Source organism: Cheilinus undulatus, linkage group 7 (genome assembly GCF_018320785.1).
Source record: "Cheilinus undulatus linkage group 7, ASM1832078v1, whole genome shotgun sequence".
NCBI lineage: Eukaryota > Metazoa > Chordata > Actinopteri > Labriformes > Labridae > Cheilinus > Cheilinus undulatus.
In genome coordinates this window covers 51,920,831-52,065,009 of record NC_054871.1, presented here as the reverse complement: position 1 = coordinate 52,065,009, position 144,179 = coordinate 51,920,831, and the positions used below count along the sequence as shown (strand labels likewise).

The window sequence follows — 144,179 nt, the reverse complement described above, 5'->3', positions numbered from 1 at the left end:
AGACAGAAATTCAATAATGGGAAACATGCAGCCACGCACGGCTCACATACTCGCACAGAAGTTATCTGTGTGCTCTGGAGAATAGATATGTTTTCAGTTTAGTTTTAAATAAAGACCCAGTAGAGCTGGACCTCAGGTCTGCAGGGAGGCTGTTCCAGAGAAAAGGCCCCCTCAGCAGCCTTCGTTCTGATTCAAGGTATGGCTGAAAGACCTTCACCTGAAGACCTGAGGGGTCGGGTGGGTGATAGACTGTGAGCAGGTCACAAATGTCTTCAGGGGCTGAACCATGGAGAGCTTTATGGACGAGTTGGAGGATTTGAAAGGTGATTCTGTGATCCTGAGGACCGGAGGGAAATTATCACCATCATCATGATTTCCTAGTGCAGGGGTCATCAGTACATTTGTCCAGAGCCAGCGTATGCCTACGCAGACACTGTGAGGGCTGGTGCATTAAATCTCAACCTTTTAAGCCTCGACCCCCAAAATAAAGGTGCCAGAGACCGGGGACCCCAGCTGTACCTGAAGGTGGATGAACACAGCCATGAACATTGAAGACTAGTCATGTGTGCTCTCCCATTTTTCCCCATTAGGGGGGAAAAATGGGAGAGCTTTCTGGGGCCTAGCCAAACTTTGAGCATAGTAGGACCACAGAGCCAACAATAGACGGGAGTGTCAAGATTTTGTTTAGAAGTATTAAAAACAGTTGGAAAAAGTGGTGGAAAAGCTTTAAAAATTGAGGAAAAAATGGGTTTTAAATGACAAAAATGTGCTGAAATCCGGCAAAACTGGTGTAAAGTAGTGTCATTTAAAAAATATTCTTAGTTTTTTAAGACATCTGTAGACCCCATCTTAGTTTCTTCTGACCCCCAATGGGGTCCCGACCCCAAGGTTGAGAACCTCTGCATTAAATGAACTAAATAAAAGAAACATTTTTGTCTAAATAATTGTATTTTCTTTTAGATGTACCTTATCTTTAGCCTGTAGCAGTGAACTTAGTGCCTAGTTAAATCCCTATACTGCGGCCAGCCACAAGGGGGCGATTGAGATATTTAACCCCCCCCAACTGTTAGATTGACACAGAAATCTGCTGTTTTAATCAAGAATGGACTTGTAAGTAAGTTTGCCATGCATCTTGTTTGCTAATAACAGTTGGATTTTTGTAAAACTGATCAAACATTAAAACAATCTTTAAAAAATAAATGCTTCAATCTGACTCATTTTTTGAGTTACTTAAATTTATCATAAAAGGAAAGAAAAGATACCCAAAATACAGCAATATTATTTTTCCTCAGCACTTTTTCTGAATAAGCTTCTGGGGGCCGGATGGGAAGTTGTGGGGGGCCTGATCTGGCCCCCGGGCCTCCAGTTGATGATCAGTGTTCTCCAGTATCAAAAGCAGCAGATCAAGTGGGACAAGGACTGAAGAGTTCTGAGTGTCACTGCTGATCCTGAGGTCACTGATGACTTTTACCAGAGCTGACTCTGTTCTATGGTTGGTTCTAAAGCCAGACTGGGATTGGTCATGTATATTGCTGGTAAAGAGATAATGGTTGAAAACAACTTTTCCCAGAATTTTGCTGATGAAGGGAGGGTAGAGATTGGTCCATAGTTTCTGATAATGGATCAAAGTTGCTTCTTCTGTTCTAGAGCAGCAGGATGAATGCCAGTCTGCACAGAGGTGTCAATAATGTCAACCATACCATTTACAATGGAGAACGCTTTTAACTATTTAGTGGGGAAGAGATCAAGAGAGCAGGTGCTGGACTTAAGACTCTGAATAACCTTCTAGATTTTGTGAATTTACCAGAGAGAAAGTGTGCACTGAGCTAATGGGAGTAAAATAACACAGAGGTGAGACATGATCAGGTGAGTTCCAGTGAGAATTTAAGACATCACCTCTATGACGGGAAACTTTCTCCTGAAAGAAGATGGCAAAAGTGTCTGTTAAAAAAGTTTAAAAGCTGTCTTTTAGCTGTCTTATTTTATAACAAGACATTGCTTTGACTGGTGAAACATCTGATGGCCTGAAGCCTTCTTTTAGGTCAGATTTGCCCCTCAACAATTGTGGGTCCTGATTAGTGGCTTTCACAGATGACTTTAGTGTGTGGTGTCAATACGATTATTTTAATGCTGCCTATTGTGTCAGAGCCTCCCTGACCTTCCATCCATCTTCTTCCACTTATCCAAGGTCGGGTCGTGGGGGCAGCAGCCTAAGCAGGGAAGCCCAGACTTCCCTCTCCCTGGCCACTTTGTCCAGCTCTTCCCAGGGGATCCCAAGGCGTTCCCAGGCCAGAGAAATTCTGTCCATGAAAGTTACGAACAGAGCTGCTGATAAAGGAAAGCCCTGGCCTGCACATGATTCCTCATGGGAGACGGTCAAATGCCTTCTCCAGGTCCACAAAACACATCCCTCCCTGACCTTGAATCATAAATATCTGTGGAATCTCCACTGTGAATATTTTACTCCAGGGCCATTTCTAGCTTTGTCAGGGCCCCACATAAGATGCTGTTTGGGGGCCCCTAGTTTGCTAAACTACGATGGAGAGATTCCTGCCACAATCTACATCACTTCATGAGCAAAACAGGCTACAGTCATGATAACCTCTTACATCAAATTATTTACGCTCTTAACCTACGTTTTTTACTGTGGGCAGAGCTAACAGTCGTATACAGCATAGTTTACATTACACTTACATACGTTTGTGATATTATTGTTCTTTTGGATAAAACAACATAAAAATCTTAACTCAGCTGGAGGAATGGAGGCAGGATTATTCAAACTAGCAAGCTGTATTGTCACAATAAATACTCTAATGAATGTGGCAAAGATGGAGATGGCAACTAACTCAGCTGCACTAGCGATAATCCACTGCCACAGTATTCGTTATTAGTCACTTAATAAATCCCCAGTGTTATTCATTTCAGGCCTATAAAATACACACTAAACTTAATAAAGGAACTCACTGAGTGCCAGCCCTTTTATGAAATGGAAAGTGGCTTGTGCCAGCGTTTTTGGCCATTTTGAGTCATCTTTCAAGACCTACAGAATATTTTGTACTATGACTCTGAAAACATCAAATAGCTCAAATGAAAGAAGGAACTCTCTATTTCATCATGGGAAAATTTTTTTTTGCAGCTTGTTCTATTCTTTATGTATCTGCTGTTAAATAAAGGCTAGTTTCACCAAAAAGACCACTTTTTCTCTAGAAAGCTGAGAAAAAGGCACTTTTGTGAAAGAGAGTGTCAAGCAAAACAGTGATGTGAATGTTATAATTTTGCCTTCAATGACATAACAGACATCTGAAAATTGTTTTACAAATGTTATTTTATTGTAAAATAATAAAAATAAACACAAAATACAGCACAATACAACCCGACGGCTACCACGGGACCACTTATACGCCCACGTCCTCTCCTGCTTGCGTGTCCCCCTGGCACTGCCTGTAAATTACAGAAGTAATATAATGTAAAATATGTTTTATATATATATATATATATATATATATATATATATATATATATATATATATAATCTATAATATAGAATTTTTTTGTTCTTACCTCTTTTTCTGCCAACAGACGGTGTTGTAGAACTGCATGGGGCTTGCTCTTGTCTCAAGTCTGCTTCTGAAATCACAGGAGCATGAGTGATGGTTTCATTCGATAAATTTGGCTGAATAATCAGTGGGTTCCTAACGTTAACTTACCTCCATCGCTCTGGGACAGAGAACAAGATCTGCTCCGCTCACTCTGTAGCCATTCCTCAGAGTCTGGGTCAGAAAATCCGTCTCTGAAGTGTCGTCGCTGCATTCATCCAGCTGGCGAGAGGCTGCCTTATTTCTGTGATGTATGGGGGAGACCTCGCGGCATTCTTTAGCCCGTTGGCCGGCCAAGGCAGATGAATGGCCGCGTTGATCTCTGGATTCGCTGTCATTAAGCACTCATAAAACACTTTGACGTATATATACGTCTATGGCACTCAGTGGGTTAATCTTAAGTGTCTTAAAGTAATGTTAAGTGGCAAATATTAGAGAAATAACTCCAAATGGACAATGGCATAGCAGACATCTGCACAACAACACCTTCAGTTTATCATTGCAGCATATTTTATAATGAAATTTATTTTTAAGCATATAAGGGATAAAAACACGTCATTTTAATTCTCTTTGGAAGAGAATGCACATTCAGCTTTGGCGTCCCCTAGTGGCTTGTGGGGCCCTATGCATTAGCGTAGTCTGCATATAGCAAGAAACGGCCCTGTTTTACTCTAAACAGTGGGTGTGTGTCTGGCCAAGTCATCAAGTGTTGATGTAGTGTAAATTCAGTTGAATCTGTCCGTATGTCTGTGATTTTAAAAAAATAGTTGGTTGAATAGAAGCAAATCATGACTGATGTAAAAAATGTCAGACTCTAGACTCAGGGACACTTTCAACTGAGTTTTTAAGCTTCAAATGCTCTCTAGAACAGTTTTCCCAAAAGTGTGGCCTAAAATTCATATGGTATAAAACAAACAACAACAAAAAAAAACAACAACAAACACTTAAAGGTACTGCAGGAGAGACCATTAACATAAAAAAACATTTCAAGAATTGCAATCACATTTTAAACCATCTTAAAATACACAATTTCAAGTTTGTATTTTAAAAGTCTTAGAATCAATGACCCATGGCTGGATGATTTCACTTACATGTTTCCTAAAACCACAAAAAATACACAGAAAATAAAAACAATCCAATGATATTTATTCACAATAGAACAGGAACAATATAAAAAACACATTAGCTCATTTAGAATTTGATAGCTGCAATACATTTCAAAAAAGTATGGACAGGGTAACAAAAGGCTGGAAAAGTAAGAGGTGAAAAACAATTGGAGGAGAATTTGAAACTTCAACAGGTCAGTAAAACGACCTGGTATAAAAGAAGCATTTAGAGAGGCAGAGTCTCTCAGGAGTAAAGATGGGCAGAGGTTCATCAATCTATGAAAATTATGGAACAATCACAGAAAAATGTTCCTCAGTGTAAAATTGAGAAGATTTATCGTATTGAATCATGAATAGAGTTTATCATCTTTATCGTATGGTAGCATAAATATCGTTTCGTGGGTGTGATGCCCCAGAGCATGGCTGCTGTGGAACTATGACATCATTAATTTTACATAACTGAAGCTCCCACATCCTGGTGTGAACCCGCGTGTTTTAGTGTTTTAGGTGAAGCGACCCTTTAAACTCCAGTGTCACCCCAAACCCCCTCAGTGGGATTTTAAACCCTCTGTCACCCCATAAACCCTGGTTTCATATCCTCAGAGTTGATCCCCTCAGAGGCTCTAAAGGTCAAGTGAGGTTGGGAGACAGAAGTGACCTCAGAGAGGTAGAAGATCTGAACAGGACCAAAGAGGTGAGCTTCAATTTACAGAAAGGAGAAATCAAACAGAAGAAGAAGCAGCTGAGATGTGACGGACAGGGCAGAGGGAGTGAGAGAGTGACCCATCTGAGGATGGGCTCTGCTGTTGGGACAGATGGTGTGAGGTGGAGGTCTGTGGGCTCCCTCGGACTAGTCTTATCCCACAGATACATGTCCTAATCCAGATAACTCTGCAAGCAACAAGCTTACACAGCGCACCTCCACAGCAAAGTCCTCGCCCCCCCCGACCCACGCCTCCTTCACTCTCTTTACACTCACAGTAAACACACTCGAACACCGGGGTCTGAGGAGAGGAAGACGAACTCACCTCATCGTCAGATAGACGCACAGATGCTTCTGAATGATCTGATCTGTTTAATTCCTGATCACAAACACAAATGAATGAACGATACAGAGCTATGGATGATTTAAAACATGCAACAGATCACAAACGTCAGTGTAGAAATTCAACACGTTTTTCCCTCTACCTTTTCAGTTTTGGTGTTGGTTCATTTCTGTCAAGTATGCAAGAGTTCTGCTGTCACTGCAAGCCAATACAATTCTGCACAATTCAATAGAAGGAAAAAAACATGGAAAAGAACTAAACCATATATATATATATATATATATATATATATATATATAAATTGTAAATAGAGCAGCATTTATGAGCATTTCTTATCATTAAATGTTAGCCTCTGCTGCCCGTAGAAGTGTCAGGGCCGGCGTCCATAGCCAGCTTTTTCTGTATATTGTCTTCTGTGTGATATTTCCTGGAAATATGGAACTACAAAGCACATAAAGATATTTTAAAACAATGTTCTACAGAGAAAAGCAAGATTAATTGTCTTCTCTGGGCTGGGAACAAAGGCTCGGCAACATGGCCTAAAACCGTCTAAGGCCCTGTTTTCATGGGACTAGTGTTACCTTGGGACTTCTGGTCGTTTGTAATAATCTCACAGAATGTTTGTGTTTTAATCCTACGTGAATCAGCCATGTCTGTAATTTAGGGTGTGAAAATTCCAGGGAAAATAACTGACCATATTTCAGCACATACAGAGGTCCACGGGTTATTCTAATCCTGTATGAATGTGCATCTCTGTAATTTAGAGTGGTAATTATGTTCTTTTACAGCCTGTGTGGATTTTTCTGCTCCTTTTACTGACCCAAAAAATAACAGAGGCTTAGCAGGGCATTGTTTGACACATCTAGGTTAAAAATGCTGCTTCACTTGTAGTTTATTTCAGCATATTATGTGCAAAAATGTTATTTTACTGATTGATTTGAACTCTAGTTTTTAAATTTCCATGTACACACCACTTCTCTCTACATGTGCTCAGCTCTTCCTGATCTTAGATCTGGATCATTTAGCCCTACAATTTTGTGCACAGCACAGTTTACAACTTGAAGTGTGTCTAAACATTTGGTGGTTAGGCTGCAACTGGCAAAAGATCTGAGTTAAAGGAAATGGTCTGTGTTTACATCGGGACACTAACACCTAGTCCTACTATAAGTGCTTCCTGTGTGTGGAAATGTGCAAAATCGAAAAAGCACAATGAAAAACTGATAATGGGAACACCTGAATTAAAAAAAAAAAAAACCTAAAATATCGCCAAAAAGTTTTTACGCTTTCATGAGGAGGTTTTTCAGGCATTTCGATATAGAAATATATCACAAAAGTAAAATGGAAACACTTTTTCTGCATTACAAGTCATGGGACATGACGTACGGTGTCACATGACCAGTCACTCTGAGACAACATGGCGTGGTACGTGTAGACAGAAGAAGAGACGAGACTTTTCTTAACATCATACTTACATCCTTCTACGTGCCAAAACACATGCTAAAGTGCCCTCGAGAGCCAAAACACGTGCTTAAGTGCCCTCGAGAGCCAAAACACATGCTAAAGTGCCCTCTTTGGAGCCAAAACACATGCTAAAGTACCCTCGAGAGCCAAAACACGTGCTAAAGTGCCCTCTTTGGAGCCAAAACACGTGCTAAAGTGCCCTCTTTGGATACAAAATGCATGCTAAAGTGCCCTCTTTGGTGCCAAAACGCATGCTAAAGTGCCCTCTTTGGAGCCAAAACACATGCTAAAGTACCCTCGAGAGCCAAAACACGTGCTAAAGTGCCCTCTTTGGAGCCAAAACACGTGCTAAAGTGCCCTGGAGCCAAACACGTGCTAAAGTGCCCTCGAGAGCCAAAACGTATGCTAAAGTGCCCTTTTTGGAGCTAAAACACGTGCTTAAGTGCCCTTGAGATCCAAAACGAATGCTAAAGTGCCCTCTTTGGAGCCAAAACACGTGCTAAAGTGCCCTCGAGAGCCGAAACATGTGTTAAAGTGCCCTCTTTGGAGCCAAAACACGTGCTAAAGTGCCCTCAAGAGCCAAAACATGTGTTAAAGTGCTCTCTTTGGAGCCAAAACGCATGCTAAAGTGCCCTCTTTGGAGCCAGAACACGTGCTTAAGTGCCCTCGAGAGCCGAAACACATGCTAAAGTGCCCTCTTTGGAGCCAAAACACGTGCTAAAGTGCCCTCGAGAGCCAAAACACATGCTAAAGTGCCCCCTTTGGAGCCAAAACACGTGCTAAAGTGCCCTCGAGAGCCAAAACACGTGCTAAAGTGCCCTCGAGAGCCGAAACACGTGCTAAAGTGCCCTCAAGAGCCAAAACATGTGTTAAAGTGCTCTCTTTGGAGCCAAAACGCATGCTAAAGTGCCCTCTTTGGAGCCAGAACACGCGCTTAAGTGCCCTCCTGGTTGGCAAAACACACTAAACTGCCCTCTTGGGTGAAGAAAACACACTAAACTCCAGAAGACCATTAGGACAAAGAAATACTATGAAACATGACTGTTGCAATGACTTTTATGTTGGGCCCTTTTTTGATCTATATTGAGCCAGAACTATATCTCACTGAACCAGTTTGGATTATCTGGTGCTAATATGGTGTTAAAATGCACTAGAATACAGGAAATGGCATCTACTTCATTGGAAATGTTCTGGGGGAAGACCCCCAGACCCCCTAGGGATTTATTTTTTTGTGTGTTCTTCACAGTCCAACGTTGAATCTACACAGTTCTTGTGGATGCTGATCCTAACTACAAACTAAGTTGAGTAGTCTGTCTAGTTAATTCTGTTTTAAGGCTATATTATGTGCCATTTGTATAACATATAAACATTTCTAAAGTGCCCTCAAAAACACGCCAAACTTAGTGCCCTCTTCAGTGGCGAGAACATGCTGTATGTGCCCTTTTTTTTCTTTTCGCCCCGAGGGTTAGGCTCTTGCTTGGATGGGTCAGATGCAGCTTGGCCATGACACTGCTGGATTTTCAGCAGATTGTTGGTGCTAATAACGAGTCGGAGCTTTCAGGCTGCCTGCATGTGTTCCAGGTCTCAGGTATGGAGAAAATAGAGAATTAAATGGAGAGGCATATTTACCTCGGTACAGTGTCACAGCAAAGATAAACACAGTATGAGTGCACTTCTGGTTTCTTTTTTCAAAGTAAAAGCCTGGTTCAGCGTTTTGGAGGAACTCCCTTTGTTTGCACAGAATGCTTTTATTTTGAATATTACCCAACAAACTTCCACTATACATTAAATAAAGTCACTGTATGTTTTTTTTAATAGATACAACGTAGAAAAATGGCGGGGCTTTGACAGCATGTGTCTAACATGCAGCAAACTCTACCTAGGAGTGGACACGCATGGCACACGCGTGCAGCAAAACACACAGCCGGCCTGAAACGGGCTGTCACATTAGGCCCAGTTGTTTCGAACCGCGTCGCAGCGTGATTCCTCCCCCTCCACCTTCCTCCCGCTAGCTTGCTCCCACACTAGCAACATCGATCCATGTCTGGGCCCACTTGCGTATTTTCTTAGTCTGAAACAGCAGGTGGCGGTATGCATGTAGCTGGTTCACAAACCTGCCAAGGAGGAGAGAGAAGAAGAAGCTAACATGGCAACCACTCAGGTCGTGACCTGAGCAAAATTCATTTTTGTTTTGTCCATCCTGCAGCCAAGGATGATTCCAAATCACTTTTTAAGATGCCAGCAACTTCACTCTTTGTATCTGCACATCTACTACGGCTCAGAGGATTAAATGGGCTCACGCTGCGTGAATATAGCGGTTTTTGAGGTGACAGCAGACTTTTATTACCTTTGAAACTAGTGTTCATCTGTAAGGTGAGTCATAACAGACTGTTTATTGACTAGATTCTGATGATTTCCGCCTTTTATTGAGGAAAAATGTGAACGAACTTTAGTTTTTATGACACTCTGTCCTGTATCTGTGTGCGGTTGCATTCACATCTCATCATTGTCCACTTGAATCGTGCCTGAGACCACCTCCCTGGTGCTGGCACAGTTCGTTTGCAGTCACACTAACCAGAACAAAATGGACTTCGGGCTTAAGGGCACTCGGATCCGGGACTGGGCCCCTAGTGTGAAAGCACCCTGAGTTGTGGATAATTCCTGCCTGCGGAGGATACATACATTACAGCATCCTTGTAAATTCTCTGTTTGAAGGACTCAGTCCTTGGGACAGTTTTGAGGATCCTGGACATTGAAGCAGTCCTAACGGCAGTCAGTGACGTAGAATCCTTTAAAAGCGTCTGTTTGAGGATCATTCCTCTGCTTTGAGAAACAGCAATACATTTCTTTTTTCTTTAGGACGGATGCTCTGACTGCTTGTGTCTCCTCTCTTGTCTGTTTATGTGAGTGTTTGTGTGCCACACCCCCCCCACCAATCAGCAGCCAAGCACCTGGCTGGATCACCTGGTCACACCAGCATCACATCATCTCACCTGCCCCAGTAGAGGAAGCCTGGTTTCAGCTCCACTCGTACCCAGATCGTCACATCCACTCTTTGGTATTGTTTGTCGACTGCTCTGTGCAATTTTAGTTCAGAGTTTTCAGCAATGGCACATCCCAATGCATCCCAATGCTTTTTTCTCTGCTTCATGTAACAGCTCATAGAAACATCTCTGTCTAGAATTCACCAATCTCCTCAGCTCTCCTTATACCAAGCATCCAGCCCTCAAGTCTGCAGTAACCCACCTGAAAACAGTTTAACCCTGTCTGCCTCTGGGTCCTACAAGAAAAACATTAAAATCTGCTTATCTGAAAGACTGGTACAGTTCTTTTAAGAGTCTTTTTGACATGTTTACTTTAGTTGAACCTTCGAACAGTCTTGTTTATCGCTGAACTTCTCGTCTGCTTTTAATCTGTGTGTTTTTGTAACAAGAATCTAATCCATCACTTCAACTGTTAATCTTTCAATTGGCCGTTTAAATCTGACTCTGTAGCCAAAAGATTTCATAGCTTTAATGCTATTTACCGTCTTTTATTGATTTTTATTCCAGACCATCTTACTGCTGTTGTTTGTGTTGGAGCATGCTGTCCACACGTGGGGTCTCATTGTGAGTGGGTTTAACAGGCTAGTCATGGGATTAGCGCTGATTCTCCCCCTGAAACTAGTGTCAGATTAACAGATAGCCGTGCCTTCATAAACCATCTGTAATGTAGACATAAGCTGTCAGCCTCCTCGCTCTTACCTCACCCTTTAACAATCTGATCAATAATCAGGATCCATCAGTTCCATCTTAAGCTCTGTTGTTGCTGACATTCAGGATGAAAATGATTCAAATCATTACCAGGAGTGGCTGTGTGTCAATTATTAGTGATAAAATGTCTATTTCAGCATGTTGGAGGAGTCAATTCAACAAAATAGTTTCTCCTCTGTCTTCATAACGCTCAAAATTACAATCACCTCTTTATAAAATGCAGCAATACTGTGAGGGTTTTATCCTCTGTGTATGCTCCAATGCCATCTCATGTGTTTGAGTTAAACAAACAGGAGGAGGAGGAGGAGGAGGAGGAGAGGAGGGATGAAGGGATTAACGCGGTCAATACTTTGGTTCCTCTCCAGACTAAGAGATGACACTAAATCTGTTAATTCACTCCCTCCTTCATCTTCCTCAGCTCCGGCTCATCACCTCTGCCATCCTCATGCAGGATCATCAAACTTCATCACAACTTTGAGAGGAAATCTTAGAAAAAACATCCGTTTAATTAATAAGCTACAAGGATATACATTATAAAGCACAGGTGTCAAACTCACGGCCCAGGGGCCAAATCCGGCCCGTGGAACAGTTAAATCTGGCCCGCAGGATGATCTCATATCTCTGCTCTAACTGGTCCATCAGTCTGAGGTCTGCAGATTTCCTCTAGTATAAAAATGTGAACTTATCCTGATGATTTAAGATTTCCTTGTTAAGTCATGAAATCTGAAAAAATAAGGAGTAAAAATATTTAGATAAGAAGTCAGGAATGTGGGAAAAGAAATTAATTTGTGTTTTAATTTCACATTTTCAATTTAGCATCTCACAATCAGGACTCAAACTTAGGATTTTGACTTTTAATTTCACACTTTGAGAATTTCAACTCATAATTTTGACTTCTCATATAATATTTTGAGCTTTAAGATTCATAATTCTAATTTTTAAGTGATATCTAGACCTTATTAACCAGTTATTTTGTATTTTCTCTCATATTTTCAACTCCAAACTTTGTCTTCATAATCCCATAGTTTGAGCTTTTAGTCTCACTATTTGAAATTTTGAATCATATTTTGACTTTTAAATTCATGATGACAAATTTTATTTAATATTTTGACCTTTTAAGCTTATGATTTTGACTTTATATCTGATATATTTGCCTTTAAAAAAGAAAACATTATTTTTCAATTTCATGTTTTGACCTTTTTGAACTAATAAATGTACTTTTCTCAGATTTTGAGCCTTTAAGCTTATCTGTTTAACTTTTTAAATGTCAAAATTATTCATCATTATTGCTAGTTTTTTCATATTTTATCATGTATATATATCATGTATTTTCATGTATACTGTTGAAACGAGGTTTGCAGTTTATGGTTAAAAAGGTGACCCTGTTAGGCCCTCAGGTTAGACCTGAATCCAGTGAGTTTGACACCCCTGTTCTAAATGCCAACCAGTAAATCCTCAAATAAAGAGCGAGGCCTTTATCTACAACATTGCAGAAGGTACCGGGGGTCTCAGTTTAAATGTCTATGCATGGAGCAAGACCTGAAGTTGGCATTTGCCACTTCCAGCAGTGGACTAAAATGAGATCTACATGAAACAGACCTGCAAGCAAACTGAACCTTGTGCAGGCAGAAGGAAACTGGCGACAAACTCGATAGGGAGAGGATTTGAAGCCAGTTATTTCACAATCAGCATAAGTAGTTTCATTTTTTCACGTCTACTGAGCCAAGTTTTACTTTCTATAATGACAGTGTGCTCAAATTTAATTTTAAATCTCACCTTCTTACCTCAAATTTCCACATACAAACTGCTGCTCCATGTTCTGCCCGTGACTCGTACTGCGAAGCACATCGCTCCCTCTCTAGTCAGTTGGAGCAGTTCCTTCCCTCCGGAGCGACACGAGCATGTCCCTGCAGTGCCGCTCGGCTCTGCTTCGCCGCTGCTCTATTTTCTGACTAATCCAGATAGCCGGAATCACGTGCCAAGTATTCAAACTACAACACAATTCACGGACTCCCAACCATTAACCATCACTGCATCAACATAACATCTCATCCTGCAGCGAGAGCAAAGGTCACTAAGAAGATCAGTGGGTCACAGAGCTACAACAGTGCCACTGAAGAAGGAAAAGGGAATTTTGAGGTAAAAGGTCACAGAACTTTACACCACACGTCCTTTAAGCACACCTTAACTCTTTAACTTTAACTTTTAATCTACTCACCCACAGTGGCAGTGATAAAATCATAGAATCATGCTGGAATGAATGGCAAATCAACCCCAAGAAGACTAAATAATCCACTGTCGATGTTGAGGTTGACTCAAATTGAACCCCAAAGCAGAGGTGGAGGCAGGCAGATATCTTGAAAAAAAGTTTACTGTTAAAACAAAAGCAAAACCAGCTGTGGAGGCAAAAATCTTCAAAGTTGAAGCAGCAGCTTTCCGCACTGGAGACCTGATCACAGGAGATTAGACACAGGTAAGTAAAACTCTGAAAAGGTAAAAAAAATGATCAAAAACACTCATTTGTAGTAAATGAGTTTCATATCATACTTACCTTTTTCTACACTTACCTTTATAGAAGTGTTTACATTTTAAATAACATTGCATTATATCCTAGTTTGAGTAAATGTGTTCACTACGGTGGTTATTAGTGTTTCCTAAAACTAACCAAAGAAAAAACTAAAGTATAAAAATTATTTTGGATAACTGAAGCTAAATAAAAACAAAGCTTTAAAAAAATGGCAGAAACTAACTAAACCTTATTAGTTGTATGTTTACGTAACTAAAATTAAATCAAATTGGAGACAGAATTTCCGTAGTTTCAGTCTTTGACAGCAGCAGACTGACCCACAACGCCCACGCATGGAGAGAGATTTTTTTAAAGAAGACTTCATCAGTGGTCATTTTAGGTGTCGGGTTTCATCTTTATTCCTAGCCCCATGATACTTCGTGGGCCCAACTTCCGGTCCTTTCTAAGTGAGACTTAGAAACAAGGTGGTAGATGTGATTTTTAAAGCAATTTTGAGATTAAAATATGTGAACTTCATCTGTTACACCTCAAACAGGATAATGTTATTATTCTTCTGCTCTCTACTAGAGAGGACAAAGTGAAGGAATGACCTCAGATAACCTGGACAAGCATATTTAGCTAACTTTATTAGCTTCGTATCAGTATGGTGATAGAAAAACTTGTTTCTCTATTTAGTTTGTGGGGTCGCTGAAATTCTTTTTCACTAACTTATTCCTCTTAAAATATGGGAATTATATTGATATAACTATCTATGACTCAACTCTTCAGTTAGGTAGATTTGAAATTTAGTTTTAAGAATCAAAAATAATTAAATATTGAAAGAATCGCATCTCCAGTGCATTTAGACAGTGAACGTCATGTTAAACACAGTTATTGAAGACATGTTCAACCCTCAGGCCCTCCTTTAAAAAAATCACACTCTCTCTCTTAAAGCCCTTTTAGGACATTGGATATATTTTAAACTATTAAAAATGAAAGAAAAAACTTTACAATGTTTGGTCCTCAACTCCAGTCCTCATCATGTTAAACAGATGTGAATTATTTTTCATAATTTTAACCCTATAAATGCCTGTTTATTTACATAATGCCACATTTTCTGACACACACAAAAAAAGAATTATTTTCTATTTGAAAAATGCAAAGATTTTTTGTTTGCAGGTATTATCAGTCTTGGATATGCCAATGACTAGCAGCATCACTGATTTTGACCTTCTACTAAGTTTTGTGTAGTAAAGAATAGAGGTGTCCCGATCCCGAGCAAAAAAACGACTATCGGATTATATCGGATTACATCTAAAATCTCCGATTTAAGCCGCCCATTCCAGACTCCTCTCCAGCACTTCTATCCAGCAGCGCCGCAGGATCCAGCATGCAGAGCCCATGTGATCACAACAACAGCGTGCTTGAGTGCTAACCAGTGCTAACCGCTTATACAGTATCAAGGAGTAGGAGTGATGTTGGCCGTGTCGCAGTATTTTTTGTTGAAGTCAGATAAAGACGTTGCAGATGAGCGCAAAACTTGTCATGTTCAAGTTCCCCGTGGTGGCAAAGAACCGGGAAGTTTAATACGACCAACCTCATCGGGCATTTGAAGAGGCATCATAAAAAACAGCATGAGGATTTTCACAAGGCCACGAAGAAACAACAAGGCTCTGGCTCCTTCAAATAACCGACGCTGTCCGAAACATTTGGAAAACGTGATAAACTCCCACGGGACGGCAAAAAAGGCATCAGCTATAACAGAAAAGATCGATGACGAGCCCCCGTCAGTGGTGAGTAATGTCGGGTTTAAACGCTTGATTGAACCTCGAGCCGATTTTTAACCAATGGGTTACATAAATTTTGACCTTAGACATAAGCATATTCTACAATTGAATAGAATACATCAAAAATAAATTAGACTTACGTTTAAGGTCAAAATTTATGTAACCCATTGGTTAATAATAAATGGGTCAGTTTTTCTCGTACCTACTGTTGCTGACTTGTTCTCTGAGTAATATCACTTGATCAAGCCTTTTCTAACATTCCATACTACAAAATAAGTAATAAAAGTATGTATGATTCTTGCTGATATCGTATGGGCCGATACTCAAGGCTGAAATATCGGTATAGTATCGGAAGTGAAAAAATCAGATCGGGACATCCCTAGTAAAAAATATTTTAAAAATCACACTCTCCCTCTTAAAGCCCTTTTAGGATATTGGATATATTTAGAAATATTAAACATGAAAGAATTTTTTTTTTTCTTTTTAATTTTGGTCCTTTACTCCATCATCTGTATCATGTACAGCACATGTGAATTCATTTTCATAATTTTAAATTTTCCCCAGACTCTGACATCCATAGAAAACACCCAAAATAGTTTTAGTTGAAATATTAATTCCACTGGCCTACAGTCACTGATATATCCTATCAGTTCAAACAAGGTCATTATCTCCCACAATGCCTCTCTGCAAACACTGAAAAATGGCAAAAGTTGGTGGCTTTTTATCGGTGTGCAAATATTTTTACCTCTGAATTACTGAATTACAGAAGAATTAACAGGATTTCTTATTTCTTTATTGCAGTGGCAGTAAAATAAAATAAGTGGTTTTAATGGTAGTCAATGAGGCCTAAAAGGGCTTTAGGGGGGAGAGTGGGAGTTTCTTGTCTACACAGTGGGAAATTCTGAAATTTCAAAAATTCATTAAAAAATGAACATCTTTGTCAAATATCATCGCCGTAGCATGAAAACTGCCAAAGTAAGAGCAAAAAGCCCTAAAAGAGCTGTAGGAGGGCCTGAGGGTTAACTTTATCATGTTATTAGTACCACGAATGGAGCATTACAGAAAATATAATTTATAACTTTAGGCTTAAAATTAATGTAGCTAAATGTTTGATTTAACAAAAATGAAGCAGCATTTACAGCAGCGAATATTTCTTCCTTTCAGAACAACTGCTGTTGGAGCTAAACCCCTTTAGAATCACATCTTTGCTGTTTTTGTTACTGTACCTGAAGTCCCCCCACATTCGTAGCTACAGTAGACCCCCCAGGAATAAGGTGGACGCAAACATCAAAATCCCCCCCGCTCCATTATCCCACAAATGTGAAAGAGCCAGGTGACGAGGCTGAGTCTAACCTAGTAACAGTAACCAAGGAGGATGGGACCTCTCGGCGTTGATTATACCTCCCTGTCTCACGCCTGTGTGATGTCTCCGTCTCTACCAGACTCTGAGACCAGGAGGGGACTCCAGAGACCGCCCTCGCCGCCACACGTCAGTGAAATGGTTCCCATGACATCCTGTGTGAACAGCTCACTCCTGACCTGTGGTAGACATGGTTGTTATTACATTAAATTGCACTGCATCTCGTCATCATGTGCTTTCATCATGACTCATTTCCAGAGAAGCTGCTGGGGCTCTAGTATGATCCAGACTCACAGGCCTGGCATAAACACACTCTCACTGCCTGATCCAACACAAAAGAGGACGTTAAACCACCAATCTGAGGTGAAAACCCTGAGCAGGCAGTTATTTTCTGTATGAAGAAGTTTGATTGTACACGCCCGGCCGTGAGGAGTCATTCTGATCTTTCAGACGCTTGTAGATCGTCCTTTAACCCGGAAGACAGAGGAGCCGCTGCTATTGTGCTGGATGAGCACGTTTCTTTGGACCGGCTGCCTGCATGGCTTCATTTTCACGCGTCTTTCTCCTTCTTCCCACACATGTTCTCTCCGTGGCTCCTCTCTTCCCTCGGCCTTCTTTATGCGATCATGTTGCTTGGTAACTGCAGAAGAATGATGAGGAGTGTAGGACGTGTTCGGGTGCCTCCTGTGTGATGGGATGTGCCTTCACATCAGCTATAAGGAGGACGCTGCGGTCTGGTCACCATGCAACAAACTGAATAAAAATCACAGTCAATTCAGACAAGAATTAGGTGTCAGGGAGCAGAACAGATTCTATTTTAGATCTCCCTGCTCCTGTACAGCTCATCACTGTCTGTTTCCATAGGAAAATCTGGGTTAAAGTTAAAAAAGACGTGAAAATGTTAAAGCAATCTCTCCTCCTTTAGTTCATCTGTGAGCAAACACACATCCTGTTAATGTTTTTAGACAGGTAGAGATGTTAATCCTTCTGTTTCTAGTATTGATTTTAGAACATATACCTAAACTTTTTAGCTCCTTATGAAAAATATTTGTAGTTTTCAGTTAGAATATTCATGTGTTTTTGTTTTTTCTTCTGTTTTTATGTAGAAACTGCTCTCAACTTCTGCCTGTGTGGTATAAATCAGATCACTGGTTTGATTGCCCATACTGTATTTCTTACACTCGGAGATCTCTGTGCAGCTGTATTGACAATTAATTTTAATTCAATTCTAAAATTCAATTCTAAAATAGCTGGGACATCATGTAAAATATTAACAAACAGAATAAAGTGATTTGAAAATCCTTTTCAACCTAAATTCAGCTGAAAACATCACAAAGTCAAGATATTCAGTGTTCAAACTGAAACAATGGAGTGATAAACACATCACTTCTTTTTTTAACCAATAAAGTTGGGACAAGAGCAAGAAAATACATTGAAAGTTGTGCAATACTAATAAAGCACCTGGAACATTCTACAGGTAAGTAGGTCAGCTGGTAACAGGTGATAGTAGCAAGATGTCCTGAACCATTCACCCATACAATAATGCTTTCATTTCAGTCTTTCCTTTTAGCATTTAAAAGATTTCAATTATTCGCCTTGGTGTAAATAAAAATTTTAATAATCCTTTATGATAAAAATAAAGATTTTAATCATTCTTTTTGGTGTAAATAAAGATTACATCATTCTGTATGATGTATATAAAGATTTTAATCATTCTTGTTGATGTAAATAGAGATTTTAATCATTCCTTTATGTGTAAATAAAGATTTTAATTAATCTTTTTGGTGAAAATAAAGATTTAATCATTCTTTGTGATGCAAATAAAGATTTAAATAATTCTTTTTGGTGTAAAATAAAGATTGTTATCATTTTTTTTTATGTAAATACAGATTTTATTCTTCCTTGTTTATGATGTAGATAAAGATTTTCATAATTCTTTTTTATGTAAATAAAGATTTTAATAATTGTTTTTGATGTAAATAAAGATTTTAATCATTCTTTTTGGTGTAAATAAAGATTTTAATTTTTCAATGTAAATTTTAATTTTTTCAATGTAAATACAGATTTTATTCTTCCTTGTTTGTGATGTAAATAAAGATTTTCATCATCGTTTTTGATGTAAATACAGATTTTATTCATCCTTGTTGAGGTAAATAAAGAATTTATTCATTCTTTTTGTATAGATAAAGATTTTCATCGTTCTATTTGATGTAAATAAAGGTTATAATCATCCTTGTTGATGTAAATAAAGGTTAGAATCATCCTTGTTGATGTAAATAAAGGTTAGAATCATCCTTGTTGATGTAAATAAAGGTTAGAATCATCCTTGTTGATGTAAATAAAGGTTAGAATCATCCTTGTTGATGTAAATAAAGGTTATAATCATCCTTGTTGATGTAAATAAAGGTTATAATCATCCTTGTTGATGTAAATAAAAGTTAGAATCATCCTTGTTGATGTAAATAAAAGTTATAATCATCCTTGTTGATGTAAATAAAGGTTAGAATCATCCTTGTTGATGTAAATAAAGGTTAGAATCATCCTTGTTGATGTAAATAAAGGTTAGAATCATCCTTGTTGATGTAAATAAAGGTTAGAATCATCCTTGTTGATGTAAATAAAAGTTATAATCATCCTTGTTGATGTAAATAAAGGTTAGAATCATCCTTGTTGATGTAAATAAAGGTTTTAATCATCCTTTTTGATGTAAATAAAGGTTATAATCATCCTTGTTGATGTAAATAAAGATTTTAATCATCCTTGTTGATGTAAATAAAGGTTTTAATCATTGTTTTTGATGTAAATGAACATTTTAATCATTCTTTTTGATGTAAATAAAAATGTTAATAATTGTTTTTGATGTAAATAAAGATTTTCATCATCCTTGTTGATGTAAATAAAGATTTTAATCATTGTTTTTGATGTAAATACAGATTTTTTTTATCATTGTTGATCTAAATAAAAATTTACATCATCCTTGTTGATGTAAATGAAGGTTTAATCATTCTATCTGATGTAAAAAAAAAGGTTTAAATTATTCGGTTTGATGTAAATAAAGATTTTAGTCATCCTTGTTGATGTAAATAAAGACTTTTAGAATTCTTTTTGAAGTAAATAAAGATTTGAATCATTCTTTGTGATGTAAATAAAGATTTTAATTGTTCAATTTGATGTAAAGAAAGATTTTGACATTCTTTTTTATACAAAAAAGATTTTTTATTATTCTTTTTGATGTTAGATAAAGATTTTAATCATTCTTTTTGAATTAAATAAAGATTTAATCATTCTTAATAATGTAAATCAAGATACTAATCATTCTTTTTGATGTAAATAAAGATTTTAATTACTATTTTGATGTAAATAAAGATTTTAATAATTGTTTTTGACGTAAATAAAGATAATCACCATTCTTGTTCATGTGAATAAAGATTTTTATCATCCTTGTTGATGTAAATAAAGATTTTAATCATTCTTTTTGAATTAAATAAAGATTTAATCATTGTTTTTGATATGATTAAAAATTTTAGTCATCCTTTTTGATGTAAATAAAGATTTTAATCATCCTTGTTGATATAAAGCAAGATTTTAATCATTGTTTGTGGTGTAAAGAACGATTTAAGTCATTCGTGGTGATGTAAATTAAAATTTTAACAACTCTTTTTGATGTAAATAAAGATTTGAATCATTTTTCTGATGAAAATAAAGATTTTAACCACTCTTTTTTGATATAAATAACGATTTTAATAATTTTTTATGATGTAAACAAAGGTTATAACCCTTCTTGTTGATGTAAATAAAGATTTTCATCATCCTTGTTGATGTAAATAAAGGTCTAAATCTTTTTTTTAATGTAAATAAAGATTTAAATAATTGTTTTTGATGTAATTAAAGATTTTAATCGTTCTATTTGATGTAAATAAAGGTTTAAATCATTCTTGTTGATATAAAAGATTTTAATCATCCTTGTTGATGTAAATAAAGATTTTAGTCATTTTTTTATGTAAATAAAGATTTTAATCATCCTCTTTGATGTAAATTAAGATTTTAATAATTCTTTTTGATATAATTAAAAATTTTAGTCATCCTTTTTGATGTAAATAAAGATTTAAATAATTGTTTTTGATGTAATTAAAGATTTTAATCATCCTTGTTGATGTAATTAAAGATTTTAATCATTCTTTTTGATGTAATTAAAGATTTTAATCATCCTTGTTGATGTAAGTAAAGATTTTAATCATTCTTTTTGATGTAATTAAAGATTTTAATCATCCTTTTTGATGTAAATAAAGATTTTAATAATCCTTTTTGATATAAATAAAGATTTTAATCATCCTTTTTGATGTAAATAAAGATTTTAATCATTGTTTTTGATATAAATAAAGATTTTAATCATCCTTTTTGATGTTAATAAAGATTTTAATCATTGTTTTTGATATAAATAAAGATTTTAATCATCCTTTTTGATGTTAATAAAGATTTTAATCATCCTTGTTGATGTAAATAAAGATTTAAGTCATTTTTTTAATGTGATTTAAAATTTTAGTCATCCTCTTTTTTGATGTAATTAAAGATTTGAATCGTTCTATTTAATATAACTAAAGATTTTAATCATTCTTTCTGATGTAAATAAAGATTTTAATCGTTCTATTTAATACAACTAAAGATTTTAATCATCTTTCTGATGTAAAGATTTGAATCATTTTATCATCATAGTTTTAAATCCTCTTTACAGTAATAATTAAAACCATAAATAAGTCATCTGCATTTATTTTGGCAAAATCTGAAGATTATACTTTTTCTTGTTGGACTGTCTGTCAGGTTATCTTTAGATTGTCTTTTTTTTAGGAGTATTGATAAAATATGGACATTAAATGCCAAAAATCATCACGTTTTGGCATTAATGTCCATAAAAGTCTTTTAGTGTATTCTGTTTGACAGTTCATAAATAACACATCAAACCAGAAAATTCCACCCTGGTCTCACATCCTTTCTGTTGTTGTTTTATGCGTAGGAAGTGGTTTTAGTTTTTCCTTCCTCAGTCTTAAAAAGTCTTTATTTGTTATTTAAAAGTGTGTAGGAACCTGTACAGAGTATGCTGCAGCATCTACAAATGTAACTCTAGACTCTCCCGTGTAAAGAAGAAAAGGTGAAGGAACGCTCATATCCCATTTTTTTAAACATACTGAAGGCATCAAATGCAGAAAGTGTGTAAACTCACAAAGACATGCTCCTGTCCCAGCTTTTTTAACAATGCTGGAGGCATCACATTCAGAACGTGTCTATATTTAAAAAATCAGTCGAAGGTTGAATGTCTTGTCTTTGTGCTGTATTCAGTTGAATTTGGGTTGAAAAGGGTTTGTTCTGTTTGTATTCAAATTTACACGTCTCAGCCTTTTTGGAACTGGTTTATAATCAGGATGTTACTGTCATCACTCTACCTCTTCTGACTCGTGTTCCTTCTGTGTGTGCACACAGCCCTGCAGTCTCATGCCCTTATATGGACATAAAGGTTCATGTTTTCCTGTTAATTAGAAATAACATGCACAAACTTCCAGCTTACAAGGACAGCTCAGCAGTTTAAGGATACATCATGACTCTGATATCGGTTTTAGAAAGTCACATAAAAACATTAAAGAATAAAAATTCAGAGGACATTGGTGAGAGGTCCTGATGCTTTTAAGATAATGTTAAACTTTACAACTTAAAATGGCCGTCATTATAGTAAGAAAACAAAAAACAGCACAAAATGTTTCCAAAATCCTACAAAACCACGTTTTCCACAGATCTACATATTTTTAAATGTTAACCCTTTAAGGCCAACTGTGTCACAACTGACACATGATTTTGAGAGGCCTCTATCTAATCAACATGATCAATAATTTCCTTTAAAACCCTTTTGAATCAAATCTGATGAATGATAAAAATGCCTTCCAGCAGGGGCGTAGCTCAGGATTTAGGGCCCCTAAAAGAACATTACACAGGGCCCCCCTGAACCGGCTAGCCAAGCAACAAATGTTGCCTCATTTTTACAGATATCACTGCATTTTAATGTATTTTTTAACCATAATTTCACCATTTATGAGCATTATTTTGATTAAATTTACTATTTTATTTTGCAGTGCTGGACTACACCATCTGGACATGTTTAAGGAAGGAGCAGGGCCCCCAGTATTGTATTTGACTCTGTTTCAGTGATGCTCAGCGTGTGGCTCTTTTGTGATGATTTGTGGCTCTTTAATGTCTTCATCTGAAATATTATCCCCCAGAAAACCTTAAAAAAGGGAAACTTTGACCTCAGAAATGATCCATTGGCAGTCACATTAATCAGTTTGTTTCCCACACTTATACAGGTGGCTTTATCATCAACTTTTAAGTTTTTTCTGTATATTTTCGTTGCTTTTATTTGCTTTTTTTGCCACTTTTAATCATTTTTTACTGCTTTAAGCCCACTTTTGTCTCTCTTTTATCCTGCTTTTTACACTTTGCAATTTTTCCCCGTTTTTTGCCACTTTTCACCCATTTAAGCTGCCTTTTGCCATTAAATGCCTCTTTTTTCCCAAATTTTTGCCACTCTTTGCTGTTTTTTGCCCGTTCTCCCACCTTTGGCTGTCTTTTGCCCATTTCAGTCACTTTCCACTCATTTTTTGTCATGTTTTTTCCACTTTTTGACCATTTTTGCCACCTGTAACACATTTTTTGTCACTTCTCACCCACATTTTGCCACTTTCTGTTTATTTTTGCCACTTTTTCTCCCTATTTTTGTCACTTTTCACCCAGTATTTGGCTTTTCAATGCCGATTTTGCCCTTTTTCACCCTTTTTTGCTACTTTTTGACCATTTTGCCCCCTGTAAGTGATTTTTATTGCCACTTTAACCCATTTTTGCTACTTTTCACCACTTAGATTGTGGATCTTGCAAAGGTATTTTTCAACAGTTTGGATCTTTAGATTACTGTAACTCTCTCTTCTCTGGTATCAGTCGGTCCTCCATTTCACATCTTCAGTCAGTACAGAACGCAGCAGCTAGGTTATTAACACACACTAGTCGTCATGCCCATATCACTCCAGTTCTTGCATCTCTTCATTGGCTTCCAGTTACATTTAGGATCAGTTTCAAAATTTTATTAATCACATACAAGGCCCTGCATGGACTAGCTCCATCTCCATCTCCATCTTCTTCCGCTTATCCGAGATCGGGTCGCGGGGGCAGCAGCCTAAGCAGGGAGACCCAGACTTCCCTCTCCCCAGCCACTTCGTCCAGCTCTTCCTGGGGGATCCCAAGGCGTTTCCAGGCCAGCCGAGCGACATAGTCTCTCCAGCGTGTCCTAGGTCTTCCCTGGGGTCTCCTCCCAGTGGGACTTGCTCGGAACACCTCACCCGGGAGGCGTCCAGGAGGCATCCGGACCAGATGCCCGAGCCACCTCATCTGGCTCTTCTCAACGCGGAGGAGCAGTGGCTCTACTCCGAGTCTCTCCCGAATGGCCGAGCTTCTCACCCTGTCTCTAAGGGAGAGCCCAGACACCCTGCGAAGGAAACTCATTTCAGCTGCCTGTATCCATGATCTCGTTCTTTCAGTCTCTACCCACAGCTCATGACCATAGGTGAGGGTGGGAACGTAGATCGACCGGTAAATCGAGAGCTTCGCCTTTCAACTCAGCTCTTTCTTCACCATGACGGACCGGTGCAGAGACCGCATCACTGCAGACGCCGCGCCGATCTCCCGCTCCATTCTTCCCTCACTCGTGAACAAGACCCCGAGATACTTGAACTCCTCCACTTGGGGCAGGGTCTCATTCCCAACCTGGAGATGGCATTCCACCCTTTTCCGACTGAGGACCATGACCTCAGATTTGGAGGTGCTGTTTCTCATCCCAGCCGCTTCACACTCGGTTGCGAACCGATCGAGTGACAGCTGGAGGTCACGGCCTGATGAAGCCAACAGAACCACATCATCCGCAAAAAGCAGAGACCCAATCCTGAGGCCACCAAACCGGACGCCCTCAATGGCCTGGCTGCGCCTAGAAATTCTGTCCATGAAAGTTACGAACAGAATCAGTGATAAAGGGCAGCGCTGGTGGAGTCCAACACACACCGGAAACGAGTCCGACTTACTTCCGGCAATGTGGACCAAGCTCTGACACCGGTTGTACAGGGACCGAACCGCCCTTATCAGGGGGTCCGGTACCCCATATTCCCGGAGCACCCCCCACAGGATTCCCGGAGGGACACGGTCGAATGCCTTCTCCAGGTCCACAAAACACATGTAGACTGGTTGGGCAAACTCCCATGCACCCTCTAGGACCCTGCCGAGAGTGTAGAGCTGGTCCACTGTTCCACGACCAGGACGAAAACCACATTGCTCCTCCTGGATCTGAGGATCGACTATCCGACGGACCCTCCTCTCCAGGACCCCTGAATAGACCTTACCGGGGAGGCTGAGAAGTGTGATCCCCCTATAATTGGAACACACCCTCCGGTCCCCCTTCTTAAAGAGGGGGACCACCACCCCAGTCTGCCAGTCCAGGGGCACTGTCCCTGATGTCCACGCGATGTTGCAAAGGCGTGTCAACCAAGACAGCCCTACAACATCCAGAGCCTTGAGGAACTCAGGGCGGATCTCATCCACCCCCGGGGCCCTGCCACCGAGGAGCTTTTTGACCACCTCGGCGACCTCAGTCCCAGAGATAGAAGAGCCCACACCCGAGTCCCCAGGCTCTGCTTCCCCATCGGAAGGCGTGTCGATGGGATTGAGGAGGTCTTTGAAGTATTCCTTCCACCGACCCACCACGTCCCGAGTTGAGGTCAATAGCGCGCCATCTCCACCGTACAAGGTGTTGACAGCGTACTGCTTCCTCCTCCTGAGACGCCGGATGATGGTCCAGAATCTTCTTGAAGCCGTACGGAAGTCGTTCTCCATGGCCTCCCCGAACTCCTCCCACGTCTGGGACAAGCTCCTGCATATATAAATGATCTAGTGAGTCCCTACTCCAACAGTCGCCACCTTTGATCATCTGATCAGGATCTTCTAACAGTCCCCCGTTCAAAATTTAAAACTAGAGGTGATCGTGCATTTGCTGTGGCAGCTCCTAAACTCTGGAACAGCCTTCCTGGAAACATTAAGTCTGCTGAATCTGTAGCCTCTTTTAAAAAGCTGCTAAAAACTCATTTTTATAGATTAGCTTTTTTTATAATCTTTACCCCACTCTGTTTTGCTTTTGTGTGTATGTGCATGTGTTGCAATTGTGTCGTTTTTGTTACTTATTGGGGGTATGTTTGTTATGTTGTTTGCTTATCTGTTTGCCCCTTTTGGGTTTTGTGAAGCACTTTGTAACTGTGTGTTTTAAAAAGTGCTATATAAATAAAGTTATTATATTATTATCTTTGGTTGAGCAGGGTTGAGTAACGCTGCTCTATTTGATACAAATTTCAGTGTGTTGACTGATTCATTTACTTTTACTTTTGATTCAATAATGACACTAAATGCTAAGAAAAGCAAATAAAATCAAACTTTTCATTGCGGGCTTCTCAAGGGCCCCTTCCTACTGTGGGCCCGGGTAATAAGGACCCTTTCCCCCCGTCCTAAACCCCTGCCTTCCAGTGTATTACCGACATGGGCGTAGCACAGGGGGAAAAGGGCACTGATAACCTGGGCCCTCAGTAGGTAGGGGCCCTTGGGAAGCCTGCAATGAAAAGAGTACTTTGATATATTTTTTCTTAGTAATTAGTGACATTATTAACTCATTGAGTGCCAGCCCTTTTATAAAATGGAAGGGGCTTGTGCCAGCATTTTTGGCCATTTTGAGTCATCTTTCAAGACCCACAGAATATTTTGTACTATGACTCTGAAAACACCAAATAGCTCAAATGAAAGAAGAATCTCTCTATTTAATCATGGAAAAAACTGTTTGTTTGTAGTTTGTTCTGTTGTTGATTTATCTGAAGTTGAATAGAGGCTAGTTTCACCAAAAAGAACACTTTTTTTCTAGAAAGCTGAGAAAAATGCATTTTTGTGAAAGAGAGTCTGCCAAGCAGAACAGTGATTTGAATGTTATAATTTTGCCTTCAATGACATAAAAGACATCTGAAAATTCTATTACAAATGTTATTTATTGTAAAAAAATTAACAACACTTCCAGTCACTGTCATGCCATTCACACTCTGGAACTGGACGGCCTCCACGGGACCCCCCGATACCCCCACGTCCTCTCCTGCTTGTTGCTGTATGCATCCAGCTGGCGAGAGGCTGCCTTATTTCTCCCACACACGGGGGGGAACCTCGCAGCATTCTTCAGCCAGATCAGTTAAAGCGCTGATCCCTGGATTCGCTGTTGTTAAGTTCAGTGTTGGTTTCAGTGAGTGAGCGATTTCTCAGGCAAAAGTTTCAAGTTTCTTCCAGCGTCTAAGTTAGAACTTTTAGATTAGATTACCTCCGTAACAATCACTGTGCTCTTTGACCCCAGGGTCTCCACCTCCGATGTTTGATCTACCGTAACTTCCGACTGTAGTGTTCGACTACATATCCCAGAAGCCCCAAAATTACTCACAGTGAGCGTGAGAGCGCCCCCTTGTGCCAGCTGCCGTAAAAACACTTTGGCGTAATCACTATGGCACTCAATGAGTTAAATAAAAGTGACTACAGCAGTGATCCTCAGTGCCTATTTAAGCTGCCTTGTGCAGTGAAGTTTTGTCACTCTTTGATACTTTTTGCCCATTTAAGTCACTTTTCACTCATTTTTTGCCACGTTTTTGCATCTTTGGATCCATTTTTACCACCGTTAACTCATTTTTTGGTCACTTCCCACCCATTTTTGCCACTTTCTGCCCTTTTATGCCCTTTTCTTCCCATTTTTGCCAGTTTTTTCTAAATGTTTGCCATTATTTGACCATTTTTTGCCACCTTTAACTTATTTTTATTGCCACTTTTCACCACTTAGACTGTGGCTCTTGCAAATGTATTTTTCAACAGTTTGGCTCTTTGGTTAGGCAGGGTAGAGTAACACTGGACTAAATGAATCAGCCACCAGACTGAAATCTGCATAAAATAAAATAAAATAAAATAAAATAAAATAAAATAAAATAAAATAAAATAAAATGAAATAAAATAAAATACTGCTCCTCCCTTAAAAATGTCCAAATTGTTTAGAGCAACGCTGCGAAATACTGCAAGTCAATTTAATTTAACTGAAGCAAAAATGTTGCTCACAAATGGGGAAATTATGTTTCAAAAATGCGTTAAAATACAGAGATATTTGTAAAAAAACACTCAACATTTGTTGCTTGTCTCACCGGTTAAGGGGACCCTGTGTAAATTCTTTCTAGGGGCCCAAAATCCCTCGCTACGCCCCTGATTATTGATCACCAGTAAAGCTTACTGCATCAAAATATGATGCAAAAAAGTGTATTCAAATTTTATGGCAATTTTTTATTTTTTTTTTTGTAGAGGGTTAAATAACAGCTCAGTTCTTTCTGAGGTCTTTAAAGGGTTAAAGCCTGGTGTTTTTCTACTGAAAAGGGGGAAACATTGCAGACGCTCCTCATTTGCACATAGAGGATGGAGGAGAGTGGCTGTAAAGGTCCAAACCAGCGCTGTAGACATAAATCTCTGTACTGTTATGAAGTCATTGTTGCCTGTAAACCTTCCAGTTATCTAAATGAAAGTCGTTAAAACAGCTGCAGGAGGCAGCGGCTCATTGCTTTCACAGAGGGCAGGAAAATAAATCAAAAAGTGCAGAGGTTATTTATGATAGAGAGCATGAATGATGATGAAAGCGCAGGAATGACAGCTGGAGAGGAAAACAGAGATGTTTTAGGGGCTGATGTGTAACATCTGCATAGAAATCCCTCTCAGTGGTGTGGAAAACCTCCTCAGTGTTTCCCCAGAGGATGTTTGTGTGTAAAAATGGAATAAAAAAGCCTCTTTGTCACCTTTACTGCAGACGCTTCCTCTCTGGATGACAGTTTTCTAACTCATTACAACATCCTCTGAAAAAGGTCACGGCACGGTTGCTAATGACAACCTGCCAGACTGCTGCCTCTGAGCGTGTGCAGCTCATTTATGAGGATTAGTCGCCCCCTGCTGTTTCCTCATATTCTTTGACCGGGATGAAATATGTGAGGGAGGTTACCATGGCGACCAGAGGGAGCATTACTGCAGGCAGGAAGTAAAATTAGCCTCCGGCTGTGATCACGGAGAGCACACCTGACAGCTGGAGGCTTGTTTGTGCAAAATGACAAGTTCTCTGTTTTCATTTTTATTTTAGGCTGAAGAAGTTTGACGGTCTTGATTATCATTGTAGACACTTTTTAGTGGCTCGTTTTTAACCACTGGGGGGCAGCGTTAAATAGATGCAAACGTCAGAAATGTCACAGTCTTTCATGAGGCAGTCTTTCTGTAGTTTTTTTGTCCTTAAGAACCAAAAGACTGTCAGTCCATCACAGCTCAGCCACAGTGTCATCCTGCTTGTTTCCATAAATCATGTTTTTGACTGTGATTTTCTCTTAAATTCTACATATTCAAACTAATGATGGTTTTGGACAATATTGTTAAACACGACTGCACGGCAGAGAAGAGGTTAGCGCTGTTACCTCACAGAAGAACAGTGGCGGTCTTCCCCCAGAACATTTTCAATGAAGTAGATGCCATTTCTTGTGTTCTAGTGCATTTTAACACCATATTAGCACCAGATAATCCAAACCGGTTCTGTGAGATGTAGTTCTGGTTCAGTATAGATCAAAAAAGGGCCAACAGAAAACAGTCATGTTTCATAGTATTTCTTGGTCCTGATGGTCTTCTGGAGTTTAGTGTGTTTTGCCAATGAGGAGGGTACTTAAACACGCCTTTTTGCCACCCAAGTGGACAGTTTATCATTTTTTAACCACCCAAGAGGACGGGCGGGGACTGTTCACCCCCCCCATGCAAACCACTGCAGAAGAATGTTCCTGGCCTACATCCCAGCTGTTCAGGGCCAAGCTCTCCCCGTGCATGTGTAGTTTCTCTTCAGGTGCTCAGGCCTCCTCCCACAGACATGCTGGTTAGTTTGATTGTTGGCTCTAAGTTGCCCGTGAGTGTGAGCGTGCCTGGATGTTTGTCTCTGTATGTCAGCCCTGTGATTCACTGGTGAACAGTCCACAGTGCACCCTGCCTCTAACCCTCTGACAGCTGGGATAGGCTCTGAATGGATGGCTGGATGGTTACACACACGTTATTTTCCTTTTGGCCACTAGGGGCCAGCATAACTAAAGCTCAAACACTGTCAAAGATGCACAGGCTTTAATGAAGCAGGGACTGATTTTTAAAAATGAAACAACTAAAGTGAGTGGGTTGATTGGCCTAAAACAAATGAGGTGCTGCTGATTTTGTTGTGAAGTATTTCAATAGATTAGGGCTCTGTGGCCATGCCCACCATTTTCGTACAGTAGTGCTCACTTTCAGGTTAAAAACCAGTACCAGCCCTCCCAGCAGGGGCGGAGTCAGAGGTTTTAGATGTCAGGGGCGTGGCCCAAACTTCAGAGGGGCTGAGGACGTTCTCCACAGAGAAGCTTTGCCTACCAGGCAGTTCTAGCACCATTAACAAGCCATTCAATATCATAATTCAGATTTAAATGCATCAGAACTCACTCATTGTTATAATAAATAAAAACAATAAAGTTTAGCTTAAAACTAATAGTCGAGAGTAATTATTTTTCATATGCATTAGTTCTTAGAATGTCATTATTTTGAAACAATAAAAACTTGAATAATTTTGACTTCTGCATGAAAACAAAGGGAAAATGATGGGCCTGATTTTCAGATATATAATTGTGGATGAATATATTCATTATAACGACATTTAAACATTTATAATCTAAAAACATATAAAATGTTACTTGAAACATTCTGGTATAAATATTCATGATACTTGAACTGATTTTCGGACAGCAGCAGGCCTGTGTGTTACTGACAGCTGCTGCACCGAGCTAAAAGGTTTGTTTAATCTACATATCCCTGAGTCTGTTGGGTTTTTTGGTCACTTTCATTTAGAGGAGCTCTAAACTGTTAACTCTTGTTATACTGACTGAATCCTACCTGTCCTCTCTCATGGCTGTGCCTGTCAGTGACGAAGGCTCTGCCTTACCTTAGAGTAGATATTCCTGGGTTAAACATTTTAGAGGTGATTTTAACTCAGAATTATAATTTTAACTACATTCTGAGTGAAATGCTCTTCAGTGCTGGAGTTATTTAACAGTGTTGATCCACCCGTATTAGTTCAAGAGTTCCCATCATGCCCTTGGGCAGAGTGTTTATTGCTGTTTCATATGTATTTAGTTTTGCTTGGATGTTGTCTGGTTTCGAGTGATACACTATATTGCCAAAAGTATTGACTCACCCATCCAAATAATGTAAATCAGGTGTTCCAATCACTTCCATGGCCACAGGTGTATAAAATCAAGCACCTAGGTGTGCAGACTGTTTCTACAAACATTTGTGAAAGAATGGCTCGCTCTCACACAAGCACAGTGGTAGAGAGCTTCATGGAATGGGTTTCCATGGCCGAGCAGCTGCATCCAAGCCATACATCACCAAGTGCATTGCAAAGCGTGGGATGCAGTGGTGTAAAGCATGCCGCCACTGGACTCTAGAGCAGTGGAGACGCGCTCTCTGGAGTGACCAATCACGCTTCTCTATCTGGCAATCTGATGGACGAGTCTGTGTTTGGCGGTTGCTAGGAGAACGGTACTTGTCTGACTGCATTGTGCCAAGTGTAAAGTTTGGTGGAGGGGGGTTATGGTGTGGGCTTGTTTTTCAGGACCTGGGCTTGGCCCCTTAGTTCCAGTGAAAGGAACTCTGAATGCTTCAGGATACCAAGAGATTTTGGACAATTCCATGCTCCCAAATTTGTGGGAACAGTTTGGGGATGGCCCCTTCCTGTTCCAACATGACTGTGCACCAGTGCACAAAGCAAGGTCCATAAAGACATGGAGGAGAGAGTTTGGTGTGGATGAACTTGACTGGCCTGCACAGAGTCCTGACCTCAACCCCATAGAACACCTTTGGGATGAATTAGAGCGGAGACTGAGAGCCAGGCCTTCTGGTCCAACATCAGTGTGTGACCTCACAAATGTGCTTGTGGAGGAATGGTGAAAAATTCCCATAAACACACTCCTAAACCTTGTAGAAAGCCTTCCCAGAAGAGTTGAAGCTGTTATAGCTGCAAAGGGTGGACCGACGTCATATTAAACCCTGTGGATTAAGAATGGGATGTCACTTAAGTTCAAATGCTGTCAAGGCAGGTGAGCGAATACTTTTGGCAATATAGTGTATTTCCTGGGATTCTTTGTTCATGTTTTCATTGAATCGTTGATGTTTTTGTTGTTAGATATGTGTGCATCATGGGTGAAGTTATCTACTGAGTTAGACTTTCCACCTGTGACTTTAAGTGTTCTCTATGAAAGCAAAGCCACTTTATTGGTCTTAAATCTTTGGTCATGCTATATTGACAAAACAAAGAGTGATGGCTTGCTGTATTTGGTGACTCAAAATGTCAAGAAATTGTTAGACAGTGAAAAAGATGGTAATAAGTACTTAGAATTTAATAAAATGAACAATTATATAAAGCTTTTAGCCACAATCATCACACTGACATTTCTGTTTTTAAACTCAAACATTTAATGAGCTACAAAATGATTCAAAACACCTCTTCAATGCAGTAAACAGAAAATGTGCACATTTTTGGAGTATATTTTACTTAAATTTCTACTTTTTCCTAGTGCATTTAGACATGTTTAATAAGACTTTTGCAAAAACATTTTAGCATTAATTTCTTGCAGTGATATAAACAAAATATAAATGATTTCTTTTATAATAGTTCTGGTTTTCATGGCATTTTTTCAGTTTTCCTCATGTTTACTGAAAAATAAAGGCAGCTTTGAGTGCTGCTCTAAAACATTTAGTCCTCTGGCTATTTAAGTGTTGCTTGTTGTTAAAAATATCATGCAGTGACTGCAGAAAATAAAAATATGAAGGTTAAGGTCTCGTGTCATGGTTTTGGTGGGCCACAGGTGACTTCCAGGTTTCACTGTGAGACATGGCTACTAGTTAGGAAAGGCTAGATGAGAAATGAAGCATTTATAGGCTGAGAAGGCTGAGAATAATAATCCACCAGCATTTGTAGTTGTTTTTCAGAAGTGTTTTATTCATACAGTGAGGGTGCTCATACATAATATTTATCTTATTTTTATAAAATATATCACCCTTCAGATCCTGAAAGCAAAACTAGATATAAATCATCATCTGATAAGAAGCAACTCATTTTCAAGTGTCAGCCGAGGCGATCAGCTGAGTCAGCAGTTTCAAATGCAAAGTTAAGAAATCACATTCTAATAATCATAATAAAGACGATTATTCTGGGTCTAAAAGCCACAACGCTCCGACGGTCGGCCAACCGCCCAACAGCACAAAGACGAAGGATCGGTCGGCTTTTCTAAAGAAGCAAATACTGATCAAATACTGAAGCCACACACAGTTTTCATGTGAGAAAAGCAAAGAGAGGGAGAGAGAGAGAGAGAGAGAGAGAGAGAGAGAGCGTCTGTGAGGAGCGGCGAGGTGGCGGTAAGAAAGAGTGTTTGAACAGAAGTCAGTGACGGATGCTCCATGATGTTCCTCCTCCTCCTCCTCGGACATCACAATAACTCGCTCTGACCGGAGGACGAGTTCAGGCTGTCTGCAGAGTCAAACAGAAATATGATTATTGATCAGAAGAGACTGCTATTCATCTGTTGTCAGTGCTGCCAAGCAACCAGGAGAAAGCACAATAAACCTTCCTCTGAAACATCCAGCACATTCATTTCAATGGGGAGAGAACTGAAGAGACCTCCCAGGGCTCACGCCGCGACAAAATACCTCCTAAATATTTAACACCTCAAAGTTAAAGAGCTGAATCTGATGGGGCTAAAATTTAAAATCTGAAAAATGTGTAAAAAAAAAAATACACCCCTTCAGTGAAATGTGCAGAAACAAAAAATGTTTGTGTCAAAGAGCCGATTTAGAATGGTAGATAATAATATAACTGTCTTATTGATTAATAATTCATTCACTGACAATGAAAATGTCTTCACACAAAAGGCTGCTTTTCCCTTTAGGGTCACTCTTGGACAGAAACAACACGCCTGATTCTATAAAGTCTAGAAGCTTTTTTGTTTCAGAATTAAGATCAATTAGTGTGATAATGTGTTTATTAATCTTAGAGAGGCTGACTGGCTGTTTAGTTCATCTTTAGAGTTTAGGTTGTTTAGCTGTCAGCAGTGTGAAACTAAGCTAAGTTTTAATAGCAGTTCTCCATACAGAAATCACTCCCTGCCCCCCGTCTGCAGTTTTTCATTCTGATTGCTATAAAAACATGCTAATAAACAGATACTTCTAAGCTACGAAGCTTTATTTCTATAAAAAAGACGTTTGGAAAAGATCTTTTTAAACATTCAAACTTTGAATTTAGCCAGCAGCCTGGAAACATGCCACCCGACCAAGGTTATAATAGTTAACTAAAACTAACTAAATAACTAAAACTAAAACTCAAAAACCATTTTAGTTAACTAAAACTAACTAAATAACTAAAACTGAAATTCAAAAATTATTTAAGTTAACTACAAATAACTAAATAACTAAAACTACAACTCAAAAACCATTTTAGTTAACTAAAACTAACTAAATAATTAAAACTAAAATTCAAAAATCAATTTTGGTTTACTAAAACTAACTAAATAACTAAAACTGAAATTAAAAAATTATTTAAGTTAACTACAAATAACTAAATAACTAAAACTAAAACTCAAAAACCATTTTAGTTAACTAAAACTAACTAAATAATTAAAACTAAAATTCAAAAATCAATTTTGGTTTACTAAAACTAACTAAATAACTAAAACTAAAACTCAAAAACCATTTTAGTTAACTAAAACTAATCAAATAACTAAAACTAATGAAAAATCATTTTAGTTAACTAAAACTAACTAAATAACAATAAAACTAAAATTCAACAATCATTTTAGTTAACTAAAACTAACTAAATAACTAAAACTAAAATTCAAAAATCATTCTAGTTAACCGAAACTAACTAAATAACTGAAACTAAAATTCAAAAATCATTTTAGTTAACTAAAACTAACTAAATAACTAAAAGTAAAATTCAAAAATAATTTTAGTTAACTAAAATAACTAAATAACTAAAAGTAAAATTCAAAAAGCACCTTAGTTAACTGAAATAACTAAATAACTGAAATTAAAATTCAAAAATCATTTTACTTAATCAAAACTCACCAAATAACTAAAACTAAAATTCAAAAATCATTTTAGTTAACTAAAACTAACCAAATAACTAAAACTAAAATTCAAAAATCATTTTAGTTAACTAAAACTAACCAAATAACTAAAACTAAAATTCAAAAACCATTTAAGTTAACTAAAACTGACTAAATAACTAAAACTAAAACTCAAAAACCATTTTAGTTAACTAAAACTAACTAAATAACTAAAACTAAAATTCAAAAATCATTTTAGTTAACTAAAACTAACTAAATAACAATAAAACTAAAATTCAAAAATCATTCTAGTTTACCAAAACTAACCAAATAACTGAAACTAAAATTCAAAAATCATTTTAGTTAACTAAAACTAACTAAATAACTAAAAGTAAAACTCAAAAACCATTTATTTGACTGAAACTAACTTAATAACTGAAACTAAAATTCAAAAATCATTTTAGTTTACTAAAACATACTAAATGACTAAAACTAAAATTCAAATATCATTTTAGTTAGCTGAAACTAAATCAAAACTAAGCTGTACCAAAAACACGAAAACTATCTAAAACGGTAAAGTGTGCTTACAAAACGAACAAAAATAATATAAAAACAGAGACAAAATATCCTTAGTTTTAGTCTTTGACACAACCAGACTGACTGGCACCTACACCAGAGTCTGGGAGGGTAAAATTGCCTGATCTGATTGGTTAAGGCTTCACGTAGTGGTAGTTTTATGTTTGGGGCTTTATTCAAACATCATCTTTAAACAAATAAAATGAAGAGTGAAGAGTAGCCTGTTTGAATATGTTTTTAAAAATGTATGGCGTTCCCTCAGCCCCGACATCTATCTGAAAAAACTAAAACTAATAAAAACTAAACAAAACGAAGCATTTTTGCTAAATAAAAACTAAACTAAACTAACAAACCAGCAGTCAAAACCAATACAAATTAAACTGAAATTGAACACAGAAAGTAAAAAAAGTAAAAACTAATGAAAAATCCAAAGCTATTATAACCTTGATGGGACATCATTTTATTGGGTGTCATTGCTTCAAAGGAAGAGGAAGTCTATTGGAACAGTTCATAAACTTTTGGTACCATGAAGCCCTTAAAAATGCTGCTAACAGGTTGAATGAATAGAGTAGAATTCTCCTCATTCTCTTACACTGGCAGACAAACAAACACATAAACATGTATATGAACGTAGAGACATGTACCAGACAGCTCCAGAGATTTATTTCTGTTTTGGGGTAGTCGGGGTTTTTTCACTGGGGGTTTTCGATTTGGGGGCTTCTCAACGTTATTTGGACTTTCTCTGTCAGTGCCTGAGTTCAGCGAGGACAGAAAACAACAAGAAACAGTTAAAAATGACGCCTTACACACAGATATACACAAACAGGAATTCACTGTATTAGCACATAAATATAAGGGTTAACAAAAGGGCGATGAGATGAGTTCATACCTGCATCACAGGACATGGCCTTCCTGTTCCTCTGGGGTTTGACTGGAGCCTGAGGTCTGAGCCCTTCATCGCCTGAGCAACACAAACACAGACACAACAAGGTTTAAATGAACAAAGACATTAGTACATTTGTTGAAGTTTAAAGATGAAGACATGAATTTCCAGAAGATATTTCTGATGTCTGACATGTAGAGTCCCACCAATCAAAGCCACGCCCCCTAAAGACCAAAGAACTAAAGAATTAAAAAGTGATCAGTTGTTTTTAAAACTCAGCAGTTTCATGGACAAAACCCTTAAGAACACAGGTCTACAAATGTTTATCAGACCAACAGATGTTTGTAACTCAAGTAAAGTTTTAACCTATGCAGATGTAATCTTGGAAACCTCAGAGTAGACGAGGCCTGGAGCAGGCTGAAGTAAGGCGAAGATGTGGCGGGTAAGCAGCCTGAGGGAACCATTGAGACGAAGGATTGACACAACCCCAGTCGTGTTCTGGATGTCTTCGCATTTTACCAGGAGCATGAGAATGTTACAATCTCATTTAGCAGACACTTTTGTCGAAAGGGACAAAAATAATCAAATTGAAAAGTGAATTCCATGGATGTGGCAAGTAAGAATGGCCCAGAGGTTCTCAACCTTTTCATCCTGCAACCTCCAAAATAAAGGTGCCAGAGACCGGGGACCCCCACTGTACCTGGAGGTGGATGAACCCATAAGGGGGGGATAAAGGGGGGATTTTTTGGGACCAAGCCAAACTGGGGGCCAGCAAAATGCCACAATGTCATTTAGCAGATGCTTTAATCCAAAAGCATCATACATTTGAGAGCAAGAACAGAAAAATCGTGGTTCATTGTGAAGTTAAGCTGTGGTATATATATTTTATATTTAACCTGAATAATAACCAGTCTTATCAGAAGAAAGAAAGAAAAAAAAAATCTTTTTTTAATCGTTTGTGTGGTAAAAAAAAAAAAAAACCCTTAAAAAATGTAATTCCCATTGTCAAAAAAAATTAAAACAGGTTAAAATAGCTAAAATGTATTAATAATGGCAAAAACTAGATAAAAATGGCAAAAATGGGCAAAAAAATGCCCAACTAGTGGTAAAAGGGAGTTAAAAAGTGGATGAAATGGCTTGAAATTGGCAAATATTGGTGGAAATATGTTGAAATGAGATGAAATTATAAACTGGATATACAGATATAAACGGGCAAAAAAAGGTTAGCTGAGAAAGAGAAACTGGCTGATAGTTGCAGAAATTGGTTAAACTAGCAAAGATGGGCATATCAGACAGGTAAATGTGGTTAAAATGAGAAAACTGGGTGTTTAAAGTGGTAAAAAGGGGTTAATAGTGGCAATAATGGGTCAACAGAGAAAACATTAGGCTTAAGTGTCAAGAATTGGTTTAGAAGGGCAAAAACAGGCAGATAAAAAGTGTTGAAAGGGTTTAAAATGGACAAAAATAGGTGTTAAATAGCATAAACTGGTTAAAATTGGTGGGAAAAAATGATGGAAAGGGATTACAATTTGGCAGAATTGGTGCAAAGTGGCAACAGTGTAATTCAAATATTCTCTTAGTTTTTTTAGGGCATTTGGAGAGCCCCTCTTAGTGTCTCACGACCCCAAAGGGGGGTCCTGACCCCAAGGTTGAGAACCACTGGCCTAGGGTACTGTCCAGGTTGGTCATAGGATTGCCAAAAGCCCCTGATCATGCTGTGAGCGTGCCAAGGGCCCGAAAACCGCTGGTGGTCTCCGGACATATTTCCAGGGTGAATAGGCCTGGACAAAAGAGATGCTGTCGACATGTGTTGATGTGCTGAGGTGACTGCCTGCTCTCCACCCCCCTCTTCAGCCCCGGGTTATGGATCCTTAGCGCCCTACAGGCACATGACTGCATTACACTGGGTAACCTACAGCTCCCTATTGGTTCCAGGTCAGTTAAACCTTACCTGACATGAACTGTTGATTAGCAAAAGCAAACTAAAGCAGGAGAAATCAAACAGTGAGAACACTGGGGCAATATGACTCTAAAAACATAGTCACAATGACTTTTAGGCATAAAACCAACAAATAAATGATATTATGACGCTGTAATGATATTTCTGTATCATGTTATGACAATCACACTTCTAATAGTAAATTTGTATTCAGCCATAATACTGTGATGATGTCTTTGTATGCTGTAAAATTGTTGATTGTTGTCAGAGAAATTATAATCAGGGGACAGGAAGTGGCAGTGGGGCCAAGGTTCAAGCATACAGGTGCTTTAATGTTCATACTGACTAACAGTCATGTGATGTGTGTGTGTGTGTGTGTGTGTGTGTGTGTGTGTGTGTGTGTGTGTGTGAGTTCAGTCTGGTATAAATAAATTCACCATCCTTAAAAACTCTTCTGGTAAGTATAAAAATGCCTTTTTAGAACAGTTAAAGCTGACAAATTGAGAACGTACAGAACTAAAGCAAAATCAAATGGTAATTAGAGAAAGACTGGGGTACCTTTTTTATGGAAATCCACTACTTTTGAGCTCATGCTTAAATTTAAATATATTTATCAAAACTTAACTAAGCATATGCTTATTATACAATTATTTGAAGTGCATTTTTTAAAAGTATTTCAGGTAGAAAATATTTTTGATTAAATATACTTCAGGTTAGTAAATCTGAAAATACAAATGCCTGATTAGTGCACTCAGTTGTTTATTTTGGAGTGTACTGAAATAAAATGGCTTAAAATGGCACTCTAAATAAGAGTGCATTAAATATACTTTTCATAAATAAATTGGCATTAAGCTTATAATATGATGACATATTGAACATATCAATTAACAGTATAATTGACATGTATGTAAACATATTCACTGTATACTTAAAAATACTATGTTGGAGTACAGGCTAGGGCTGAATGGCGGCGCAGGGGTTAGCGCTGTTGCCTCACAGCAAGAAGGTTCCTGGTTTGCTTCCTGGTCAGGGCCTGTCTGTGCAGAGTCTGCATGTTCTCTCCGTGCATGCATGGGTTCCCTCTCCACCAAAAACAGGCTCATTAGGTTAACTGGCGGCAGGTGTGAGTGTGAGCATGCCTGGTTGTCTGTCTCTATGTGTCAGCCCTGTGATTGACTGGCGACCAGTCCAGGGTGTACCCCTCCTCTTGCCCAGTGCCAGCTGGGATAGGCTCCAGCCCCCGCGACCCCTGACGGAATAAGCAGTGTAGAAAATGGATGGCTGGAAGTACGGAATAATGTATTTTTAATGGACTTCAGGTTAGAAGATCTGAAATACAAATGCCTTTTTGGTATAATTTTAGTTGATTATATAAGACTATACTGAAAAAAATACAATGAAATGGTATTTTATATTGGTGTAAATAAAATATAGTTTAAGTACATACACTAATATCTGGGTTATAATAAACTTAGAATATTTAACATATCTTCTAAAAGTATAAAATACTTACATTTTTAATGTGGTTATTTGAAGCAGTGATACTCAGTGCGTGGGTCTTTTGTGATGATTTGTGGCTCTTCTGTCTTCATTTTTGCCTGAAAAACCTTTAAAAAAAGGTCAACTTTGACCTCAGAAATTATCCATTGCAAGCTACAGTGCTTAGCAAATTTATCAGACCACCCTCACCCTAACCAAAGTAAGGTTTACGCCACAGCTGCCCTAAATTAACAGCATTGGTAATTACCAAAATCATTTTTTATATTTCTGCAATGGTTAATACACCAATATGTAGAAGCTCTTTAACCCAAATGATATTTTTAATGCCAAAACAGAATTATTATTGTTATCCATGAATTTTCAAAAGCACTGATTTACAAAAAAAAAAAATGAAAAAATAGTAAAGCACATTAATATTTCTTGATTAATATGTCAAATAATATTTACTGTAATGTCTGAGTAGAAAAATGAGTTTTAGTGGTTGAATGTTATGCTTGATTGATTTCTGACTTCTCAGAGAAGCCCAGTGAGCCGGCTCAAATTTGGGTGAATTCAGTTTGAAATTCCTCATTCCTGTTCAAAATGGTAAAACGTAGAGAGCTGACTGAAAATGAAAGAGTCCGCATTAAAGCACTTCATGATGCTGGATGGTCTCTGTGACAAATATGACAGGTGGTCTAATGAATTTGTTAAGCACTGAACATTAATCAGTTTGTTTCCCATCGTGTGCAGGTTAACTGTTACCGCTTAACTGACAACCTTTATTTTTTGTTTATATTTCCATTGCCCTTATTTGCAAGTTACCCCCCCCCCCCCCTTTTTTTTTTTCCTTTTTTGGACACTTTTAATCCTTTTTTTTTTTCTTTTTTTTAGGCTATTTTTGCCACTTCTTTTTGCCACATTTGGACCTTTTTGTCACTTTTATCCACTTTTTGGCCCTTTTTTTAAAATAATTTTTCGCCTCTTTTAACTTGCTTTTTGCTGTTTGCAATTATTTCCCCTTTTTTGCCAATTTTTGCCACATCTCCCCCATTTCAGCTGCCTTTTGCCATTGAATGCCACTTTTTAAATTTTTTTTTTTTTTACCATTTTTGCCACTCTTGCTGCTTTTTGCCCATTGAAGTCACTTTTCACTCATTTTACCATGTTTTTACTGCTTTTTGACCATTTTTGCCACCTGTAACTCTTCTTTTTTCTATCCATTTTTGCCACTATGTCTTCCCATTTTTGCCATTTTTAATGCAGTTTTTCTGCGACTGACTGGCAACCAGTCCAGCATGTACCCCACCTCTTGCCCAGTGACAGCTGGGATAGGCTCCAGTCCTCCAGCCGGACAAGTGGTTTCGAAAATGGATGGATGGAGTTTTTGCAATTTTATGCCAATTTTGCCCCTTTTTACCCGATTTTTGTCAGTTTGCCACTTTTTGACCATTTTTGCCTCTTTAACTTATTTTTATTGCCACCTTAACCCATTTTCACCACTTTTCCCACTTGATTGAGGCTCTTGCAAAGGTTTTTTAAACTTTTTGCCTCTTTTTGAGCGGGGTTGAGTAACACTGATTTAAAGTATACTTTTTAAAAGAATGTTCAAGTACAGATTATTGTGTTTTTAATGTGCTCGTAAGTGTATCTGAAATACAAATGTACTAGAAACATACTTTGAGAATTTAAGCACATCTGTTACACAAGTACACTTATTTTGACCTGGGAATAGACTGCATGGAATTGATTTCATTTGATAGGGACAATGGAGTTTAACATAGTTTTATTACAGAGCATGAAGCTGATGTACTGCACAGAGTTTATAGTGGTTGCAAATTTCCAACTCTTGCCCCTGACTGTAGGGCTAAAGTTGGTACTGTAGCAGCTGTAAACAGGGTAGTCCAAAGAGAAGGCCAAGATAACGGTAACAGTGCATTTGGAATTTGCATTTTCTCTTCAAATGACTCTGATTGGTCCAGTAATTCTCTGACTGGGACTATTGTTGTTTGTGTTTACAGTGTTTACCTTGACTTGCAGCTCGGTCTGGTAGTCCGTGCACAGGTTTGCCACCAGGAGGTGGCACAGGTGGAGGAGGGAGGCTCCTCTCATTGGCTGCTTCTTTTGAGAAAGTCACATATGAGGACGTCTTTGGCTGGTTGTCAAAACAGAACAGAAAAAAGGAAACGATCAGATAAAGAAGATTATTGGGATTTACTGTTCACACTGATGCATCTGATTGGTTTTCTGTGCTTCATCTGAGGCCTAACCAGGTCATGCAGGGATGTAAATGTCTCACCTTGTCTGGAATCGGAGGAGGCTGACCCTCCGAGTCTCTCCTTTTATCTTTTTTTTCCGTCTTTACTGGATCCTTCTCGAGTTCTCCCTCCTCCTCCATACCTTTAAATTTTAAACATTTTTTAACAAACTGCAGATGTAAACTCTTTAATCTTTGTCTCTACCTTCAGCAGAAACATGGTGGTGAGACGTGCAGTACCTGGAAGAGGCTCGGTGCTCTCCATTCGATGTCTCTGTCTCATTTTGGGGAGGTTTGGTTTGCTGCTCTGTGGCGGGGGCTCGGGTTTGGATGTGGCTCGACCTCCTCCCCCCCTCCACCCTTCCGTGAAGCCTCCACCAGCGTCAGGACTCGTCACTTTATCTTCCTGCTGCTGCCACTCAACAGCGACGACCTCCGTGCCTTTGAGAGGATCCGCTTCCTGCTTTGGCGAGGGAGTGCGATCTGACGGGTATGGCGGCAGTGGCCTCTGAGCAAGGTGAAGCGTCTGTCTGTCTGACTTCCTGCTGGTCTGCCTCGTCTCCATCCACTGATTGTCCACCTGAACGTCCGCCTGCCTGCTCTCTGACCACGACCTGTCTATCTGTCGGCCGCCCACCCACTGTCTCTCGATCTTCCTGTCGATCTGTCTCTGCGTGTGTCTGTCCACCGTCCACTGTCTGTCCGTCGGCCTGCTCTCTGTCCAGTATCTGTCCGTCTGTCTGTCTGCCGTTCTGGTGTCAAAGCGCTGTCCGTCTGCGAGCTGCTTCTCCTCCATCCACTCCTTGTCTTCCTGCAGAACCTCCGTCGTTCGCTGCCTGTCATCCACCCAGTATTTGTCGGTCTCCGTCGACTGCTCAAACACTGCGTCCACGTCAGAAATCTGTCAAAACACAACAAGACGAGGCAAAATAAAGCTTTTATCTGAGGCAAACATCCCAGCTGCTAAAAGACTGTTCTCAAAACAAAGAAGACAACAATAAAATGTGGAAAATGATGCCTTAAAGACAAAACTCTCCAACAACAAGAGCAAAACTAGAACTGTGGCTTTGCATCTCAGTGAGATAAACGACGGTGAAAAAGTTGCTGTTATTGATTGTTCTTAATTGCAATACTTTGTTTGAATGGTCATTTTTTCTCATGTTTCTTTAAATTGATATTGTGTAAGCTTTAGTCAACTGTTGTTGCTTTAAATGTGAAAGATGAATAACCTTTAATAGTCCTGAATTCTGATCAAATTGATCAGTACCGATACACCGCATTCCAAATTATTATGCAAAATGGGTTTTAGAGTCATAAACATTCACTTTTTAGTTTTCCAGTTAAACTCATGGATGGTACTGTGTCTCAGAGATCTTTGGTTCACTTGAATCAATCTCAGACACCTGTGATCATTAGTTTGCCAGGTGAGCCCAATTAAAGGAAAACTAAGTAAGAAGGATGTTTCACATTATTAAGCAGGCCACAGGTTTCAGCAATATGGGAAAGAAAAAGGATCTCTGCTGCTAAAAAGCTTCAAATAGTGCAAGGCCTTGGACAAGGAATGAAAACATTAGATATTTCAGGAAAACTTAAGCGTGATCATTGTACTGTGAAGACATTTGTGGCTGATTCAGAGCACAGACGGGTTCTACAGATAAAGGCATAATGAGGAAGGTTTCTGCCAGACAAATTCATGGGATTAAGAGAGCAGCTGCTAAAATGCCATTACAAAGCAGCAAACAGGTATTTGAAGCTGCTGGTGCCTCTGGAGTCCCACCAACCTCAAGGTGTAGGATCCTCCAGAGGCTTGCAGTCGTGTATAAACCTACTATTCAGCCCCCCCTAACCAATGCTCACAAGCAGAAATGGTTGCAGTGGGTCCAGAAATACATGAAGACTCATTTTCAAACAGTCTTGTTGACTGATGAGTGCCGTGCAACCCTGGATGGTCCAGATGGAGGAGTAGTGGATGGTTGGTGGATGGCCACCATGTCCCAACAAGGCTGTGACATCAGCAAGGAGGGGGCGGAGTCATGTTTTGGGCCAGAACCATGAAGAGAGAGCTGGTGAGCCTCTTAGGGTCCCTGAAGATGTGAAAATGACCTCAGCAAAGTATATAGAGTTTCTGACTGACCACTTTCCTCCATGGTAAAAGAGAAGAACTGTGCCTTCCATAGCAAAATTATCTTCATGCATGACAATGCCTGTTAACCCTTTGGGCACCACAGTTTTTTTCAAGAAAATATGCAATTGTGATATCAAGATTTCAAAAGGCTGTAGCTTGAGAGTGGTTAGAGATAAAGGCATACTGTAAATGAGAAAAATCTTCAGTTTGACCCAAAGTTTGTGGTGGGAGTAAATTCACTCATCTAATTTGCATATTTTGAAGTCACCAGGCGGCCTCCACCGCCACTGCTTCTACCACGTCTGCCTCTACTGCCGCAGTATTTTTTTTATTCCCGCTACCTCCATCAATATTCATATTTCGACCACCCCTGCAACCCTCACCATGACCCCACCCTGGCCACCACGAGGAAACGCATCAGCTTCGGTATGTGCTGCTTTGTGGACTCTCATGGCGCACAGACTCGTGGTGGCTGCTCACAGTAGCACAGCAGTTTTGATCTAACCGGACAACTGAACGTCGTGTATTGACCACCCCTGAAACCCCCACCACGTCCCCTCATTGGCATTTGCCGATTACTCCTATCCCGGCCCCGGTGAGGAAAAGCATCGGCTTCAGTATGTGCTGCTTGTGGACTCTCATGGCGCACGGAGTCGCTTGGCTCCGATGCACCGGTAGTCTCTGTCTCACCGGACGACTGAACATCATCGCCACAGGGGTGAATTTTCCTCTATTTCTCCCAGCACTGTGAGTATTCTCGCTACAATTCACTCTCTTTCTCTCTTTTATGCTCCGACCAAAACCACTTCTACCACTTCCTCGTCTCCTCGACCGGCGGTGCGTCTTCAAACTCTCTCTCTCCAAAACTTTGAATAGAAACACACCCACAAATGCTGCTGGGGTTGAAGTTACTCATGTCCGCCATCTCCTGGTGTAAAGTAGTAAGAACATTAGGCACCATACTTGCAGCTAGAGCTTGTTTGATTCAGCAATGTTGCTTGTCGCAATTTTGTGACTTTGGTGCTTAAAGGGTTAAGATCAGGGCTTAATTTGGGCCGGATCCCACCAGAACAAGATTCGGCACCTCTCAGATCATCACCAGCACTTATTTGATTGGATCCAGCACCTCCAGGGTTATACATTTCTGCTGTGAGTGTGTAAACATAACATTGCCTGTTAGTTGTCTAGTGTGTAGAGGAGTACCGACTGACTTTGTGACTGTATGTTGCAGCCTATGGGTAGGCAGGCTAAACAAAAAAAGTGTCATATCCATGAAGCCTATCACATCCTGACTTGTGCAAAAGCATCATATCGGTAAACAGCCAACCAATTACAGACAATCAGCGTTATTTTCGAAGTTAACATTTGATTTGATTTGATTTGATAATACTTTATTGTCAGAAGCAAGATCTGAAATTTGTTTTGCATTAAAACAGAAGCTCCGTCATACAGACATCAGCAGCGAGAGTTAATTTCAGCTAACAAAATGGACAAACGGACATTTTTTAAGGTAAAAGACAAAAACAGCTGTGACCAGAAGTCATCAGCAGCAGTCGATGGAACAACAGCTGATGCACCTACAGACACTGAGTTACCGTCACCTGTACAGGCAGCTGAGAGCTGAGATGAAGAGTTAGCAACACCCACTACCAGGCTGCTATCGCTGGGTACCTGAATCACAGCAGGACAACGGGACAGCCCATAGAGAAAAAGGCAGCTGTTCATCCATGTCACAGTGTCACATATTGCTATATCAAGGTAAGACCAAGTTATAATTATAAATTTGGCCGCCGTGCCTTAACATAAGCTCTTTATTTTCGCTGACTATCATTATTTTTGGATGCATTTATAGCGTTATTATGAGATAAAACAAGCTGTCAGCAGATTATTCAGTGACGCCTGAAGTGTGTGAATTGTAGGGCTAAAGTTGGTACTGTAGCAGTGCATGGCTGTAGTTTCAGCCTTTCTACTGTCTGTTTTGGCATAGATATACCGTGGGCATGTGTGCTGTGAACTGTGGAAGCAATCCACAGATCTTTGAATGAAAAGGCACAAAGATGAGAGACAGAGGGTCATCCATAATCAGCTGATAGAAAAGTTTAGTTTTAGCAGACAAGCTCTGATTGGATAACAGAGTAATATCTACTAAATACTAAATGAAGTGACAGGTACAATTTTATAAATAATTATTTCAACAGAATAAGCTGTTTGTTGTGAAAGTTTAGTAATGTTTATGCTGAGAGAGGCATCTGTCCTTGGTGCTGAAACACGGCAGATTTGACTGACAGCTGCCGCTCAGAGAGAGTGAGGGAGAGACTCTGTCCGTCGATGGGAGATTGTACGTGCTTTTCTGCAGCTGATTTTTTTTTAATCATTTAGGTTAATAGGTTGTTTGCAGTCACATGATCTTCTTGGCCCGTTTTTACACATGGCACTGATTTTTTCGTTTTTTGATGTATTCCATGACTTTTTTGTTTCCTCCTTACCGCCGGAACAACACCCCGTCTGCGTTCCAGGTCCTGAACATTTACAAATTAAGCTCTGGTTAAGATGTTTTGATTGAAATAGCTTTGATTTCAGTAAATATGACCTCCTAATGCTGCAAATTCAACAAATGACCATTTTTAGTTCTTTACAACCTATAAAATGTTCTGAAACTCTGTTGTGCATAACAATTTGGAACAGTGTATTTTGAGTTTATTTTAAAAAAAAGTTATTTAGAGGTTTGTTCAACAAAATTTGAATTATGTACTTGTACTGATTGTCAATTGCATCAAATATTTAGGAAAATCCGAGAAAAATATCATTTGCATAACAATGGAAGGCGGTGTAGTTGAGATCAGCTTGCATCAACAGAGAAGAATCTCTCACATATCTCTCGGCCTTTTGACAGATTCAACAGTATGTTGTAGATTTAAATTAAGAGTAAAGCTTAGCTTAGACTTTTTTCCCAGCTATATTTCTTGTCTGTTTATGAATCTGTCTCTGTGCTGCAGGTATGGGGAGGGGTCTCAGGAGGTAGCACATGATGTAAAAAGCACAGAAGTGGCAGATGAAATACCAAAGTCTGAAGTTGTGACAGTGGTTTGTGCCTTAATATCAGTGCTTTGTTTGGTTTGGACCAGACAAACAGCAGAGAGGGGCGTACAGGCAAACAGCAGACAGACTGAAGGAGCTTCATTATTGCAATGAGGGTGCAGCGGTTGTGCAGATCATGAACATCATCTCCCCCTCCAACCTGCTCCGGTGAGTTTCCCTGAATATAAGTCCTGCTGCGCTCTGACATCGGCTCACCCCTGCTTCCATCTGAGGATTTACAGAGGAGCTGACATGAAAACGTCTGGGGAAATATGAAGTGAAAGATGTGGCCATTGGTGTTCACACGTGCAGATTTCACATCTTCTCTTTTGTTTCACTGGTTAGCTTCCTGATCTCTGAGAGTTTGACACTCCTGCAGGAGTTTGACATGCTCTTAAATCTTTTTCTTTACAAACTTATGAAAGTGAGTATGCAGAAACAGTAAGAGAGGCTTGTATTGGAAATACTTCTCCTGATTTCTGTTCAACTAAGAACCAAGAGTAGTTTTTTTATAGTTATTGTTGGCTTTTGTTCCTCAGTTAGACCTTGGAGAACTCACTGCCTTTTATTTCATGCTCTGCCTTTTTAGCTGATTTACTTCAGTAAGACAGATATAAAAATAGATTTTTGTCACATCTGAAGTGTGTCTGCAACATTCTCGTGTTCCTCATAGTGAAATTTTAGATCAAAATACTTTTAAGGCATCATCTCCCATTATGGTTGTCCCTGCTCTCCTGAGGTCATAAAACAAGTTTAATGCTAGCATAAAAAACATTTTGGAGGGCAAAAAGAAGACAGGAACTAAAACATTGTCCTTGATTTTTAGCAGTTTATCCAGTGTGCAGAAGTGCCGGCTGTACTGATAAATAAAGACCCAGTACTGGGGGCCCCAGACTGTCAGTTTCATTGCCATCCAGGAAGTGGTAGTTTATTCCAAACTGGACCACATGAGATGTTATTACACATCTTCCGATTGGCCTTGACATAAATTTATCAACCCAAGAGCTTCACTATTCACAACTACGGCACCGGTAGCCTGTCTTTGTGTGGCTGCTCTGATTGGCCAGCACGAATGTGACAGATGGAATTTTCCTCCAATCACCTTCCAAGAAAATGTCAACGACTTTTTTAAAAAGTTTTGCCCTTCCCAAACACTTTCTATGGGAGATTTTCCAGATGAATGTGAAATATATCCATCCAGTAGATGTATGGAATAGTCTATCTAGCATATAAGGTTAGGAAGTTTGGTGGAGGAGGGATAATGGTATAGGGCTGTTTTTAGGCCCCTTATCTCGAGTGAAGGCCAATCTTAATGCTTCAGCAAACATTCTGGACAATGCTACTCTTCCAACTGTGCGGCAATATTTTGGTGAAGGCCCTTTTCTATTCCAACATGACTGTGCCCCAGTACACAAAGCAAGGACTGTAAAGACAGGGTTTGATGAGTTCAGGGAGGAAGAACTTGACTGGCCCACACAGAGCCCTGATCTCAACCTCATCCAGCACCATTGGGATGAACAGGAACAGAGATTGTAAGCCAGACCTTCCGGTCCAACATCAGTGCCTGACCTCAGAAATGCTCTACAGAATGAATGGGCACACATTCCTACAGAAATACTCTAAAATCTAGTGGAAAGCCTTCCATGAAGAGTGGAGTCTGTTAGAGCTGCAAAAGGGGGGGGGGCTTTCAAGTGCATGCATTTGAATACAATATCATTACAGTCGCTGTTGGTTTAACGGTTGGTCGTCCAAATCCTTTTGTCCACATAGTGTACCTCCAATAGCCAGTGAGAAGGCTCAGGAAGTATTGCCAGCTGAATGCTGTGTTCTTACAGCTCACAAACATGGTGTTAAATCATTAACAAAACTGCACCATGAGGCAAGAGGAAACTTGGAAAGAAGACCAGAAACAACCCCAGCTGCGGTAGCCAACAGAGTGGTCTAGGATTCACTGCTATACAGACGACACACAGATGTACCTGCCCCTGAGACCTGAGGACCCGAGAAGCCTAGCTGCTGCTACATATAAACTGTTGGATGGCACAGAACTTCCTGCAACTTCACAACTCAAAATCAGAAATTATATTGTTTAATCCCCACTTCTCCCCCTCCATCAACAGACACCTCAGTCCTCTAGCAGCAACAAACTTCAAACCCACTGGCAGAAACTGAGGTGTGATATTTGACAATACTCTCTCATTTGATCATCACATAAAATCAGTCATTAAATCTTGCATCTACCAACTACGTACCATCTCCAAAATAAAAACAATACTGACTCAACAGGACCTGGAAAAACTCATTCATACTTTCATCTTTTCCTGATTAGATTATTGCAGTTCACTTCACTTCTCACTAGTTTTAACAGATGACATCACATCATCTAACCTGACACGCTAGATGGAAAGCTTAATAGGAAACATTTGAGAAAAGGCAGAGGCTTTGAAAAAACTCAGTGTGATTGGGTGAACGTTCTGTCTGTCACATCTCTATGGGCTAATCAGAGCAACAAAACGTGACGTAGCCGCTATCGAGTTGTGCGTGCGCAGCTACTGAGGAATAACACGAAACATGGTGACTATAGACATGTAAGTACTCGACTTTTGTTGTTTCTGAAAAGAAAACAACTCACTGCTGTTCTTTGTTCTTTTAACAAAGAAAAGTTGTCAAGTTCTGATAAAACTGGCGCTTTAGCAGCATCCACGCTAATCTCTTCCTCCATAACTGCACCAGCTCTTGCTGCTGCTTGTTTACGTCATGACTCTGCTGCACCTGAAAGGACCGCCCCTCGTCGCTGATTGGTCCTGTCACTTCTAACAGGGCCCAAACAGTTCAGATGGGAGCTTTGCAAGATGGATTTTCCAGTGAGAAACAAGGAAACAGGCGTATCCATCTGTTTTGCAAGGTTACACATCACCCCCCTTTCAGCATCTTTACACTGGCTTCCTGTTAGTTTTTGAATTGATTTTGTGATGTTATTAGTTACTTTTAAAGCACTGAAGAGTCTGGCTCCAATCTATATATGAGACCTTTTAACCCCCTGTGAGCCAACCCGCAGCCTTAGATCCTCGGGGGTGGGCTTGGTCATTCCAAAGTCGAGACTCAAATCTAAAGGTGACAGTGCCTTTTCCATCAGAGCCCCTCAACTTTGGAATGACCTGCCCGAGGAGATAAGGCAAGCAGAGTCATTGACATCTTTTAAATCATTTCTTAAAAGTCACTTTTATAGACTTGCTTTTATGTGATGTCTTCGTCTTCTTATTTGGTTTTTACCTTCTCACAGATTTTTACCTATTTTAGTTTCTCATCTTATTTCTTTTCCTCTTAATCTCACCTTTACTCCCTGTCAACCCCATTTTATTTCCTTGCCCCTTGGCTGTTTATAATCGTTACTGTCTTCTTCTCTTTATTGCTTTTATGTCTCTATTGCTTCCCTTTGTTTACCTTTGCTATAATATTGATCAGTTTTACTGCTTTTACAATTTTAAAGCTTGTTTTATCCTGCTTCACTATCTGTTTTTGCCCCCTTTATTTACATTTCACTGCCTTTTCTCGTTCATCTCCTGTTTTGTTTTCACTCCTCTTGTTTCCCTTATAATTTCTCACGTCTTTAATTTTGGCCCCCTCAGTCTCAGCCCGTGTAGCTGGGTTCCTGCATTGCCTGGGTTCCTGTTGTTCTTATGGTACTTGATGTCCGTGTCTTGCCTGCATCCTGTTGATGTTCACGATGTCTTAGTGTAGTATGTTTCATGTCTGCACTCTGATTGATGTCTGTGATGCCTTAGTTTGCATGGCATCACATGTTGTCTAGGTTTTGATGTATTTTGATGTTGTCATCCATATTTTTGGTTTGATTCTTTATGTGTTTGGATTCTGCTGATGTTGATGCCTGTCACGTTCTGTTTTGTTGTTTTTGATTTGGGTTTGTTGCTTTGTTCTTCTGCTTGCTTCTGCACATGTCAAAGCACTTTGTAAACCCATGTTTTTAAAAGTGCTATACAAATAAAGTTATTATTGTTATAATTCCTTCATCCAGACTGGAGTAGTTAAATTGATTCAACATGTATTTAAAGACAACCCAATCAACTTATATGATCTGCCAGTAAACAAAAGCATGGCTCTTTATATGTCCATCCAGCTTTGTTTAAAATGACTGGAACTGTGGTTGTTTTTAAAGACCGGGTCTTTTCACTCCCTAACCATTAAGCATTTTTTTATATTTTTGAACAAGCTGGCAACAAAAGCGGTGAAGGGAGCAAAAACCTGTTCAACATTCACCGATCCCAAAGCTGAAAAAGTTGAAAAGACTAGCTTGCTAATATAACCACATGAAAATATAGACGGTCCTCCATGTTTGTTTCTCCTCTTAAGTCATGTTTGATCCTGAGAGTTTGTGTGAAATCTCGTGTCTGTGGAATCTCCACTGTGAAATCTTTTCTACAGACAGCAGGTGTGTGGTGTCAGGGTCTGGCTGAATCATCAATCATGTTGTGTTTGGAGGATTATAATGTTGAAAAACAAGTTTATGTCTGTGGTCTCCCCTGTTTCTAAAACCTGTAAAGACTGGAAACCGTCTTCTACACTACCAGCCTCAGATTTCACTTCTTAAACTGTTGCCTGTGTTGTGATTTCTGACCATACCTCTCTGGGGGAGTAAAAAGGGTGTTTGCTTCCCCCCACATTCGGATGAGGGATGCCCGGCACAGCTGGAGGACTCAGCAGCAGAGTATTTTTCCCATCAGCCCCCTCACCGGGGGATCCAGCCCTGGTGGCGGACCTGGGAGGCTGGAGGAGCGTGTACACGTTCTCTGTGGCTGTCCTGAAAATGAAAAACATTGATGACAGAGTCCGCTACACGGCATGAGCACAGAAATGTAGCAAACTTTTCCTGCAGAAATCTGCCGTCGTTCTTTTCTAATCTGTATTTAACATGCAGCGTGGTCGTTTCTAATCGCTCGGCTGACAATGGGAGCCACCGGCTGTCTCCTGCATCTGTGCACACACGCTGCTGCACGCTGGCAGCTATCAGCCATTTCTCCTATCAACAAAGAAATGAGGAGATTTACGGCGATGTTTGTCGGAGCTTTTATGGAGTTTGGTTCTGCTGATTGTCCTCTCCAGAGCTGAGGAGGAATTATCAGCAGAAAATGTGAAGTTTTACAGAAGAATATGAAAGGGAAAAATGTACGGACTGATCTGTGAAGTTGTTGGATTATCGAGAGCATCGGCAGCTTTCTGTTATCTTTTCAAGGCTGTATCTTTGTGAACTCAGAGTGTTTGTGCATACACCAACCCTGTGGGCGCTGTGGCAACAGTATGACACCCATCACCGTATGCCTCGGCCTCAGGCTCCGCCCCTTGATTGGAGGTCTTGTTCTTGCGGAAACCGAAGATGGCGAGCATGTTTCTCCTCTTCTTCCTCCGCAGAGAGTGAGCTTTGTGCAGGGACGAGAGCTGACTGAGAGGGAGAGGAGAGGAACATGTCACACATTCAGTCCGGTTCAATCATCTCTGTCAGGATGGTGATGAATTCATCACCGCCGTCTGTTTGTTCGCTCTGCCTCACCAGTATCATCCGTCTGACTGTTGCTAGGCTACGCCACAATGATTTACCTAAAGTGCACTCTTTCATATCAGAGGTGTAATCAGAATAAAAGCACTGACTTAACCTGATGATCTGCAGACGAGAGAGCAACAGTATTCTGATAAGTTACCCAGAATGCACTTCTACCCAAAGAGATTCACCAAACTGCAGCATCCCATCATTACAGGGTCAGACTGGAGATTCTGGACGTTACTGCCTGTTCCATTTTTGGACTTTTTTTTCTTTCTCTGGATGATGCTTTAATACTCTCAGGCTGACCCTACAGAGCTTGCAGTGGAGTTGTGACACATGCACAACAATCCTGAGAATAAAATAAAATTTAAAAAAATCTGCTGAAATCCTTAATTCAGTCACACATACTGTAGTTCTCAGTGTTTTCATGTTTGCAGAAACTTTATTCCAGCAGATGTTGTTTTAAGCTTATAGTAACTTATTTGCTTTACATGAACTTAAAAGGTCTTTGCAAATCAAGGACAAATGGCACAAACCTGAATGATTCAGAGGTGGATTTCAACTCGCTGTTCTATATACATCAGGAGCGACATGCTAAAAGACTTTTCTACTGCAAAGTCTTCGGGGCCCCAGCACGGATGGATGAGGTGGGCCTAGGCATGGCACGGATGCAAATGAAGGAGCACAAGCGTGGGAATGTGACATGGCATGAAGTAACAACTAAAGGACCACCCCAGAGCAGAGGCAGCAGCTGCACACTAGAGACAGCAGGATTTTTCAAGAGAGAGAGAGAGAGAAATATATATTTTGTCTCATTGTAGTTCAAGAAGAGCTGAAGAATTTAACTTCGCACAGTTCTACGATCTCGTTCTAATGGACCACAGTCCAGTCCACATTTCTGACCAGTTTCTAGCAAAGTCAGGCTTAACCAACTGTGAGTTTTTTTGGTTTGTGAAATAAAACTTCTTCCCTTGATTGAGCCACAAACAGCAGCTCACAGGATAACTATCACCTTTCATCATCTGTGTGCAGAGTGCCAAATATGCAGACAAGTGTGTGCCGGGGTTAATCACACGGCTGATTTAACCTCTTTTATTATAAAATGATAATGCCAAACTATCATCCACTAAATTAACTTATCTCTAATTCTGTTTCATGTTATCAGGAAATGAAATTGTGACCCTGATCGCTGACGTTTGAACGTAGCATCGTTTATTAATCCTGTGGCGTTTTCACCTCCAGCTCTTATCAGATGGTTAAAATTGCTCGTGTTAAAAAAATCTTTTAACCGAACATTTAATTCTGCTCTGAACATAGGCTGTCCTGTGGCATGAGAGCTTGTTTGGTGTATCACTGAATGGCATCCAAACACAGAGAGATGCTCAGTTCATGACGCATACAGTAATTCCAGGGGGGTTCATATAGTACACGGACACGCAGAGGAATGACTGTAGGGGCTCATATGAGTCAAAAAAGTCGGGGTTTTATTTAGCAGAAGTGCTCGGAACTCTGATCAGGCTCAAGATTATATGCTGTGAGTGATAATTCTCCATGAACCTCTCTCTCTCTCTCTCCTCACTTGGCTCTGCATAGTCAACATAGCTACAGATCCCAGATCAGGTCAAATAACTCCAACGTCAGATCAGATATCGTATAAATCTGTTGCTATTTTACAGCCTAAAAACAACACTTATATATACTGAGTCATCAACGGTGGATGCTGTGATTAGTCGGTGCGTGACGTATTTGTGCCCAGGCCTGGATGTGTTGAGCAGTGCGAGTGCAGGCCAAAGGGGGGCAGGGGAGGGGGTGAAATGGGCTTTGGCATGGTTAGAATACAGCATGGTACGGATGGCCTAGTGTGAGTGCACCCAGAAAGTCCAGGAGAGAAAAAAAAATAGCTGTGAGCTCTAAGCTAGCAAATGTATGCAGGCCTACTATGTTGGGATTTTTTTCAATGAGGCTGCTAAAATTGATGGTTAATTTCTCCAAGGGGGTTGGAGGGGCTTAGCTTTTCTTAGATATGAGTGTGGATGGGATTCCATAATCAATTTGCATATCAAACCAAACTAATCAGTTTAGACCAAATCGTTCTTTATATAAATGAATTGTCAGTGAATCAGATCTTAGCTAGTATCTGAGATTTGAATGAACTTGCTCTGACAAAGTAGAGATTTACACACCTCTTAATAACACATTAATGCTTGCAGCCCTAATAAGTGTGCACTATTACACTTTACAAGTTTTCACTAAACTCAACCAAACACGTCCATCATGTGACTGCGACTTTTTAAACTCAATCGAGGCTTATGGTTCCTGGTAATAAGACATTTTTACAATTCTTAATGTCTGGAGAATATAGTGAAAATAAAAAGTCTGTTTCTTGTATGTTATCTGACAGTTTGAGCTCAAAGCTGCAGAAACATCGCGATAGGAGCTTAAAGGTGCTGGCTGTGCTGGATTCACCACCTGCAGCGAGAGTTAAGACTGTAAGTTGATTTTCATGGCCACGGAAAGTGAGTTTCTGAGTGTTTTAAGGAAGAAACTTAATCTGAACTTAAAAGTCTCACCTGTCAGGTAGAACTCTCTTTGAGTAGAAGTCTGGGAGTCCGTCATCCAGGGGGCTTATTCCTCCATTTTCACTGCAATGCTGCACAAACACAAAGAGGTCAGATTCTGAGTTTTATCTGCAAATGTTCTTTATGCATCAAACAAATGGATTACACTGTCTTCAGAGAGATGGCGTAATCCAATTGTTGCTCTCCACTTTGTTTAGATTACAGAGACAAAAGCGTGGCTAGCAGGCATGAATGCCAGGAGAATTATGCAGAGACAGATCAGGAAACAGACAGTAGAGATGCAGATGTGGTGGACGACATTTCTTACCGTCTCAGCTGGGATGTATCCTCCTTTGTGTCTTCTCGGAGGCCGCGGTCGAACCCTCGTCACATGATGAAGAGGCAGCCCTTGTGTTGGCAGCTCTGACAGGCCCTCCCATGATGCCGAGCGGGATAGCGGGGAGGAGTAGGATGGCACGGAGGGGGGAGGAGAGGAGCTGGAGTCATCACACAGACCTGACGGCAGCGATGAAAGGATTATTGAGGAAGTGAAAGTGAGGAGACGCTGGAATTACAGCGAGCCGTCAAATTTAAAACAATGGGAGACAAAGTGAGTCAGGGTGAGCTCAGGACGGATTTAAACAGACATTAAATGACTTCAGAGATTCAGAGATGGGAGAGAGAGAACAGAAAAGACACTAATGGAGCTCTGGAAGAGACAGGACGGGGTCAGGGCGAGCACAGAGAGGACGATAAGAGGTTTAAGGCAGCACTCACTCAGCCGGGTGGAGACGGGTCGTATTCGTCTTGTTCTTGAGCTGCGCTTCTTAATGGCTATTGTGTCCTAAAGGGGAAGAAGAAAAACGGATTTGAAGACGTTGAGGGGAAGCATTAGAGTAAGGAACATGAGCGGGAACAAGTAAACATATCAAGAAGCTCCAAACAAACAAACTCCACTCCATGAAAAATCCCTGCTGCTGTCAAACTGAGTTAGGGTGGGTAAGTGCTGCATGGACTTCAGGATAATTCAAGTGTTTTATCAAAGAATTACATTTTATTTGGTTATCAGCCTGGTTTGAGAAAAAATAAAAACTCAGCACGACCACTGCTGCCTAAAGAGTAGTAAGGGATTTTATTTAGTCCATGGACAGGAAGGAACGCTGTGATCAACGCACAATCTGTTCATTGGTTTAATGAGTATTTATCAAACAGGCAGAAAGCTTTACTAAAAAATGTTTAAGTTTAAATAGCAGGCCTCAGGGTTCCATCTCTGAACCACTGTAATTTACACTTTATATTAACAGCATCACTTATACTGCTGTCAATACAAAGATCATTTATATGCAGACGACATTGTCATTTGCGGCTCTGCTCCTACAGCCTGAGGCTCTCAGTTGCTCAGACTTGGTCTCTGGAAAAGGGGGCGGAGCCTGCCTGATTCTGTATCTTCTTATAAAAAACCCTTGGATCGTGTTTGATGACTGGCTGTCCTTTAAGCTTCATATCGAGCAACTTGTAAAGAAGTTTAATTTGTGGCTGAGTTTTTTATGTCAGAAACAAGTCTAATTTTTTCTTTTGCCTCTGATTAATTGTAGTAATGTCTCAAATTTTCATGCATATTCTTCATGAATCCCTGTATCATTTGTTCATTTAATATTTGATTGATAATTGAATAACAAATAATGAAAAAATGGTTCATTTTCTTGTTTTCGTTTCAGAAATGAAAACTAGAAAATAACCAGTATTTTTTTTATTATTTGATTTGGTTTCTGAAACAGAAAAGTGAAAAATGAACCATTTTCATTTATTTGTTATTCAATTATCAATCAAATATCAAATGAACGGTCTATTATCAGACTCACTACCACCTCTTTAACATCACACTGCAATCCTAATTCTTCACATTCTCAATCATAACCAAATGTTTTTCATCAGAGCTGAGGTAAGCCCCACAGATGCCCCTGTGACTGACTGACTGACGCTACTTTCAGAGCCATACATACAGAGTTTGGTTTATTTGTACTGAAAGCCCTCGATAATGGCTGCCTTCACTGTGGTAAAAACCTCAGTTTTACTAGAACTGGACCACATCTGTATGAAATAAAGAATCAAAACAACACTAAAAGCTTTTTATGTTGGGAGAGATGTTTTCTCTCTTCTGCTAACCTGCTTCAGCATGAGTCTGCGACAGTTACGGCAGAAGGGTTAGTTGTTGTGAGCGACTGTATGCAAGGCCTGCTAGTGGAGTCATTAGCTCGGACTTAGCCATGTTAGCGTTGTTTAGGGCTCCGTCTCCACTCAAACAGAGGACTAGTATTAGGCTGTGTAACATAGCTTTTATACAAAACATTATGTTAAATTTAGCCCTTTGAGTTTCATGGTTTATTTATTGCCCCCATGCTCCATTTGGAGTTTGATTTATTTAGGAAATATTTTTAAGAAATATTTTTAAAGAAAATTATTTATAATTTAATGGAAATCACAGAAGACTACTCACACTGTGTTTATGCTTACTGTAAAAAAATACAGCATTCTACAAATTAGGAACAGTTATAGAACTGGTGCTTGACTGTCTAAATAAATTATAGTTTTAGAAGAAGCATTATGTCAAATGTTTGCTCCTCCAGGAATAAAAAGATTTGTTCCAACAGTTTTGGGGAAAAAGCAAACATGCAGTTATATCAATCATGGGTCAAAAAAAAAAAAAAGCTTAATTAGTCTAATTAAAAAGCCAAAGTGGTACAGAATGAAGAGCCGCTTGGGCGCCAAAAGAGCCGGCTCTTCTTGCTGAAGTGAGCCGAATGTTCCGGATCTCTGAAGAGACCCCAAGCTGTGGCTCGCGGACCCCCCTAGATAACTGCGGCCAGCTGTATACTAGGTTTTATCTTAGTCTTGTTTGACCTTAACCCCCAGTCCAGAACCAAGGCTGTATGTCATGGGGTTCATAAAGTCCTAAACCCATCACTGTAGTCTGTATGATCAAGGTGGTTGGCCTTGTAAAAGAAATCTGCACCATTAAACCAATGGTCATCCTCAAAATACACCTGAGCTGGTCTCTTATCTACCCCTAAATCACCATTATAGTCATTTCCTCACAAGGTCTATGTAAGGACATAGACCATAGACATAGTCCATGAAGAGCTCTACTAAATAACTTTGTAAATACCCAAATAGATAAACTCACCCTCAAGAAAGCTGAAATTCAGCCTTCACTGACCGCTGTCTTGAAACAGGTAAAAAGAGTTTCAGGTACACTGAGTTGGTCTCTAATTCTTTTTAAAGTTTGGTTAAAGGGGTTGGAGGAAGATGTATGAGGTTGTAGATGTTTAGACTGATGACTTTGAGCTCTGTGACTCAGTTGATCTTTGTTCTATGTCTGTAACTCTGTGGCCATGACAGTCTTATAAATGAGATTTTCCTGCTTTGAAAGATTTACATGAACAATTCCATCAGTGTTAAACCAGACAATGAGCTCATACCAGGACATAACAAGGTACATGAGTAACCGAACAGTCAGATTAAGCTGTGAATGTCTCCCTCGGCATCAGTGATGGCAGGAACGTTTCAGTAAATGTTCCCAGTTAAAAAGATGTCGCTTATGAAGCTATTCCCTACAAAGATTTCTGGCACAAAGAAGAACCACAGATGGCAGATGGCTGGGTGTTTAAACCGATGCTAGTGGCACGACTCCAGAGATAACAATGTCAGACGGTCAGACGGTTCATCACTTTGGTCCAATTTCTGACAAAAGTTGGATAATTGCTTTAAAAATTCAGCAAAGACATCCACAATGCCACGAGGACAACAATGAATGAGGCTGGTGTTCTCACTTGTCCCATTAAACACAGTATGACGTCTGATGGTTTGCCAAGGAGCTCACAGACATGTTCAACATGTTCAACTGAGGGTGTTTGTGTGATTGCTCCCCCTTCTGCACTCCTCTGCTTGTCAGCTTCACATTATTAACATCTATGCCAAAGCCATGAGGCTGCCTATGAGGGGAAAATGGGCAATGCTTTCTAGGGCTAAGAATCATGGAGGGGTCCATGCAAAGACATAGGCCGTCCTAAAAACAAGCAATGAAGCAACAAAAACACCTTTGTTTGCTGCTGCCTGTTCCAGAATGTTAACCCCTTCCTCTTAAAATGTCAAGCTTTAATTTTCACTATCTCATAGTGGAGTGTGGGCTTATAGGGTAGGGTCAGTAATAGCAGTGTAGGTAAACTTTTTTACACCAGGGAGCCTGTGCTCAGCCTGCAGATCTCATCTGAATGTGTGAAATTCATTAAAGGTCACATATTTTACCCCTTTAAGACAAGTTTGAATCGGTCGCAGAGGTCCCCAAAACATGCCTGTGAAGTTTGTTGCTGAAAAAACTCTCCAGTTTTGGATTTTTGCATGTCTAAAAACTAGGGGTGTGATGAGATCTAGTGAGATCAAAATGTCACAAGATGTCTCGTCAAGGTAAAAATCATCTCGTGAGATCAATATTGCCAAGACACTAGAAGCAGCAGCTCTCCTGTCAGAAAACAATACCTAACTGGAAGTTATAAACGATCACAAAGATGCCCTGCACAATTTAAAACTGTTGGTTTGACAGCTAATGAAGAAACGGAGCTGATCCATGACCCATTCAGATCACCGCCCCCTCCACTACCAGGGGCCGCACATGATCCACAAATGCATATTAAGTTCATCATTAAATCAGAAATGATGAAATGCTGCAGCTGGAAACCTGTGCAGTCTGCAGTTTGAGTCAGAGTTGGACAAGATAAACTGTGTGTAAGCATTGATAGCCTATTCAGTACAAGAAGAGCTAGTTTAAACATTTCTGAATAGACCTGAATGCTTCGCAGCCATGACTTTAGCTGTATAAAGGACGTATTATCCAACCATGTATTTTTTTCCAAAATTAAAAAAAAAAGTGTAAATTCTCGTCTCGTGGGCCCAAATCTCGTCTGCTCTCTTGAGATAAGCGTCTCGTCACACCCCTACTAAAAACTCCTCTGTTTCAGCCCTGCTCAGAACAAGCTGTTTCTGTCTGTGGCTTTAAATGTTACTGAGCTGTCTGACTCCGCCCCTCTCAGGAAATGGATGTGGCTCTCCTTAACTGCCAGCTGAGAGGAGGATCAGAGAGGAGGGCGGAACTTTCTTCCAAGCAGGGTGGGCCAACCGAACCTGGGGGCGGGGCTAACTCTCCACATGACATCATGAGGGGAAAATCTGAGAACAGCTTGTTTCAGCACACATTTTCTGAGAGGTGGGGGGGGGGGGGGGGTTCTGATTCTTGGGGGGATTGTGAACAGGCCAGGGGCACACATTTTTGCTAGAAAAGCATAAAAAGTGTATTTTGCATAATATGTGATCTTTAAATGGCACCTGAAATGAGAAAAAAGAGACAACCAAGGCAAGCACTTAGTTTGACGTTTATGTCTGGACAGTGGAGTCTGTCCTGATACGATGGATGTTCTATTGTTTCTCAGATGCCAACAACAGCCCTCGTCCTCTTCCTCCACTTCTACCATGCAGCTTAGACGATGCTGCATGGAGACATTTAGAAAGGACTTTACATCTCTACTCATCTGAAGGTACCCTGAACTTGAGCATGGCTGTGCTCACATCTCCATCATACTGAGCCTTTCAATAGACTCAATATGCTCACATTCAAATTGACCAAATGGGACCAGACTTTGTGGTCCAGTATCCTTAGGACTGGGCCTGGTCCCTAATGTAAAACCATGATCCCATGTCCCTTGTTAAAGTACAATGATCGGACTGTTGTTTCAAATCAAATGCTCTATATTACTTCCAAAACTTAAAGACCCTCTAAAGAAAAATCTAAAATCTGTGTCTTAACACTCTAGAAATGTTGGAATCTGGTTGCTGTAAACATATGAAAACACTGAGATCTACATGTGACTGAATTCTGGATTTAGACTGTTAGAAAGTTTTTCACCTCTTCCCTGGCTGGGTTTAATGTGGGCGGGGCTAATATAAGGGCTGGTGATGTCACCAGCTCACAGTGGGGAATGGCCCCGCCCCTCTAACACTCCAATCTAAACTCACAGAGCAGTTCATCTCAGTCCAGTCCGTTGTTAGCTGATGTCACTGCCTTTATTGAAAGTTAACAGTCAGTTAAATGCTGTTTTTTTTTGTTCATCGTGAACCAAATCTATCAGCCACAGTGGTCTATGGATCATTGAAAGCATTAGAACAGAGATTTGAACCAGAAATACAGAAATATCCCTTTAACAGCTGACGCCAGGGGGAGAAAATATGTTATCAAGGATGTCACCAGACATTTTATAAGTTGTCCAGCCATCCCAGCCTTTTTCAGACCCTCCACTGTACTTTCACTCTTTGGCGACTGTAAACCTCGTAGCAGTGAATAACCACCAGGCGGTGGTTCTCACTGATGTGCTGTTTTTGACAAACTGCAGAGAAACTGGCATAAAGTCATGCTCACAATCAGCTGAAGCCAGTAAAGGAGGTGTTCTGTAGAGGAACAGTGTGTTCAGCTTTTCAATCAGAGTGTTTGAAATTCTCGGCAGGTGAAGAAGGCCGGAGGAGAGCGAGGAGGTAATGACTGAACTGACAGTGATGAGAAGAGCCCGGGGCTTACGGCAGATCCCTCAGATAATGTCAGGGAAAACGTTTGCTCCAGCTGTTTTCTGGTAAATATTGAGCTGATCTTTTAGTCTGTCAGCAGATTTATTATCTTCAGCTTCACTTTTCTCTCTTAGCTCGCAGCCATGGAGGATTTATTCAGCTTTGGATTCAGTTTAAGGTCCTCATTTTCAGACGATGATAAAGACACAGAAGCTCTTTATAGCGGAGAAAGCTCAGTCTGGACTTTAATGAGGAACAGAAATGCAGCAAAGGAAACTTCATTTGAAATGTGAGTGTGTGTGGAAAATGAGGAATTGAAAGGACTGGGAATTTCAATCATTGGTGCTTGATAAAAAATAAATTAACTCTTTGAAGTCTGGGCCAAAAAAGACCAATTTATAAAAGTCTGCATATGACCAAAGACAGGAGTGGAGCAGCTGAACCATTTGGAAAAACTAACAAAAGAAAGCCTTCAGGGGCAGAGAGTCATTCCAGGGGTGCAGACTGGTGTTTTCATGTTGGTATTTTAGTTTGTGCAGTCCTGTTTCCAGTCCAGCTTAATGGAATAAAAAGGCTGCATTTGTCGATGAAAGGAAAAGCTTCTAAAGGCCAAAACAAAAAAATGAATGAACTAAAAATCTTTCAGGTATTTTTGGGCCGTCGTCTGCAGGGGAGTTTGAGTCTTTGAAAGTCTGACCTTTCTTATTTCTGCCCGGAGAATCGGTGCGATGTTTTAAACCAGACATCAATCTGTCTGTTCCTCTGAGATTCACCGAAAGGAACAGACAGATTTTCTGGGTAGGTAGAAGAACTTCAACAGTAAACAAGCAGAGGAGACAGGCAAAGATATATTCACTGATGGAAAAGAGAATGAAGATAACAATCATCCCAACAAAAGCCATGAGACTCTCTGTGTCATGGAGGACGAGGAGAAACTGGTCCAAAAGGATTAATTTGAGCCAGAACTCCGGTCTCGTGGTTTTATGGCTCCTAAGTTTTATAAGTTCCACACAGAGAAAGAGAGCACCATGGGGGTTCAAGAAGACGGGCTGCGGTGGTTTCTGAAGGTCCTTCACCAACAAAGTCTAGTCTGTCCATCCTTAGGTCAGGGTGGACATTAGTGCAAAGTTTGAAGAAAATCCAACAAAACTTTCTGCATCTTCAGGAATGGTCCAGACAAATTTATGTCCTGATGACCCAAAAACAACCTTGGTCATCGCCAGCATGGAGGCAGCAAAGGTCACGCTATCACTACCTCCGAAATTTGGCAACAAAGAAACTAAACTGTATATATGGAGTCAAAATGTAAATTTGTCGAAAAAAGGTTTTAGGTTAAGTGAAAAAAAAACAAAACAAAACAGGATGAGCAGGGTGGGTAAAAACAGAAGAGGTTTTCTTTTCTAGCCTGACTCACCAGATAGACTGTTATATATCTGCTGCATGGATATATTCCACATCCATCTGAGAAAGCTGAACACAGCGTTTAGAAAGGGCCAATCAGAGCGACAAGACAAAATAAGGTCATACATGCACAGCTCCAGGGCTAACCTGAGTTAGGCTGGTGCTAACATGATGTCTGAACAGCAGAGCGGGGCTAAAATCTGTGCTAAAGCCTACTGGGAGACGTGCAAAAACATCTTCTCTGCTAAGAGGAGCTTTTGGTGAGGCTTGTTGCTCTTGTTTAAATAAACAAATGAGGTTGAGGTCTGCTGCCTTTCTACAGATAAACCCTAGCTGAATGCTACTGTGGCGGTCACCATTGTAGAGACTGGCTGACAGTACAACTCAACCCCACCTGTAACAATCTCATTCTAATGCTGGAGCAGGAGAGCAGAAGAGCAAAAACACCTCCATCATGAAAAGCTGTTCAGTGCTGTTCTTTGCTCTTTATTTAATAAAGACATGTGGCTTGGTGGGGCTGCATGGCAGCCCTGGGGTTAGCGATGTTGCCTCACAGCAAGAAGGTTGCTGGTTTGCTTTCGACCAGGGCCTTTCTGTGTGGAGTTTACATGTTCTCCCCGTGCATGCGTGGGTTCTCTCCAGGTACTCCGGCTTCCTCCCACCACCAAAAACATGCTCATTAGGTTAATTGGTGACTCTGAAATTAGCTGTAGGTGTGAGTGTGAGCATGCCTGGTTGTCTGTCACTATATGTCAGCCCTTTGATTGACTGGCGACCAGTCCAGGGCGTACCCCGCCTCTCACCCAATGACAGCTGGGATAGGCTCCAGCACCCCCACGACCTCGAATGGGACAAGCGGTAGCCACTGCTACACTGGAGGCAGCCGTTGCTATCGGATCACAGTACAACTAAACCTCGTCTTACAATCGCCTCATTCATCTCAAATGACCATGATTGATCCGAAACGTTTAGATTGGAGCTTTACTACACAGACAGCTGAGAGTCTACAAAAATCCATCTGCTGCACGAGGTTATTTCTTTTTCGGTTGTTTTGTGGGTTTTGACTCTGAATCATTTACTGAATTTGCAGTTTTGTCTTTTTGAATCATATTATTTACTGCACATTTCTGTCATTGTTTGTGACTGAATAAACTACTCATTGTTTTGTTTGATCATCTTTATTGAAGTGATGTTCTTATTCATAAAAGGTCTCTGAAAAAACTGCAAAGTTAGTAAACCAAGCCGCATTTAGGGCTACAGGCGAAAACTAAACTTAGTTGTTGTCAGTTTTAGTCATTAAAGATCTATTTTTGTTAGTCTTAGTCTAGTTTTTGTCATGGATAAAAGGCTGTCCACGAATAGTTTTAGTTGACAAAATAAGAAACTGCTCAGATGAAGAAGACCAGTTCCCACATTTATAAACACGGCCCTGTCCCTACTTTTCTGAGATGTGTTGTAACCATTAAATTCAAATGAGGTAATTGTTTTCATGAAATGGTAAATAGTCTCAGTTTCAACGTCTAATGCATTGTTTATGCTCAATTATAAATAGAATATGGGTTTATGAGATTTAACAATCACTGACTTCTGTTCTTACTTACATTTCATGCAGTGTCCCACCTTTTTTGGAATTGGGCTATGATTCGACTGTGATTGTGCATAAACTGTGTTTTTGGTGTAAGCAATTAGATTTTGAAAAAAAGTTTTAAAGTGAACTGAAAACTGTAAATGTTTTGTGTTTTTGAGCCGTTATTTACTGCACATTTCTGGTTTGAATCTGAATTGTGTGCCGATTTAGCTCCCTTACCACTACAGAAATGGATGAAGCAGATCACATAATTGAGTTGGACAAAAATGGTGATGGTAAAAGGATCTGAGCTCATGTAGCGTTTTTCTAGTCATCTGACGATCAGTGCAGCGACCCATTCACTCCACAGTCACACACTGATGCTGACCCTGCTGGGATCCACACACCACTAATGCAGCAGTGGGAGCAAACTGGGATAAAGGGCCTTCCAACACGTCAACATGTGACTGTAGGAGCTGGGGATCAAACCCAGGACCGTCCCGCTCAGGGATGCCCCAACATTTTTGGAATCAGGGTTGCAGAATTCAGAAGATGCACTAAAACACAGAGAGCATTTCTTGGAGTGATGTGTTTGGTAATGTGACTTGTTTTTGCAGATCAGGACCAAACCAGGCTCTATTATGAGACTTGACCTTGCTTAATTCAATCAGTGCAGCAGTCTGATGCTTTAGAAAGGAGCTCAGAGTGTAGGAGTTACTATTCAGGGTAACAGAAAGAATCTAATCAGGACATTTCAAAGATGGCTGGTGCTACAAGAAAAGAACAAAATGTAGAAAAATGCAGAATGTTTGAGCTCAAACATCCTTCATCACTGAGATATCGAGGAATGAAAAGCTTCATATGAGCTGCAGAAATACAGTTGATTCTCAGACTCACGATGCTGGTGCTGAGCTCCTCGTCTGTGATGTCCAGAGAGTCTCTGTGTCTGTTGAACCTCCAGGCCGTCCCGTCCTCACATGACCCGTCCCAACGCTTCAGATGAGACACCTGCCGAGTCTGAGGATAAAAACAGCCTCTAAATGTCTCTGTCTCTGACACATGATATCTTTCACTGTAAGTGCTTTTATCTACCAGGGTCTTATGTGTGGCGTAGAGCTCCTGCAGGATCTGGTCCACGATGGAGTTGGTGAGATATGAAACGACTGACAGCTTCACTTCTCTGCAGGAGAGCGAGTTAGAGCAACAGACAGGAAGAGGTTTGGTAAGAGTGAGAGGAAATCAATAAGCAGCTTATCACATTCAGACTGCCGCACTTCTACTCTTCATCTTTCTTACTCTAAGGCTCGGTGAATGTCCTGGGCCGCTCTCTCCATCAGAGCCGTCCTGATGGCCGAGCGAGGGATGGAGACACGCTCAGAGACGGAGGACAGCGGAGGAGTTAGCCTCTCCGCCGCGGCAGAGGATAAAGGGCAGAGTTCACGGCACAGAGACACCATGGAGTCCACGATTACCTGGAAATGAGCACAGATCAGAGATCAGAAAAGATGACAAAACCTACAACATCACAAATTACTTCCATTACAACTTCAACATCTCAGGAGTAATGCAAATTTAAAACCAGAGATGCACTGACCTCGATTTCTTTGCCAAGTCTCCCTGCAGATCATTATAAGGTTGATAACAGTTTTTGCAGGTTCAGATTTTCTTTCTTTTTAAAGAGACACTTTTGGCTAAAAATATTTTTTGAGTTCTTCTTTAGCAGAAAATAAAAATAGATGTGTTCAAACATAAGTAGCACATGCTGTAAAATGATCTGTGTTTAATCTGCAGCCAGCCACAAGGGGGCGTTTGAAGCTTTTAGCCACATATTTTAGGATTGCCACATATTTTAGGATTGCCACGTTGTTCACTATGTTTACTATGTCTGAGTCACATGTGTCGAATCCTGATTAGTGAAAAACATGCATGAAATGGGTCATTTGTTTTTGATAATCAGGCAGGGAAAAAATACATTCTCAAAGCCCCTGAATTGGTAGGTTGGTACTGTAACCAGCAGCTTTAATCAAAAATGGACCGATGAGTATGAATCTTATTTACTTGTAATGGCTGATTGGGGATTTTTGTAAAACTGTGCAAGCATCAAGCCAATCCAGAAAAAAATCTTGCAGTTCCTTGCTCACACTCTGGTCGGTCTCCGTCGGTCTCTGTACCAGGAACACCAGTCTGCTCAGAATTAGGCCTGCACTCAAAAAACTGACGTGGGGATATAATCGTCACATGCTCCTTGTATCAGTATAGATATTACAGAACTGATATGGCCATAAATGCTGTAATGGCAGTTTTAAAACACGTCATGTTGGTGCAGTAAAAAAAGAGACAACCAATGGAAGCAGACGCTAAACTGTATGATCCTGCTCAGGCTCAGGTCCAAAACAAGGTACAGGAAACACAGATAGAAACTTTATCAGCTGGCAGCAAAGATCCTGGATTCTCTGATCTCCAGCAGCTCAGCTCCACTGTGCATCGGTCGAGAACCACACCCATCCATGTTCTACACATGTGGACATACATTTCAGTTCAAACAAGGTCAACATGGCTCTCTGTTTATCATTTTCCTGTGTAATGTGGTCTAGAGATACGCTTGTGGTAAAAATAGGTGAGCACTCTATTTTCTAGATTCTTGCTGTGTAAGACTAGGGCTCACACAGTTAGTCTGAAAGCCCTGACTAGCACACTGAAAAGAAAACTAAGCCATGACACAACCATTACACGGCCTCCACACAGCTGTAAAAGTATGTAACATCTGGTTAGTTTACATGCTGCTCACTCAGCAAATGTGCTGAAAATGCAGAGATGATGTGCATCAGAAACACATCTATTCAAGAGAAGAGTGGATTTGTAGCTTTTATTCCTTGTTTCGTCAGGATCTCAAGGTGCAGATGGGTGGAGGAGGGTTTCCGGTTTGGGGATCATTGTGGTGAAGAGGGAGCTGAGCTGAGAGGCAAAGCTCTCGATTTACCTCCAAACCCTCACCTATGGTCATGAACTCTGGTAATGAACGAAAGAATGAGGATACAAGCGGCTGGAATGAGTTTTCTCCGGAGGGTGGCTGGGCTCAGCATTAGAGGTAAGGTGAGGAGCTCGGACATCCAGAGGGAGCCAGGAGTAGAGCCGCTGCTCCTTCGCATCAAAAGGAGCCAGTTGAGGTGGTTCAGGCATCTGAGCAGGATGCCTCCTGTTAGCTTCCCCTGGAGGTGTTCTAGGTACGTCTTTCAGGGAGGAGACCTTGGTGAAGACTCAGAATGCCCTGGAGGGATAACATATCCTGGTCTGGAAGCCTCGGGATCCCCCAGAAGAAGTTGGAAAGTGTTGCTGGGGAAAGGGAGGTCTGGGTTGACTTGCTTAACCTTATAACCCCGGTGACCTGGCTCTGGATAAGTGGAAGAAGATGGATGGATGGATGTTTTGTGTATTTGTGTTTGTAGCATGTTTAATGTTAACGCAGGAATTTCTTCTCTTCAACAGTGTGTCATTACTGTTGCATTTATTTTACACATATTTTTGAATCTGTGGCGTTTCTCTCAGTGTAAATATTTTGGTCCTTGGCTCCGCAGCAGACAGGTAGATCAGGGTCTGAAAGGAGAGTTTTAGATGTACCTGGAGCTCCTTGTCTGCAGCTTTGGTGAGTTCACCCGCCAGAGAGTCGAGCCTCTGCCTCACGGGGCCGTCCACGGAGAGAACATGAGCCAGCTCGCACAGCGACGGGTACAGCTGTGAGAGAGAGAGAAACGCAGACTCAAACGTCTGTGTGACAGAAAAACAAACAATCTGCTCACACCTTTCCCATGACTCACGGCGCGGGAGTTCCTGGCCTCTTTTAGCACTTGTTTAGCAGCTTGAATCTCCTCCATGTCTCCAACACCTCGCAACACGCACACCTGCTGCTGGACGCGCACACTCAGCCGCTCCATCACCTTGGAAACAGACGGACAGGGGAGTGTTAAAAACATATAAACGGGAACATATGAGGAGGTGAGAGACGACAGAGCGGTGATACCTGCTCAGCCGTGCTGGTCACCAGACCCTGATGGAGCCGCAGAGCCTGACGCTGAGAGAAACGCTGCGTCTGGTTGTTTCTCACCAGAGCACGCTGGATCTGTGCAGAAAGAGAGGAGGCAACAAAACAGGAATGATCAATGATAGTTTATGGAGTAAAAGCATGGACTGTTACTGCTGCAAACAAAGGCTTGACTATTTCTTTCTATTTCTACACTCTAGGCCCAATTTCCCAAAGACATACTCAAGTACAATTCTAGTATTCTCTGGTTTTGGAGTCCAAATAACCAATAAGTACAAAAGTAATTTGAATACTGCAACAGCCTTATCTTCCATTGGCTGCAAAATGAGCTGCTACTTAATCCTCAAGGCAAAAGCTCTGGTTTAAAGTACAGTCACGCCAAAGGTTGGTTTTTTAATGACAGCCAAGTAATTTTCTTAATGCAGCTTGTCCACCTCAGAACTCAGGAGACTTAGGAGGAGATAGTTTATATAACTCCTAAGGAGAAATGATATTAATAGTACTCAGTGCATGAGGTTCAACACCAGACTCCTCCTTGGACTGGCAGAAACCCCCCCAGATGGATGCATGGACTCTTTACCATATAAGGTGATTTTAACTACAGGGTCCAAACTTACGGGGTTTTTATAAGGTCAAGTGGCAGCATGTATACCTGGAATATGTAACGTTATGAAATGTAGATTTTGGTGTCTTTATTTTTGAGCAACCTGTGGCCTCCCACAGACATACAGTGCAGGTCGATGCAGATGCAGTATCTGCATGTTCATGGAGCCAAGACACCACAAAGGTAAAATGCTATTCCACTCCGGTTGATGGTTTCAGCTCTAAATCTGACTCTGCCCAGCGTCTGACTGCACAGTAGAGAGCTTAAATAAGTCTGAATGGAAATCAGTTTCATAAACTCCATCACAACTTTGTCCCTGATGGCATCACAGTAAAGAGATTTATCAGCTAACAGAGTTTCTGCACATTCATATCTCTGCTCCTGTTATGTTTACATCTGAGATTTATTTGATTTCAATTTTGATGACTGGGAATCCTCCTGAGACCCCAGCTTTCATTTGTTATGCATTCTTGACATCTCCTAACCTTTCAAAGCAGACGGATTCGCCCATTTGTGCATTTCTAACTGGTGAATCCATCTTGCAAAGCTCCCATCTGAACTGTTTAGGCAGTACTTTCAGGCGTGGCGGAGTCGTGACGTAAGCAAGCAGCAACAAGAGGCTGGTGTTGTTATGAGGGAAGACATTAGCGTGGATGCTGCTAAAGTGTAACCTGACATGCCAGATGGATGTGTGAAACACATCCATCTGGGAAAGCTTCAATATGAAATGTTTGAGAAAAGGCAGAGGCTTTGAAAAAAACTTGGAGAGTGAAAACCTCCAGTTTTTTTTCAAAGCCTCTGCCCTTTCCCAAACACCGTCTATGGAAGGTTTACCAGATGGATGTGTGAAAGAAATCCATCTGGCATGTCAGATGAACTTTTCTGACTACTTATCAAAATCACTACTTCTACTATAGTTAAGTATATTTTGCTGCTGTACTGAGTAAACTACTGAGTGAAAAATAAAGACTAGAAGCCAAAACGAGGAAGTCTAAGCTTTCTGCCAACAACAAGAAAATGGTTACAAGTTTGACTTCCACAACACATGATGGTCTGAGAGAATGATCCCACATTTTATCCACTTAAGGTAAAGTAACACCTCATACTTAACAACCTTGTTGTAAAGAAATTTCATGTTTCACCTTTTAAATCTCTTTGGGATCACGAGTAGCTACTCATTACTCTCAGTAAACTTTAAATGGATTATTTTTACTTTTACTTGAGTAGAACTAACAGCAGTACTTTTACTTCTACTCAAGTATATTTAACCAAAGTAAGTTTGGTACTTTTTCCACCTCTGGTTCAAATGAAAGGATAAACCTAAGTGGACCCCCCATGCAGACCCAACACCATGACCTCAAACCCCAAATGCTACCTTCAACACACCCAGGCTCGTATGCACCCTCTAGGTAGGTTCCAAGTTCTGTGGAGTTGTTTCTTAATTGTTAAAGTGCCTCTTCAGTTCCCTCTTAGAAGATACTTAGAGACAAAGTGTCTTAAATGGACAACACATGATAAATGGCGTCTCAGTGGGAGAAAAGCATGTCTAATAGTAGAGAAGTTGAAATAAAGTGCTAGAGTTCATCCTCCAGTGTCGATCTTTGTTAAATCAGTTTCTGAATGGTTCGTCCGTTTTCACAGTGGTGTAGGCATATTCTAACAATTTTACCACAAATGTTTGACAGCTTTTTGAGCAATGGTGCCTATCCTCTTAGCCCCTGACCCTCGTCTACCCTGAGTCCACCACTGGTACAATCTATGAAGATAGAGCTGACCTCAACGTCTGCAGTTTCTTCTCTTCTGTTGATCATGGTTGTGTCTGTTTCTCTGATTATTTTATGTAACTTTCGCCTCCGGCAGAAACCAAACACATCAAAGTATTTGATCTGCCTGGATCTGTTTTTCTGTCTGGAACATTTGATGAATTATTGACCTGAATGCAGACAGCCGAAGTGAAAACTTGCTTTTGAAGGTGTAAGACAACATGATCAAGATGTTCTGCTGCCCTTATCCAGTGTGAAAGATTAAATTTTATTTTCTGCCAAAGCCTGATGCCCACCTTGGTCAGCGCCTGCTCAGTCCTCTCGGGGGCGCTGCGGTATGCCTGGCTGATGTCGCTCAGAGGCAGAGGCATGTACTGCAAGGTGAAATTACTGAGAGAGGAAACAACAGAAGAAGAGAGAGGGGTCCAGTTATTGAAGGAGACAGTGACGGGCTGAGGAGAGGACAGAAAGTAGGTTAGATTCAGGGTTAGATAAGGTTAACATCCCCGACAGACCCAGCTCATCCCAAAATATCCTTCTAACTCCACGCAACCGCTGAGTAATACTTTGATCTCTGCAACCATGTCATCCTCAGCCCCGAGGAAGCCTGGACCGTTTCAGATAGCAGAGTGGAAAGCAACAATTTGCTCGGCTCATGTTGCAAATTTTCCGACGCTTAAATGATCTGAAATAGAAGGTTAATCCAGCACGCTGCAAATAATGAAGGTGTTTTCTTATTTACTCAAGCATGTATTCACAAAGAACGTGTTTCAATGCTCCTCTTACTGTTCCAGTGCTCGCGCCACGTCCAGAAATCCTGCAGCAGAGGTGTTGTTACGATCCCACGTCACACTCCTGCAGGGGAAAGAAATGTAGATGAAAAATGCAAACCTCGTTATAGAACAATACAATGTCATTTATTTAAAGGGAAGAATAAAAAGCCACTTTTACAGTATTTCTGCACAGATATTTGGGAATCCAGAGTATCTACAGGCCCCTAAAATGTGAAATAAGCCAACCTGTACTTTGTTCACAGCTGTTCTATGTCATAGAACGGGAAATCTAACGGTCTGTTCAGAATTTGCTCTCTTTCTGACCTCATGATGAGTCAATTTATTATTTCTCCTCTGCAGACATCCCAGCAAAACTTTAGTGACGATACGCCATTGTTTCTCAAGCACAGGAGTCTCAGGAGTGATGAGGCGTGAGAGAGCTCAGCATAGAAGCTGCTCTGTTATGTCTTTACATCACACTCCAGTCTCAGACGACCGGGAGTGAAGTGTCTGGACTTAATTTTAATACAAACTTTCCATACATAGCTGAGAAAACTTTTTGTGCTGAAGATTTAACCTCCTGAGACCAGAGCTTTTGTTTGTATTGAATTTCTTTGTTTCTCCCGCCCCTTCAGGATCGGGACCTGGTAAGTAAACCTACGCCCTGTCGTTAAACAGGAAGTAGTTTACACTGAAATATGGTGTCTGCATGTTATTTCAAAGCAAATTCCACTTTAATTTTTTTTAATCAAATTCCCCCATACTTACAAATAAATTACAAATAAATGCTAAGGACCCCCCCCCCCCCAAACCACCACCACCAAAAAAAAAATCCAAAACATCCATGAAATTTCAGGTAAATTTTGATGAAAATTCACTGTCCAAATTTCCAATCAAATTTCCTAAATTTTGAAAATTCTCGTAAAATTACCAAAAAGGTAGAACATTTATAAGTTCCCCCCAGGAAAAGTTCCTAAAAATTTTAGGCAATTTCCCCAAAACTTGAAAGCAAATGTCACTAAAAATTTCAAAGCAAAGTCACAGAAATGTACAAATAAATTCCACTTAAGTTTCAAGGAAAAAATTCCCCAAAAATTGACCTAACATCTTAACAAAATCCCTGAAAATTCCAGGAAAATAAAGGAAAATTTTAAAGGAAATTTCCAACCCAAATTCTTATTCATATTCCCAAAACATTGAAAATAATTTCCCCGAATTCTCCTGAAAGTATCAAAAATTTGAAAAAATCAAAGCATCGCCTAGAAAATTCCTAAAAAAACTAAAGAAAATTCTGTAGACATCCCAAGCAAATCATCTAAAAAGTTTTAATAGCAGAATTTATCACAATTTTTAGACAAAATGTGACTGTGTCTTCATATGTGCATGCGGGGTCTCAGGAGGTTAAAGGGGACATATTATGCAAAAATCACCTTTTTAGGGCTTTCTAACAAAAATATGTGCCCCTGGCCCATCCACAAACCCCCCAAGAGCCAGAAAAAAGCCGCTCTCTCTTTCTCTGCCTTTCAGAAAATGTGTGCTAAACAAGCAGTTCTCAGGTGTTCATGAACTAACTCCCCTCATGAAGTCATGTGGGGAGTTAGCCCCGCCCCCAGGTTCAGATGGCCCTCCCTGCTTGGAAGAAAGTTCTGCCCTCCTCTCCAGTTCCAAGAAAGCCACAACCATTAAGCCACATCCATTTCCTGAGAGTGGGCGTGGCCAGGGGTGGAGTCAGACAGCTAATTAACATTTAAAGCCACAGACACAGAAACAGCTCGTTCTGAGCAGGGCTGAAACAGAGAGGTTTTCAGACGTGCAAAAATCCAATACTGGAGTGTTTTTTCGGCATTAAACTTCAAAGGCATGTCTCGGGGACCTTTCACGCCATTCTTCACCTGAGCGTGGTGTTGATCTGCAGTGCTTTGCTCAGCATCTTGGCACCAATGTCGTCCATGTTGTTCCCGCTCAGGTCAACCTTCCTCAGGCAGGTGTTACTGCCCAGAGCGTTGACCAGCACGGTGCCCCTGGAGCGCAGGCGGGACTCGGTGAGAGAGAGAGACTGCAAGGCCTGAGGAGGAAGAAGAGGAGGAGTAAGTGGGAGAAGAATGGGAGGAAGACAAGAAGGAGGCATGTGTAAAAGTCAGCAAGTATCTGTATTGTTAAAATAAATAAATAAATAAAGCAGAGAAAATCTAGCGTTGGAAGGAGACCGAGGGGCCTGGGGAGGTGTGAGGTGAGATTTAGTGCAGAGCGACGTGCCTTTACATGCTGTTTGTATGAATTATTTACAGAATGTGTGCTGTGATACAGACACGGAGCCTGCGAGGGCGAAACACAGCAGTAATATTTAATGCTGCTGTGACACGCTGACTGTGATACATTATGCACAACTATCAACGGTAAGAAAATGAGCTTTTGTTCACATTTGATGCTACTTATTTTTTCTTTGTCTGGAAAGAAAAGAATATATGAAAACTTTCCTTGGTTGGCTGCACAAGATCCTCATTCCCATAATCCTGTTAGACTGGCCTGAGAGGAAAACTATAGCAGCTACGGTGTTAATCCTTCAGCAGAAAAATGTTAAGTCTTTGTCTCTTGTCATTATAAGGAAACTAAATCTCCAGACTGCAGCAGTAGACAGAGATATTTCATTAGCAAAAATAGAAATGCTCATGTAAAAAGATCAAAGGTATCCACAGGGGGGCGCCAAAATCACCACAAGCTTAAATGCCCTCAGGACCTTAAAACTGCTCTTTAATTAAACCTGGATTTGTTCTGATATTGATCTTGGAAATGGGTCCAATAAAGCTCCAAATGCAGGATGGGGGACAGATTTCAGGTAATTTACCAGGAGACAACTCTCCAATAAAAGTCTTCTGTGTAGCTCTGAATCTTTGGCACATATAGCAGGTCCAGAGAGACGGCACTGCTTTTAGTTTTGGATCTTTTTAGTGTAAATCATTTCAACGAGGGCTGATTTATCTCAAAAGCACTCCTGCTCTCCAAAACAAACAAACTCAATAATTAAAAGTTGTAGAAACACTGAATAAATCAGTTAAAAGTTTAAATTCAGCATCTCCAGGATGCTCCATTCGCAGACACAGAAGAGACTTTGGATAAAAACACCAATTAGACAATAGAAATCGACTGACGCTCTATGTGGACATTCATTTATACATTCTACAGACTGTCTTCCTGTCAAAGAGGCACTTGCTTTATTTACTCTTCACATTTCTCATTTCATTCATGTTTGCAGTATTTTTATGTCATTTACTAAATCTCCTTTGCTATTGTGTATAAAAGCAATGGCAAAAAGCCCTGAACCCCGCCCAAAAACCTGTTTTTGCACCTTGTTGATGTGCACTTCCACAGAAATATAAGTATGCATCAAAAAAACGCTCACAAAAAGCCCTATAATTGTTCAATAGGTAGCAGTAGGCAGGGGGAGTTGCATATTATGTGCACTCTGCTTTGAGATAAATAGCTAACACAACTAGTCAAATCTACTTGCTTGCATGCAAAAACAATCTTTAGAACTTTTATCAGATTAAATTCAATATAATCAACAGCTGATCAGTATTTAGCGATATATTCATTTTATCATTAATCAGTGTTAAACTCAGTTTTAGTTGCAGGACTCTGACATAATAATGGCACTGCTAAGGAGCATTCAAGTGTCTGTCAGAGTGCACTGCTCACCAGCTTCTTAATGAAGCTGAGTCCTTTCTGTATTTGTTTTGCACTCCTGCAGTTCTGGTGATATGAGACAACAAAGACAATCTCAAGAATCTCAAGTGCACATTAGATAGTACTCCTCTGTTTCTGCAAATTTAAGTACTCAAATTCAGCGGAGTGATATCAGGGTGTCTTATCTCAATAAAAACATTTAAAGTAGAGAACTGCTTACACATACTTCAGCTTTAAGTTGTTAAGTTCTAATTTTACATCACTGCAAGAACAGGAATGTGCTACAGTGAGGAGTATTTTGCTAACCTAGCTGGTAAAAAAACAATCTTTCCACATCTCAAACTTGCAGTGTAGAACTCTCAGAAACGACATGACTTGATTTAATATTTCTTAAAGTCACCCAAGCTTTTACTAAACATAGTAAATATGCATTTTCCTTTTATGACCCGAGCTCAGAAGTAGAACTTGGTAGTTCTTTCAGCGTGCATGTGAAACAACAAGGGCTTTCAGACTGCCTGTGTGATCATCATACACGGCTTTTACAGCAGGCAGGCACAGAGGTCACGTTAACTAAAAATTCTCAGTCATCGACAGATTTTTTTAATGATGACAGAGAATTTTGAAGGCTGTTTGTCATTTTGGCTGACTGGAATGACGAGGATGAGCCGGCGTGTCAGCACACGCACACAGGCAGATGCATAGGCCTTTTCCACATTGCACACATGGACTATTATGGAGGTCATTTAATCTGTAAAAAAATCTTGTAGCCAGGGGAGCCTTCTTCTCTCAAGATTCTTGGCATGTGGGAAAGTGTGGATCAGTCACAGGGCAGATGCAGCGCTCACACAGTCAGTCTGAAAGCACTGACTTGTGGGGCTTTTCCACTATAACTTTTGGCCAGGCAGAGCCAAACCAAGCCGTGCTGATTTGCTTTTCCATCACCAGGTTGGCTGTGCCAAGCTGTGCTAGAATGGTCCTGCTCTAGAGCAGGGCTAAACCAGCCAGGCCAACTCCAAGCACGCTGGCACACACTGTAAACCTTACAGACTATGCATAGACCTGTTTTAGAAAAAGGAAAGCAAACGAGGCTCATTTTATCATCGTTAGCTTGAGCTAAAGCTAACACTGCTTCATTGTTTACGTACTTAATATTACAAAGTAAGCAAGTGTTTGTTAAAGTGAGCCTCTGTTTGCATAACTACTTCAATAACATGTTAACTTTAGCAAATGTAGCATAATCTGACATAGCTAATATAGCTGTTTTAGCTTTAGCCTTAGCTATGTTAGTTGCAAAGCTATGTTACTTTTGTAGTGAACACAGCTTTGTTAGCTTTATTTTTAGCTAAACTAGCTTTGTAACTCATTCATCTATGTAGATATTGTTGCTTCATTAGCTGTGTAAGTTATGTAGCTACATCACCTTACATTAAGTAGCTAACAAAGCTTTGCTAGCTTAAGATTTAGCTACATTAGTTTTTTGGTCATGTTATCTATGTAGATAGCATAGCTTCAACAGCTTTACCCTTAGCTACATTATTATATGGCAACCTTACCGACGTAGTTAACAAAGCTTTGTTAACTTTATTTTGCGCTACATTAGCTTTGGAGCTATGTTATCTATGTAGGTAACAAAGCTTTGTTAGTTTTAGATTTATCTACAGTAGATTTGTAGCTATGTTATCTATAGGGTAACAAAGCTTTGTTAGTTTTAGATTTATCTACAGTAGATTTGTAGCTATGTTATCTATAGGGTAACAAAGCTTTGTTAGTTTTAGATTTATCTACAGTATATTTGTAGCTATGTTATCTATGTAGGTAACAAAGCTTTGTTAGTTTTAGATTTATCTACAGTAGATTTGTAGCTATGTTATCTATAGGGTAACAAAGCTTTGTTAGTTTTAGATTTATCTACAGTATATTTGTAGCTATGTTATCTACGTAGGTAACAAAGCTTTGTTAGTTTTAGATTTATCTACAGTATATTTGTAGCTATGTTATCTATGTAGGTAACAAAGCTTTGTTAGTTTTAGATTTATCTACAGTAGATTTGTAGCTATGTTATCTATGTAGGTAACAAAGCTTTGTTAGTTTTAGATTTATCTACAGTATATTTGTAGCTATGTTATCTACGTAGGTAACAAAGCTTTGTAAGCTTTACCCATAGCTAAATTAGCTTTTAGGCCATGTTATCTATGTAGATAACATAGCTTCAACAGCTTTACCCTTAGCTACATTATTTATGTAGCAACCTTACCAGTGCAGCTAACAAAGCCCATTGGGGGTTGCGAGACACTGAGAGGGGGTCTCCATAAACCTTAATGAAAACTAAGAACACTTTTGAATTACACTGTTGCCACTTTACACCAATTTTGTCTAATTTTAACGTATTTTTGCAACTAAGAAGCCTGTTTTTTGTCAGTTTTGAACCCTTTCCACCACTTTTTATCTGCCTGTTCCTGCCACTTTAACCCTTTTTTAAATTTATTTTTTTGCCACTTTTTCCAATTTTTTGGCATTTCTAAGTAATTTCTGCTGCTTTTAAAATTTAATTTCCCCATCTTTCCCATTTATGCCATTATAAGCTTTTTTAAATATATTTTTAGAGGGCTACTTACTACACAAATGAATTAAAATTTGTTTCCTTGATAAGAGTGGTTATTATTCAGGTAAAATCTAAAATACCACAGCTTAACTTTACAATGGACCATCATTTTGCTGACCTCCATGGGTCCCCAGTTTGGCTGGGCCCCAGAAAGCTCTCCCCTTTATCCCCCCTCATCTGCACATGACTATTCTTGAATGTGCATGGCTGTGTTCAACCACCCTCAGGTACAGTGTGGCTCCCTGGTCTCTGGCACCTTTAGTTTGGGGGTCCTAGGCTGAAAAGGTTGAGAACCCCTGACCTAGATAATGCAGCTTCCTTAGTTTTAGCCTTAGCTACGTTAGCTGTGTTAGATTGTTTTCATGGAGGATGAGCTATTTCCTGTAAGCAGACTGTTTACTCTGTTTTATTAAATCTTTTGTAATCAGGTTGTGCAGGGGATGTTTGTGACTTCTTTCTTTTGGTATCCTAATTCTCACCTTCACCTTGGCCCTTGCCCCAACCCTTATCAAAAAGTCTGATCTTATTTTGAAAGTATTTCCGTTCTGACAGAGATGTCGTCTCACCTTAGTCCTGGTCTGCAAATCCGAAACAAATAGCAGCAAAGACTGAATGATGTTGTGGCTGATAAGGGACAGTAGGAAGTGGGCGTGTCTTATCCCTCTCCCTCTCAGCCTTGTCCATGACAAGCTGAAGTTCCAGGGTAGATACACCTTAGCAAAAATTGACAGCATAACCAGCAGCTTCTCTCACTGAAACCTCGTCTCTAGAGGAGCTGAGGGCTCTAAAACCATCATCATTATACTGGAACTATTGAAGCTGTCCATGTTTGATCTATTTTTTATGCAGAGGACTTGTTATGGAGCGAACCCAGTGTCTAAAAACTGTTGAGTCAGCATCTTCAGAGTGTGTTTGTGTTTCACTCACACACTCCTCCTCCTGGATGAGCTGAACCAGTTTCTGCAGGACTTCATCCAGAACCCTGCAGACACAGACACAGAACGGGCCCGATGAGCCGGAGCGAGTCATTTCCTGCCGCCAGCCAGGAGCAGCGGAAGCACTGCCACACACACACACACACACAAATACACACAAATAAACACACATAAATAAGTGCAGTAAAGCATGACTGGGAGCAGCAGCAGCACCTGTTTTTGATGTTGAAGTTTTTGCCCAGATGAAGGTGTTTGAGCGATGGATGTCTGGAGAGCGCCGGCAGGACTGTGAGCAGGTCTGCATCCAGCCCTGTCAACACACACACACATATATCCACACACATATATACACCGACATATAGAGATACACACAGTGCATGTCTGGCTTCATTAACTGGGCCCCGGCCTGCCTCAGGACAGGAAGTGAAGGTCACAGTGGGACGTGTGGAAGCATACCGTTGTCGGAGATATCCAGCGTGCCGATGGAGGAGACTCTGGGGAAGAGTTCCTGGATCACAGCGGCTCCTGCAGACCTCAGCTGGAGACAGAAAAAACAACATAATGGAGAGAAGCAGACTCGTTTTAGGTTTACTCTTTGGGGATTTGTTCTATTTTCCTCACTGAAGCAGATTTATTGAAGCTTTGTTTTGTCTCTGCAAGCAGCCTGAACTCTGCAGCTCTACTCGGTGTTAGCTTAGCATTTTCTATTCTAAAAAACGGAATAAATAAATATCATTACAAGCCAGGAAGCTGCCATGACACATAAACAGAACCTGAATGGTTTCTTTTGTAAGTGAGTAAGCCTGTTTTTCTGTAAAATAAGCCAAAAAACTAAACCTCAATAAAGTTTAAAGCGTCTACAGTGGCATTTTAAATGGCCAGTCCGTAATATTTAACACAGGAGCATTTAGCAGAACAAACTCGGTCAAAATGGAACATAAGTACTTACAAGTAGGCCTGTGTTTAATCATTAAAAGTACAAAATACATTCATTTATATTCACTTAACACAAGCATTAAAAAAAAACAACTAATTCCAAAAATGTTGGGTCGCTGTATGAAATGTAAATGAAACCAGAATGAATGTCAAATGTCATAAACCCATATTTTATTCACAATAAAACATAAACAACATATCAGATGTTGAAACTGGGACATTTTACCATTTCATGAAAAATATTAGCTCATTTTGGATTTGATAGCAGGAACACATCTCAAAAAAATAGGAACAGGGCAACAAAAGGCTGGAAAAGTAAGGGGCACTGATGAAAAACAGCTGGAGGAGCATTTTACCACTAATTATGTTAAATGGCAGCAGGTCAGTGACATGACTGGGTCTAAAAGGGGCATTTTAGAGAGGCAGAGTCTCTCAGATGTAAAGATTGGTAAAGGTTCACCAACCTATGAAAAACTCAAATAAATGTTCCTTAATGTAAATGACTTTAAATCTCCCACAATCTACAGTTCATAATAATTTTAGATTCAGAGAATCTGGAGCAAAGGACAATGCTGAAGGTCAGTACTGGATGCTGGTGATCTTGAGGCCCTCAATGCATTAAAAACAGGCATGATTCGGTACTGGAAATCACTGCATGGGCTCAGGAACATTCCAGAAATTATAGTCTGCCAACACAGTTGGCCGTGCCATCCACAAATGACAGTTAAAGCTGGATCATGGAGAGAAGAAGCCATATGTGAACAGGATCCAGAAACACCGTTGTCTTCTCTGGACCAGAGCTATTTTAACATGGACTGAGGAAACATGGAAAACTGTTCTGTGGTCAGAGGAATCAAAGGGGGAAACTCTTTTCAGAGACCACAGATGCTGTGTCCTGCAGACCAAAGAGGAGAGGGATCCAGCTCGTTCTCCTGGCTCAGCTCTAAAGCCTGCATCTCTGATGGCATGGGGTTGCATTAGTGCCTATGGTGTGGGCAGCTCTGTCAGGAAAGGCCTTGACTATTTCAGAAAGATGATGCTAAACCACATACCACATCCATCACAACAGCATGGCTTCACAGGAGAAGAGTCCGGGTCCTGAACTGGTCTACCTGCAGTCCAGACCTTTCACCAACAGAAAACATCAGAAACATCACTTTCCCAGACTGTTGTTGAAAGAAGAGGGGATGCTACACAGTGATGAACATGGACCTGTCTCTACTTTTTTGGGATGTGCTGCTGCTGTCAAATTCAAAAGGAGCTAATATTTTAATGAAATGGTAAAATGTCTCAGTTTCAGCATCCCAAATGTTGTTTATGTTTTATTGTGAATAAAATATGGGTTTATGAGATTTGACAATCTTCTGTTTTTTATTTACATTTTACAGTGTCCCAATTTTTTTGGAACTGGGGTTACACTTTGAAATTTTCTTCTATTTCACTGCAGCAAGTAAGGCCTAATTTTCAGCTGCTGGTTGAATAAATCCTGACCAGCTAAAAGAGGAAACACCTAAACTGGTCCTAAATGATCTTCAACACAGCCGGCCTAATCTGCTGAGTTTTTCTGTGTGGTTCCACCTCAGTGGAGACTCAGTCAGGGTTAAGGGGGAGGAGGTTTTTATTCTCTGAAGATCTCCTCTGGCTAGACATGCTGGGTGCTTCATGTAAGGACAGATGAAGGAAGTGTTCCTTTAACCTGAGCGTCTATGACTACTGCAGAGATGAAGCGTTACCTCGCAGCCGCTGATGTCCAGATGAAGGTCGTTGATGTGAGGATTGGAGGTTAACCCCGTCAGCAGAGCTCTGTGGAGATGGGATGAAAAGAAGCGAGTCAACAAGGGTCTCCTCACGTTTATTACAGAGGATGGAGGATGAAAAGGAGGCAGATTGTGGAGGTAATGCGAGGTGACGCGGTGAGTACCTCAGAACGTCGGGAGGCAGCTTCATGGAGGCCAGGCTGACATAAGTGAGGCTGAAGGCCGAGCTGAAGAACTGACGGAACAGCGGCAGCGTGTCCTTCACTTTCCTAACACAAAAAACGTCAGAGATGAAGAAGGAGCAGAGCTTCTTCAGCTAATCTGCAAAACAAATTTACTTTGGGTAATGAAGAATTTCGAGGTTTAAGCAGCTCAGCAGTTTATTCCAAACCTTTGACCGACGGTCGTTTGGAGAGAGGAGCAATTAGGAGGAAAACTGTTGAGTTATTGATGAAGACATCAGAGGAATTCTGTGGATAACTTCTAGATATCTAAATCATTTGTTAAACCTAGATTACAAGAGAACGGGATTTATTTTTAAATGGATGAAATGTCTCAATAAAATAATAGATCTGCAAAAGTTAAATCAATAAAATCTGTAGCAAAGTAAAACTAATCTGTCTGGAATGGAAAACACTCACATCAGATTTTTAAGCCAGTATATTTCTAGATTTTACTCAGTGTAAACAAAACAACGTTTCTGTTTTCAGCATCAAATCAAAGAACAAATCTTTCACAGAGTCAGTCTTTAAAGGGCTATTTCCGCTGTTTTTCCATCCTTAAACTACTGAGATATTTTCAGTGATAATCATCTATTATCTAGGTCCCACACTGTACATAACATTCTAATACTGAACTCTTTGGTTTTTGCTTGTCTTTATAAATGAACCTCAGCAGAGCCTAAACCAGCAGACTACATACTGTTCCTGATATTTTCTGTGAGGCTGAGGTTTGTGGCTTTTTCTCCACTGTGCTCTGTTGCAGCTTCTTTAGGCCTGCACCTTAGGGGACTTTTTAAATATGAATAATCTAAAGTGATATTCAGTATAAATATTATATACATCTCTGCTGAGGACTGACTCTTCTTTATCTGTGTGCAAACACACATAGATTTATGTGAAAGCAAAATCCCTAAGCCTAAAAAATGTAAATAGGCCATACTTTATTTTGGGAATATGCTTTAAAAAAAATCTAATCCAGGGCTATCAACTGGATTAAAATGTAGTTAAAATTATTCTCACAATTTCTATAGCTGATTGCAATTAATCAACAACACAGTCTGGCTGCAGACTGCACAGCCCTTGCAGACCACCACTGTGAGATAACACATCTGTCAGAACAGAAATACACACTAAAACTTTCAAAATAAAATCAGATTAATCAGGTAAGGTTTGGATACCAAAAGTTAAAAGTTAAAAAAACTGACCTGCAAAACCCAAATAAAAAAGTTTAATAAAGCTGAGTAAGCAGTCTGGTTACAGGAGAAAGCTCATCCACCATGAAAACATTCTTACATAGCTATCAAGCTAAGGCCAACGCTAACACAGCTACGTAGATAACGTAGCTACTTGGATAACATAGCTAAATCTTAAGCTACCAAAGCTACGTTAGCTACATAAACTACATATGCAATGTCGCTAGATAACTAACATAGCTAAAGGTTAAACACACAAAGCTACATTGGCTACCTTAGATTTTGCTACATTTGCTCAAGCTAGAGCCATTTTAGAAGTTGCATGAAAGGTTGAATGGGTAAGCTCCATTAGCTTTAGCTAAAGATATTGTAGCTACATTGGCTTACATCTTATAGGTTATGTTGTAATGTTAACTATGTCGCTAGCAAATCCATCCTAGCTCTAGCTAAAGCTTACTATGCTAAAGCTAGCTTCTAAAGCAGGTCTATACATAGTTTAATTCTTGGTTTGATTTCTGGCATTTATTCTGTTTTATTTATAAATAACCATTCAACAACCAACCATTGGTAATGAAGCCAATGCAGAAGTGCAAAACATTGCAACACAGCGAGTGTCTGCTTGAGGCTGGCTGCAGGAACACCCGAAGTCCCTTATGAATACACGTTAAATAGCTGGTTTTCACACAAGAAATAAACTGGTTTACAGCCTGGTTCAAAAAAACAAATGTGTCTCATTAGCTAATGTCTTCATGTACTCTCATTTATTTGTACCACAATGCTAACTAGCTAGCTGACAGAAAGTCGAGCTTAGTGGGCGTGCCTATAGGTTGATCTACAGTTCGGTTGAGACAGGCATTTCAATATGGAGCCCGCCACGGATTGGCTTCCAAAGCAGTTTGAGTCTGCCTATTGTGAAGTAGATGGCTGGCGTCACATTCTTTCTACAGTCTATGGTTAGGAAGCAATGCTGATTGTGAGTCAGTTCCACCTGCTGTAGTGCAAATGAGACAGACAACAAGTGGAAAGGAGAGGCAATTAGCAAGACGACCCCCTTAAAGGAAGGGTTCTGCAGGTGGTGTCCACAGACTGTTTGCCTCTCCTCATCCTTTCTGGCTGATTTTTGGTTACTTCTGCATTTTCCCAGTCCCTCATCACTAGTGGTAGCATGAGGCGGTATCGGCAACCCACAGAAGTTACTCAGGTAGTGCAGCTCATTCAGGATGGCACATCCGTGGCAAGAAGGTTTGCTGTGTCTCCCAGCATACTTTGAAGAGCGTGGAGGAGATACCAGGAGACAGGCCAGTACACCAGGAGACGAGGAAAGGTCTGTAGGAGGGCAGCAACCCAGCAGCAGGACCACGATCTGCTCCTTTGTGCAAGGAGGAACAGGGGGAGCACTGCCAGAGCCCTAAAAATGACATCCAGCAGCTCACTAATGTGCATGTTTCTGCTCAAACTGTCAGAGACAGACTCCATGAGGGTGGTACAAGGGCCCGACATCCACAAGTGGGACCTGTGCTCACAGCCCAGCACCATGCAGCCTGACTGGCATTTGCTAGAGAACACCAGGACCAGCAGATTCACCATTGGCGCCCTGTGCTCTTCACAGTTAAGACCAGGTTCACACTGAGCACATGAGACAGGCGTGAGAGAGTCTGGAGACGTCGTGGAGAACGTTCTGCTGCCTGCAACATCCTCCAGCATGACTGGTTCGGCAGTGGGTCAGTGATGGTCTGGGGAGGCATATCCTCAGAGGGCTGCACAGACCACCATGTGCTAGCAAGAGGTACTCTGACAGCCATTAGGTACCGGGATAAGGTCCTCAGACCCATCATCAGACCATTAGCTGGAGCAGTGGGCCCTGGGTTCCTTCTGATGCGTGACAATGCTCGGCCTCATGTGGTTGGAGTGTGTCAGTAGTTCCTGCACTGATGCTACGGACTGGCCTGCCCGTTCCCCAGACCTGAATCCAATGGAGCACCTCTGGGACTTCATTTGTCATTCCATACACCGCCGCCACATCGCACCACAGACTGTCCAGGAGATGACTGATGCACTGATCCTGGTCTAGGAGGAGATCCCTCAGGAGATCCAACCTCATCAGGAGCATGCCCAGTAGTGTGTAGGGAGTGCATACGGGCATGTGGAAGCCATACTGACTACTGAGCCTCATTCTGAGTTGTCTTGAGGAATTTCACAGAAATTGGATCTGCATGTGATCTGATTTGTCCACTTTTATTTTGAGTATTATTCTGAATCCAGTCCTCCATAGGTTAATGATTTTGGTTTTCATTGATCATTCTTATGTTATTTTGTCAAAGCATACCACTATGTAATTAATAAAGATTTTTAACTGGAATATTTTATTCATTGAGATCTGGGATGTGTTATTTAAGTGTTACTTTTATTTTGTTGAGCAGTGTCTAAATCTCTGCACACATACAGTTAAGTACTTTATACTCATGAAGGACAATGAACACTGAGATTTGATGATGGTATTCTATGACTATTTGCATTTTAAAGTTCCGATTTTGACATCCTGCAGCACATCTGACATTTTTCTCTGATACCAGGTTTAAGATTTGCTGAGCTTACAACTTTTGTGACATGATCTTGACATCTACTCCATTATGGTTTATTTGAGTTACTGTTTTGCTGTGACATTGCTCACGACTCTCTCCTGATCAGCTTGCTCATGAATTACAGGTTTTTGGCACTAAGGTTTTTTTTTTTTTAATCTATGAAAACAGCAGCTTTTAATTTTAATGAATGAACAAAAAATAAAGAGAAATGAAGGAGCTGAAGGAGAGAAAGTGGGGTGGGAGCAGGCACATGGTGGATACGGTGGGTAAATATGAGAGTGGATTACCGCCTCAGAATGAGCAGCAGAGTTAATATTGCTTTGAAGGAAGAGGAGGGAGCGAGTTGGGTCAAATGAAAGATAACTCTGCTTAAATATTCATGAGTCTTATCTATGCAGAGCAGTTTTAAACGGCAGCAGACACACCCACCGAGAGGAAACACAAAGGTTTCCACAAAGCTCATTTCTCAGCTGAAGACGGAGGCAATGCTGAAATAAAGAGGATGGAGATGGGATGGGGAGCTCTTTAAGGTGAAATAAGGATAATCTGGATCTACTGCTGCTTTTATTGTGGTGGTAAAAGTCATGACTGACCTGTGAGAGAAGGAGTTTTTGGAAAGATTCAGAAAGGAAAGATCAGCACAACAGCCCCTCAGAAGAGCCCCAAACAGCTGCGTGAGACACAGGGTGGAGAGGGTTAGTGTGAGCAGAGAGAGAGAACGGTGACACATCCACGACTGATCAATAAACACTCACAGAGTCCACGCAGCAGTCGGTGCCCGACAGATCCAAATGGACCAGACAGTTTGGCTGAGACAAGAACAGGTACAAGTTCTGCAAAGAGACAACAAAAAGAAAGAGAAATATCAAAGATGTTCTTAAAATAATGTTGTACGTTGTGTTTTCATTGTTTGCACCTGTGCCCTCAAAGAGTCAAACATAGGGCTTTTATTTTGAAGGTGGAGAAATGAAAAAGTCTGCAGCCTTTGACTGCCACAGTCATTTTGCCTCCGGTTTAAAGCAAGTTTTACAGTAAAATTTTAAACTCCAAACTACTGAATGGTGAAAAAATGGGCAAAACTGGCCTCCCCACCATGGCGACATAGTTTTTATTAGGTTTCCATTCATTCATCAATCCATTCATCCATCCATTCATGCATTCATCCATCCATCCATGCATCCATCCATTCATTCATCCATCCATCCATCCATTCACCCATCCATCCATCCATGCATTCATCCATCCATTCATCCATCCATCCATCCATGCATTCATCCATCCATGCATCCATCCATCCATTCATCCATCCATCCATTCATCCATCCATCCATGCATTCATCCATCCATTCATCCATCCATCCATTCATCCATCCATCCATGCATTCATCCATCCATTCATCCATCCATCCATGCATTCATCCATCCAGCAATATCGGAAAGAAAAAGGATCTCTGCTGCTGAAAAGTGTCAAATAGTGCAATGTCTTGGACAAGGAATGAAAACATTAGATGTTGCAGGAAAACTTAAGCGTGATCATCATACTGTGAAGAAATTTGTGGCTGATTCAGAGCACAGACGGGTTCGTGCAGATAAAGGCATAATGAGGAAGGTTTCTGACTGACAAATTCATGGGATTAAGAGCGTACCTGCTAAAATGTCATTACAAAGCAGCAAACAGGTATTTGAAGCTGCTGGTGCCTCTGGAGTCCCACCAACTTCAAGGTGTAGGATCCTCCAGAGGCTTGCAGTCGTGTATAAACCTACTATTCAGCCCCTCCTAACCAATGCTCACAAGCAGAAACGGTTGCAGTGGGCCCAGAAATACATGAAGACTCATTTTCAAACAGTCTTGTTGACTGATGAGTGCCGTGCAACCCTGGATGGTACAGATGGAGGAGTTGGTGGATGGCCACCATGTCCCAACAAGGCTGTGACATCAGCAAGGAGGAGGCGGAGTCATATTTTGGACTGGATTCATGGGGAGAGAGCTGGTAGGCCCCTTAGGGTCCCTGAAGGTGGGAAAATGACCTCGGCAAAGTATCTAGAGTTTCTGACGGACAACTTTCTTCCATGGTACAAAAAAAAGAACCGTGCCTTCTGTAGCAAAATTATCTTCATGCAGAGAATCCCTCTGTGTCATTGGCTGCTATGGGCACAAAAGGAGAGAAACTCGTGGTGTGGCCCCATCCTCCCCTGACCTCAACCCTACTGAGAACCTCTGGAGCATCCTCAAGCTAAAGATCTATGAGGGTGGGAGGCAGTTCACATCCAAACAGCAGCTCTGGGAGGATATTCTGACATCCTGCAAAGAAATTGAAGCAGAAACTCACAAGTTCAATGGATGCAAGAACAGTGAAGGTGGTATCAAAGAAGGGCTCCTATGTTAACATGGAACTTGGCCTGTTCAGATGTTTTTGATTGAAATAGCTTTGATTTCAGTAAAAATTACCTCCTAATGCTGCAAATTCAACAAATGACCATTTTCATGGTGGCGTGCTTCTAAGACTCACTGCCATACGCTTTGATAACTCGAGTCTGTCAGTGACAGAAATGACAGTTTTAGCAGACATACTTTGCAAAAGACTACTGACAGTCATTAAAGCTGCTCTGAATAAATGTGCTGGAACATTGCAGAACATTTTGTTCCTGTTAGTTAAAATATGTTAAAATAAGGTGCTGGTTAAAAGCAGCGTGGCCCTTAAAGCAGCTGAAGTTGTCTGTGAAAGGGAGAGATTGCTTTAGTTTGGGTCAGGTTTCCTCACCGAGGCGTCCTCCCCAGAGAGAACCCCGGGGTTCTTGCTCAGGTCGAGGTGCAGCAGAGAGTTTGAGTATTCATCGCTGGAGCACAGAGCCTGAGAGAGAGACACCACACCTGGGGGGGACAGAGAGAAATGGGGGGGGTTACGATATTAAAAGACAGAGAACACGCTCCAAACATTTTGTGTCCCTGCATTATTCATAGACATGCAGCAGCAGGCCTGGCTGGTTGAAATGGAAACACTGCTCCAATGTAATATTTAAATTCTCCTCTGGGTGTTCGCACAGAAACAGAGGGCGTGCTGCCCGCGGGGCTGCACAGCACATCACACGCTGAGTCAATATGGAGCCGTAGAGGGGCCAAACATGAAACACGGCTCTTCAGGAGGGAGAATCGTCTGGGGCTTTGGAGCTTTTATATTCACTGACCTGTAGTCTGACACAAACACAGAGAGCTGCTCCACCAGCTGCAGCCTCTACCAGCTGCTGTCTGTCCTTTCTGGACTCCTCCTACCTCAGTCTGGTTTAGTATTTTAGGATATCCTGCTAAATATCTGCACACTTACATCCAGATTGATGGGTTCATCCTGTTTTCAAGGTCCATGTCCTTCCCTCTGATACATTTCCATAAAACACTAACACGCTCACGTTTTGAAAAGCCCATGTCCTGGTCTTAACCAATGAAATACCAACATTAGCAGCATGGATGCTCACAACACTTATTTCTCTGTATGGATACCAGTAATGTTGTTGCTGTTTTAACAGATAGAAACAACATCTTTAAAGCCAGGTGTGCAGTGAGATTTCAAACAGGTGTCATCTGCAAACAACCTACAGTGCTGTGAAAAAGACATTAGAGAATTAGACAAAGATAACCTGAGTAAATACAAAAGTCAGTTTTTAAATGATGTTTTCATTTATTAAAGGAAAAAGCCACCCAAACGTACCTGGCTCTATGTGGAAAAGTAACTGTCCCGACTTGTTAAATCATGAATTAGCTGTGATTAACTACATTTTTTTTTGAAAGCTGAGTTCAGTTTGACTATCTACACCCAGGCCTGATTACTGCCAGACCTGTTGAATCCAGAATCTCTTAAATAGAAGCTGTCAGACAAAGTGAAGTAGGCTAAAAGATCTCAAACACCTCATAGAGCCATCTAAAGAAATTTAAGAACAGATGAGAAACAAAGTCATTGACATCTATTTGTCTAAAAGGGTAACAAAGACATTTCCAAGGCTTTGGGACTCCAGAGCCCTTATCCACAAGTGGGGAAAACTGTGATTGGTGGTGAACCTTCCAGGAGTGGCTGGCCTACCAAAATGACTCTAATTTCACCAGCTGAAACATCACAAAAAATTTTTGTTGACAGCCTTTTTTTCCATGAGAAGACTAGACTAAGACTTGCTAAAACAGATCTTTGATGAAGAAAACTGACAAAAAAGAGGTTTAGTTTTCATCAGGATGACTGAAACAAGACTAAAATGTAATTTAGTTTTCGTCAGACATTTAAAATCTACGATATTTCTCCACTGCGGGTAAATCTAACGAAACACAACGCGTCAGGGGTGCAGATGGCCCAGTGGCTTAAGGTGCGTCTCATGTACGCAGGTGGCCCAGGTTCAAATCCTGCATGTCTCTCCCTACTCTCGTCCTTGTTTCTGACTCTATCATCTGTCTTCCTAACCCTGCAAAGCAGACGGATTTGCCCGTTTCCATGTTTCTCACTGGTGAATCCATCTTTCAAAGCTCTCGTCTGAACCGTTTGGGCCTGGTTAGAAAGTGACAGGACCAATCAGCAACAAGGGGCAGTACTTTCGGCGCGGCAGAGTCATGACGTAAGCAAGCAGCAACAAGAGGAATTATGGCAGAAGACATTAGCGTGGATGCTGTTAAAGCGCCAGTTTTATCAGAACTTGACATTCATCATTAAAAGAAGAACAAAGAACAGCAGTAAGTTGTTTTCTTTTCAAAAACTACAAAAGTCGTGTACTGACATGTCTACAGAGGCCATGGTTTGCGTTATGCAGTTCTCTATGGAGTTTACTCTTCGGTAGCAGCTACGTCACGTGTTTTGTTGCTCTGATTGGCCCATAAAGATGCAAACAAATCCATCTGGCATGTCAGGTTACTGTCTTCCTCTAGCAAATAAAGGCACAAAAAGCCCAAAAATATATCTTTTAAAAAAACAACAACACACACACACACACACACACACACCCACCCCCCCCCACCCACACACACACACACACACACACACACACAAAGCATCTGTATCTATTCTGCCTCTCAGCTGTAGAAAGCAGGGACCCCAGGTTTGGCAGAGTACACACTATCATGATTTGGTACCAGATTCAGAAAAGAAAATAAATGCTTGAACAAAAAGTTAAGACTAAATGTGAGGACTTTTTAAGAACTAAAACTAGACTAAAATGTTTTTTGAGTTTTTCTCGATTAAAACTAAAAGGGTAGAAATGACTAAAATGTGACTAAAACTAAGTGTGCTTTCACATTTGACCCAGTTGTTTCGAACTGTGCCGCAGTTTAGTTTTTACCACGACGTCATAAAGCTGATTCGACGCTCTGTCCCTATCCGAGTGCGGTTCCATTCACATCTTATCTGAACCGTGCCAGAGTCCACTTGAATCGTACCCAAGACCACCTCCCCAAATGGGCCCGGTGCCCGCCGCGGTTCGTTTGCATTCACACTACCAAAACGAACGGACTTTGGGCTCAAGTCCACTCGGATCCAGGACTGGGCCCCTAGTGTGAAAGCCACCTAAAAGACATGTAATCAAAAGACTAAGACAGAGAGTAAAATTAAAAATAGCTGCCAAAATTAACACTGGAGTCCAAGAGTGTATGGGTGACTCGTCCAGGAGGTCCCAAAAGAACCCAGAACCACATCCAAAGACCTGCAGGCCTCACTGACTCAGTTCAGGTCAGGTTGAGTTCATGACTCAACCATAAGACCGACACTGGGCAACAATGGCATCATGGGAGAGCTCCAAGGCCAAAACCACTGCTGACAAAAAGGAACACAAAGGCTTGTCTCACATTTGACTAAAAACATCCAGATGACCCGCAAGACTTCTGGGAAAATATTCTGAAAATATTCTGACGAGACAGAAGTTCTGGAAGGTATGTGTTCCGCTCCATCTGGAGTAAAAATAACACAGCATTTGATAAAAAAGAACATCATGGCAACAGTCAGGCATGGTGGTGGCAGTGTGATGGTCTGGACCAGGACCTGGACCATTCGTAATTAATTGAAACATGAATTCTGCTCTCTAGCAGAATATCCTGAAGGAGAATGTCCAGCCATCAGTTCATGCCCTCAAGTTCAAGTCCTCTTGGGTTATGGAGCAGGACAACGATCTGAATCACACCAGCAAGTCCACCTCTGAATGGACTTAAAACTAAATGAAGGTTCTGGAGTGGTCTAGTCAAAGTCTGGACTTTTATCTGACTAAGAAGCTGTGGCATGACTTTAAACAGGCCGTTCATGCTGGAAAACCCTTTAATGTGGCTGAATAAAGACAATTCTGTGAAGAATGGGACAACATTCCTCCGTAGGATTGGATGGCTTAATAAATGAAATCATTATTTAAAAACTGACTTTTGTTTTTACTCAGGTTACCTTTGTTAAGGGTTTTATGTTTAGGCATCCAGAAAGTTCAAGCACCTAAACTAACAGCTAAAAAGTGATAAAAGGTTCCTGTTTTCGGCTGAATCGTGTACCAGAGTAAACAGAGGAAGTCGGACCTTTGGAGCTGAGTGAGGTCTTGGAGAGGTTGAGCAGACGGAGCCCTTTACTGAGACGACAAACCTGCTGGATGAGGTTGGAGACACCTGCAGCACAACAAAAGAGAAGAAAATTGATTTCTGTGACTCTCCAGACGTTTCATTTCCTGTTTGTTTCCACCTTCACTTCCCAGTCAATATTTCTTATCTTACATCTGCTCCTCAGTTCAATCCTGAGGCAGCAGGTGAGAATCAAAATGAGGAAACTCATATCAACCAGGTAGAGTCTTGGTTTATAGGGAGGCTTTCTCATTTATTTTTCTCCATCTAACAACATTTTGGTGTGACAGAGTAGGAACAGGAGAGTTCTGGTGTTTTGTAGCTGCAGAACTGTCTTTTTAAGGGTTACATAGCCAGCGCTAAAGCTGGGGCAAGGCCAGGACATGATTCCTTAGCACGTTTTTTTTTTCTTTTCTGTAAAATTTCCCTGAACAGATCAACTCAAACAGACTTCAGGGCCAGCAGCAGATGAAGCAGAAAGCTTTGCAACAACATTTTTATAAGAAGCACTCTGAAAATGTTGTTCAGGGTCCTAAAACCAGGGCTGTCATGGCTTTAGGAGACTAAATGCTGAAACGGCTCTTCAACCACCAAGCTTTGAGTAGATCATGGTCAGAGATGAATTTTAATGTAGTCTTTTAATCACCAGGTCCTCCAAAATAATATTTCAAACAGAGCAGATTGTTATAGTGTTGTTTTTGAACGTACCTTGGTTGTCCAGTGAGTTGTGGGCAAGGTTGAGCGAGTGGATGACAGATGACGGATTCTCTGAGAGAGCGGCTGACATCTTCTGAGGGAAATCTCTGCAAAGATTCAAACACAGAGCCGTGAAGGTGGATAACAACCATCAAGGGAAGAACCAATGGATAAACACATGACAGTTCAAGAGGGATGAAATCTTACGATTTTAACCCTGCGTTCTCCAGAGTGATCTCCTCCAGGCTGGATGATTTGCTGACTGTGTGCAGGACCTGCTCCGTTACCTCTGATCCCTAAATGACAAGAACACATTTAGCCCTTTTTCTGCAGCACACCATCTAAAACTGGGATCCTGCATGTTTTACTGTAAAGGGACTGCAGATGCACTCAGATTACCACATATGACACAACAAGCCCGTGGCATGTGGCACAGTCGTTGTTTAGTCTTGATTTTTTATAATTGTGGATGCAAAAATGGTAATTAAAATTAGAAATGGCTTACTCCCCATGCACTAGTTAGGGTAGTGTTATCCAACCCTGCTCAACAAAAGAGCCAAAAAGTTGAAAAAACCTTTGGAAGAGCCACAATCAAGTGGGGAAAAGTGGTGACAAATGGTAAAAGTGACAATAAAAATAAGTTAAAGTGGCAAGAATCGTCAAAAAATGCAAATTGGCAGAAATTGGGTAAAAAGCGGCAAAATTGGCATTAAATTGCAAAAACTGAGTATCCATCAATCCATTTTCTAAACCACTTATCCCGTTGGGGGTCACGGGGGACTGGAGCCTATCCCAGCTGTCACTGGGCAAGAGGTGGGGTACACCCTGGACTGGTTGCCAGTCAATTGCAGAAAAACTGGGTAAAAAAATGGCAAAGATGGGAAGAAATAGGGTCAAAAATGGACAGAAAAAAAGTGAGTTACAGGTGGCAAAAATGGTCAAAAAGCAGTAAAAACATGGCAAAAATGAGTGAAAAGTGACTTCAATGGGCAAAAAGCAGCAAGAGTGGCAAAAATGGGCAGAAAAAAGTGGCATTCAATGTCAAAAGGCAGCTCAAATGGGAGAGATGTGGCAAAAATTGTCAAAAAGGGGGAAAGTGCAAATAACAAAAAGCAAGATAAAAGAGGCAAAAACTGCTTATAAAAAGAAAAGTGTCAAAAATAGGATAAAAGTGACAAAAAAAGAGGTGGCAAAAATGGGCTTGAAAAGCAGAAAAATTGATTAAAAATGGCCAAGAAAAAGGACAAAAGGGGGAAAAATTGCAAATAAGGGCGATGGAAATATAAACAAAAACTAAATTTGACAGTTAAAGCCACCTGCACATGATGGGAAACAAAATGATTAATGTAGCTTGCAATGGATTATTTCTGAGGTCAAAGTTGACCTTTTTAAAGATTTTTTCAGGGAAAAAACATTTCAAATGAAGACATAGAAGAGCCACAAATCATCACAAAAGAGCCACGGGGCGCAAGGCTTTGTCTGCTCTGAGGTTGCCAAAATTAGATTTGCAAATATTGACTAAAACCATGATAAAGCAGTTATTGAGCAGTTTATACAAAGACGTTTGATAAGAAAAGCCAGCATAGGCCGTGATTTTTGGCGGAAGTGTGTCACTTTTTCTTCTCTCTTGGGTCCTGGGGGGTCTCCACTTTTCTTAGGCAAATGTGGGGGGGTGGCTCCAAGGAAAAATGGTTGGAGAACACTGAGACAGGGTTTAAATAAGGACTTGGGTCAATAATGAGTTAATCAGGGCATTGATATCAGTAAAAATTGAATATCCCCATCCCTAATGGCCCCATACATCATGATTTTCAATCGATAAAAACTTTTATCCTTGTTCTCAAAGGCAGATTCTTCTCAGGGAGGAGAGGAAGGGTTTGGTGTCTTATCTCAGCAAATACATGTGTCAAACATTTTATTATGATTAAAAAGTTTCTCCTGTTTTTAAATCAAAAAGTGAAACTTCTGTCTTCTAGATTCATTTCAAACAGAATGAAATATTTCAAGATGTTTTTGTTTCTTTTAATCTTGAGGACTACAGCTTGCAAAAAAAAAAAATCTACTGTCTCCAAATATTAGAATATTATTAGAATATTGTAGTAAAGTCCAGTTTCTTGTCAGTTATCTGAGGCCTAAAGAGCTTTAACAAGTTAATTAACTCCAAACACCTGCAAAGGTTTCCTGAGCCTTTATTCTTATTCTGGTTCAGTTCACACAACCACAGCCATGGGGAAGACTGCTGACGGGACAGATGTCCAGAAGACGATCAGTGACACCCTCCATGAGGGTAAGCCACAGAAGGTCACTGCTGAAGGTCAGGGTGTTCTCAGAGACTGGATCAGAGCTGACTGAAGGGAAAGTGTGGTAAGAAAAGGAGCACAAGCAACAGGGATGACCTCAGCCTTCAGAGGGTTGTCCAACAAAGCAGATTCAAGAACTCAGGGGAGCTTCACAAGGACTGGACTGAGACTGGAGTCAGTGGATCAGGAGCCACCACACAGACGGGTCCAGGAAATGGACTGCAACTGTGGTGCTCTTAATGTGGAGCCAATCCTGAACCACAGACGCCATCAACATCTCAACTGGGCTGGAAGAGAACTGGACTGTGTGGCCTTAGGGGGTTTAGTGGTTTTAAGGAGACATATTTTACCCTTTTAAGACAAGTTTATATCGGTCTCAGAGGTCCCCAAAACATGCCTGTGAAGTCTGTTGCTGGAAAAACACTCCAGTATTGGATTTTTCTAAAACCCCCTCTGTTTCAGCCCTGTTCAGAACGAGCGGTTTCTGTGTCTGTGGCTTCAAATGGTAATTAGCTGTCTGACTCTGCCCCCACCACACCCCTCTCAGAAAATGGATGCAGCACTCCTGATGTTACAGACACTTTTATCCAAAGTTAAGGACTTGACTGGGATTCAAACCATCAATCTCCCAGACCGTAGTCAGCAGGGTAACCCACCGAGCTATCCAGCATCTCAGCTGGTATCTGAGAGGATCAGCAGAGGAGGGTGGAATTTTCTACAAGTGGGGAAGGGCCAACCAAACCTGGGGGCAGGTGCTTACGCTCCTGGTGGGTCACTAGGTGTAAAATCTGAGAACCGCTTGTTTCAGCACACATTTTCTGAAAGGTGGAGAAAGAGAGGGGGGAGGGAATTGTTTTTCTGGTACTTGAGGGGATTGTGGACATATTTGTGTTAGAAAAGCCTGAAAAAAATATTTTTGCATAATATGTCCCTTTAATTCATCTGTAAATCTAGGTCCCACAGTCTGGAGGAGATGCCCAGAATGCATCAGGTCTTGAGGTCCAGTGTTTCCAGTCTCCACAGTCAGTGATGGTTTGGGGGTCCATGTCTGTTAGTCCACTGGTCTTTATCAAGTCCAGAGTCAGCGCTGTCAGCAGTCTACCAGGAGACTTTAAAGCTCTTCATGCTTCCATCTGCTGAGGAGCTTTATGGAGATTCTGCTTTCCTTTTCACCAGTCCACAGTGAAGCTAAAACTACCCAAAGACCCTGGTATTACTGTGACACCAGAGTCAACAGTCCAGACCAGCTGAAGGCTGCAGGGCTTCGTAAAACCCCAACAGGACCAGGGACTGACTGGCTCCATGCAAACAAATAATAATTAATGAAAAAAGGAGCCCTGACCAAGCACTGGGTGCAAAAAGAAACAGAATCTTCCAGAAGGTCAACATTTCTGTTTTAGATCTTTTTTTATCTGTGTTTTTGTGATACTGAGATAGATTATTTTTGATTTTCAAGAGCTGTAAACTGTTATCATAAGATTTAAAAAAAAACTAAAAAGTTTTTTCTTAGTCTGTGATGAATCCAGGATAAGTGGAAGTTTCACTTTCTGAATGAAGGACTTTTTTATGATAGCCTCAGATGTTTGGGATAATTCTCAGGCTCCTGAGATAAAAGTGTTGATCATCGCTGAAGTCAATGTAATCTGGATTGTGTACTCACAATGCGCAGATCTTTGCAGTAGAGTTTGGTGAACCAGGTGTTGTACGCCATCGACGCCACAATCACAGCCAAATCTCTGACAGAGGAAAACATCAAGGTAAACAAGGAAACACAGAAAACAGAGCCCAGAGAGTGCTCCGCTCAGCCCTCACCTGCTCTCCAGGTGGCTGAAGTCCAGCAGGTTAAACTCGCGGCTGTCCTGGGAGTGATAGATGGTGTCCACATCCTAGGAGCAACATTACCCATGAGTCTCTTTGCTGCAGAATAAAACAGCCTCATTTTGTGCACAGAGCTGTACATAAGACTCAGCGACACACTAACAGTCCCACAGCTCTTACCCACTGCACCTCCTCTTTGCAGCTGATGCCGTTATAGTCGCACAGAGCCGAGTACGTCTCCGAGAAGCCTCCTGAGAGAGAGGAGCGAGAGAAAAACAAAGAGATGATGTGAACAGCTGCTTCCTTCAGCAGAAACAGCAGCGAATGCAAACAGAAACATTTGTCCAAATGATCGATCTTTGATTTTTCTGACTTTGAAAAGAACATCTGGGAGAACATTTGAGCAGACTTCCTCAGCCGCTGCCAGATCTAAATATGTGAGTGCATGTTTGATGATAGCGTGTGTCTCACCGCAGGCTCTCTGCGTCTCCACGGATGTCTCAGAGCTGGGCGAATACTTCCTGCTGCCCTCAGAAAGGTCGCTGTCTGAGTGACAGATGGAGGGGCTGAGGACACAACAGCAGCAGAGCTGTGAGGCTTTATTTATCTCAGCACACACCTCATTTGTTCACCAGCAGTAGAAGTGAAGGTGACACTCACGCAAAAATAGAGTTGTTGAATATTCGGGACAGGGCGAAGTTAATATGGCTGACCACATTGTTGAGCTGCTCCCGGGACTCGAACCTCAGAGAGAAGCTTGATTTGTCCGTGTCGATGATGACCTGCACACAAAACAGAAACTGTCAAGACTGGGAAAATCATATTTCTAAAAACAAGAATTTACCATCAACTATTAATTATTTCTTTAAACCTCTCCCTGATCATCCTCCCCCATGCATATCATAAAGCAAACAGAATCAATGTTAAAACTTGGCATGAGCTCGCAATCTCTACAGTGGGTTTTCTGGTTTATCAGGGGCTGCTGCCGCGGTAGCCGTTAGCTCGGATGTAGCTGTAGGAAAGCAGCAGTTCAATTAAACTGGACCACATTTCTGTCTAAAAACAAGAGCAAAGAGTCACACTGAAAGCTTGTCTTGGCACAGAAGATGTTTTTGCACGTCTCCTAAGCGCCCCGGCATTCTACATGAAGCTCCAACATTAACAATGTAATGCAACAGCAGCGTAAGCACACTACATCATTAGTGGCTCTGACAGTCCGTCATGCAGAACGCTTGTCCAATCACCTTCTAACGATTCTCTGAAAGTCCTGCCCTAACACTCATACATCTGCCAGAACACACACTTCAGTCAGGGATTTCAACAGACATCCTGATAACTGAGGTCAGCCATTCACTAGGTTTTAACCTCGTCTTGTTTGTCCAAATTTGAAATTAATTTTGTACTCCAGTAAACAGAGAACAATTTGGCATTTTTTGAATTCCAAAACTCTGAAGGATTCCCAAACAGTGGAAATTAAACATAAAAAGATGTAAAAAAAAATAAAAGTATAAAAATTAGGGCTGTTAATGTTAATGTGCTAATGGGTTTGATTAATCTTGAAACCTTAATGTGTTAAAATATATATATATATATATATATATATATATATATATATATTTTTTTTTTTTTTTGTATCGATAAGGACTCCGATCAGCGCTTTAATGTGCTGTACATTGAATTAAAAGAATAAAAATAAAACACTTGACAACAACAATCTTTAAAAATCTTAAAACATAAAAATGTACTAAAACTATTAAAAAATGCTGTTATTAATCATGATGAATAACAGCGTAGTGATGTGATTAACTTGATTAATTTTTTTGAGTAACAGCCCTAATAAGAATATAATTTTATAGATATGTGTTCTCCAGTTTTGTCTGTCCCGCTGTAAATAAATGTATGAATACAATAAAAAGGAGAACAGAATGCATGAATGATTAGCATATATAAGGCTTTTTTTTTCTTTTAAAAAATGTGATAAAATGCTGAAATTATAAAATTCACCAGTGCCAGCCCAGTACAGTTTGAGCCCCCGTCCTCCATGTGTGAATTATTTCTTATATCTAATTCAAACATTCATATTTCCTGTTCTAATTGACCTTTTGACATCAGATAAAAACTGAGTAAGAGCTTTGAAATCACACTTTAAACTCAGTGACTGTTTTCATGCTATCAGGTAGCAAATATAGCACATGATTATGTCCTGCTGGCGTAATGTGAACCCCTAAGGTTTCATATTTTCTTTTTGAGCAATGATTCTGTTCGCTTCTTTATAATATACATGGTAGAGGACGATCAGGGGATGGTTTCAAGACATAATTAATAAGTAATTAGTAAGTGGCTCTGATAGCCTACATGCATGTGACTGACAGAACGTTCCTCCAATCATCTTAAGATTCTTTGAAAGTCCCGCCCTTCCTAAACACTTTCTATGGGAGATTTCCCAGATGACTGTCAAATATATTCCGTCCATCTGGTGGTCAGGTTAGCTGTTTCCTGCCATTTCTCTGCCAGCTGAGCTACATCTGCAGTCTTCAGTTAGCTAAAATGCTGTTTTAATTATGACGGACCAAAACTCAAGGAAAGCCTGAGTTTTCAAAAATACCTGCCTATGTGTGAACAGAGTTTAGACAGTTTCCTCAGATTCAGCACAAAGAAGAGTGCTGCGGTGGCCATGATGCTGCACGATATCAATCAGCCCTGACCCAGACAAAGACTCCTCTCTCCTCTGTGTACTCCTTTCTTCTTAAATCCCTCCGTCTAACCTTTTCTTCCTCTTTAAGTTTTTACAGCAGAGGAGGTGAAGTTCTTAGAGTGGCGTCTGTCCCTGTAGCTGTTCTCAGAGATGTTCTAAGAGCGTCTTCACTCCGTGAAGGTGAGTGTGATGTCACGGCTTTATGAACCATCCTGATGATCATGGAGCTTTAACAGAGCGTCCGCATCAAAGGAAAAACTCACCTGATGCTCTGGATGAGAATTCAAAGCTCGAATCTCCAAGAAGTTGAAGGTTGATTCGACCTTCGGGTAAAGAGATTTGACACAATGAAGAGGTGAGCACAAGAACAAAACCCTCTGACTGTAACCATGAGAGCGGGTCAGCAGCTACCTTAGCAGGGATCTTTGGAGCCAGGAAATAAAGCCGCCACGTTGTGAGGACCTGAAGGAAAGCAGCAGGAAAGTGGCTGAGATGATGGAAAAGTTCACTCAATCACCAACGATCAGAAAATAGCACACCCACACGTTTCCATGGCGATAATGATGGTGAAACAAACAGTTTATTTTCCATACATTGACATATTGATCGAGCTAAAAGCACTCAGTTTTAAAGTGCTGTGTGTGACTGAATCATAACGACATGTTGTAACAGTCTAATCTCACAAACACCAGATTAAAATTCATTAAAATGAGATCAGCCGTGACCCGCTTATTTAATCTGAAACGTGCCGTCCACTTCAGTCACTCAGCATTTCCTCTGTTCGCCTGCAGGAACCAAAGACATGAAGCTGTTTGAGAGGTCTGTTTAGAGCCCTACACATCCTTCCCTGGTGGAAAATTAAACCTAAGTGAGCAGCAGAGCCTGCAGTCAGTCAGCTGTCTCTGTCTGAGACTAAGCATGTTTGATTTTTGATCAGAAGTTCTGACTGTTAGGATAAATCAGAGATCATATCACAGACCTGCTCATCAGGTCTTCAAATCCAAGTTCTTGATAAAATAAAAGCTGATAATGTACAACCCTGGTTTCAAAAAAGCTGGGGCGCTGTGTAAAATGTTAATAAAGACAGAAGATTTCCAAATCTCATAAACCCATATTTTATTCACAATAGAACACAAACAACACACCAGATGTTGAAACTAAGACATTTTACCATTTCAATTTGAATTTGATGGCAGCGACACATCTCAGAAAAGTAGGGATGGGGTAACAAAAGGCTGTATGTGGTATTACTGAAAAAAGCTGGAGGAGAATTTTAGGGTCAACTGGCAACAGGTCAGTCACATGACTGTGTATAAAAGGAGCACTTTAAGGAGGCAGAGTCTCTTAGATGTACACATGGGCACCAATCTCTGAAAAAAATGTGAAAAAAATCTAAAATATGAGAAACAATATCAGAGAAAGCATAACGTAAAACAGTGAAGACTTTGAATAACCCTCCATCTACAGTCCATAACAAGGGACAAGGCTGAGGGGGCCCTCAGGGGCCACTGCATTAAAACCAGGCATGATTCTGTACTGAAATCACTGCATGGGCTCAGGAACACTTCCAGAAATCATTTTCTGTCTTCACGGTTGGCCACAAAGGACAGTTAAAGCTGGATCGAGGAGAGAAGAAGCCATATGTGAACAGGATCCAGAAACACCCCGTCTGCTCTGGACCAAAGCCCATTTAACATGGACTGAGGAAACATGGAAAACTGTTCTGTGGTCAGATGAATCATATGTGAAATTCTTGATGCTGAAGAGGTCAGGGAGCATCCAGCTTGTTCTCCTGGCTCAGCTCTAAAGCCTGCATCTCTGATGGTATGGGGTTGCATTAGTGCCTATGGTGTGGCCAGCTCTAACATCTATCAATGCTGGAAAGTAGAGAGAGGTTTTAGAGCAACATGTGCTACCATCCAGACAACGTCTCTGTCAGGGAAGGCCTTGACTATTTCAGCAACATGATGCTAAAACACATACCACAGCCATCACAACAGCATGGCTTCACAGGAGTCCAGGTCCTAAACTAGTCTGCCCACAGTCCAGACCTTTCACCAACAGAAAACATTGGCATCATAAAGGGCAAAAATCTAGCAAAAAAGACTCAGGACTGTTGAGCATCTAGAATCAGACAAGAATGAGACAACATTCCTCTCCCAAAACTCCAGCAACTGGTCTCCTTACTTCCCAAAAGTTTACAGACTGTTGTTAAAAGAAGAGGGGATGCTAAAGGCCCTGTCCGTACTTTTTTGAGATGTGTTGCTGCCATCAAATGAGCTCATATTTAATGAAATGGTAAAATGCCGGGGCGGCGTGGCGGTGCAGGGGTTAGCACTGTTGCCTCACAGTAAGAAAGTCGCTGCTCGCTCCCACCACCAAAAACATGCTCATTAGGTTAACTGGTGACGCTAAATTGCCCGTAGGTGTGAATGTGAGTGTGCCTGGTTGTCTGTCTCTATATGTCAGCCCTGCGATTGACTGGCGACCAGTCCAGGGTGTACCCCCCCTCTTGCCTGATGGCAGCTGGGATAGGCTCCAGCCCCCCCCCCCCCGACCTTGAATGGAATAAGCGGTAGAGTAAATGGATGGATGGGTAAAATGTCTCCAGATGTCTCTGCCAGGGAAGGCCTTGAGTACTTCAGTAACACAATGCTAAACCACATACCACAGCCATCACAACAGCATGGCTTCACAGTAATGGGTGGTGAGGTAAAATCAAAGCAGAACCCTAGATCAGACAAGAATGGGACAACATTTCTCTCTTAAAACTCTAGCAACTGGTCTCCTCACTTCAGAATGACTTCATATTTTTCATGAAATGATTAAATGTCTCAGTTTCATCATCTGATATGTTGTTAATGTTTTATTGTGAATCATGGGGTTTATCAATGATTGCATTGTTTTAACTTAGATTGTGCACAGCGCCCCAACTTTTTTGAAATCAGGGCTGTAAAACCAAACTTCAGCAACACAAGAGTATCTCTTTCAGCCTTTCAAATGCAGCTCTATTCAGGGCTGCAGGACTTTCTGTGGCTGTTAGATCGAACTTCTGTAGAGTACGGCTCAGGTTTGACGACTGAAGAATTCCTCTTTAATTGTGTGAGGTAGAAAGGTTAGAGGAGAGAATTTGATTGGTGGAAAGGCTCGATCAGTGCTGGACACACAGATTTATCTCTGTGAGGCTTCAGACAGAGTGCCTAATGAAAGGAGGAGGAAATGTCTGTCCTGTAGCTCCTCTCTGCTGTAATTATCCTCCACAAGAAGACGTCTGTGTGGTCCACCCTCTCTCTGCTGCATCAGCATCATTCACTCCTGTTTTCTCTCTCTTAACTACCACCAGTGACCCCGACTCATCCCCGTAATGTGGTACAATCTGCTCCTTTTAATCAACTCCTCCAGACCCCCCACCCCCCCCCACCCCCCCCACCCCCCCCCCACCCCCCACTCACTCCTCTCACGAACATTTTTGAGCGACTCTATCTGGCTGTGTGGGAGGACGAGGCTGTCATCTTCTCACAGGCCCGTGTCGAGCTCTCTTCTCCAAAATATGAAAGTGTGGAGCAGGAGAGCTGTGATTTAATTACTGCTTCTCACTGGGGAGAGCCACACGGAGGGGAGGAGGGGTGAGGCTGTCTTAGGGGAGCGTTTTAGCAGAGCCATCAGAGAGAATGGAGTAAATGATTGGGAGCGACGGAGCAGAAGAGGAGAGGAGAAAGAGCAGAGGGCAGGACTCTGGGGCTGGTGCACGGCGCTGAAATGCCAAAGAATCTACGCTCATTGTTTTTCTACACAGACGCAGAGAGAGGCTCTGACTTTTCACGGCTGTGAACTCAGGAACTGGAGGCAGAGACAGCATCAGATTTATCCCGCAGCTGCATGACACGAATGTTTCAGTGCTGAGATTAAGCCGGAGCAGAAATGATGCTTGAATAAGCTTTAAATTAAAGTCACGTCTAAACTCTCATCAACTTTGCATCGCACTTAAAAATGATCCCACACACTTCAGAGTGCAGACGGTGAATCAGCAGAGGAAGTGTGGGGGAAAAAATGAGCTCATATGGCATCCTGACCCAGCATGGCAACCCTGGAACAGATCCATCACTGCTGCGCAAAGAGTCAGCTCTGAAACGACAAGAAGAGTCTGCAGAAAAGATTAGAAAAGACACCAAAAAAACATCGACTTTCTAGGTTTAACAGACAGGTTTATTGTAAAATACAGTAAGACACCTTGCGTGCAGCCTCCTCCCAGCCAGCATGTCCTTGTGGGCCCCATAGGGGTTATACGTGGCTACAGCATGGGTCCCATGTGGGGTTGTCTGTGGGTTCCCTGGTGCAGGGGTTCTCAACCTTTTTGGCCCGCGACCCCCAAAATAATGGTGCTAGAGACGGGGGACCCCACTGCACCTAAAGGTGGTTGAACACAGCCATGCATTTTCAAGAACAGTCATGTGCAGACAAGGCCGTCCATAAGGGAGAGAGGTTTCTGGGACCCAGCCAAACTGGGGGCCCATGGAGGTCAACATACCATGGTCCATTGTGAAGTTAAGCTGTGTTTATTTATTCATTTGTGAAGTAAATGTTAAAAACATAATTAAAATTGGTTAAGAATGGCTAAAATTGGTTAATAACGGCAAAAAATGGTGGAAAAGGTGGTGAAATTTAATTTTTATAGAACATGAATGCAGTAAAAGTGGCAAAAATTGGAGAAAAGTAGCAAAAATTGGTCCAAAAGATGGTCAAAGGGGCTTAAGAAGGGGCTGAAATGGCTTTTAAGTGCAAAAATGGGTGGAAATTAGTTGGACTGGGATGAAAAATCGATATAAGCTGTCAAAAATGGGTGAAAATGAGTGTAAAAGTGGACGATAGAGGCAACAATAGGCAGAAAGTGGCAAGAATTGATTTAGAAGTGGTAAAAACAGGCAGGAAAAAAGTGATGGAAAGGGTTTAAAATTTACAGAATGGGTTTTAAGTGGCAAAAATGTACTAAAATTGACTAAATTGGTGTTAAAAAGTCCTAAAAAAGGATTCAGATTTGGTCAAATTGGTGAAAAGTGGCAACAGTGTAATTTAAAAATATTTGTAGTTTTGTTAAGGCATCTGGTGACCCCCTCTCAGTGTCTTGCAACCCCAAAGGGGGTCCCGACCCCAAGGTTGAGAACTACTGCCCTGGTGGTCCCACCTGTGATTGCCCATGTGAACTCCAGGAGTAGATCAGCCCATAAGAGACCCACATAGGGCCCATGTAGAGACCCTTGCAATTGCCCATGTTTGCTCTAAGGATCTATCTCGGATCTCTAGAGATGGGGTCACATGGGCTGATCTCCTCCTGCAGTTCACATGGTGGGGCCACCATGGAACCCATGGACAAACCTGCATGGGACCCATATTATAGCCTATGTGAGGACCCCATGGGTATGCTGGCTGTTCTTTGTGCTGAACCCAACTGGGCCCCACAAAGGAAAATAGCAACAAGATGCCTGATCTTAGGCCCCACCCTAGGTCTGGATCCAGGTCCTTGGTGTCTTGGTGTCAGTTTGGTTCTGTTTATGACTGTACCAACTGTTCAAATGAGGACAAAAACAAAGCTGAGCTACTTTGAGTTCAGACAGTAGTGGCACCTTCTGGAAAATATCGAAACAAATAAAAATGAAAAGCTCATGGAGCCCTCACATACGGTCTGTTTCCACCAAGCAGTCTAGGTTGGTTCAGTCCAGAATGTCGCTGTAAACCCCGATCTTTCGTGTGTTTCCACAGCTGATGTCCATCCAGCCTCGCTCTTAGTGATGGGTAGTCGCTCTCTTTAGATATCTGGAGCATTTAGCTCAGATGAGCAAGAAGAGACAGTCTCAAACGACTCTGTATTTGGTACCAGCTTGGCTTTTAAGGTCATTTTAACACCTGACAGTCCGGGGGACTCGGTTCAGCTCAGGGCTCAAATAGCAACATTGTATTTCCTGTGGTTAAGTTCACATTCACATCACCATTGGTCAAATGAACCAAACCATACGTTTCTGGCACTGTCATCCCAAACAAAGAGCAGTGACAAGGAAAAGAAACCCATCTCATTCCACTGGTCTTTTATTCCCACGTAAACAATGACAGCCAGCTGTTCAGGATGTCGTTCTTACACGAGACGAACGAATCGGTATCGAAGAAAAAGAGCGAATCATGTGAGCAAGAGGCTAGGATGTGTTGCTATGGCTACACAGTCGCCAGGCGAGGTACTGACATGTATTTGAGTGTATTAAATCACATATATAAATCTGTAAATCACTATGCTTTATGCCACGTCCTGCCTTTGGATCACAAGTTTGGCGGACAAGAGTCCACCTGTGTGGTCTGCACCAGAGTTTGTGTGAGCTTTCACACTGTCTCTCAAATGGCAGTGGGCTCCAGTTGTTCATATTAAAGAACTTTTTTATCGGATTGACTCATGAATGGCACATTATTACTTGGTGACCCATGTCTCCATTAAAAGCATGTTTATGACAAAATGAGGGAGAAAAGCTGTTAAAAAAGGCTAGGCTGACCTCTTAGCTCAGTACTAGACTCCTCTAGACTCTTGTCTGTCTAGACGTGCAGTTTGCAGTCTTCAAAGAGTGGGGACCATGGCCAGCTGCTGCAGAAATGTTCTGATGTTAAATGCAACATGAAGCACCACCTAGAGCAGGGCTCGTCAACTACATTTGAACTTTGGGGGCCCATCTCTTAAAAAAAATAAAGAAATTCTAAAAATGGTCTCATTAACATAGTTTTGTTTCCATTTTTAAATTTTCTTTCAAATGTATGTAATTGTTTGGTTGAAGGTCTGATTTATCACAGCCAGCCACAAGGGGGAGGAATACTCCCGAAGTCAAAAGTTGACATAGAAAATGACATTTTTATCAGGAATAGACTGATAAATTCATGTTTAACATGCATCATATTTGCTCAAAGCAGCTGAGAAAAATGGATGAAACTGAAAGTAATCGCTGATGAAACTGTTTCAGTCTCAGTTGTTGGACTTGTTTTAATAGCTTAAGCAGCTTATTTTAAAAAAATCCCCAACATATCTTTTCTACTGCACATGTTCTGAATTTGGTGTTGCCGGATGAGAGGATGTGGGGGGCCTGATGTGGCCCCTGGGCCACCAGTTGATGATCACTGACCTAGAGCTTTAATAGACTAACTTTACTCAATTCACATCAAGTCCTACATTGAACAGTTCTTCACTTCCTGATATCTGACCTCTGTGCACCATCAGGATTATCTGACTGCAGACAACCTAAAGTCATGACTCAGCCTTGGAGATAGGAAGAGGAGCTCGGACATCGGAGGGGTCTTGGAGTGGAATCACTCGCCAATAAGAGCCAGCTGAGGATCCGATCAGGATACCTCCCAGCTGGCGACCTTTGGAGGTCCATTGGCTCGTCCAACTGGTAGACTGGGAGGGATTATGCATCCTTTCTGGTCTGGAGATGCTGCAGGACCTCCCAGCAAGAGCTGCAGAGCATTGCAGCGAAGACTGTTAGCTGCCACTGAAACCCTACTTTCGATACGTGGGGGATGGATAGTAGGGGAGTAATAGTTCACAGAGGTCACAGTTTGGTTCCTTCCTTGGTTTCTACAGTAAAAAGCAACAAGAATCCTCAGAAGCACATTACTATGTTTGTCTTATAGATGATCTCTAATGCTCAGCAGCGATAGCTCCAGCTGTTCCATTATGAGATAGTTAGTCCAGTCTGAAGTGTGATGCTGCCCTGATCTGCCATAAACAAACCAAAGTCAAACCATAATACTGACAAACTTCCAGTGAAGGGTGTGATGGATTAAAACTCCTTTATTTGTTCTTCATGCAGAGAGATTCACGTTCTTGTGGATGGAGTCTGCTGGCTTTGAACAGACATGGATGTAATGATTTCTGGATTTAAATTAGCGCCATACTCCGTGAGATAAAGCTCTATCTCTGCAGGGATCCTTTCTGTAATGTTGTCAGACACTTCGAATTACTTCCCGAGTCTGTCAGGGATAAAAGCGACGACTTTTGGGAGTCGTTGGGTGTTTAATTAGCAGCATTTGCTTGACGAGATTAGGCAGCAGCTATTTCAGCCTGTTTCATGGCTGCTGGATGAAGAAATCGACTGGAGAAATTTCAAAGCTTTTTGTACCTGTTAGTAATTTGGACTGCAGAACATGTTTTTAAAAAAATGCCCAGGTTTAAAAATACCCCCAAATCCCTTTAAGCTCATCTTAGTGTCTGATCGAAGTCCAATCTATTTTTCTGCACCCAGCAGGACGGAGAACTCTTCCTCTACGGCTCGGCTTAGTTTAAAAAGAGGAAGCAGCAAATGAGACATGGATTGGAAAGAGATTATTGGAAAGATTTCTCTGGCTGATAGAGATATCAAAGTGTGTGAATATCAAAGGCTGTACATGCAGAAACAAGTCTTTAAAGCTGATATGAGTGGAGGCTTGCTCAGCCGGGGATGAAAGCTCATTGGCTCACCGGGGGGACTGCAGGAGGGGCAACACGAGTCATTAGTCTCTTAAACAGAATAAAAACTTCACTGCTGCTGGTCCGGGAGCTGAGTAGGGTTTCTGCTCCTACAGAGGTGTGGTTTGAAAGGAGCACTCGATCAATAAAAGCGGCTTTGCTCTGTGTGGACGAGCTGCATGATGGACTCAGCCTTCCCACGTCATCTTTTCTGCAGGAATTCTTCAAGGGTCAAATCCAAGTTTGGTCCATAATGTACGAGCTGATTGGCTCTGATTTTATCCCGACTTCTGGCAGAGTTTCAAATAGAGATTTCATATCTGAGGCCCGTATTCTGTGATGAAAGCAGCCCCGAATCAAAGGCTGCGAGCAGCTCGGCCCCCCGCTGCCTCCACAGAGATACTGTCCATCCAATATTCATCCAGCGACAGAAGACGAGCTGCAGTCAGGAAGCAGTTTAACACGTTTCCTGGAAGCTCTGCAGCCACACACCCATTAACATTAGACGTACTGTACATGCATGATGCATGCAGCAGGCGGCTCCATGCAGCATTAATGATGCTCAGAGCTAACACAATGACACACACTCACCAGGATCCTGTCCTCTGTTCGGCCATTTTTGGTGTCCAGCTTGATGCCATAAACAAACTTGATTGATGATTTGTCGATGGTCTTCTTGATGCTCTCTGTGATCAAAAACATGGAAATATTCTGGAGTTAGACGCAGGGCTCCGACACATGTACAGCTCAAATAAAAAAAGAAAAATAAAGACATTTTTATGACCAATCAGAGCTCAGAAAGACCAGGCTTTCAGCCAAACAGCCCAACATTCACTCAACTACAGCCAGCTAATAAAATGAATAAAACTGTGAGACGAACAACTTTTGACTCAAATTTTTGGTACATTTTAGATTTATTTCAACAAGATTTAAACTTAAAATAAAATAGTTGTAGATTATAAATGTTAAGAAAACTAATCCTCCTGTTGTCCACAGGGGTGTAGCACAGGGGGGAGAGAGGGTACAGATTACCCGGGCCCACAGTAGGGAGGGACCCTAGAGGATAAATGGTATAGCCCAGTGCTGCAAAATAATGAAGGAAATTCAGTTTAACCAAAGTAAAAATATTGCTCATAAATGGGGAAATTATGCTTCAAAAATGCATAGGGGCATGTGGGGAGCAGGTGGCCTGGTGGTTAAAGGCGCTCCCCATGTACGTGGGCAGCCCAGGTTTGAATCTGGCCTGAAGCCCTTCACCCCAACTCTTGACCCTGTTTCTGACTCTATCCACTGTCCTCCTCTATTTAATAAAGGCACAAAAAGCCAAAAAATAAATCTTAAAAAAAAAAAAGAATGCATATTGTGTGTATTGGCAAGAATCTGATGATACGATACGTATCGTGATACAGGGGTGGCGATATCGACTGTGATATATTGAAAAAAAATTTTTTACATACAGTGCTTAACAAATTATTAGACCACCTGTCATATCTGTCTCAGAGACCATCCAGCATCATGAAGTGCTTTAATGCGGACTCTTTCATTCTCAGTCAGCTCTCCACGTTTTACCATTTTGAACAGGAATGAGGAATTTCAAACTGAGTTCACCCAAATCTGAGCTGGCTCACTGGGCTTCTCTGAGAAGTCAGAAATCAATCAAGCATAAAATTCAACCACTAAAACTCATTTTTCTGTTCAGGAATGACAGTAAATAACTATAATTTGACATATTAATCAAGAAATATTAATGTGCTTTACTATTTTTTCAGTCTTTTTGTAAATCAGAAAATTGTTATCCATGAAAATTCATGGATAACAATAATAATTCTATTTTAGCATTAAAAATATCATTTGGGTTAAAGAGCTTCTACATATTGGTGTATTAACCATTGCAGAAACATCAAAATGATTTTGGTAATTACCAATGCTGTGAATTTAAGGCAGCTGTGGCATAAACCTTACTTTGGGTGGTGGTCTAATAAATTTGTTAAGCACTGTATATATAATTTTGTATGTATATGTGGGTGTGTATACTTATGTTTAATTATAGAAATAAATAACTATTTAATGTTAAGTTAATATGGAATATAACAGAACAGAATTAAGCTATTAATAAAAATGTATTAAAATTACATGTATAGTGTGTAAATAAAAATTATATGGTGTATTATTAAATATGTGGTCCTGCATTATCTAGAGTTTTAACTCTTTTTGTGGAATCTGAACATGAGGATTTTTACCATTTGTTGTCATGAATTAAAATGCTTTCAGGATTTCTGAAAGAAAAGTGTAAAAATAAATCACTATAGAGTAAATGTACTAACATCGGTGCATCAGCTTGAATGTAAACGTAATGACAAGATGCTTGTGGAGGAAGACTGATCCTCATGTCAGCTTTAGGGACTGATGGACTGTTGTGAGGAGGACATGACACGATGGACCAGTGTGTCTTTTAATCGTATCACGGAAGCCGTTATTCTCAATGATGGCGCAGGTCCTTACAAAAAAACAAAGTATTGATGTCGTATGTATGGTTGCATGAGTAAAAACCAGGGGTAGCTTCAGCAGGCTTCTTTCATGTTAGCTGTTAGCTACTAAGCTATCGCTATGATGCCTAGCGCTCGGGTTTGCCGTGCTGCCCAGTACTTCTCTCTGGTGTGGCATATCTTACAAACGACTAGACTCCTGTAGAAGTCTTTAATGTTTTGGAAGCCAAAATAAGTCCACATATCCACTGCAGCGGTAGGCATGAGCAACCGGCTCGCTCAGACTGGAAGTCTCGCGTGATCTCGTTGTCCAAGCGGAGGAGAAGAGGAAAGAGTCGAGGCTGCCCACCACCAACTAGTGGTCAGGGGGTGAAATTACACCACAAGCTACCACACCAAGAAGTCAATTATTAATTAATAAATATCGATACTGCATTTTAAAATATAGATACAGTATTCTGCCGCGAAATATTGCAATATACAGTATCAGTGTATCGGTATTTTCTAACACCCCTAAAAATGCATATATATGTGTAAAAAATGATGCAACATTTTTGGCCTGGCCTGGCCAGCCAGTTAAGGCCAGAAAAGCACTCGGAGAGCGCAGACCTCGGCCATTAGCCCGATCTCCCAATAGCACCAAATCCTTTAAAAACATTCCTAGATCCAGACGGTGATCCAGATCACTCCTAAAATCGAATCAGTTCTTCCGTATGCCATTTCTGACATTTCCTGAAAATTTCATCAAAATCCGTCCATGACTTTTTGAGTTACGCTGCTAACAAACTAACAAACAAACAAACCCTGCTGAAAACATAACCTCCTTGTCGGAGGTCAAAATTTAATCATGAAGCTCTGAAGGAGACGTTTTGCACCATCAACCAGAAAGGCCACTTTTAACAGCTTTTCTCCCTCATCATGAGAAATCCATCAACGAAACCCAAACTGTGGTTGACTGTTTCGTAATTAACTGTATGGACCGACATTTTTATTAAACAATCCTGAGTTTAAAGTTCAGGGTCAGCAGCGTAGGTGGGTGGAGCTGAGCAGAGTCTGGTTTTATAATTGACCTAGAAATATCTAGAGTGGCCGCAGAGTTACAGACATGAACTCAAAACCAGTATCAGGAAACAATCAGGGTCCATCACTAGTGATGGGAATTTTAGCTCTTTTCAGCGGTCCTGATCATTTGGTTCGACTCAGCAAGATGAGCCGGCTCCCAAACGGCTCTTCATTCAGGTGGTAGTTATGATAATTTGACCGGCCATATTTATCAATGTCATGACATACGATTGATATTTGTTCTGGTATTTTAGTCCAATTGTGCTCAGTTTTTGAATTGATGAAAATATCATGCCATTATTTTTTAAATATACTCTACTGTCACCCCAAGACACCTAGTGTGTCAAATCAAATCTGCTTTCTGGCTAGGCTTCATGAAACGCCTCATGTTTTTAATGTTGTGGTATCAAGCTTGTGTCCCTGGCGTGAGATGTGCCTGTGGAAGTGTGTAGAAAAGATCATTCCTGCTAACCAATCACATATCACACAAACAACATACATTAAAAAAAAGTTATAATGATATAAAACGTCTCTCAAATGGGATCCAGCTCTTCTTCATATAACCGGCTCATCCACGAAGGACCCTTTACAAGTAAGCAGCAAAAACATGGATGAGCTACAGCAACAGAGCCTGCAGTTTCCAGGAGCAATTACACCTCCTTATACGGGGACCTGGGATCACTGCGGTCACAGAATCGGCCAATAACAGCAGAATCCTCTGTTCAACTTGGAGCATCATAACCTTGCAAAGCAGATGGATACACCTGTTTACATGTTTTTCACTGGCGAATCCATTCTTGCAAAGCTCCCGTCTGAACCGTCTGGGCCCGGTTAGAAAGTGACAGGACCAATCAGCGACGAGGGGCAGTACTTTCAGCTCTATAGTCGCCATGGTTCGTGTTATGCAGCTCTATATGGAGTTTATTCCTCGGTAGCTGCGCACGCACACCTCGGCTGCAGCTACATCACGTGTTTTGTTGCTCTGATGTGACAGACAGAACATTCATCCAATCAACCACCCAGCTTTTATCCAAAGCCTCTGCCCTTTCCCAAACACCGTCTATGGGAGGTTTACCAGATGGTTCTAGCATGCCAGGTTAGGAGCATCATGGAAAAAGACCTAATATGACTGAAATGCTGTTTTTCATGAGAAACAAGGATGTATATTTGGGGTCACCCACCCACCTCTAATCTCTGGGCTCTGAAGCACCCTGACCTTTAAGATGCACTGACCTGCATTCATGTGTTCATCCAGAGACTGAGGAAACGTCATTGTGTGAGCTGAGCTTCCATGACATTTCAGATAGATTTAAACAGTCCGTGAACTTTTCAGATGCTTCTGGAGAGGAGAAGCAGACAGATCCCTGGTATCACAGAGGAAACGTCTGAATAGGAACGTCTGATTAAAAACATGGTAGAAGACGCTTTTTCCAAGTAAAACGTGGACAGGTATGGTTGTCAAAGTCTTACAGTGGTTCTCAACCGTTTCAGCCCATGACCCCCAAAATAAAAGGGCCAGAGAGCGGGGACCCCCACTGAACCTGAGGGTGGTTGAACACAGAATAGTCGTGTGCACACAAGGCCGTCCATAAGGAGGGTAAAGAGGAGAGCTCTCTGGGGCCCTGGTGAACTGGGGGCCCATGGGGGTCAGCAAAATCATGGTCCATTGTAAAGTTATTATGTGATGTGCATTTTATATTTAACCTGAATAATAACAGATATATTTTATTCATTTGTGCTGTAGTAAATAGCTCTTTTAAAATGTAAATCCCTTTTCTTAAAAAACAAAATTAGAATGGGTTAAAAATGGCGAACACTGGTGGAAAAGGTGATGAAATGGGAATTTATAAGTTACAGAAATGGGTTAGAAGTGGCAAAAATTGCATGAAAATAGAAAAAATAAGCAAGAAAATGGCAAAAATTGGTAAAAGTGGCAAAAAGGGGCATAAAAAGCGGCTTAAGTGATTAAAAAAGTGGCTGAAATGGGTTTATACTGGCAGAAATAGGTATAAATTTAATGCAATGGGATGAAATGAGACAAAAAAGGGTTAACTGAGGCAGGAACATAGGCAGAAATTAGCAGAAATGGGTTCAGCTGGCAAAAATGGACATAAAAATAATGAAATGTGGATAAAATGGGCAAAACTGGGCAGTAATAAGTGGTGAAAGGGGGTTGCAAGTGGCAATAGTCAGTCAACAGAGGCAATATTAGGTGGAAAGTGGCAAGAATTGGTCTAAACTTTGCAAAAACAGGTAAAAAAAAATGGCAGAAAGGGGTTTAAATTTTTAAACATAGGTTTTAAGTGACAAAAAGTGCTTAACCCTTTACCTACTGAGTCTAAAAATGGCAATTTGGACATATTTTGTTATTCTGGCTGTAAAATAGTCAGGAAATGCCCTAATTCTGAGAGCTTTGGTCCCTTTGGTAATTGAGCTTGACCTTTCAACATCTGCTTAATGATTATTGCACATTATATGGAATTGTCAGCAGTTCAAAAGAAGAGAAAAACACAAAAACAGATTTGTTTTTCATGAAGAAATTTTGTTATTGCTCATGAAGTTTTGATTTGACATGTGAAATGTGGACCTATACATGTTTAGAACAATCACCTGTCATTGTTCCAGTCTAGGACTCTGGGTGTGCAAAAGAGAACTATGTACATAGGCAACAATTAGTGCAAATAAAGGTGGAAAAATGCATTCTCAACATTCTCCAGTAACATATTGTTATTGCACATGACAGACACGCACAAATGCCACTATCTAACGCTGTTTTTGAAAACAAAACACCACTCTCACTCGCTCTCCTTTTACTCTTTTCCTTCACTCTCCTTTCTCAACCGTCTTCTGCCAGCGGTGCTGGTGGACATTTCTGTAATGTACAGCACTTAACAAATTATTAGACCACCTGTCATATCTGTCTCAGAGACCATCCAGCATCATGAAGTGCTTTTAATGCAGACTCTTTCATTTTCAGTCAGCTCTCCACGTTTTACCATTTTGAACAGGAATGAGGAATTTCAAACTGAATTCACCCAAATCTGAGCCGGCTCACTGGACTTCTCTGAGAAGTCAGAAATGAATCAAGCATAAAATTCATCTACTAAAATTCATTTTTCTGTTCAGGAGTGCAAGTAAATAACTATAACTTGACATATTAATAAAGAAATATTAATGTGCTTTACTATTTTTTCAGTGTTTTTGTAAATCAGTAAATTTTAAAATTCATGGATAACAATATTAATTATATTTCAGTATTAAAAATATCATTTGAGGTAAAGAGCTTCTACATATTGGTGTATTAATCATCGCAGAAACATCAAAATGATTTTGGTAATTACCAATGCTGTGAATTTAAGGCAGCTGTGGCATAAACCTTACTTTGGTTAGGGTTAGGGTGGTCTAATACATTTGTTAAGCACTGTATCTACCACACATCATATATTGCCAGAAAGCACAGATTCTCAGCTCTCTGTCAGCATTGGAATTTTTTTAGACTGAGCAAACTTTTGAGGAGTTACAGTGTTGAGAATCCATGTAGCGGTCTTGCGATACTTCTGGTGTTTTGCTATGAATGCCCACATCATATGGTTGCGAGTACTGTAATGAGCCATATATGTGCGCATGCCCACAATTCTCAGCTTTATAATGCCATTAGAATTTTGATCAGACAAACTTTGACAGAGTTAGGGTAATAATACTCCGGACATGTAAAACACAGCGCCGGCATCAGCTCAGTAGGTAAAGGGTTAAAATTAGCTGAAATTAGTGCGAAAAATTGATGAAAATTGTTTATAATTTGGAAAAATTGGTATTAAGTGGCAAAAGTGGGTTCAACAGAGCAAAAATGGGTCCAAATTGTGCAAAAATAGATGAAAAAAGGCAAATCTATTACTTTGCTTATAACATCAATTCCACCAGATAACAGTGTTTTTATTTTACATTTAACTGACTTCATGCAATGTTTTCATTAAAAGGGGTCAAATATACAGTTTAAATCTTTAAAAAAATATTCTTCATTTTTAAAGGCTCACTCAGTGTCCCACGACCCCTAGGGGGCTCCTGAGCCCCATGTTGAGAAGCACTGGTTTTAGCTGCAGCAGCACTACTTCCAGTGATAAATATTATTCTAACATGCATTATTTAACCCAACAAAGACAGAGAGCTCACAGCAGTCCAGGCATTCAAGGCCGGCTTTCTGTGAGCTCTCTGACATCTTCTGTGTCCTCGCTGCTGAATCTGCAGAACGTCGCTCCTCAGCACACAGAAACCATCAGAAGAATCTCAGTATTCATGGTCCTGCATCTGTACAGAGATTTCTATATGAAACATGAAGATGTGAACAGCAGGAGGCTGACGTTCCTGTCCACATGCACTCCTTCAGACTTAAAAAGCACTGAGAGCATGGAGAGCATGTTGTCTTAAAGCGTGACCAGCTGCTAAACAAACAGGAGCTTCCTGCTGCAGGTGTTCATGTTTCTTTATGATGGTCTGTTTTGGATCCAGCCAGGGTCTGTTTGATTTTTACAGAGATCTTTTCTTCACACTGGTTTTTCTGTAAGCTTTACAAAGAAGTTCGCCCACTGAGGACTGGACTCAAAAGGATTCCATGACTTCTTCCTGTTGTGAGTACATTATCATGTTTGCTACAAAGGATGTGCAGTTTCATGAGCGTTTTTCTGGGTTTCCACATCAAAGTTTTCTTTTCCCTGTTCATAGTAACTCTGTGACCCCTGACCCCAGACGACCTGTTGCTCGTGTTGCAGGATGAGACGTAAGTTGCTATAGTGATGATTTACCATCAAGATTCTGTGCGTTGTGTTGCATTTTGAAGTTGATAGGACACTTTGCACATTTTTCTGGCAGTTTGGATCGACCTGCTCTAAGTGGATTGACGCAGTTCAGCTGGCGCTGAAACAGACCTGCTATCTCCAACAAAGTGGAGTGGAGCGGTGCTTCTGGGACGCGCTGGAGCTGGACTGGATCAAGGACCGTGTAACTGCTCTGATTGAGGGAGCGATTTGCTCCACTTCACGGGCAGATTGCGGTGCAGCCGTTGTATGTGGAAATTCAAGGTTGTTTTAGACCTCGAATGAAAGATGGCGCTACATTTCTTCTTCTGTGCCCCCAAATTGAGCTGCTACTCAGCAGCAGAGGTGTATAAACGGCTGTTCTCTCAGGAGAACACCAGCCGCCCTGGGAACAGGGCAGGGGGGTGTCCCGGGCAGGTGTGTCCGGCCGCTGTAGGTGTGGTTTATACACTGAATATAAAGGGGCGATTGTTTGGACATGCTGCTGATGAGTTCAATTTACTGGGAAAAAAAGCAACACAAGGACCGGAATTTATAATTCTAGTAGGGATGCACCACCTTATCAGCATAATATTGGTAACAGGATAAAAACATCTGCCATTACATCATGATGTATAAATTCTATTTCTGCCTTAAAAAATGGTAAAATATCCAACTTATCCATCAAGTAGAGGGCACTGCCTGTGGGCCCTGAATATTTTGAATGAAGTCCCAAAACAGACTCTTCTATCTGTTTAGCAGTCTTTTAGGGCGCTTTCACAACAGGCCCAGTTGTTTTGAATCACGCCGCAGCGCGATTCCTCCCCCTCCCCTTCCCCCTGCTGGCTTTCTTTCACACTAGCAACATCAATCCGTGCCTGGGCCCACTTGCATTTGAAACAGCAGGTGGCGGTATGCACGTAGCTGGTTTACAACCCCGCAAAGGAGGAGAAAGAAGAAGAAGCTACCATGGCAACCACTGGGGTCATGACCTGAGCGAAGATTATTTTTGTTTTGACCTGGCAGCCACGGATGGTTAAAATCACTTTTAAGATCCCAGCAACTTCTTATCTGCACATCTACTACAGCTCAGAGAGTTAAATGGGCTCGTGCTGCACAGATACAACGGTTTTTGAGGTGACAGAAGCCTTTTACTGCCTTTGTACCTCCTCTCACTGACTCCTACCCGAGTTCATCTGTAATGTGAGTCACAACAGACAGTTTATTGACTGGATTCTGATGAGCTCCGCCTTTTATTGAGGAAAAATTTGAACAAACTGCCGCGCTGTGGAAAGAAGTTTTTACGATGATGTCATAAAGCTGATACGACACTCTGTCTCGTATCTGGGCGTGGTTGCATTCACATCTCATCGTGCCAGACTCTACTTGAATCGTGAGAGTGGGCTGGGGCCCGGGTGCGGTTCGTTTGCGTTGACACCACCCAAAAGAACTGGACTTTGGGCTCAAGTGCACTCGGATCCTGGACTGGGCCCCTAGTGTGAAAGCACCCTAAGTGATCAGTCTGGAGATGATAAAAAAAGGTTATCAGTACTGGCCATTAAGAGTTTAGAAATATTGGCTTTTTTTTTTAAATCCTACATCATGCACCCAAAATTCTAGCCTTCATTATTTTCAACCTCTAGTGCAGCTCACAGTCTGTTCCAGTGTTATTTAGAAGTTTTTGTGATGGTTGTTAAAGTCTGTGAGACTAAAAAAAAAAAAAAAAAAGGGAAAGCACAAAAAATGAAGCATAATAAAAAAGCACAAAGATGAATAACCCTGTGTCTTATTTGAAAGATAATGCAAATTAAAAAAAAAAAAAAAAAAACATGCCTTCTGGAGCATTATATCATATGTGACACTTTTCCAGTCATCACAGGTCACACCCACACATTCACACACTGATGGCAGAGGTTGCTATGGAGAACTGGCCATCCGTATTCGCTCAAACCCACAACCATCCAATCACAAGATGACCAGCCCTGACAGCTGAGCCACAGTCATGTTGGCATCTTTGACCCTCTCTACTTTCACAGCAGAGACTTTCATAACCGGAACTAAGGAGCAGAGGAGAGGACAAAGACACCTAACTTTTCTTCTTCGTGTGTTTTGTTGTGCCTGCTTCTTCCTCTTTGCTGTTTTTTTTTTAGTCAAACACTTATGAGGGTTGCTGCCACCTAGACTGGTGGGGAGATACTGCCATGAGTGAATTCCTTTTTTCCTCAGACATGTTTATCATGCAGGCAGAGCCTTGAGACAGCCTCAGAGATATCTGGCACCCCCCCCCCCCGAGGGTCCCAGACCCAGATTGGGAACCAAAGGCACCTCATTGATTCCACTGAATTAAGCCTTCTAATGAGGCAATATTGGCAATTTATTAAAAGCCTTAACTAATTGCATGTTAATTGCTTTCAGCAACAAATAATTTGCCTTGGAGAATGGGATCACTAAAAAACAGGTCCTGAAGAGTCTGACCAACGATGGCAGACAGAGCGATACTCACAGGAAAATGAGCTGACATTCAACCAACAATGTTCATACAGTAAATGTCTTTAGAAAATCACAGGATGGGCTTCAACTATAACAGAGATGTTACTGTCACCAAGCAACAGCCATGTGGAGACTTCTCAATATGGTTCAGTGTGATCTCCATCCTCAGCAGCGGCACACAGACGGACACGTGGTCTGTGATTCAGTGAGAAGACGTTCCTGCTAAACACAATCATCATCAGAGCTCAGACCTCTGCTCTGTTAACACGCCAACATGAGCCAGCGTGTCAGCAAGACACTGGAAGACACACACACACACCCAGACACCCCCTCTGACACACACACAGACACACACACTCTGACAGGATCACCAGAGCAGAGGCGTGATCCACTCGCTCTGATACTGAGGAAAACCACGCTGCTGGTAATTCACACAGTCAGTAATAAATCTGATATAAGCAGGCAGTGGGACGGATTTCCTGAAATTTAAACTCAGAAAATTATACTGATAACTGTTTGACACCACAGCAATAAGAATAAAGGTATTTTGCACCAAATTCAAAGAGAATTCTTGGCTTTAATGACCAAATTTGCTAGTAAATACCCATAATTGCTCTAAACTACATAAAAACTATGGTCTGTGCAGTTAGGATGTTGCACAGCCCTTCCTCCGTGTTTCAGTTCAGGGGAGTCCAAACTGTGACCTGTGGGCCGTAAGGACCAGTTTGGCTTTTAAATGTGGATTAAATAACAACAAAGAATGGAGGAAAGGAAACTGATGCTCAAACAGGAGCTAGTTACCCTGACTAACGGGTTCTAATGGGAAATAATTATTTTTCAACATTTTTTTTTTTTTTTTTTTACTTTTACTGCTTCAAATCTCTTCAACAACTTCAACCCTGACCCCTAAAAAAATAAATAAAAATTCAATGTTACACCCTTTTTATGCCAGTTATTTTACACCATGTCACTCCTTTTTTTATGGTAAAAAAACACAAAAACACCATATTTCCCATATAAAATGGTCAAGAAAGAAAAACGTTTTAAAAATAAATACAGTTTGGGCCATGTCAATGATGAGTTGTAAAATTGATTTTGATGCATTGAATTTTTTTTTTTTTTTTTGTAGTGCCAAATGCCATATTTTAGCTCCATTTGTCCTTGTATGTCCATATTCTGGACATACAGAAAACTGTTGATAAAACACTCTTTTTTCGAATTTTTTCATCTTTCACTTACTCAAATCTCTTCAACAACAAAAAAATAAATAAATAAAAATTCAATGTTACACCCTTTTTATGCCAGTTATTGTACTCTATGCCTATGACTTTGATTCAGTGAGATAGCGTCCATGCTAAACAGACGAGTCTATTGGTGCGTAAAACACGCCAGTTTTACCATCCTGTTCTCGAGCCGCCCCCTCTACCAAATCATATGCGAGCGAATGCATTTGTTCATGTTAGGTTTATTTTATGTACAGGCATAAAAAATCAGAGGAAATATGAAGGATATGAATCACGAACACATGCATTTCCACCTCTAACCAAAATGTGACTATGATTACGCTTATTATGCACATATATAAATTTACTGCATATTTGAGGTATGATATATTCCCCCCTATTGATCGAAAGCACCTGTGCATCCTCATGCATGTCCATCCACTTGCTATGAAGTGAGGGCAAAGTTGAAACTGTCCAAATGTCCCCCTTTCTTAGTCCCAGTCTGCAGAACTCAGAAGTAGCATTTTTGACTGTAAACACTCCACTTACGGCATGTCTGGCTGTAAACAAAGACGCAGATTCACACCCGAGCACACACTTAGGAGCACACAAACTTTTCCTCACACATGTAGCCCACTCTCAGACATCCATATCTAGTGGCATGAATCATTTCATTTAAGTCTGATGATGTTTAGTGGATGAAATAGTGCTTCAAACACTCTGAGTCCATGGAAGAAATCCTGCATGTGCGTTGCTGAAGGGGTTAAAATGGTGCAGTGGCACCATCTGCTTGATCACTGTGGAATGGTGAAATTTAGAGCCCTGGTGATCGAGTGACTGCATAGAAAAGGTTGCTATATGTTGTTTTGGTGTCATAGACTCACAGTCAAAAAACGTGTTTTTAATGGAAGTCTATTGTCCAGATTTTGGACAAACAAGGATGGAAGAAGCTATTAGGTAGAGCTTAATGGGCAACACAGTTTTTTTAATATGAAGAAAAATAATACCTTTGGCCAAATTTGATGTCTCAATCAATAAAAATGTGACTATCAACTCAAAATAATGATGATAAAAATGATGAATCTCCTCAAAATGGACATAGTAGGATCGGAGGGTTAAGGTTTTCTAAGGTTTTTTAAGCATTTTCTCTTGTCATATTTTTATCCTACAAGCACAGAGCATATATGAAACTGTGCCTCTAATGTAAGGGGTTAGAAATTGAAAAATGTGTGAAGAGAGTCCTGAAAAAAGTCTTTAAAAGTATCAAATTTAATCTCTGATGTTCTGTTGCCGGTGTAAGAGACCTAATGTGCTTCTGTTGTTTTCAGAATAAACAGCATGCTGGAGCCAAAAGTGAAGGTTTACGCCTGATTCATCACACAAGAGAGCAGAAAAGATGTACACAGAGACTCCAGGCAGCATCTGTGGGTTGGTTTGTTGAAGATTGGGCATGCTCTCCAAATCTCAAACATTCAACAAACTTTCTTAAGCACTGATGCCAGTGATTATTCAGTGAACATTATTCTGAGCCCATCCACAGAAAAGATCCAGATCTCATTCAGGTGACCTTGTGCAGGCCTGCAGGCCCCCGGTGGCCCCCGGTACTCCTCCATGTCAGTCAGCAGGAGGCAGGTCAGGAGGGGGCGGGCATTACCCTGCATGAAACCAAAGAGGAGTTCGGGATTCCTCTGGATTAATCATCACAGAGCGTCTAATAGAGCCATTAGGAGTAATTAACACAGCAGCAGAGTCCCGGCTACACCGAGCATGTGTTCGTGCTAGTGGAGCATCGCGCACAAGGATACTGTGTCATGTGCACAAGCTGTTGCTGTCTGAATAAATATTTGTGCTTTCTGCTGCTCTGCTGGGTTTGTGCGGCTCATGTATTTTTGTTGGCACGAGACGGTGAACATCTGCCTGACAGGGCCGGTTTTAGTGATGTGGAGGCCCAGGGCAAAGACCAATAAGAAGCCTTTCCACATTTAACTAAAGAAATCATAGCAAGTGAGCGAATTATTAAAAAGCATCTCTTTTTAGGTAACAAAGCCAGAGAGGACATTCCCAAACGTGAAACATTAAAACCCAACGAGGCACCTGGCTGCAGACCTCCATGAACACAGGAGTAGTTGATGACTGTAGGTGCATGTACAGTTGACTTCCTCTGGCGTATGTGTCAGCAGAACCTTCATTTACTTTACTCCACTGCTTTGAGCCACAGCCACAGAAAAAGCACAGCTGTAAAAGACCCCTCGCCCCTTCCACATTGCTCTATTCATATTAGAGGTGGGTGATATGGCCTTGATATTTTGCTATATCCCGATACACGATATATATCATGATACTTTGAAATGTCCTCTAAGTGGCTGTATAATGTTTAATCCAGCTCAAAATGACACTAGTTTGGTGATTAAAATAAAATCCTCTATTAGATTTTTAATGAAATTGTATGCAGAAAGGGTAAAAATCAAAATAAAGTCAAATTTAACACTGTGAATTTTGAAAAGGACTTCATTCAGTCTTTTACTAATAAATCAAAAATAAATCAATCATGAAAAACTCGGTCTTTTACAGTGAATGGAAAGTCCTGAAATGTTTTCTATGTTATGTTTACTATTGATGATTATTGTATGATTATTTTCCTCATTAAGGGAGAAGAAAACATTCACAAAACTCACCAATCCTGCATGCAGTAAAAGGCCAAAACCTGCAGTCTAGTCCACCATTCAGGCCAAAACCCTGCAGTCTAGTCCACCATTCAGGCCAAAACCCTGCAGTCTAGTCCACCATTCAGGTCAAACCCTGCAGTCTAGTCCACCATTCAGGCCAAAACCCTGCAGTCTAGTCCACCATTCAGGTCAAACCCTGCAGTCTAGTCCACCATTCAAGTCAGAACCCTGCAGTCTAGTCCACCATTCAGGCTCAAACCCTGCAGTCTAGTCCACCATTCAGGCCAAAACCCTGCAGTCTAGTCCACCATTCAGGCCAAACCCTGCAGTCTAGTCCACCAGTCAGGGTCAAACCCTGCAGTCTACTCCACCATTCAGGGTCAAAACCCTGCAGTCTAGTCCTCCATTCAGGGTCAAAACCCTGCAGTATAGTCCTCCATTCAGGGTCAAAACCCTGCAGTCTAGTCCTCCATTCAGGGTCAAAACCCTGCAGTCTAGTCCACCATTCAGGTCAAAACCCTACAGTCCAGTCCACCATTCAGGCTCAAACCCTGCATTCTAGTCCACCATTCAGGTCAAAACCCTGCAGTCCAGTCCACCATTCAGGCCAAAACCCTGCAGTCTACTCCACCATTCAGGCCAAACCCTGCAGTCTAGTCCACCATTCAGGCTCAAAACCCTGCAGTCTAGTCCTCCATTCAGGTCAAAACCCTGCAGTCTAGTCCACCATTCAGGTCAAAACCCTGCAGTCTAGTCCTCCATTCAGGTCAAAACCCTGCAGTCTAGTCCACCATTCAGGCAATAACCCTGCAGTCTAGTCCACCATTCGGGCTCAAACCCTGCATTCTAGTCCACCATTCAGGTCAAAGCCCTGCAGTCCAGTCCACCATTCAGGCCAAAACCCTGCAGTCTACTCCACCATTCAGGCCAAACCCTGCAGTCTAGTCCACCATTCAGGCTCAAAACCCTGCAGTCTAGTCCTCCATTCAGGTCAAAACCCTGCAGTCTAGTCCACCATTCAGGTCAAAACCCTGCAGTCTAGTCCTCCATTCAGGTCAAAACCCTGCAGTCTAGTCCACCATTCAGGTCAAAACCCTGCAGTCTAGTCCACCATTCAGGTCAAAACCCTGCAGTCTAGTCCTCCATTCAGGTCAAAACCCTGCAGTCTAGTCCACCATTCAGGCCAAAACCCTGCAGTCTAGTCCACCATTCAGGGCAAAACCCTGCAGTCTAGTCCACCATTCAGGCTCAAACCCTGCAGTCTAGTCCACCATTCAGGTCAAAACCCTGCAGTCTAGTCCACCATTCAGGCTAATACCCTACAGTCTAGTCCACCATTCAGGCCAAAACCCTGCAGTCTAGTCCACCATTCAGGCTCAAACCCTGCAGTGTACTCCACCATTCAGGCTAAAACCCTGCAGTCTAGTCCACCATTCAGGCCAAAACCCTGAAGTCTAGTCCACCATTCAGGCTCAAACCCTGCAGTCTAGTCCACCATTCAGGTTCAAACCCTGCAGTCTAGTCCACCATTCAAGCCAAAACCCTGCAGTCTGGTCCACCATTCAGGCAATAACCCTGCAGTCTAGTCCACCATTCAGGCTCAAACCCTGCAGTCTAGTCCACCATTCAGGGTCAAAACCCTGCAGTCTAGTCCACCATTCAGGTCAAAACCCTGCAGTCTAGTCCACCATTCAGGCTCAAACCCTGCAGTCCAGTCCAACATTCAGGTCAAAACCCTGCAGTCTAGTCCACCATTCAGGCTCAAACCCTGCAGTCCAGTCCAACATTCAGGTCAAAACCCTGCAGTCTAGTCCACCATTCAGGCTCAAACCCTGCAGTCTAGTCCACCATTCAGGTCAAAACCCTGCAGTCTTGTCCACCATTCAGGTCAAAACCCTGCAGTCTAGTCCACCATTCAGGTCAAAACCCTGCAGTCTACTCCACTATTCAGGCCAAACCCTGCAGTCTAGTCCACCATTCAGGCTCAAAACCCTGCAGTCTAGTCCACCATTCGGGCTAAAACCCTGCAGTCTAGTCCACCATTCAGGCCAAAACCCTGCAGTCCACTCCACCATTCAGGCTCAAAACCTGCAGTCTAGTCCACCATTCAGGCCAAAACCCTGCAGTCCACTCCACCATTCAGGCTCAAACCCTGCAGTCCACTCCACCATTCAGGCTCAAACCCTGCAGTCTAGTCCACCATTCAGGCCAAAACCCTGCAGTCTAGTCCACCATTCAGGCCAAAACCCTGCAGTCTAGTCCACCATTCAGGTCAAACCCTGCAGTCTAGTCCACCATTCAGGCTCAAACCCTGCATTCTAGTCCACCATTCAGGTCAAAACCCTGCAGTCCACTCCACCATTCAGGCTCAAACCCTGCAGTCTAGTCCACCATTCAGGCCAAAACCCTGCAGTCTAGTCCACCATTCAGGCCAAAACCCTGCAGTCTAGTCCACCATTCAGGTCAAACCCTGCAGTCTAGTCCACCATTCAGGCCAAAACCCTGCAGTCTAGTCCACCATTCAGGCCAAAACCCTGCAGTCTAGTCCACCATTCAGGTCAAACCCTGCAGTCTAGTCCACCATTCAGGCTCAAACCCTGCAGTCTAGTCCACCATTCAGGCCAAAACCCTGCAGTCTAGTCCACCATTCAGGCCAAACCCTGCAGTCTAGTCCACCAGTCAGGGTCAAACCCTGCAGTCTACTCCACCATTCAGGGTCAAAACCCTGCAGTCTAGTCCTCCATTCAGGGTCAAAACCCTGCAGTATAGTCCTCCATTCAGGGTCAAAACCCTGCAGTCTAGTCCTCCATTCAGGGTCAAAACCCTGCAGTCTAGTCCACCATTCAGGTCAAAACCCTACAGTCCAGTCCACCATTCAGGCTCAAACCCTGCAGTCCAGTCCAACATTCAGGTCAAAACCCTGCAGTCTAGTCCACCATTCAGGCAATAACCCTGCAGTCTAGTCCACCATTCGGGCTCAAACCCTGCATTCTAGTCCACCATTCAGGTCAAAACCCTGCAGTCCACTCCACCATTCAGGCTCAAAACCTGCAGTCCAGTCCACCATTCAGGCCAAAACCCTGCAGTCCAGTCCACCATTCAGGCCAAAACCCTGCAGTCTACTCCACAATTCAGGCCAAACCCTGCAGTCTAGTCCACCATTCAGGCTCAAAACCCTGCAGTCTAGTCCTCCATTCAGGTCAAAACCCTGCAGTCTAGTCCACCATTCAGGTCAAAACCCTGCAGTCTAGTCCACCATTCAGGTCAAAACCCTGCAGTCTAGTCCTCCATTCAGGTCAAAACCCTGCAGTCTAGTCCACCATTCAGGCCAAAACCCTGCAGTCTAGTCCACCATTCAGGGCAAAACCCTGCAGTCTAGTCCACCATTCAGGCTCAAACCCTGCAGTCTAGTCCACCATTCAGGTCAAAACCCTGCAGTCTAGTCCACCATTCAGGCTAATACCCTACAGTCTAGTCCACCATTCAGGCCAAAACCCTGCAGTCTAGTCCACCATTCAGGCTCAAACCCTGCAGTGTACTCCACCATTCAGGCTAAAACCCTGCAGTCTAGTCCACCATTCAGGCCAAAACCCTGCAGTCTAGTCCACCATTCAGGCTCAAACCCTGCAGTCTAGTCCACCATTCAGGCTCAAACCCTGCAGTCTAGTCCACCATTCAAGCCAAAACCCTGCAGTCTGGTCCACCATTCAGGCAATAACCCTGCAGTCTAGTCCACCATTCAGGCTCAAACCCTGCAGTCTAGTCCACCATTCAGGGTCAAAACCCTGCAGTCTAGTCCACCATTCAGGTCAAAACCCTGCAGTCTAGTCCACCATTCAGGCTCAAACCCTGCAGTCCAGTCCAACATTCAGGTCAAAACCCTGCAGTCTAGTCCACCATTCAGGCTCAAACCCTGCAGTCCAGTCCAACATTCAGGTCAAAACCCTGCAGTCTAGTCCACCATTCAGGCTCAAACCCTGCAGTCTAGTCCACCATTCAGGTCAAAACCCTGCAGTCTTGTCCACCATTCAGGTCAAAACCCTGCAGTCTAGTCCACCATTCAGGTCAAAACCCTGCAGTCTACTCCACCATTCAGGCCAAACCCTGCAGTCTAGTCCACCATTCAGGCTCAAAACCCTGCAGTCTAGTCCACCATTCGGGCTAAAACCCTGCAGTCTAGTCCACCATTCAGGCCAAAACCCTGCAGTCCACTCCACCATTCAGGCTCAAAACCTGCAGTCTAGTCCACCATTCAGGCCAAAACCCTGCAGTCCACTCCACCATTCAGGCTCAAACCCTGCAGTCTAGTCCACCATTCAGGCTAAAACCCTGCAGTCTAGTCCACCATTCAGGCCAAAACCCTGCAGTCTAGTCCACCATTCAGGCCAAAACCCTGCAGTCTGGTCCACCATTCAGGCAATAACCCTGCAGTCCACTCCACCATTCAGGCTCAAACCCTGCAGTCTAGTCCACCATTCAGGCTCAAACCCTGCAGTCCACTCCACCATTCAGGCTCAAACCCTGCAGTCTAGTCCACCATTCAGGCCAAAACCCTGCAGTCCACTCCACCATTCAGGCTCAAAACCTGCAGTCTAGTCCACCATTCAGGCTAAAACCCTGCAGTCCACTCCACCATTCAGGCTCAAAACCTGCAGTCTAGTCCACCATTCAGGCCAAAACCCTGCAGTCTAGTCCACCATTCAGGCTCAAACCCTGCAGTCTAGTCCACCATTCAGGCTAAAACCCTGCAGTCTAGTCCACCATTCAGGCCAAAACCCTGCAGTCTAGTCCACCATTCAGGCCAAAACCCTGCAGTCTGGTCCACCATTCAGGCAATAACTCTGCAGTCCACTCCACCATTCAGGCTCAAACCCTGCAGTCTAGTCCACCATTCAGGCTCAAACCCTGCAGTCTAGTCCACCATTCAGGCTAAAACCCTGCAGTCTAGTCCACCATTCAGGCCAAAACCCTGCAGTCTAGTCCACCATTCAGGCTCAAACCCTGCAGTCTGGTCCACCATTCAGGCAATAACCCTGCAGTCTAGTCCACCATTCAGGCTCAAACCCTGCAGTCCAGTCCACCATTCAGGCTCAAACCCTGCAGTCTACTCCACCATTCAGGGTCAAAACCCTGCAGTCTACTCCACCATTCAGGCTCAAACCCTGCAGTCTACTCCACCATTCAGGGTCAAAACCCTGCAGTCTAGTCCACCATTCAGGCTCAAACCCTGCAGTCCAGTCCACCATTCAGGCTCAAACCCTGCAGTCTACTCCACCATTCAGGGTCAAAACCCTGCAGTCTAGTCCACCATTCAGGTCAAAACCCTGCAGTCTACTCCACCATTCAGGCTCAAACCCTGCAGTCTAGTCCACCATTCAGGCTCAAACCCTGCAGTCTAGTCCACCATTCAGGCCAAAACCCTGCAGTCTAGTCCACCATTCAGGCCAAACCCTGCAGTCTAGTCCACCAGTCAGGGTCAAACCCTGCAGTCTACTCCACCATTCAGGGTCAAAACCCTGCAGTCTAGTCCTCCATTCAGGGTCAAAACCCTGCAGTATAGTCCTCCATTCAGGGTCAAAACCCTGCAGTCTAGTCCTCCATTCAGGGTCAAAACCCTGCAGTCTAGTCCACCATTCAGGTCAAAACCCTACAATCCAGTCCACCATTTAGGCTCAAACCCTGCAGTCTAGTCCACCATTCAGGCTAAAACCCTGCAGTCTAGTCCACCATTCAGGCCAAAACCCTGCAGTCTAGTCCACCATTCAGGCTCAAACCCTGCAGTCTGGTCCACCATTCAGGCAATAACCCTGCAGTCTAGTCCACCATTCAGGCTCAAACCCTGCAGTCCAGTCCACCATTCAGGCTCAAACCCTGCAGTCTACTCCACCATTCAGGGTCAAAACCCTGCAGTCTACTCCACCATTCAGGGTCAAAACCCTGCAGTCTACTCCACCATTCAGGGTCAAAACACTGCAGTCTAGTCCACCATTCAGGCTCAAACCCTGCAGTCCAGTCCACCATTCAGGCTCAAACCCTGCAGTCTAGTCCACCATTCAGGGTCAAAACCCTGCAGTCTAGTCCACCATTCAGGTCAAAACCCTGCAGTCTACTCCACCATTCACGCTCAAACCCTGCAGTCTAGTCCACCATTCAGGCTCAAACCCTGCAGTCTGGTCCACCATTCAGGCTCAAACCCTGCAGTCTACTCCACCATTCAGGCTCAAACCCTGCAGTCTAGTCCACCATTCAGGCTCAAACCCTGCAGTCTAGTCCACCATTCAGGCCAAACCCTGCAGTCTAGTCCACCAGTCAGGGTCAAACCCTGCAGTCTACTCCACCATTCAGGGTCAAAACCCTGCAGTCTAGTCCTCCATTCAGGGTCAAAACCCTGCAGTATAGTCCTCCATTCAGGGTCAAAACCCTGCAGTCTAGTCCTCCATTCAGGGTCAAAACCCTGCAGTCTAGTCCACCATTCAGGTCAAAACCCTACAGTCCAGTCCACCATTCAGGCTCAAACCCTGCAGTCCAGTCCAACATTCAGGTCAAAACCCTGCAGTCTAGTCCACCATTCAGGCAATAACCCTGCAGTCTAGTCCACCATTCGGGCTCAAACCCTGCATTCTAGTCCACCATTCAGGTCAAAACCCTGCAGTCCACTCCACCATTCAGGCTCAAAACCTGCAGTCCAGTCCACCATTCAGGCCAAAACCCTGCAGTCTACTCCACCATTCAGGCCAAACCCTGCAGTCTAGTCCACCATTCAGGCTCAAAACCCTGCAGTCTAGTCCTCCATTCAGGTCAAAACCCTGCAGTCTATTCCACCATTCAGGTCAAAACCCTGCAGTCCACTCCACCATTCAGGTCAAAACCCTGCAGTCTAGTCCTCCATTCAGGTCAAAACCCTGCAGTCTAGTCCACCATTCAGGCCAAAACCCTGCAGTCTAGTCCACCATTCAGGGCAAAACCCTGCAGTCTAGTCCACCATTCAGGCTCAAACCCTGCAGTCTAGTCCACCATTCAGGTCAAAACCCTGCAGTCTAGTCCACCATTCAGGCTAATACCCTACAGTCTAGTCCACCATTCAGGCCAAAACCCTGCAGTCTAGTCCACCATTCAGGCTCAAACCCTGCAGTGTACTCCACCATTCAGGCTCAAACCCTGCAGTCTAGTCCACCATTCAGGCCAAAACCCTGCAGTCTAGTCCACCATTCAGGCTCAAACCCTGCAGTCTAGTCCACCATTCAGGCTCAAACCCTGCAGTCTAGTCCACCATTCAAGCCAAAACCCTGCAGTCTGGTCCACCATTCAGGCAATAACCCTGCAGTCTAGTCCACCATTCAGGCTCAAACCCTGCAGTCTAGTCCACCATTCAGGTCAAAACCCTGCAGTCTAGTCCACCATTCAGGTCAAAACCCTGCAGTCTAGTCCACCATTCAGGCTCAAACCCTGCAGTCCAGTCCAACATTCAGGTCAAAACCCTGCAGTCTAGTCCACCATTCAGGCTCAAACCCTGCAGTCCAGTCCAACATTCAGGTCAAAACCCTGCAGTCTAGTCCACCATTCAGGCAATAACCCTGCAGTCTAGTCCACCATTCAGGTCAAAACCCTGCAGTCTTGTCCACCATTCAGGTCAAAACCCTGCAGTCTAGTCCACCATTCAGGTCAAAACCCTGCAGTCTACTCCACTATTCAGGCCAAACCCTGCAGTCTAGTCCACCATTCAGGCTCAAAACCCTGCAGTCTAGTCCACCATTCGGGCTAAAACCCTGCAGTCTAGTCCACCATTCAGGCCAAAACCGTGCAGTCCACTCCACCATTCAGGCTCAAAACCTGCAGTCTAGTCCACCATTCAGGCCAAAACCCTGCAGTCCACTCCACCATTCAGGCTAAAACCCTGCAGTCTAGTCCACCATTCAGGCCAAAACCCTGCAGTCTAGTCCACCATTCAGGCCAAAACCCTGCAGTCTGGTCCACCATTCAGGCAATAACCCTGCAGTCTAGTCCACCATTCAGGCTCAAACCCTGCAGTGTACTCCACCATTCAGGCTCAAACCCTGCAGTCTAGTCCACCATTCAGGCCAAAACCCTGCAGTCTAGTCCACCATTCAGGCTCAAACCCTGCAGTCTAGTCCACCATTCAGGCTCAAACCCTGCAGTCTAGTCCACCATTCAAGCCAAAACCCTGCAGTCTGGTCCACCATTCAGGCAATAACCCTGCAGTCTAGTCCACCATTCAGGCTCAAACCCTGCAGTCTAGTCCACCATTCAGGTCAAAACCCTGCAGTCTAGTCCACCATTCAGGTCAAAACCCTGCAGTCTAGTCCACCATTCAGGCTCAAACCCTGCAGTCCAGTCCAACATTCAGGTCAAAACCCTGCAGTCTAGTCCACCATTCAGGCTCAAACCCTGCAGTCCAGTCCAACATTCAGGTCAAAACCCTGCAGTCTAGTCCACCATTCAGGCTCAAACCCTGCAGTCTAGTCCACCATTCAGGTCAAAACCCTGCAGTCTTGTCCACCATTCAGGTCAAAACCCTGCAGTCTAGTCCACCATTCAGGTCAAAACCCTGCAGTCTACTCCACTATTCAGGCCAAACCCTGCAGTCTAGTCCACCATTCAGGCTCAAAACCCTGCAGTCTAGTCCACCATTCGGGCTAAAACCCTGCAGTCTAGTCCACCATTCAGGCCAAAACCGTGCAGTCCACTCCACCATTCAGGCTCAAAACCTGCAGTCTAGTCCACCATTCAGGCCAAAACCCTGCAGTCCACTCCACCATTCAGGCTAAAACCCTGCAGTCTAGTCCACCATTCAGGCCAAAACCCTGCAGTCTAGTCCACCATTCAGGCCAAAACCCTGCAGTCTGGTCCACCATTCAGGCAATAACCCTGCAGTCTAGTCCACCATTCAGGCCAAAACCCTGCAGTCCACTCCACCATTCAGGCTCAAAACCTGCAGTCTAGTCCACCATTCAGGCCAAAACCCTGCAGCCCACTCCACCATTCAGGCTCAAAACCTGCAGTCTAGTCCACCATTCAGGCCAAAACCCTGCAGTCCACTCCACCATTCAGGCTCAAAACCTGCAGTCTACTCCACCATTCAGGCTCAAACCCTGCAGTCTAGTCCACCATTCAGGCTAAAACCCTGCAGTCTAGTCCACCATTCAGGCAATAACCCTGCAGTCTAGTCCACCATTCAGGCCAAAACCCTGCAGTCTGGTCCACCATTCAGGCAATAACCCTGCAGTCCACTCCACCATTCAGGCTCAAACCCTGCAGTCTAGTCCACCATTCAGGCTAAAACCCTGCAGTCTAGTCCACCATTCAGGCCAAAACCCTGCAGTCTAGTCCACCATTCAGGCTCAAACCCTGCAGTCTAGTCCACCATTCAGGCTCAAACCCTGCAGTCTAGTCCACCATTCAGGCTCAAACCCTGCAGTCTAGTCCACCATGCAGGCGAAAACCCTGCAGTCTAGTCCACCATTCAGGTCAAACCCTGCAGTCTAGTCCACCATTCAGGTCAAACCCTGCAGTCTAGTCCACCATTCAGGTCAAAACCCTGCAGTCTGGTCCACCATTCAGGCTCAAACCCTGCAGTCTAGTCCACCATTCGGGCTCAAACCCTGCATTCTAGTCCACCATTCAGGTCAAAACCCTGCAGTCTAGTCCTCCATTCAGGTCAAAACCCTGCAGTCTAGTCCACCATTCAGGCTCAAACCCTGCAGTCTAGTCCACCATTCAGGCTCAAACCCTGCAGTCTAGTCCACCATTCAGGCTCAAACCCTGCAGTCTAGTCCACCATTCAGGCTAAAACCCTGCAGTCTAGTCCACCATTCAGGCCAAAACCCTGCAGTCTAGTCCACCATTCAGGCTCAAACCCTGCAGTCTACTCCACCATTCAGGCAAAAACCCTGCAGTCTAGTCCACCATTCAGGCAAAAACCCTGCAGTCTAGTCCACCATTCAGGCTCAAACCCTGCAGTCTAGTCCACCATTCAGGTCAAAACCCTGCAGTCTTGTCCACCATTCAGGTCAAAACCCTGCAGTCTAGTCCACCATTCAGGCCAAAACCTGCAGTCTACTCCACCATTCAGGCTCAAAACCCTGCAGTCTAGTCCACCATTCAGGCTCAAACCCTGCAGTCTACTCCACCATTCCGGCTCAAACCCTGCAGTCTAGTCCACCATTCAGGCTAAAACCCTGCAGTCTAGTCCACCATTCAGGCCAAAAGCCTGCGGTCCACTCCACCATTCAGGCTCAAACCCTGCAGTCTAGTCCACCATTCAGGCTCAAACCCTGCAGTCTAGTCCACCATTCAGGCTCAAACCCTGCAGTCTAGTCCACCATTCAGGCCAAAACCCTGCAGTCTAGTCCACCATTCAGGCTAAAACCCTGCAGTCTAGTCCACCATTCAGGCCAAAAGCCTGCGGTCCACTCCACCATTCAGGCTCAAACCCTGCAGTCTAGTCCACCATTCAGGCTCAAACCCTGCAGTCTAGTCCACCATTCAGGCTAAAACCCTGCAGTCTAGTCCACCATTCAGGCCAAAACCCTGCAGTCTAGTCCACCATTCAGGCTCAAACCCTGCAGTCTGGTCCACCATTCAGGCAATAACCCTGCAGTCTAGTCCACCATTCAGGCTCAAACCCTGCAGTCTAGTCCACCATTCAGGCTCAAACCCTGCAGTCTAGTCCACCATTCAGGGCAAAAACCATGCATAAACGTCCACCATTCAGGTCAAAACCATGCAGTCTAGTCCACCATTCAGGCAAAAACCCTGCAGTCTAGTCCACCATTCAGGCTCAAACCCTGCAGTCCAGTCCACCATTCAGGCTCAAACCCTGCAGTCTACTCCACCATTCAGGGTCAAAACCCTGCAGTCTAGTCCACCATTCAGGTCAAAACCCTGCAGTCTACTCCACCATTCAGGCTCAAACCCTGCAGTCTAGTCCACCATTCAGGCTCAAACCCTGCAGTCTAGTCCACCATTCAGGCTCAAACCCTGCAGTCTACTCCACCATTCAGGGTCAAAACCCTGCAGTCTAGTCCACCATTCAGGTCAAAACCCTGCAGTCTACTCCACCATTCAGGCTCAAACCCTGCAGTCTAGTCCACCATTCAGGCTCAAACCCTGCAGTCTAGTCCACCATTCAGGCTCAAACCCTGCAGTCTAGTCCACCATTCAGGCTAAAACCCTGCAGTCTAGTCCACCATTCAGGCCAAAACCCTGCAGTCTAGTCCACCATTCAGGCTCAAACCCTGCAGTCTAGTCCACCATTCAGGCAATAACCCTGCAGTCTAGTCCACCATTCAGGCTCAAACCCTGCAGTCCAGTCCACCATTCAGGCTCAAACCCTGCAGTCTACTCCACCATTCAGGGTCAAAACCCTGCAGTCTAGTCCACCATTCAGGTCAAAACCCTGCAGTCTACTCCACCATTCAGGGTCAAAACCCTGCAGTCTACTCCACCATTCAGGGTCAAAACCCTGCAGTCTAGTCCACCATTCAGGCTCAAACCCTGCAGTCCAGTCCACCATTCAGGCTCAAACCCTGCAGTCTACTCCACCATTCAGGGTCAAAACCCTGCAGTCTAGTCCACCATTCAGGTCAAAACCCTGCAGTCTACTCCACCATTCAGGCTCAAACCCTGCAGTCTAGTCCACCATTCAGGCTCAAACCCTGCAGTCTAGTCCACCATTCAGGCTCAAACCCTGCAGTCTAGTCCACCATTCAGGCTCAAACCCTGCAGTCTAGTCCACCATTCAGGCTAAAACCCTGCAGTCTATGTCTTCCATGTTTGAAATAAACTTCACTAACTGAGTAACTTTTTCACATCAAGTACAAAATGTATTTTACTTTAAACCCCCCCTGCAGGGATAGGTAACTCTGGTTATTGAGAGGGACACATAATATTCTTAATCCAACCATTGCAGTCTATTACACCATTCAGGCAAAACCCTGCAGTCTAGTCCACCATTCATCACCCTGCAAATGCAAATAACCATTAGTTTAATCAGTCCTCACCATTCAAACTTAAACTGTTAAATAAAACACTATAATACTGGACTTTACTGTAGTATGTTCAACATTCAGGCCTACCCTGCAGTCTATTCCACCATTCAGGCTAAACCCTGCAGTCTATCACCATTCTGAGGCTCAAACCCTGACAGTTTGAGGCAATCATAGCTGTATTTTCTTGCAAACATATACCACACACTAGTCCACCATTCAGGCTCAAACCCTGCAGTCTACTCCACCATTCAGTTAATGGCAGATTTGATCAAGTTTTCCTTATTTTAACAGTTTCTTGATATAAGGAGTAAAAACGTTTAGATAAGAAGTCAGGAATGTGGGAAAAGTAATAAATCTGTGTTTTAATTTCACATTTTCAATTTAGCATCCCACAGTCAGGACTCAAACTTAGGATTCTGACATTTCATTTCGTACTTTGAGCATTTCAACTCATAATTTTGACTTCTCATATTAATATTTTGAGCTTTAAGATTCATAATTCTAATTTTAAGTCATATTTTGACCTTTTTAACAAATTATTTTGTATTTTATCTCATATTTTCAACTCCAAACTTTGTCTTCATAATCCCTAGTTTGACCTTTTGGACTCACAATTTAAAATTTTAATCATATTTTTACCTTTTAAACTCATGATTACGTAATTTTATTTTGACACAAAAATTAGCGATTCTGACTTTGTTCTAATATATTTGCCTTTTTAAAAACTACTATTCAATTTTTCAAACTTAAACTGTTAAATAAAACACTATAATACTGGACTTTACTGTAGTATGTTCAACTTGCCTAGCATTTATTACATCTAACTGCGTATATCAAAGATTCTGACAGCGACAGTTTGAGGCAATCATAGCTGTATTTTCTTGCAAACATATACCACACACAGAATTATGAATCGTTTCTATTTTTCTATTTTAATGGCAGATTTGATCAAGTTTTCCTTATTTTAACAGTTTCTTGATATAAGGAGTAAAAACGTTTAGATAAGAAGTCAGGAATGTGGGAAAAGTAATAAATCTGTGTTTTAATTTCACATTTTCAATTTAGCATCCCACAGTCAGGACTCAAACTTAGGATTCTGACATTTCATTTCGTACTTTGAGCATTTCAACTCATAATTTTGACTTCTCATATAATATTTTGAGCTTTAAGATTCATAATTCTAATTTTTAAGTCATATTTTGACCTTTTTAACAAATTATTTTGTATTTTATCTCATATTTTCAACTCCAAACTTTGTCTTCATAATCCCCTAGTTTGACCTTTTGGACTCACAATTTAAAATTTTAATCATATTTTTACCTTTTAAACTCATGATTACGAATTTTATTTTGACATTTTAAACTAGCGATTCTGACTTCCTTTCTAATATATTTGCCTTTTAAAACACTATTTTTCAATTTCATTTTCATGTTTTGACCATTTTGAACTCATAAATGTATTTTTCTCAGATTGGAGGCTTTAAACTTATCTTTTTAACGTTTTAAATGTCAAAATCAATCATCATCAGTGCTAGGGTTTTTTTTACCTCTGACAAGGAGGTTAGGTGATCAGGTGGGTTTGTTTGTTTGTTAGCAACATAACTCAAAAAGTTGTGGACGGATTTTGATGAAATTTTCAGGAAATGGCATGAGGAAGAACTGATTAGATTTTGAGAGTGATCCGGATCACCACCTGGATCCAGGATTTTTATTAAAGGATTCTGTACTATTGGGAGATAGGGCTAATGGCGGAGCTCTGCGCTGTTACCACTTTACACCAGGCTGGCAGACATGAGTAACTTCAATCCAAGCAGCATTTTAGCTGTGTTTCTATTCAACGTTTTGGAGTTTATAGAGTTTGAAAGACGCACGCCCGGTTGAGGAGACGAGTCGGAGCGTAACAGAGAGAAAGACAGTGAATTGTAGCGAGAATACTCACAATGCTGGGAGGAATAGAGGAATATTCACCCTCTGCCATGACTTCCAGTTGTCTGTTGGGACCATGGGTGAGACTGTCAGTGCATCTGTTGGCACGCATAGCGAAGCCAATACTCTGCCTCTCTGTGTTTCTACCCGATCGGGGAGGGAGTGATCGGCGAATGCCGCGGTGGGGGCCACATGGGGATGGACCCAGGAATTTTTTAAAGGATCCTTCACTATTGGGAGATAGGGCTAATGGCGGAGGTCTGCGCTCTCTGAGTGCTTTTCTACTTTGTTTCATAGGCTACTTTTTTACTGGTGAAACAAGGTTGAGAGTTTCTGGTTAAAAAGGTGACCCTGTTTGGCCCTCAGGTTAGACCTGAATCCAGAATCCGGCCCCTGCTGTGACTGGGTTTGACAACCGGCTATAAAGGCTAAAAATCACTCGAACTTAAAATTGTTTAAGTCTGAAGACTGAAGTTAGAATTGCTGCTTGAATGAACACTGGTCTGCAGATGTTGTAAAATCAGTGATTTGTAATCATCTTAATATTCATCAGATTAATGATGGTGAGGATTTTTAGTGATCATCCAGCAGCCTCTCTCTCCTCCCTCTTTAAAGTCGTTTTAAATGCATTCACTGACAGAGAGCACATCTGGAGCAGCTACCTGCCTCTGCTCACGGTTAAACCGTCTATACACTCCTCACTTTAACACACACGCGCGCGCACACGCGCAATCACTATAAGGGTCGTGCAACAAAACAATGAGAAAATGCTGATTGATCCAGGTTCCGAGAGTGGGTACAGTGGGTAGGAACGTGGAGGAAAACACGACCCGATCCACGAGCACACGCTGAGCTTCATGCACACTACGCCCCTTTTCCTCTCTGGCCTAAGGCTGGGGGGGTTATTAGCAGATCCGCCCCAGGGGCAGATTTAAGGCCAGCTATATTTCCCCTCACTGTGAATTATTCATCCACACGGTCACTCTCTCACATGCACGGAGCAGAAAAAGGCTCCAGGAAGCTGCAGCAGCATCCGATCGGTGATCGGAGGAAAAGCATCCCGAGCCTGAACGCACAGACACGGGGGGAGAGAGCGGCTGCAGCCCGCTAAGAGAGACACAGAGACGGGGAGAAAGAAGCAGGCTGTACCCACCTGTAATATCCTTAGTCACACTCACGAAACCAGTGATCTCTCTCGAAGCCATGTCTGCTCCTCTCTCTCTCTCAGAAACGGACAACAGGGGGGCTGCTCTCTCTCTCTTTCTCTCTCCCCATCATTCCAGCAGAGCATCAGACTGCCCGATGCTTCCTGGAAGAAGAAACCGAGTGGATGTGGTGAGAGGAGGCTGGCTGATGGAGGGAGGGAGGGGTGGGGAGGAGGGGCGGGGATCACTGGGAGAACGAGGCAGCTGTAGCTACCTGTGAAAGCCTGAGGTCCACATCCACACAGATACAGGCAGGAAGAAAGTTTCAGTGGAATCAAAGCTAGAAAGGAAACATGCAGGTGTCTTCAACATGATGGCAGAGCAAACTTACAGATGCTCCATTTAAATGAGTTTTATCTTTGTCCTTCAAGGGTTAAATATCCAGATCTCCTTTCAGCAGCTGGAGGGGCGTCCACTTCAGAGTCTGACTGACAGCAGCTGGATGTGGAAGCTCCTTAAAGCTCAGACCGTTCAAATTAAAGCTTTCACTCGCTAGAAATTCATTTAAACTTAAAAAGTAAAACCGTGCGTATTTGGTACATTATTTCTTTGTTGTAACAACGCTCCTTGGTAATAAATCTTGTTGGAAAGTCTGTTTATTACCCTTTTAAATGGAGCCATTTGTAAGGATCATGCATTTGTGGGATGAGCAGCAGAGCAAAGTATGTGGGTTGCACCCATGAAAAATGTGCCAGTGCCAAACAGCTGATTCTGCCACTGACTCTTGTTGGGTGTTTGGTGGATTGGACAGAGGTGTCAGAAGTATTCACATTCATTACTCAGGTAGAAGTATCGATACTAGGGTTTAAAAAGACTTCTTGTGCTGTTACACGGTTAACTTATCTATGTTAAGTTCTGATTTAGACAGTGTTTAAGTTTAGTTTCTGTTTTGCACTGTTGCTTTAAGAAGCTTAGGGAATCAGCCAGTAGTGATGTCATGTGACTCAACCAGGAAATAGAAAAATGACAACACTGAGGTGTATCACGGCACAAGCCTTTGGTAGCATCGTGGGTATGTATGGTTCATTTGTTCGTAATCTTTATCCTCAGATAAGTATTTTTAGGAGGAATGTTTAGTTCTGTGAAGTTTGATATCATGTTTGTTTAAGATGCTTTCTGATCATTAGCTTAGCTTCATTAGCTGTCAGGAGTAGACAAGAATACACGGACATTCATACTTTAGTTCATTATGAGAAAGAAGATAAAAAACAACCCCAGATGTAATTCATATAATTTACTGCTACTTCATTTCAGCTTGTTTTCATTCTGGCTTGTCATCGTTCAAAAAAACACAAATAAAAACCCCAAAAACTATCCAGATAAATCGCTCTATCCGGACAGAGTGAATGTGATTGTGGTTGGATGAGAAGTATAAACATAATACCATTCTGACACCCTATTGGTTTGTACGCAATCAATGCACTTTTTAACATGACAAATCACGTCACACTCCAGCAAGGAAGTAGCAGACGTATGTAGCCTAGTGCGAAGACGTCCGAGACTCAAGAGACCTGGAGCGAAATGTGACAGAAGCCAGATAAAGTTCCTGCAAGTCGGCATTCCGGTGGTTGAGAAAAATGGATACAAAGTTGTTTTCTTCAAAATGATCATTTTCCATTTTTTCTAATTTTATGTAAGTCCGACATTTAAACTACCCGTTTGATGAAAAAAGTAACACAAATGTGATATTTAAAAGTGTTCATTTTGTGTTTTAAATGCCCTGTTTTCGGAGTTGTTGCGGGGAGATTGAGGGGAGGGTAAAGTGAAACTGCTGGCTGATAATTGGCCACTCAGCCTGCCATTGTTCCCAGTTTGGCCCATTGAGATGGACAATAACAAACACCGCATGGCTCAAACGCCACCCCTCCCCCAGCACATAAAAACAGCTGTTCCTACTTGTCACCTTTATCAACAAGCCTCAAGATGCACCCTGCAGCGAAGAGACGATGAAGAAGCGGCAAGAAGTATCAACAGGGACGACTTCAGGATTACTCGACAGTGAAAGTTTGATGAGGGCGGATTTCCTGTGGGAATATTTTAAAGACCGTCACCAGTCGGATTCAGAAGCTTGGTTTAGGTGGACTTTATGTAAATGTGGCCCCTTTGTTCACGCCCATTACCTGGCCTGCCTGAAGGTAGGAAAAGTCCTGACACTTTGAGCCTGGTTTTCTCAGAACAAACAGAAACTAGAAGTTAACATTCAAAAGAGAATGTCTTTGTAAAATATGCTCAGATTAAGGTGTGTGATACACCATTTGAAAGCTTGGAATCTACCCTTTCATAATGTGTAAAAAAAAACTCAAAAATGACCTCAGACGACTTGCAGGAATTTTTACCAGCTTTGGTCACAAATGTCCCAACCAATCACCAGCGAGGAGGTTGGTAGTACACATACTGTATATGGTTCTTGAATGCATTTGCATTGTAATGAAATGTGTTCATTTTCAATGGGCATAAATACAGCTGAAACAGGAGCCTCCCAAATTTTTCAACGTTTACATTTAAATATAACTTTATAGTCATTATGGCCTTTAGATAAATGTTTCTTAGGGGAGGTGAGGTAGTGCACTATGGTAGAATGGAATGGAAGGTAGAATGGAATGGAATGTAGAATGGAATGGAATGTATAATGGAATGGAATGGTAGAATGGAATGGAATGGTAGAATGGAATGGAATGTAGAATGGAATGGAATGGTAGAACAGAATGGAATGTATAATGGAATGGAATGTATAATGGAATGGAATGTATAATGGAATGGAATGTAGAATGGAATGGAATGGTAGAATGGAATGGAATGGTAGAACAGAATGGAATGTATAATGGAATGGAATGTATAATGGAATGGAATGTATAATGGAATGGAATGTAGAATGGAATGGAATGTAGAATGGAATGGAATGTAGAATGGAATGGAATGGTAGAACAGAATGGAATGTATAATGGAATGGAATGTATAATGGAATGGAATGTATAATGGAATGGAATGTAGAATGGAATGGAATGTAGAATGGAATGGAATGGTAGAATGGAATGGAATGGTAGAACAGAATGGAATGTATAATGGAATGGAATGTATAATGGAATGGAATGTATAATGGAATGGAATGTAGAATGGAATGGAATGGTAGAACGGAATGGAATGTATAATGGAATGGAATGTAGAATGGAATGTAGAATGGAATGGAATGTAGAATGGAATGGAATGTAGAATGGAATGGAATGGTAGAACGGAATGGAATGTATAATGGAATGGAATGTAGAATGGAATGGAATGTAGAATGGAATGGAATGTAGAATGGAATGGAATGTAGAATTATAAAAAGGCGTGTCACAAGAGTCCACTGAATAAAGGCTAGGCTGCTCAGTGGTTAGCTCTGTCACTCACAGTAAAGTTAATGGATGTTCTCCTCATACATGTACGGGTTCTCCCAGGGGCGTAGCTCAGGATTTAGGGCCCCTAAAAGAACATTACACAGGGCCCCCCTAAACCGGCCAGCCAAGCAACACATGTTGCCTCATTTTTACAGATATCACTGCATTTTAATGTATTTTTTAACCATAATTTCACCATTTATGAGCATTATTTTGATTAAATTTACTTTTTAATTTTGCAGTGCTGGACTACACCATCTGGTCATGTTTAAGGGAGGAGCAGGGCCCCCAGTATTGTATTTGACTCTGTTTCAGTGATGCTCAACATGTGGCTCTTTTGTGATGATTCTTTTATGTCTTAGGTTGAAATATTATCCCCCCAGAAAACCTTAAAAAAAGGAAACTTTGACCTCAGAAATGATGCATTACAAGTCACATTAATCAGTTTGTTTCCCACACTTATACAGTTGGCTTTAATTGTCATTGTTTAATTTTCATTGCCTTTATTTACTTTTTTTTTGGCCACTTTTAATCATTCTTTACTGCTTTAAGTCCACTTTTGTTACTTCTTTTTGTCCAGTTTTTGACTCTTTTATCCTGCTTTTTACTTACTTTGTCACTTCTCACCCACATTTTGCAACATTCTCTCTTTTTTTGTCACTTTTTTTCACCATTTTTGTTACTTTTTACCCAGTATTTGGCTTTTTATGCTGATTTTGCCTCATTTCAAGCTTTCATGCATTTCTTTTTCTGCTGCTTTTCTGCTGCTTCTTGACCATTTTGCCCCCTTTAACTTATTTTTATTGCCACTTTAACCCATTTTCACCACTTAGATTGTGGATCTTGCAATGGTACTTTTCAACAATTTGGCTCTTTGGTTGAGCAGGGTTGAGTAACGCTGCTCTATTTGACACAAATTTCAGTCTGTTGACCGATTCATTAAGTCACTTTTGATTCAATAATGACACTAAATTCTAAGAAAAATAAATAAAATCACACTTTTCATTGCAGGCTTCTCAAGGGCCCCTTCCTACTGTGGGCCCAGGTAATAAGTACCCTTTTCCCCCCTGTGCTACACCCCTGACGGTTTCTCTCTGGGTTCTTCAGCTCACACAGGTGCTGCACCTGTGACCATGGGCTCTGCTGCAGCGGTCAGTAGATGTCTGCTCTGAGAATCAGCATGCCACATTTGACTGATCTGGATTGGGCAACTTCAAGCTGGTGTTCCGCAAAACCAAGCTGCTGCATTGTTTGGAGTGAACCCTGGAACCATCTCCAAACTGAAGGCCAAGTTCCATATAACGGGTGGTGTCAGAGACAGGCCATGAAGTGGATGTCCCCGTTTCCCCACCCTGTCAGCACTTAGGTACCGTAGGCTGTCTTCTACAGATTTACAGTCAAGGATATGGCTGACGGCTCTCTGCCCAGACAATCCAGGACAGACTGCACACAGCCAATCTCTGGTCTCATAGGGCTGCCAGGAGGCCTGCCATGACTGCCCTTCACCATCAGGCCTGTTAGCGCTGGTGTCTGTTGTACACGTGCACTGGATCCTGAACATGTGGAGGAACGTTATGTTCAGCGATGAGTCCAGATTCTGTCTACAGCAGTTAGATTGTAGGGTCAAAGTGTGGAGAAGACGCGGAGAACGCCGTGCTGATTGCCGCACCAAAAGAGTAACATCTTTAGGTGGAGGCAGTGTGATGGTGTGGGGCGGCATCTCCCTCACTGGAAAAACGAGGCTTGTCATCATTGGAGGAAATCTCAATGCAGAGAGGTATGGAGATGAGATTCTGCAACCAGTGGCAATCCACAGATCCACAGTCTGGGACTGAACTCTATCCTCCACAGAGCGGGGTTTATCAGAGACTACCTCCAGAATCTGGGAGTGGAGAGAATGGAATGTCCTGCCAGCAGTCCTGACCTTAACCTCAGTGAACTCTTGTGGGATCAGCTTGGGCGTGCTGTTGTTGCCAGAGTGACCAACACAACCACGTTGGCTGACTTGCGAAAAATGCTGGTTGAAGAATGGGACGCCATCCCACAGCAGTGTGTGACCAGGCTGGTGACCAGCATGAGGAGGAGGAGCCAGGCTGTTGTGGCTGTGTTTGGTTCTTTCATATGCTACTGAGGCTCCTGTTTGTTAAATGAATAAATTGTTAAATTGTCAATATTTCTTGTTTCTTCAAACCTCAGTCATGCAATCCACCAAACACCAAACAAGAGTCTATGGCAGAATCAGCTGTTTGGCATCGGCAGAGAAGATTTGGCACATTTTTCATGGGCGCAACCCACATACTCAGCTCTGCTGCTCATCCCACAAATGCAGGATCCTTTCAAATGTGACATCATTTAAAATGGAAATAAACAGGCTTTCTAACAGTATAAGATTTATTACCAAG

The 144,179-nt window shown here is 41.8% G+C and overlaps 1 protein-coding gene across 1 annotated transcript; it reads right to left on the bottom strand.

Moving 5' to 3' along the window:
• Positions 1 to 33,272: 33,272 nt before the first annotated feature.
• Positions 33,273 to 138,448, bottom strand: LOC121512526 (capping protein, Arp2/3 and myosin-I linker protein 3-like). Its single transcript, XM_041791828.1, has 40 exons — positions 138,352 to 138,448; positions 109,140 to 109,234; positions 100,484 to 100,534; positions 100,336 to 100,395; positions 98,038 to 98,159; positions 97,849 to 97,943; positions 97,558 to 97,628; positions 97,372 to 97,445; positions 97,220 to 97,295; positions 93,467 to 93,555; positions 93,272 to 93,366; positions 92,525 to 92,611; positions 88,767 to 88,876; positions 86,760 to 86,837; positions 86,598 to 86,674; positions 82,173 to 82,277; positions 81,985 to 82,054; positions 79,772 to 79,853; positions 79,529 to 79,625; positions 79,308 to 79,362; positions 73,987 to 74,159; positions 72,108 to 72,176; positions 71,618 to 71,711; positions 68,934 to 69,032; positions 68,731 to 68,850; positions 68,534 to 68,647; positions 66,212 to 66,387; positions 66,008 to 66,095; positions 65,813 to 65,932; positions 56,116 to 56,182; positions 55,667 to 55,854; positions 55,351 to 55,430; positions 52,517 to 52,681; positions 51,865 to 52,042; positions 42,261 to 42,921; positions 42,063 to 42,163; positions 41,792 to 41,918; positions 36,352 to 36,423; positions 36,107 to 36,214; positions 33,273 to 33,313 (listed from the first exon to the last, which is right to left on the bottom strand). Exons 1-40 carry the CDS (start codon positions 138,401 to 138,403, stop codon positions 33,273 to 33,275), a joined length of 4,482 nt encoding a protein of 1,493 aa, XP_041647762.1. The 5' UTR covers positions 138,404 to 138,448.
• Between the last annotated feature and the right edge of the window lie 5,731 nt (positions 138,449 to 144,179).

Coding starts and splice junctions, on each gene's coding strand:
- LOC121512526 (XM_041791828.1), bottom strand. CDS start 138,403: ATGGCTTCGAGAGAGATCACTGGTTTCGTGAGTGTGACTAAGGATATT. Junction 100,396..100,483: donor CTCCAAAGATCCCTGCTAAG/GTAGCTGCTGAC, acceptor CTTTACCCGAAG/GTCGAATCAACCTTCAACTT. Junction 42,922..51,864: donor CTTTTTACTCCCCCAGAGAG/GTATGGTCAGAA, acceptor GTGTTTTGACAG/ATTTCTGACGTGGACGCAGT.